The sequence below is a fragment of the Camelus dromedarius genome, chromosome 11 (assembly GCF_036321535.1).
Source record: "Camelus dromedarius isolate mCamDro1 chromosome 11, mCamDro1.pat, whole genome shotgun sequence".
Lineage (NCBI taxonomy): Eukaryota > Metazoa > Chordata > Mammalia > Artiodactyla > Camelidae > Camelus > Camelus dromedarius.
This window is the reverse complement of record NC_087446.1, coordinates 5,513,138-5,631,655: the sequence shown is the minus strand read 5'-3', so window position 1 is coordinate 5,631,655 and position 118,518 is coordinate 5,513,138. Positions and strand designations below refer to the sequence as shown.

Sequence of the window (118,518 nt, the reverse complement as noted above, 5' to 3'; positions counted from 1 at the left end):
TCTCTGGAATCCGGCCAGGGCAGAGGAACCCAGGGAAGGCTCCGGCCTTTGGTCTGTGGGTGCTGCACAGGCAGGCGAGGAGTCCAAGCTCCCACTCAGGCTGGCACTGGCGCCATCTCAAGCACCCTCAGCCAGCCTCCTTCCTGCCTGAGCTTGTTCCTCAGGACAGCTGAGGCCTGGGTTCAAATCCCAGCACTTGCTGAGCCTGTTCCCCGGATAGAAATGGGGGTGTATTCTGTATAATATGTTCCATGCCAGGCACCATGCTGGCTCATCTAATATCTTGTCACAACCAGGCTAGGAAGTGGGTACCATCCATCTCCTCTTCGTAAGAGGCCACAGGCACAGCTCTGACCAGGGCACACAGGCCAGGAGGCAGGAAAAGGTAATCTTTGGGCTCCCCTGCCCTGCCTGGGGCTTTAGGATGGTTCCTCCCAGCCCAGAGGAGGCACAAGAACATAGCACCAGGCCAGGCGAGGCTGGCGTCCTCAAGGCTGGGGTTAAGCGCAGCAGGGGGCACCTTCTGGCCTCATGGCCTGGTGATGAATCAGCCTTTCTCCTGTTACCTCGGCGCTGCCCGCACCCATCCTCCAGCCTCTATTCCCCAGGATGCTGCTGTTATTTCTGGCCAGCTGGTCCTGATTGGTTTACAACTTGCTGCATTAAGAGGCTGGGCATGGGGTGGGGCAGCCTTAGTGAGGGGCAGGCTCAGCGAGGGACAGCCCACAGCCATCCTGGCCATTGCATGGAGGGTCCTTACTAGAATGTGGAAGAGAAAAAGTCATCCCCAATCTCGGTGCCCCCTCTCCATACCCCTCTGCCCACTTTCTCAGGGACAAGGATGCCAGGAGAATATGAGAGTTCTCCCATTCTTGGAGGGCCCTGCCTGGTATGATGTAAGGAGGCTCTGGGGCCAAAGCTGCCTCCCTGACCTCATTTCCAGGTCGAGGTCCTCTGAGAAGGCCTGGAAACGTTCGGCCAGCCCTCCTACAGAGCTGGCTGCAGCTGCTCTGGCTTGGCCAGGTCCTCTGGGTTAGACAATGTCCAGGGTGTCCGGGAGCCCAAAGATCTCTAACTGATGCTCCCAGAGAGAGAGGGTGCAGAGCTGGTCCCTCTGGGCCTTCAGCTCTACATGGACTGACGGGAACTTCTTGAGGTCTCTGCAAAGCTACATGGATGTCCCCTGGCTAGGAGCCCCTTGGGAATGACTCTGAGAGAGGTTTGACATGGATCTGGCCTTCAAGATCTTTTGGGGGACAGACCAAGAATTCAACGGTCATGGAGGTTGCCTAGACGCTGTGGGACTGGGGTAGGGGTGGCGGCGGGCAGTCAGGGAAGGCTTCCTCGAGGGGACATCAGCCTCATGGGAAGGAACAGGAGTTTGTTGGTGAAGATGGTGGGAAGGCACTGCAGGCAGCAGCAAAGGCATAGAGTAGCAACCTGTGGCCATCAGAGTGGGGAGGAGAGCCAAGAATGTGGTTTAGTGTCCAGGAAGGCAATGCTCAAGGCTGGAGAGGGAGGCAGGGCCAGATTATGGAGGGCCTTGAATGCTGGGCCCAGGAGTTAGGCTTCGGTGTCTAGGCAACAGGAAGCCATGGAAGAGTTTAGGGCAAGGGAGTGAGGTGTCTGTTTCATCTCTGCATGCTGCCTAGTAGGCACTCGCTATATGACGTCCAAATGACTAGTAAAACCGTGCTTCACCCGAAGAGGTCATCCCACTTGCTTAACTATATACCATTGTATATATTTCTATTATTAAAATAAAATCTACTCATTCTAAAACAATTTTAAAAGATAGGTGAAGTGATGTTGTGGTTGGAGAAATAATTGAAACAACATTCATTGTTTTCATCAAAAACATCACCTGCTCTTGAATACCGCTGGAGCCAGGGGTCTCACCTCCTTACCAGGCTTCCCAAGATCTACTGCCGGCAGAATCCAGAGGCCTCTAAACACCTCTCCCCTTGGCTTCCAAACTGTAGCCGGCTGAGTCCCAGGGGCCCTGACAGCATCCCCGGTCCCACAGGAAGGGTTTGTCCCGCCCGGCTGAAATGCCCAGCTCATACCGGCAGCTTCCTTCCTCCCCACAAACAAGCTGGAGCCTTGCCCTGTGGGGAGCAGATTTTCCTCTGGCCCAGCCCTGGGGCTGCCAACATGGCACTTCTGTCTCTCCTAGGTTCTTAGCCAGATGGCCCGGGTGAGGCAGGAGGGACCCCACAGGCCCTCACACCTCCCTTGGGCCTCCTCTGTTTGATGGCAGCATGCCCCCACCCTGGTGGTGGGCTCATTTGGCTCAGTTCAGGGTAAAACAGATTCGGGCTCATTATGGGGTGGGGGTGGGGGTGCCAGTGGGACCCAACTGAGGCTGTTTGTGAGCCTTGAAAAGTGAGGTGGGAAAGTGGGCTTCTCCCATTTCCCACCGCAGCTGCTCTCTGGCACCAGCACCAGGGCTGTGAGCCTGCCCAGCTGCCAGGTCCCCAGGCCCCTCTGACCTTGGCAGGTCGTGTGACCTCAGACAAGTCACCACCACCACCAGCCTCAGCTGCTTCCCCAGCTGCAGAGTGGGGCTGACAAGGGCTGTGCGAGTGAATGCATTTCATAAACCAAAAAGCACTAGATGTCAGTGAGTCACTTTTATTGTATTTATTATTCTCCTGTGTTTATCACAGGCACAGTAGGGAGTGATTTCTTTAAAATGCTTTTCCTGAGCCAGAAGAACTCCAGCCCCTATGCCCACAAGCAGGCAGCTGGCACATGTCACTCTTGCAACATCTCTAGAAAGAAGGATGGGGTGGGTAGGCAGGGTTTCTCCCAAATTGCTCCCGGGGCCGGCTCTGCCCGCCTTGGCCCCTCTGAAAAAGAAACCAAACCCCCCAAAGCTCCCCACCCCTTGGGCTCATGAGGCTGGCTTTGCTTCCCCACTCCTGCACAAGCTGCCTCCTCTCCCCACTCTCTACCCTCTTTCCTTGGGCTTTGTGCTCCCCTCATGGGCACTTCAGCCCCAACCTGCCTGCTTTCCATGCTGCCCTGGAAGATGCTTTCATGTTCACTGGGCTTGCCTGTTGTCTATAAGACTCCAGTTGATTCTGGCTGAGCACCTTACCCCCACCACTAGTCACCTGTACCCTGTGACAGTGCACTGGCCTAGGGACTGTCCCACCAGCCTCACACAAGCCTGAAGGGAGCAGATCCCAGGGCCTGCAGCACGTCCTCCAGTAACACCTCTTGGGCTGACAGTTTTCTGCCCCAAATCCTGGGCTGCAGCAGCTCAGGCCTCCCTCTCCTGAGCCCTCCCATCTCGCCTCCCCAGGAAGGGTGGCCGAGAGCCCTTCTCCAGGATGCTAGGTGGGGGAAGGTGGCCTGGCAAGCCCTTCACAAGTACATCTTCATGGCCTCATGCGTCGTGGGGCAGTAGCGGGAGTGGAGCTGGGCCAGCAGCGCCCTGGACGTGGCCTCGAAGCTAGTGCCCTGGCTCTTCTTGTTCCACACGTGGACAGCGTAGGTGGCATTGAGCAGCCGGGACAGCTCCTCGGGGGTGATATCTTCAAAGTACTTCTTCCAGTTCTGCCAGGGGATGGGGTAGAACGCCTCACAGGGCAGGGTGGTGACGCCGCGGCAGAAGTGGCTCTCGCCCAGGCTGCGGATGGAGCACCACTTCTTGAAGACCCGCGTGAGCAGCTGAGGGCCCTGGTGGCCCCAGATCCAGCCGTTGTAGTGGGCCACGAAGTCACGCATGCACAGCGCCATGAACTCATGGTGGCGCTCGAAGGCCAGGAAGGCGCCGTTGAGGACGTAGCGGGACTGGGTGCCCAATGCATTGGTCAGGTTCCTCAGGTTCTTGAGGACGATGAAGTCCGTGTCCAGGTAGATGCCTCCAAACTTCCACAGGAGCGCAATCCTGGAGGCATCGGAGAGCACGGGCAGCAGGTAGGGCTCCCACCGCTGCCGCACGGCTGCGTACCAGGCTGCCAGGGGCGTGTCCCGGAACAGCTCCTCCAGGTCCAGTGGGAGGATCCGCACGTTGGGGAAGCAGCCCAGTAGCGAGAGGCCCAGGTGCCGGGGTAGGGAGGCGTTCCCGCCAGGCAGCCCCTTCATCAGGACCACCACCCGCGACTCGGGGTGGGTCCGGGCTGCTGACTCCACTGAGCACATGAACAGGAAGTTGGGGTTGGTCCGGTCAGAAGTCTCCAGGAAGAAGATGTTGCCTGGAGGTGGGGTTCCAGAGGCTGGTGTGGGGGGCACCAAGTGGGGGCAGGGGATGTCGGCAGGCAGGTTGGAGAAATGTCCTTGGCCCCTGGGCTCTCCCACGATGTGCCAGTAGATCATGACGGAGACAAAAACCATGAACTTGAAGCTGATGATAAACAGGGTGCAGACCCGCTGTCTTGGGGCGCCCCGGAGCAGCCACAGCAGCCAGTCGGGGGGCCTGGACAGCATCTCCCCAGGTGATGTCAGGAGCCTCCAGCAGGAACTGGCTGGTCTGCAAGAGACGAGCACCACACTCAGGCAGGCTGCTGGCATCCCTGACCCAAGAAACACACCCCACAAACACCAGCCACGGCTCACACCGGCTTCTAGAGCCCGCAGACCTGCCAGCTGCCTGCTCAAAGCCCCATCTCCTCACCTGCAAAATGGGAGCACTGGGCCATGGGCTAAGATGTACGCAGAGTCCGACATTCTGTGACATACCTGTGAGTTCCCCATGGACTGGGCCAGTGCCACCTACAATGTGCGGCCAACACAGGCCCAGGGCAGGGTCTGGCACGTGCCAGGGCTGTCAGAGATCATGCCGTTGCCACGTGGCACACAGGCCTCTCTTCCTGGCAAGGCCTGTCCCACTCAAACTGCCAGGCTGGCGGCCTATGATTTGAGGCCCATTCAGTTCCACAAACCAGGCCTGGAGGTGGTCCAAGAGGAAGGACAGCCAGCAGCCATGGGCACTTCCAGCCGGAGGCCTGGAGCTCTAGGGGCCTGGGCGACGGCAGGCAAGCTTGCTCAGAAGCAGGATGGGTGGCACGTGGGCATGCCGCTGGATCCCGAAACCCTTGGCCTGGACACAGCAGGATCTCCTGGGCCTCTGGCTGCCCCAGTCCCTGACTAGAAGGGAAAGGGATGGGGAGTTTGTGCTATATATAGTCTGTGACCTTGACTAGTACTGTTGCCCTTGGACCCTCGCTCTTTTGTGGTGCCCACATTGGAACATTCTTGGGTGCCCTCGAGGTGGGACTGTGTGGGACCCCAGGTCTGCCTGAACCAGCTGGACAGTAATAGCATGTCATACATATTAATTAATTAATCACTTACAGCCACCCTGTAGGGGGGAATCATCACCCTCACTTTACATGTGAGGAGACTGAGGCACAAAGAAGTCCTGTAATTCATGCAGAGTCCCCTGGCCAGGGCCAGGGTTTGAACCCAGGCCACCTGGCTCCAAAGTCTGTGCTCTCAGCACTGCACCATCCTCGCTGGCAGAGAGGCGGTGCGAGTTGTGACTGTGCCTGGCACTGGACCCAGTGTACGCTGACCTGGACAGTTCTCACTATTAACAGAATCCTGGCCACCATTACTGTCCTGAATCCAACCCCCTCTGGCCCTCAGTAACCTCAGGGGCAGCTGCATTGTTCCCACTCTGAGGCCTGGAAGTTTGGGTGTCAAGTGGAGGGGGACCGAAAGCAGCCTGGGGGCCAAGGGGAGCTGGAGTAAACCCCTCCCCAGGACAGAGGGGTCTCGTGGCCTGAGGGAGGTGCTGGGAGCCTTGAGTTGCTCAGTTGGGCCCCGCCCTCCCTGAGGCTGAGGCAGGGAACTGCACTCACGTCATGCACCAGAAACTGACCAGCCTGGATGGCCCATGGCGGCGAGGTGAGGATCTGGGCGGCCCGGCTGGCCTCCTGGAGACACGCCCTGGCTCAGCAGCCAACCGTCTCTGCCAACACGGTCCTTCCACATGCTCTCCACGCCCACAAACCCATCTGCAAAAGATGGTGAGAGACAGTGAGGCCCGTTCCCCAGCCACACAGGCCAGGCAGGCTGGCCTGGGGCCCACATGCTCATTATTCCTCTCTCTGCCCCTCAGGGAACAGGCTTGAGAGAAGAGAAGACTTAGGCGCAGCCCTGCCCTGGAGGAACGCTCAGCCTGAGGGGAGACCATTTGGAAAGAGACAAGGATGATAAACTCGAGGATGGCTGAAATGGAGCAAAGGGGCCAGCGGAGGGGAGAAAATGGCTTCCTGGGAGAGGTGACACAGGATGAGAAGGGAGTTAGCCAGACGGACCTCCACAAGCAACATGGGGACCTGCACACCTCTCTCCCCAGTGCCCGGCTCAGTGCCTGGTACACAGTAGGCACCCAGGAAATGGACACACTGATTCACTCACTCAGCAGCCAGAGGGGTGCTTTAAAAACACGTCAGGTCAGGTTGCCCCTCTGCTCAGACCCTGAGTGATGTGGGAGGCCCAGATCCACCAGGTGCTGTGAGTCCCCACACCCCGACCCCCCACCCACTTCTCTCCCCATCACCGCCTGGCCTCCTCCCCCGTCCTCAAGCCCACCACCCAACCCTGCCATCTCAGGGCCTCCTCACCTGCTGTTTTCCCTGATTTGTCTCCCTCCTGCAGGTGTTCACACTGTTCATTCCCTCACCTCCCTCTCATCTTCACTCAGAAATCATCTTCCCATGGGGCCTTCCCTGGCCCCGCTAAAATTCCAACTCCCTATCACTTCATAGCCTCCCACTCAAGTTTATTCTTCCTAGTACTTATTCTAACAAACATACTGTACGGTGTTTGCACTCACTTGTTTTGATTACTTATTTGGAACATAACCCTATGAGGACAGGTATTTTTCTGTGTTTTGTTCAGCATCTAGAATAGTGCCTGGCTCTTGGTATGGAGTAAATAAAAATTGAGTGAGTGAGTGACTGGATGAGTAAAGGAGGAAGTGAGTGAATGAAGGAGCAAATCGATGAGTGAGATCAGTGAGTGACCAGGGAATTGATGAATGAAGAAACGAATGAGTAGGCAAACCATTGAGTGATGAAATGAGCCAATGAGCGTGTGAGTGAGGACACTGGGGGTCAGAGGTAGGGTGAGCTGCCTGGGACCCCCCAGAAGGGGTCGTGAGTGGTAGAGCTGTGATGTAAACCAAGAACCCCATGTTCCCCTGGCCCTAGTTTTCCCCTGCAGGGAGAGAGGCTATTTCTGTCCTGAGTATTTTTAATCCACTGTGAACCACATTGATGAGTGCAGACAAGCAGATGGAGCGAGGCCCTGGCTGCTCAGGGCCCGTGGTGCTGGGATGAGCTGGCTTCCCTTGATGTGGGGGCGGTATGAGCCTGCTGAGGATGTGCCCTTGCTGGCCATGGATGAAGGTGCCAGACATGAGCAGCACCATATTTGGTGCCAGAGCCTGAGACCTGGGAATAGGAACTGTGTATGGGGCTAAGCTGGCCACAGCCCAATACCCGTGTGATCTCAGGCCTAAAGCATGCTCGTGGTCCCCTGGATGGGCCTCACAGCCATAGTCCAAGTCCTGGCTTCTGTCAGTGGAGCCTGGCACATTGTTGCCACCTCCTCCTGTCTCCCTGCCTACCACTTCCAGCCCTGGCCTGGGGAGATATTCCCAGTTAGCACTTAACTGTGGTCATATCCCTGCTCTAAGACCTTCTGTGGCTCCCCGTGTCCCTATGATCCAACTTGGGCAGGAAGTGAGGATGGGAAGTGCAGGGCTGGTGGAGACAGGGGGCTGAAGGTCTGACCAGACCCCTGTTGGCCCAGCCCCCAGCACCAGTTCTGCGGACCCCGCCTCGGGAGCACAGGTATCAGGGGCCAGGTTCAGGTGCCTAGAAAAGGCTCCCCTTCCCGGCGCTCATCACCCCTCCATGGCCTGCACCCGCCTCTGCCCCCACAGTGGGGGCACTCCACCTCTGACCCTCTCTGGGCTTCTGCGTCCAGCCCATGGCAGGAGAGAAGGGTTATAAGTCCCCTGGGGAGATGGGGTGGCCTTCGGGTGGTTTTGCTCGCCCAGCATCCATTCCCACTTCTGATCACAGCACCCCAATTTCCTTTGGGGAACCACCCCTGCCCCACAGACTTTACTCCCTAGCTCTGGGGGTGGGCACGTGATTCAGGTCTGGCTGATGACTGTGCGGCATCCCCGGCCACAGCGACCAGCCCCAAGCTCTACTCTCAGAGCCTGAAGGTGCTGGGACTGCCGGTGACCTGCCCGCCAGGAGAGGACACGTGTAGGACCAGGTGAACATGGGACAGAACTCTCTGGCACTTCCTGGGTTTAGGGGCCTTAGACGACCCCAAATGAGAGACAACCCGGCCCAATCTCTCACGCTTGCCCCATGCCAAGAAGAAACCGGGATTCATTATGTGCTGGGAGATATGGGGCTGGGAACCCAGTGGGGGATGCGGTGGGTGACAGAGGAGAGTTCGCTGCATTCTTCTGCTTCATGAGGAAGCAAGCAACTAACGGGGTCCGGAGGCCCTGGCCCAGCTCCAGCTGGGGTCAGTGAGGGGTGCCAACTACCAGTGAGGGGTGCCGGTATTATTCCAGCTAATCCCAGTCTCTGCTCCCTTGTTTAACTTTCAGAAAAAGTAACTGACTCATCCGAGTGGCCATAGCTGGCGGCACCGGGCTGGTGTCTGCTTCCAGGGCGGCCCAGCCCTGCTCGACCTGCTGTGTGACCTTAAGCAAGTCACTTTCCTTTTCTGGGCCTCAGATTCCTTCTGCACGATGGGGAAGGGAGAGCAGGACTAACCAAATGTTCCAACTGTGGGGACACAGGGCATGTGCTGATCAACCTCCTTGATAAGTTAACATCTAAGAGATACCTGAGGCTACGTGCTGAGGGACCCAGGGGAAGGTGACCTGGCTGGGAAGTGGAGTATAGAATTCAACCCCACTTCCCTCCAGACAGTTTCTGATCTGCCACTAATAGGCTATGTGACGTTGGGCCTGTGCCTGTCCCATACCTTCTTCATCAATAAAATTGGGGTCGGGGGGCTCTTTGGTCTTAGAACTCAGACCCTCCCAGGTATGAAAAATCATATCTGGAACTTCCAAACTCTGCTTGGAGGGTCTGCTGTCCAGTCCTCCCATCAAGCGCACGCTGACTCTTTCAGGGCGTAAATAAATACACGAAGTCTACTCAAGAAGTAAGAGTGACAGGTACTAGAAGGCAGCGATCCTTATAAAAATAGCTGTTTTCAGACCAGAAGTTACAAAATGTTCCTTCTCCAAAGGCTGCAAGGTATTCCAAAGACAGAAGTCAAGTAGACAGAGGCCTGCTCTTTGGGGGATATTACAAACAGAAAAGTTAGAGAGGTGGAGACCTCTATTTCCAATAGGAATAAGGCAGATTCTTAGTTCGGAATCTTCCCTCTTCCACTGATGTCAGACAGAGCAACAGGGGAAGGAAAAAATAAACCACAAGCTACAGCTTTAGGGAAACCAGGAGCAGGAAAAACCCATAAACCTCAGGTCACATGTTAAGAGTGGCACAAAGCACCTGAGGCCAGCAGACACGGCAATGAGGGGGGAGAATGGGGTGCAGGGGGCACCCAGTAGCATAAGATCGCAGAAATCACCACCTCTAAAAGGAAGATGAACATGTTAGGAGACAGGAGCTGGGAGCTGAATGAACCAGGAGGGGTCAAGGTTGGAGGCAGTGGCCCCTTGAGCCAGGTTGGGTCCTGAGAGGCAACAGCAGAGTAGATTCAGAGGAAGGCCACAGTTTAAAGGAACAGTCCCTTCCCGTGAAGACAGAGGAGGGAGCCTTTCAGCAAAGAAATCTAGAGAACTATCCTGGCCTTTCTCCTAGTTTCCACCAAAACCTCCTGTTAGTTGCTGGTCCAGGAAAATTCAACTAATTCAAATAGAGGGGAAAAAATTGTTAAAGGAATAAACACAACATCCGTACAAAGATGCTACATGAATAAAAAGAGAGGAACACTGATGTTCTCTTATGTATAAAGACGATTCCACCATAAAAATATTGCCATAAAACAAATAAAAATTATAATCCAAAATTACAGCACAAATTTAAAAAGAAACAAATAAATAAAAAACCTTGAGAAAAGTAACCCCAGCCTGAAGGAAGACCAAAGGGTAGAAATATAAGAACTGGAGAAGAAATGGATAGAAAAAATGATGGCAAGACATGAAGATGATAGCTGACAACTGACAGATCTCAGGAAAAAACTGTAAGAAAAAGACAAAAACATTTCAGAAATGAAGACCGAACTACAAGAAATACAAGGGAGACAGACTCCATGCCAAATACCGTAAGAGCTTTGGCACAGCAAAGGATACTATCAGCAAAATGAAAAGACAACCTACAGAATGGGAGACAATATTTGCAATGATGAGACCAACAAGGGACCAATTTCCAAAATATACAAACAGCTCATACACCTTAATATCAAGAAAACAGGCAGCCCAACCAAAAAATGGGCAGAGGACATCTTCCCAAAGAAGACATACAGATGGCCAACAAGCACATGAAAAGATGATCAACATCACTAATTAACCGTTAGAGAAATGCAAATTAAAACTACAATAAGGAATCACCTCATACCAGTCAGAATGGCCATTGTTAAAGAGTCTTCAAACAATAAATGCTGGAGAGGGTGTGGAGAAAAAGGAACCCTCTGATACTGTTGGTGGGAATGTAATTTGGTCCAGCCACTACGGAAAACAGTATGGAGATTCCTTAAAAAGTTAAAAACAGACCTACCATATGATCCAGAAATCCCATTCCTGGGCACATATCCAGAGAAAAATATAATTTGAGAAGACCCATACACCCCAGTGTTCACAGGAGCACTATTTACAATAGCCAAGACATGGAAACAACCCAAAGTCATCCATTGACAGATGACTGGATAAAGAAGATATGGTATATATATATGATGGAAGACTACTCAATCATTAAAAGAATAAAATAATGCCATTTGCAGAAACATGGATGGACCTGGAGATTGTCATTATAAGTGAAGTAAGCCAGAAAGAGAAAGAAAAATGCCATATGATATTGCTTATATGGGTAACTAAAAAAAAAAAAAAAAAAAAAAAAAAAAAGACACAAATGTACTTATCTACAAGACAGAAACAGACTCAGAGAAAGACTCACAGACATAGGGAACAAACTCATGGTTATCAGGGGATATAGTGGGTAGGAAGGGATAAATTGGAAATTCAAAAACTGCACCTCTTGGGGAATGATGGAAATGTTAGCTGTCTTGATTGTAGTCGTGGTTTTATTGGCATAGACATCTATCAAAATTCATCAAATTGTACATCTAAAATATGTGTAGTTTACTGTACAGGAACCATATCACAGTAAAGGTGTTAAAAAATAAAAATAAATACAGTAAGAGATATAGAGATTAAAATGAGAAAAGTGAACAAAATCAAACAGCAATAATCAAAGAGAACAAAGAACTCAAGAAAATGAACAAAGAGAAGATACGTAAAGGAGATCCAACAAGGGTATAACTGGAGTTTCCAAAGAAGAAAACTAGAACAATTGACCAGAAGAAATACTTAAAATTACAATTCAGGAAAAATTTCCTGAAATAATGGAAGGCCTGATTTCATGAATTGTAAAGGTACCCCATGCCCTAGAGAACAGTGACCCAGAATGGTGAATCCCAAGACACATTCTAATAAAATGACGAGAACTTTAAAGACATAAAAATAAATCTTTGGGCAGCTACACAAAAAGATGAAGCCATCTATGAAGGAAAGAGGATCAGGCTTGGGTCAGATTTCTCAGCAGATCTTCAATGACAGAAGATAGTAGAGCAACACCCACAGGATCCTTAAGTTAAGAAAGTTTTGAGCTAAAGATGAATAAATGGTTGTCCCTTGGTATTCACTTGGGAAATTAGTTCCTGGGCCCCCGCAGCTACCAAAATCCATAGATGCTCAAGTCCATGATATAAAATGGCGTAGTATTTGCATATAAGCTAGGCACGTCTTCCCGTATACTCTAAATCTTCTCTAGATTATTTATAATACCTAATACAATGAAAATGCTGTGTAAATAGTTGCTGGTCTGCAGCAAATTCAAGCTTTGCTTTTTGGAACTTTCTGGAATTTTTTTTTTTCTTTTAATATTTTCCATCCATGGTTGGTTGAATCTGTAGATGTGTAACTCATAGATACACAGCGTACAGCCAAGCTGTTCTTTTAAATATAAAGGTCACATAGCAATAGTTTCTAAGTATGAGGTAGCTTAAATGATATTGTTCCGATGAGGAAAACTGAGGAAGAAGCACAGCCAACCAAATGGTGCCTGGAACAACTTCAGTAACAGGACCGAATATATTTGACTTGAGCTCGCCTCCCTCACTACTCCCCTCCCCCTCCCCCCAAAAGAGGTAGGAATAAGGATGACAGAATGGAATGACAACGTTATCTAGTCAGACAATGTAAAAATGATACAACTAAACAAAAAATTGGTAGGCCAGGCTGAAAGAAGGTGGAAAACAGAACAACTCAGTGGTGGCCTCATCTTTCATTGCTAGGGGTAAAAGCTAAAATATCAAGTAGTCAAAGTTCAAGCATATTTAAAGTACAAAGGTGACAGTGAGAAGGGTAATACTACCCAATTTTGTTGCATCTAATAAGATGCATCTTTATGCTACCTGCTGCTAAAAAATGAAAATGCTGCCTAAGTGATGTCGCTTTCCTTCCTTGTTATGCAGAATTTTTATTTTGCAAGAATGTTTTGGTCAGATTTTTAAAGCACCAATCATGCCTCTGTGCATACATAAAAAGGAAAATAAGTGAAATAAATTGAGCAAGATGTTCCTGAAACTTCACCACACATAAAACCTGATTCTTCTGAATGACTTCAACTCAGTGTCACTGATGTCTGTTTTCCTACATGGTACCATCAAGTCCATTTTATATAACACACTTGAGCATCTGAGAATTTTGGTAGCCAGAGGAGTCCTGAAACCAATTCTTAAAAGAGTGCTTCACTCTTGTCTCCAGAATTTTCTTCCAAGTTGTGGACACCTCTTCAGGTTTGCATGTCATTGTATAAACAGACAGCAGCAACACAAGAACACCATCTGACCAAGAGCTTCTAGAGGCACTGGGATGGAAAGAATATATGCCTTAATCACTCAACACAGTACCAGCTGAAATGGGGTGGTGACAAGAGAAGGGGGAGGATGAAGAAGAAACAAGTTAAATTTATTGTTTTTCATAGAAAAGAAATAGATATCATCTAAAGAAAGAAGGAACTGAGAGTATTACATAAAAGATAAATATAAATGTAGCCACTAGAACAAATATACAAGCTTTCCTAAATATCAGGACTAATTTTTTTTAAAAAGCAAAGAAAACAGACCATACAGTAAAAGAATAAAGGATATAGTCCTCTCAAATGCACCAAGACATATTTACATACATACGTACACAATATGACTGAACAGATAACAGACATCTGTCTTATCGATAAATATAAATAGACTTAACTCACTTATCTTTACAAAGAGAAAGATTTTTAGTTTCAATCCGAAGTAAAACCCAACTCTATCCTGTATTCAAGACACATACATCAAAAAAGTGGTATAGAATGGTTAAAAGTAAAAGAATGAGCAAAGGTTTAAAGATAAATATGAACAAAAACAAAGCTGAGGCCATGACCTTCATATCAGACAACAGAATTGAAAACAAACATCACTAAGTGAGCCAGAGAAGGACCATTTGTAATGCTAAATGGTGTAATTCACAATCACCAAGAACACTGCAGCAATTTTCAGGAAGATGAAATTACAGGGATATTAGGATAACTAGATTGAAACACACTAATAACAGATTTTAATTTACCTCTCTCAGCCCAAGACCCAAGTAGATCAAACATATATGAGAATTCCGAAGACCTAAATAAAATAATCAGAAGGTACTAGGCTGCGTCAAACTCTCCATCCTAATCATAGATAATGCACTTAAAAAACAAATTGAATTACAGTCAGTTACAATGTGTCAGTTTCTGATGTACAGCACAAAGTCCCAGTCTTGTATATACATACATATATTCCTTTTTATATTCTTTTTCATTAAAGGTTCTTACAAGATAGTGAATATAGTTCCCTGCTGCACTTTCTTTTGAAGAGCTGATGAAACATTTGTGAAAATTAAAAACCTCAACAATATCCAAAAATATAAAAAAATAGATATTTTATAATCATAAGGCCATATGATTAAAAGTTAATTTAAGTCAGGAAATTAAAAGGGAAAACACAATTTAATTTGTAGGATTTCTAGAAAACAACCATAATCAAACTATCATGAATCTAAATCTATAGGCTACAGCTGCAGAAATAATCAGAAGACTATTTATAGCCTCCAATACATGTGACAAGTAAAACAGGACAGATAACAATAAAGAAAGAAAACACCAGTCTAAAAATGTTTAAAAAAAAAAAGAAACCCATAAAATAAATAGAAAGAATAAGGAAAGAATTAAGAAAGATTAAAGCAGATATAAACTAAGAAACAGATAAGCAGTAGAACTAAGAAATAAGGCCAAAAGCTGGCTCTCTGGAAAAAAATTCAATAAATATATATAAATCACCATTAGCCTAATTAAGAAAAAAAGGGAGTAAAAGGAACAGGATAAAGCATCCTATGCAAACTAAGAAATGCCAAATGGGAAAGTTACCAAAGAAGTAGAGGAAAACTTTTTCTTTTTAATCAAAAGAGAGTACTTTGCAAATAAAATTTAAAACCTGAAAAAAATAATTTCTAGACGAATGTAATATATCAAGACTGTTCCCAGAACAGACAGTCTGGACAGGCCAACTTTCACATAAGAAATAGAATTATAAAAGATCAATAAGAAATAAAAGCAACAGGGCAAGACATTTTTAGAGGGGAATCTCGCAAACTTAAATAACAGAAAATTCCAATGCTTTTAAAACTGTTCAATAGTAAAATATGAGAAGGAAAACTTAAAAGAAATTTAAAATATAACATAGATACCAAAACCTGACAAAGATTGCACAAGATACCCTACTGACTGATATCACTTATGAATATTATTGTAAAAATCAAATAACTAGAATAAAACAAATAACTAGAACTCAGCAGCACATTAAAAGAATGAAGCATCAAAACCAAGTGGGATTTATTCCTGGAATGCAAGGATGGCTCAATATAAGGCTATCATTAATATAATTTATCATATTCAAGATTCAAGGAGAAAAATCTTACTGTCATCCTCAAAAAATGCTAATAAAACACTTGACAAAACTTCCAACGCCCTTTCTGGATAAATTAGGAATCAATGGATACTTTCTTAACAAAATTATATATATCAACATCAAAGCCAGGAGCCAGCTTCATACTCTGGGGAGCATGCGTACACAGCTTCATATGTGACAGAACTCCTGTTGAAGACAGGAAAAAGACAAAGGTGCCCAGCAACATCGTGGACACTGAAGCAATTCGGCAAGAAAAAGAAACTAGAGATATAAAAATTGAATAGAAAAAGTTAAAACTACTGCTATTGTCATATGGTACTAATGTATACCTGGGGAAGTCAAGAGAAACCACTGAAAAGCTACTACTAATAAAAAGAAATACTGGTATAGATATGCATGCCTGGGACACTGTGCTGGACATGAGAAATTGATACATTGTAACTGACTACATTTCAATTTTAAAAAAAGAGAGAAAAAAGTATAAAAAAATACTGTAAGATGGTGGGACACACACACACACACACACACACAGAAATATAAACAACAAGCAGTTACAAGCAGAAGATGAAAGGAAAGGAAAAGACGCCCACTTACAACCACCACCACCACAATACTTGGGGTTACACTTGACAAAATATGTTCAATATTCATGTGAGGAAAATTTCAAAGCCACTGAAAGCACAAACTAAACTTGAACAAATAGAAAAGCTGTCTTATGTTTTTGGAAAGAAGATTCAGCCTCATAAAGATGTAGATTTTCTTTAAGCCCATTTATAAATTGCATGGGATTCTGGAATTAGACAAATTGATTCTAAAGTTCATCTTGAAATATAAACAAGCAAGAATCTACAGGAAAACTTTGAGAAGGAGGCGCACACGAGGAAGAACTAGTCTTTTAGACATTAAAATATATTATAAAGCCCCAATAATTAAAAATACGTAGTCTTAGCATATGAACAGACAGGGTAATGAAACAAAATAAATCACAGAAATAATATGGTTCTTGCATATCCAATAAAGGCAGCCTCTCCAATCAGTAAAGCAAAAAAAAAAAGATCTTTTAATACAGGTGTTGGGCAAGTGGAATAGCCACTAGGGAAAAAAATCAGCTGGGTTCATATCTTAGAACACGCCCCAGGATAAACTCTCAATGTAAAATAATAAACGTTTAGAACAAAACATCGGTGAATTCCTTTATAACCTTAGAGTTGGGAAGGTTTTCTTAAATATGTGTGAAATCCAGAAGCCATTAAAAAAAAAAAAAGATGAATAAACCTGACTCCTTGAAAGAACAAACTTCTCCACATCCTTCCTGCAAACACCAAGAAAGTCAAAGTACCAGTGACAACCTGGGATAACTTCTGTGCCTCTCAGATCCCCAGTCTAATTTTTCTACATATAAAGAGATCCCACACATCAAGGAGAAAAAACCCAAGAGTCCAAAAGAAAATGGTCCAAGGACAGTTCACACACACGCAAAACAGGTAAGCAAGATCAGGGAGCTTTTTGTAGGTAAGAGAAACGCAAGTCAAAATACTCAGATAGCATCTCTCACCTGTCAGATGGGCAAGAATCCAAAACTTTGACAACACATTCTTCTGGCAAGGCTGTGAGGAAACGGGCACTCCATATACTGCTGGTAGGCAGGCCAAATGGTCCTGCGCATACAGTTACCCTTTCACCACGCAAGCCCACTCTGAATTTATCCTACAGATAAGTGATATTTGTACCAGTCACAGGTTTGTTGGCAATTGCAAATGACTGGAAACAACCCAAGGTCTTTCTTGAAGGGACTGATTAAATACACAGTGACACTGACACACATGGAAAACAGCAGCAGCTCCCAGAGGGCAGGGCCCAAGGCCACTCACTGTCTCGTCCCCCGTGGCCAGCACAGACCCTAGCACATAATAGGTGCTCAGTACATATTTTCTGAATGAATAAATGATCCCTAAACTGCCCAGAAAGTCAAGATCAAATGTGGCAAGCAGCCCAGGGCAGTGGCATCTGCAAACTGTAAACCCTGAGTGGATGCAGATTACAAAGGTTAAGAAAGTGTAACTGGTGTGTCTTGCCTCACCATCCTGAGGGTACAAAATAAGGTCACATGCTGTAACCTTCATATTAAAATACCTGGGTGTTCACCAGTCCCAGGAGAGAAAAGGTGACCTTCCCAATACTGCTCAGCTGAAGAAACGCAGGAGCAGGACTTGCCCCCAGGGATGTCTGCCCCTAAGTCTCAGACCCTCCTTTCTTCCCCAAGGCCATCTCGCCCTCCCTCCCAGTCAGTCCAGCTCTGTAGTAGAGCCTGGGCTTGGTTTCTCAGGAGCAGGGTGAAGTCACCCTCCTTGAGCTTTCTGCTCAGCTGAGGGAGCTGTAAGTCACCATGAGTCTGGACACCCACACATTTGCTCTCAGGGAAACTGGACTGGGAGGTGGGGTGACGCTTTATACAGAATGGTTAGGGATGGTCTCTCTGAAAAGCTGACATTTGTGCAGCAACTGGAAGGAAATGAGGGCACAAGCCATATGGATATCTGGGGGAAGCGTGTCCAGGGAGGGAAATCAGTAAGTGCAAAGGCCCTGGGGCATGTGTGCCTGAGGTGTTGATGGATCAGCTGGGAGGATGAAGGTACCAGGAGAGGAGACAGGACAGATAAGGGGACACTGGGCCATGGGGGGCCCTTGAGGGACACTGGAGGATTGGATTGCTGATTGGGAGGGGGTGCCATTGAGAGATTTTGAGGAGGAAAGGGCTACCAGGTGACTTACGATTTAAAGAAATCTTTAAGATCTGGCTGCATTTTGAGACTGAACCACAGGGGACGTGTGGCAACAAGAAAGCAGTTATGAGGCTGTTGTGATAATCCAGGGAGGGAGGTGCAGGGCAGAGAAATAGGGGGAGAGCCCCTCTCTGAACAGACCCCCCACCACCACCACTCCCTCATTGGTGCCACGGCCACAGCCCAGATCAGCTCTCTCCATCTCGCTGTCTCTTTGTCCTGGGACCAACCACCTCAGCCTCCTCTCCCTGGCTTACTGCCTCAGCTCCAAGCAGGCTCCCAGACCCCACATTGCTGAGGCCTTGTGGGCACTTCCCTTCAGCCCTGACCCTCTCCAGGCCCAAGACTTCCAGACCAGCCAAGCTGACATCCACTGTATTGCTCAAACCATCAGGCTCCGGGAATTCCAGGTTTCTGCATCATGCTAATTTCTCTTCCAGAATGTCCTTCCATGCTCCCCTGCCCAGGAACTTCCTAACCATAAGAGGAGGGAAGTTTGCTGTCTGCCAAGAACACACCACATGTCAGGTGCCCTACGAGGCATTGCTCGTCCTTCACCTTACTGTGTCTTCAAGTCCACCACGGTGGCCCCTTTTACAGACAGAAAACTAATGTGCAGAGGAAAGGTGCTGCTTGGCTAGTAAAGGTGGGAGGCAGGATTTGCACACAGGTATGTCTGTCCCCAAGTCTCAGACCCTCCTTCCTCAGTCTGCTCTGACCTAGGTGAGTAGAGCAGCCACCTCCAGAATGTCACCTGGATTTTGTCCCAGTGGACTGGGTCCCCATTGCTGCATACACTGGCACACGGTAGGAGCTCGTGGCTACCTTCCAAAGGTGTGTGTGTGTGTGTATGTGCATTTCACCCACAGCCTAGACCCGGGCAGACCTTCAGAGCCCCAGGGTGAGTCCTATGGGGAATGACTAAGGTGAATTTGGCCTTGGAGTGAACTGGGATCAGAGGAAAGTGGGCACTGTGTCAGACACTGTCCACCCTGCCTGAGACTCTAAATGGCATTAAATTAGGGAGGGCCTGGCACACAGCAGGCACATCATAAATGTGTGCTCACCAGATGAGTGGGGAGGGGTGAAGGTGAGCTGTCACAATACCCTCCATGCCTTTGCAAATGATGGTGAAAACCTTAAAGCAAAACCAACTCCTCCCTATTGCTCAAGCCCACCAGCTCTGGGAATTCCAAGTTTCCGAAACATGTGCTTCCCTCTTCCAAAATGTCCCTCCACCTTCCCCTGCCCGGCAACCTCCTAACCACAATAGGTAAGATAAATTGCCATTTGCTAAGTATCCACCAAAATGCTGTTGTGGTTTTCTTCATACCTCTGACTGTTGCCTATGTATTTCCACGATGTATATGCAGACAGAGCACAGCTGGCGGGGCTGCCTGCTCCCAGTCTTACGAGGGCTGACGTGTATTTGCAGGTTTGGGGAGATGTCCAGTCCCCACCCCGCAGCGACACCTCCTGCTTTGCTCTCTGTCTTGTAGACAGTGTGGAGCCACTGAAGACGAGGCGAGGGCATGTGACGTGTCAGCATTTTGCTTTATTCTTCCCAGTCCTTCCCAGTGTGATACCCACGCCCCCACTCACAGAGCGGTGTTTACACAGAACCGCGGGCAGGAGACGCACAAAAGGCGATCCTATTACACACACTGTTCTATGCCTCATTTTATTTTTCACTGAAAAATACACAGGGGCCCTGTAGCTGCACTACCAGACCCATTTCCTAAAACTCATCGGACTGGATGCTTGCAATGACTTGTAAATCACACCTGAATAAAATTGTTTGGAAATATACGCGATGTCCTTCATAGTAAGTCTATAAACTCAGCTCTACACCCTGACTTTCTGGGGCTACATTGGACCTTGTCACCCGGCAGTGCCATCCTTCATTTCACCTTGTTCCCATCTTGGCTCCTGGAAACGTGACTTCTGTCTTTTGGCTTACATGGACAATACCCATGGTGAGCATCTTAGCACTTACATCTTTGAACACATCCTTAATGACTTCCATAGGACTGGTTCCTAGAAATGCACCCCCTGGGTCAAAGGAAATGTAATTTAAGGTTTTAGATACAGATCCCTCACTTGTGTCCAGAAGGGTTTAGCAGGAAGGGTACAGCTCAGTGGTAGAGCATGTATTTAGCATTTACGAGGTCCTGGGTTCAATCCCCAGTACCTCCATTAAAATAATAAATAAATAAATAAACAAACAAACAAATAAATAAATAAATAAAAACCTAATTACCTCCCCCCTAAATTAATTAATAATTAAAAAAAGAAGGGTTCAAAGGCATCCAAAAGGTCCAAGTTTTCTCCATGTCAGGACGGGCTCACCTTCCCATCCTCGTCACAGGAAGGGTTGGATGTGGTTGAGTCAACATTTATTAAAAGCTCCCTGGCAGGCATGGGGTCATTTTGGTTTAATAATAACAATAGTGTATCTTTTCTGAGGGCTTACCACACACAGCCATTAGTCAAAGCAGGTTTCATTCAGTAACTGGTTTAATTCTCCCAATAGCTATGTGTGGCAGGTCCTCTCGTTATGAACTACAGTTTAAGAGTTGAGGAAACCGAGGCACAGCTGGGATTCAAACACCCTCTGCCAGGTGAAAGGAGTCTGCCTGCAGTCCCGCCAAGTTCGTCAGGGCTCAGGTCAGGCAGGCCACTGCGGCCGGGGGCTCAGATCCCACTGCGGTCAAGAAGAGGCTCTTGACTCTGAGTCTCAGTCTCCTGATCTGTAAAGCGGGAATGACAGCACAGGATGGCCCAGAGGGTAAAACAGATCAGGTAACAGTGTCTGGCACCTAGCAGAGGTTCAGCCGATGGAAGCCCGCCCTCGACCCAGGGGGACTGCATTGGAGACCGGCAGGAAGAAGCAAATAAAAATTACACACAACTGTAGGGTCAGGGGGGAGGCTGTCTGGGCTCTGTATCTGGGACAATGGCTTCTGCTCTTTCAAATCAATTCTGTTCACGGAATGTGAAGACCACTTTGCCGGTTGTACTGTCACGTGACTGTCCACCTAGCAACTCAGACTTTGCACAGGTGTGATATCCAGAAGGCTGTGTGCTCCTGCTGGAGTTGGCTCCTGCTCCAGCGTGGGCACAGGGGAGGGTGTGCGGCACCGGCCAGGAAGGGAAGGGGCTCTCCTAGTCCTTTGGCTGACTCTGTGGAGCTGGAAGCTCCGGACTCACTGGTTTCTGTCCAGAGGGAAGACAAACAGAGGCAGACAGGAGAGGAAGGGACACTCACTCACCAAGTGAGAGAGAGTAAGATGGACACTGCTTCCTGATGCCTACTGGAGATGGAGGCTCAGAGAGGAAAGTGATTCCCAGAGGCCTGCGGTTAGTGCTGGGGGAGCCAGCCCTGCCACTCATCACCTGACTGACCCTAAGCAAGGCACTTCCCCACCCTCTGGAGTCTGTCAGTGGAGGGTGATAAACACCTGCTACCTCCCAGGGAAGCAGGGAGAGCTCAAGGGAATGAGGCTGGCAAACAGCACAGGGAGCTGGGGACCCAGGTCCAGAACACTCTCTCCACTGTGAAGATCAAAGCCAATTCATAAGGTGCCCTCCCAGCGCCCTCCCTCACGCCTCCTGTCCTCACCAGCTCAGAAGGTCCTTCTAGACCAGTTCCAGACCCCTCCTACCTCCTGCATCCTCTGGGACCTCATTCTATTAGCCTGCCCTTCCTTCTCTGGGGGAGTGGGGAGCTGCAGCCACTCCTTTTTCTGGCTCTTTCCCATCAGCTTAAAAATGCAGCCAAGTCTCCCTTATCGAAAAGCACACACACAGATAAAGTAAAATAAAAATTAAAAATGCACTCCTCAAATACACACACCATCACGCAACAAAAATAAAGCCAAATGATAACCTGGGAGATCTTTGCTGCAAAGAGACCAGACAAGGGGCAAATATCTCACTGATGAGCTCAAACAAATAACTAAGAGACACACAAAGATCCTAGATGTTCACACTCTTTGACCCAGTATTTCCAGGAAATAACGAGAAATGCACATTCACAGCCGGAGGAAGTACGCAATGGTACAGGCCCTCTGGAGAGCCAGCTGGCTGGCTCTAGGTGTGACCATTTTAGAGGTTCATATGCACTGACCACCAGGTAATTCCATTCCAGAAAAAAATCTGGCAGTGTATAAGTTTATGTATAAACTCCATGTAATATAATCTAAAAGAGCCAAATATTTTTTAAAAATCCCAAACCTAAATGTCAAATGAGATCCAATAACTAAATATGATGTAACAATACCTAAGCATTGAAAAATATTAAAAAATAATGTTTGAGAAAGGTGAGGAATTTGAAACATTTATATGGACAAGATATTTAAATATGTACCAAAGTGATTTTTTAAAAGCCTGACAAAAAAGTAAATTTTAACAATAGTTATTCCCAAGCAACGTGAATATGGAATTTCTTTCTCCTTCTTTCTGTTAATTCATTCAAGCAAAATATCGTGAACACCTACTCTGTGTCAGGTTGGGCACTGGGCTTCAGGCAAGTTTCCTCCCTCCAGGATCTTCCAATCTGGAGAGCAGATGTGAGACAATGAAATGCAGGTCAACCAACAGGAGTCGAGGACACACCTAGAAGGTACCTGGCGGGGGGGGGGGGGGGGGGTGGGGAATGCATTCCAGAGAGCACAGCCTGCACAGCTTGGGTGGCCAGGTGGAAGGTGGAGCCATCCCCTAACCCAGCTGGAAGTGCAGCAGCTGGGGGAAGGGGTTGGGGGAGGGATTTTGGGAGCTGCTGGCTCAGACAGATTCAGTGATGGGGTGGGTCACAACTTCCTGATGTTCTGAGTAAGTCACCTTGAAAGATTCTGCCAACCCTGCACACACTGGGGACGTGGGACCCTCGCACTCACCGGGAGCAAGCCCACTAGCCCAGGCAGCTGCAGGGCTTCGATGGGTACAAGGAAACAAAACACATTTTAAAGAATTTCCACTTCGGAGTTTGTTCTCTAATACTGAGACGCCCTAGCAGACAAGCAGGGACAGGCACCCAATGCAATAGCAATGTGTCTGGGAGAAGACTGAACAATGGATGGGGTTCCATCTTGATTCTCCTTTTCTTTTTTATTTGGGCCTGATTTGCAGACTCTCCTAGAGGACCTCGCTGTGGGAACACGGAGTGCAGGCATGGGCATGGAGGGGATAGTCCTGGCCAGCCTGGGCCCTGCTTCGTCACCCTGGGCAGGGTGGCTCCCCCTTCTTTGGGAGGAGGTAACAAAGGGGAAGTCCTTGGGCAACTGGAGAAGTTGGGGAGGGGCAGGGAGCCAGAATGGGTGCACCGCAGTGCTCCAGGGTGTTCTGATGAAGGGCTTCCAGAGACCCCAAGGGGCTTTCACAGAGCAGTCACTCAGTATTTGGAGGAGACAGAAAGGGTGTCCTGAACCTGAGAAAGGGTGGGGGTAGGGGAGGTGGCTTTTAACCCTCTCAGAGCTATTGGCTCAGCTGAGTCTGGCAAGGAGGTGGGACCTTCTCCCCGCAGGTGTCAGATTCTGAAACTGAGGCCAGGAGACTCCCCTAGCAGGAAGGGCAGTGGACTCAGAGTGGACCTCCCAGCCAGAGCCTCTCCCAAGCACACCGCAGCTCCCACTCGGACTCAACTTTCCCATCCGGAGAAGAGAGAGGGAGAGAAGCACGCCGGAAAGGGGGTGGTCTGCGGATCAGGACCCTGACAGGGGGTGCTTGGGCCCGACTTTCCCCACTTCCCAGGTCGGACCCACGCAGCCCCTCCACCTGGAGGCCCTTCCTTCCCCCTTCTCCGCACGTCCAAAGCCTCCGCACCCCTAGAGGCCCAGGGGACGCCTCCAGCCCCGGCGGTCTCCCCTTCAGCCGGCCGCTCCCCACCTCTCTCCCCAGCCGCATTCCCTCCGGGGCCAGGAGCGAGCGGAGCCGGCGGCGAGGCGGCCCGAGGCGATTCCATGCCCCTCAGGGCGGAGCGCCTCGCGCCAGGGCGCCGCGCGGGCAGGGGGAGCCCGCACTCGGGCTTCTTGCCCCCACGGCCCCTCTCTCCCACTGCGGGGGCCGGGCCCGGGCGGAGCTGCCCCGAGGGCTCCGGGGCCGGGCGCGCTCTCCCCACTGCGGGCCGGGCTCCCGGTCCAGCCACTGCGCTCAACTTCGGGCGAATCTGGGGAGGAGGCGGCGGCGGCGGCCAGGGGACCAGCGCGCCCAGCTGGCGCGCACACAAACGTCCCTCCGGAACAGGTGGCCCAGGCGGGCGGCGACCAAGCCCTCCCCGCTCCTCCGCAGCCCCTACCCCTTCCTTCTCGGAGCGCCTCTCCCCACCGGTGCCCCGGGCACCCCAGGTCCGCGTCCCAGAGCTCGCCCAGCTGCACCCTCGGCGCGGGCCCCCGTACCTCCGGCTCCCGCTGCTCCGGGCGGAGGACAACCGGGCCCCGCGGGCCGGCGCGCGGGCGGCGAGGCGGCGGGAGGGCAGAGGGAGCCCTGCGGGAGGCAGCGCCGCCTCTCCGGCCCGGGGCGTGGTCAGCGCCGTCCCGCCCCGCCCCTCCGCTCCGGGGTCCCTGATCCCCCGGCCCGCGAGTCCTCACCGCTCCCGGCGCCCGCCAGGCGCTGGACCATCACCAGCCCGCGGGCCAACAGGTATGAAACGCTCCCCGGGCCTCCCTGCCGCCTACTCTACAGATTTATAATCCCATTCCCCCCAATTAACAGATGAGAAAAACGAGGCTCAGGGGGTTAAGTAACTTCAGCTTCAAGCAACTGAGAAGGCACAGTATCAGTATTTGAGCTGGGCCTGCTTGAGGCCACTGTACCCCCTCCCCCCAACACAGCGTGACCCGTGCTAAGCGTTTTGCCTGCATCACCCAGTGTTTTACCCTCACAACCTTCGCTGCTTTGTCCTTTCCCCTCTCACTCTCCTCCTGGTCCACTGCAAACTTGCTGTTTGTCCTCACTTCCTCCTCACCCATCAGCTGATGACCAGAGCCCAGGCTTCTGGAGAAAATGCAAACACTTTATCCCAGCCCCAGGAACAGTCTGGCACTTAATAGATGCCAGATAATTATCCTTTGAATGAACGAATCAGAAAGAAATGCCCACTAGCTTCCACCACGTATCTGTCCACCACCTGAGATGGCTCCCAACCTCCCCTTCCCTCTGGGGACCAGGCTGAACTGGCCCAGCTGGCCTGGAAGCCCCCTCCACTTGTCCACAAGATCTCACCCTTCAAGCCAACACTGACCCAGTGATTCTGCCTTCTCTCCCCTCTCCCCAGTCCTTCCCATCAATTCACATGCTGTTACCTCTCCTACCCTAAAACTAAAACAAGAGAGTGGGGGAAAAACCCTCTTATGACCCTTCCGTCCTCTCCAGCTACTGCTGCCTCACTTTCCCCCTTCTCTTTACAGCAAAAATCCTCCAAGAGTTGTTCTTTCAGGCTGCCTGCAGCCTCTCTTCTCTCCTTCTCCTTTAAAACCCATCTAATCAGGCTCTCGCCCCTCTCCCCACCAATCCCCCAAATCTGTCATTTTGGGTCCCTAGTGATGTCCATGTTACTGGATCCAATCCTGAGTCTCCGTCCTTGTCTTACTGGTCCCTCTAGCAGTATTTGTCACTGCTGCCCACTCCCTCTTCTCTGAAGCATCTTCCTCTCAGGGCTTCTTAGACACCACACTTGCCTGGTTCTCCTCCTCTTCCTTGGTGACCTCCCCATTCTCCTTTGCAGCAGCGCACCCCTACCCCACCCCAAACTTCTAAAAGTTGTGATGGCCCCTGTTTAGCTCTTGATCTTCTGGTCCTTCCATACTCTTTGTCCTAATGCTGTCACCCCGACACATGGCTTTGGAGGCTTCTATCAGCTGATGACACTCAAATGTGTCCAGCAGCCTGGACCTCTCCCTAGACTCACAGATCTGTGTGCTGGGGGCATCTTTTATCTTGCTCCATCCAACATCCTGATCATCTCCTCCAAAGTTGTTCCTGCACCTTCCCCATTTCAGTTAACGAAAACTCCATTTTCTAGGTACTCAGGCCAAAAACCAGATTCCATTCTCTGCCTGCCATATGCATACTGCACATCCACTCCAAGAGCAATTCCCATCTGCTCCACCTTGAAAATACATCCAGAATCTGACATTTCTCACCCCACCCCCTTGTCCAAGCTACCAGCCTCTCCCCAGGCAGAATGCAGAGGCCTCCTCTCACTGGTGTTCCTGCCTCCTCCAACCCCTTGTCCAAACAGCAGCCAGAAGGATGATGGTAGAATTAGGTCCAGATCACCTCCCTCCTCCGTGTCACTCCCTCCAGTGGTTCCTCACTGGACCCAGAGGAAAAGCCCCCACCCCTGCACTCTGACCCCATCTCCATTGGCCAGACTCTGCCCAGCCACACGGGCCTTGCTGGCTCTCACCCCTTCCCCAGTCACTACCTTTGCTCTTGCCACTCCTCTGCCTGGAAAACCTTGACCACATATCTGCTCACTCTCTCACCTCGTTCAGGTTCAAGCTTCAATGTCAGCTTCTCAGTGAGGCTTCCTTGACCTTCCTCTTTGAAGCCTCTTCCAAGCCTGTCTTGCACTGCCTTCCCTCTTCGATTCCCCCCATACACTTACTAGCATCACCGTGTGACGTGCTTCATGTTTCACTTGTGCATTTATTTTATTGCCAGTCCCCTGCCCTGGAACAGAGGTTCCTGCTGACCTGTTCACTGCTGTGTCCTCCCCTGGAACAGTGTCTGGAACAGAGTAACCAGGCACTCAACAAACGTGTTTGGAATGAATGAACCTTTCACCTCTGGTAACAGTCACAATACTTCTTCTCTATATTGGTGTTTTCATTCCAATGAAAGTATTTTAAAAGGAAACTTTATATTCCTGCACTAGACAGGGTACCACTATCACTAGCCTAGAATAGAAGGTAACAGTAAAAATGAGAGTAAAACAATGTTCTAAATCTCTGGGGATCCATTGCCTATCTAAGGGCTGAGCCACCTCCCTCCCTCACCTTGGGAAAAAGTGAGATTCACACGGTAGAGAGAAGTAGTAAATACAAGCCAACACCTAGCAGAGACCTGCCCCTGGATATGCAGAGAATTTTTTTTTTCAATCCAGAACTGAGAACCCAATGGCTTTCTTCTGGAAAGCCCATCTCTTGGGCTATGCTCAGCCCCACAAGCGCTTCCTGACTCTCCCAGAAGTATCTGCCTCCTGGCAGCTTGATTAACCTCACACAAGCCCTCTGAGGGCCTGCTGTCATCACCCCGTCTTACAGATGAGGAAACTGAGGCTGAGATGGGAACTTGGCCCAAGCTCACAGAGCATGTTAAGATGGGCAGAGACTGGAATTTGGAGTTTGCCAAACCCCAAGCCCTGGATGGACTCTGAGGCCAAATCCCGTCTAATCTGGAGGAGCTGCAGGGGAGGGGATGACAAGGATGGAAGAGCCCACAGGCCTGCCCTGCACTGGCCTCAATTTACCCATCTGTAAAGTGCTGCCCAGGAAGCACAGCCTGGCCATCCTGGGGCTTTTGTTGAAGTCTGGGGGAGGAAGGTGTCTTCCTTCTTCTGTGTGGGGTCTGGTGTACTCTCCTTCTTCTGGGCGAGGAGTGGGGAGCACGCAGACTAGAGCCTTATGGTGTCCCACTACCACACAAGGGGAGAGCCTATCTCAGAATAGAGCCCACCACCAGGGAAGCCGAGCCCTGGGACATATCTGGGGGAACTTGACATCCCTGGGGCCAATGTGGGCCTGATCTGATTGGCCCTTCAACTTCTCCATTATACAGTTTGCTTTAACCAGATAAGCTGGATTCTTTTTCCAGTATGTAGAGAATCCTAACTGATACAACCTTTCACTACAGGCACTTTCTGCTCCACCCATAAGAAAGCTGGAGCCTCTCCTATTTTAATTAAAAAGGAAAAGAAAGGAAAACAAAGCCCTTCCTTTTATCCCATTACTACCTCCAATTCTCTCCAGCCTTCAACCACATTTGTCAAGAGTCCCCTCCACTTGGCTGTTTCTGATCCTTCCCTTCCTAGTCCCTCTTGCCTGTTCTCATCTGGTCCCTGTCCCTTACCAAGGATGGAAGCTCTCGCCAGTGTCATGGTGACCTGCTTGTGGCCAAATCCCATCAATATAGGATTGATGACAACAGTATTGTTAACTTTTGTTAACAAAATCATAGACTTAAAGAATTAATTGTAAACTTAAGACTTAAAAATAGGTATTTCCAGCTTTGTTTCTGGCAAGAGTGACCTAAAAGCAACGGTAGCCCTGGCCTGCTACCCCAAGTCTCAGGAGCACCCTACTGTCCAGATGCTGGTTTCTAAGACCTCTTCCCCTAAGAAAAAACAGTATTCTTTGGAAAAGAAAATTTGAATGATCCAGAATGCCCTGTTGTGGCCAGGAATTAAGGCTGCCCCCAGAAATATTAGGGAAGCAGGGGAGAGACCATGGAACAATCAAAAGTCTTCTCCAATGCCAGCCAACTTGTAATAATACAAGCATCAAAAAGTATTAGTGGAAATAATTATAGTTTATTTGAATAAATTCACTGTGGAAAAGGCCAGGGCTGTAATGATACTCAGAAGAGAAATGTTACTATAATGCATTCAAAGAAGGTTGTAATATAAGAAAGGTGACTGTCATATGACTTGTTTGAATTTTTATTGAGCTTATTATGTTGGGATGTGTTGGTTTGTGTATCTTGTTTCTTTTATTGGTGTTAACTAATTAGAGAGACATGTTTGCTTTATCTGTGTAATCAGAAGAGAATAAACTCAGAGCCCTGGGCTGGAGGCCTGTGGGGAGGCAGGAACCGCACCACCGAAAAGAAGGGCTGCCTCGTGGTGGCCGCACAGAACCACGGAGTAGACGAGGCTCCTTCAGGTACGCGGCATGGGGGTCTCCCTCAGCTGTCCAGAAGAAGGAGCGTTCACAGAGAATGTCTGCAACGGCTAATTAGCCAAGTGTCGCACCAGGGGAGGTAGTCAAGCCCTATGTCCTAGCCAAGGACCAAGGTCAAACATCCAGATGCAGTGACCTCATCTTGTCTTGGGAGATTATCACAGACCTGAAAGGGTATCCAGATTCCATCAGTGAAGCTCTGGGGAGAAGCCATAAATACAGCAAAGTCCCTAAGAAGAAATAAAAGCAAGGATGGAAATGATGATCACGGCCTTGATGTTTTAGAAGAGTTTTGAGTATAAATATTACAGTGGTCTTGTTCTCTGACACAGCCATTAGAAATCTGTAATTGCAGGTTAAACTGACAGAGATTCACTTACTCAAGCTGGTAACCAAGGTTAGAATACTCAAGAAACATTGAATTTCTAGGTTTTGTTTATGAGATAGAAGAGCTTCAGGGTCCATGTAGTTCCAGGGACTGAGATGGCTTGATAGCAGCAGCTCCGTCAGCAGATGCAGAGGGTGGTTTCCAGGCTGCCTCTCTGATCTCCTGCTGGCACTTGGCAGTTGACCAAGAACTCTCTGTGCCCTTGGCCTCCTGCCCCTCTGACTGGTCATCTCTGGTGGACTCTTCCTTCCAGCCTACCCTTGCCACACACAGGAGTCCCCAGGCCCTTTTCCAGCCCCTCTCCCCTTGCCGTGAACGTTGCCCAGGTGCCTTATGCACATGTGGCCTGGCATCCATCCCACCCTGGCCTCCTTCCAAAACTGAGCTCTTGTCCAGCTCACAAAGGAGCAGCAGGTGCTCAGAACCACTATCTGCTCAACCTATTGAAAAGGCAGCATCAACACTCTTGGACCCTCATCTCTTCCCACCGCCTCAGCCAGTCATCCACCAAGTCTTGCCGATTCTCTTTTCTGTCCCCCTGCAGCAGCCCTCACCAGCTGCCAGTCCTTCTTCAGTCCTTTCTGAGCACTCACAATGTTTGAGGTCATGGAAATACAAGGGCCTGACATTAAGCCAGCACTTCTCAAGCCTCACCGTGCACACCATTCCCAGGGGGGCTGATTAAAACGCAGATTCTGATGCTACAGGTCTGGGCTAGGGCCCATGACTCTGCATTTCAAAGGGACGCTGCTGCTGCTGCTGGGCCCATACCCACTTTTTGAGTAGCAAGGTCCTCGATTACACAGGGGTTTTGAGTCTTAACAAACAGAATGGGCAGAGGACCATAGAGGGCCCAGGAAGGAGGGGTCTTTAAACCCAGTTGAAGTTAAATCTTTCTCCAGGGCAAATGCAATAGATTAGTTTCTAGCATCAAATCATCTTCCCTAGGACAGAGCTCTTCTCCTATTGGCTGGATCAGGGAATTTCCCATGATGCTTAGTGAGCTTCTTGCCTCCTGAGCTTGATAATTAAGATACTCAAAGCTGTCACCTGCTCTCTGGAGAAGAAAACAAACACCCGTGTCTTCAACCCCTTCCTCTCATATTGCATCCACCCCAACCTCTGAAAGGGCTTTCGTCTGGCCAGCTCTGTGCCCCACCACCGGCAGCTCCTGATTAGCCTCTCTGCTTCTAAGATATCTGATCCAATTTCTCTTTCTGAGTTTCCCAAAGCTCCCAGGGCTGAGGATGAGGTCCAGCCCCTTTACACTGCCCTCCAAAGGCCACCTTCCTGGACTTCCCCACTGCCTTCCAGCTCCAGATTCACAGGTTCACTCCAACCAAGAGGACACATCCTTTCCCTCCTGCTTCTCTGCTCTCCCCATGCTGGTTCTCAACCCAAGAATGTCCTTCCTTACTCCTTGATTGACCCTCTAACTTCTTAACAGGATTTTACAATTTTTTTACAATTAATTTCTGTACAAGCTTAGGAAGAACATATAATTTTTTTCACTTTATAGATAACAAATCTGAGGCTCAGAGAGGCTAGGTCACTTACTGTAGGTCACACAGCCAAGAAAGCACTGAGTGGGGATTAGAACTAAGCTTTTCGATCTGTCCTTCTGTTGGGCCATTGGAGATTTTTTGTTTGTTTTGTTTTGTTTTTTCATCTTTTGTTTTTAGCATTTCCTTGTGAGCCATACTTTGATGGAGGGTTGTACAAGGTGTGATGTGAGCCCAGAGGAGGCTCATCCACCAGTTATGTGCTGGAGCTGACTCAGGTCAGCTGGAGAGAGCTGATGGTGGACTTCTCTTCCCAACTCAAGTTCAGAGATATCACATTGGTAGCATGAAGTTGGCTATGGTGGGAGTATTTACACCGTGGAAACTGGCAAATATTGCAAATCAGGACTTCCTTCCTGGAGAGCAAGTGGTCGACCGTCCCAGCACCACTGCAGCGCATCCAGGTCTGGGAGACAGGGAGAGCCTCCTGGAGGAGATGGCTGCTGAGCTGAGCCTGGCAGGATGGGGGAGGGGGGTGGATGGGTAGGCAAGTGTTACCTTGACCTGGAATATTCTACCTGCCTGCTTAAGTCTCACACAGGAGTGAGTAAGAGCACATGGTCTCATCTAGAAGGGAAGCAAGCAGTTTCGGAGGAGAAGCATGCTGGGAACGCAGAAAGGATTCTAGTTGGAGGACAGAGCGTGTATAAGGCTCACCTAGCCTTGTGTTGTCACCTGGGGGAAACAGAGTTTATCCTGCCTGCACCTGGAGGCCAGTGGTGGTTTGCGTGCAGGGGAGGGATATGAGTGAATGTCTTGGGGAAAGATCTCCCTGGTAGGGGTGGGAAGGAGTAGAGGATGGCTGAGAGGGGCCAAAGAGGAGGCCACTGAGACAACCCACGGAAGAGATGCTGAGGGCTGTCAGCCACACCCAGGTGATGAACCGCCAGCTGCAACCTCCTCGAAACCCGGTGGCTGATGGGAACTGTGGGGTGGGGAGAAACAAGCATCTAAAAGGATGATTAGATTTCTGGCTTGGGCACCTGGATGCCAGTCACTTGAGATAGGAAACTTGGACTGCGGATGGGTCTCGGGGAGAAAGATGGTGAATTCAAGTTAATGTGTGTGTGAGATGTGTTTGAGGCACCTGTGCCCTCCAGGTGGGAGGTCAAAGGCAGATGGCCATTTTAGCTAGAGCTCCAAGGATAAGTCGGGGCTGGAGATACACAGCTGGAAGTCATTGATACAGTGATGGGCACTCGGACAGAGTCCCAAGGCCTATCAGGAGAGTCACTGGATATTCGCCATCAGGGTGGTGGGGTTTTTTCTCTTAAAAATAATGAGAACTTCTAGTGTCCGGTTCAGCACATGAAGAACTTGGAAGTCATCGCTCCCATTCTCACAAGAAAAAATCCGAACAAACTGAAAATCAGTAACTCTTCTCAGATTCATCAGAAGATTGAGGTCACAGGGCAAACCAGCAGCCTGAAAACTTGAGAGAGAGGTGGATTCAGAGGATCACAGCTGCCCCAGAGCAGAAGCCCACAGCCAGAGCCAGGACTGGTAGGAACACTCACACCGCAGTTGACAGTTGCTGGAGGCTCAGAGTGAGTAGACTAGCATGAGAATTAAAAACTTAAACACCCCCCCCCCCCCAGTCTCCTTTCGTGCTGTGCTTTGGGCAGGGAGAGGCGAAAAACAACCGCTTTGAAATGTATCAGGAGCATCCTGTTCTCTGCAAAGTAGGGGAAGTAAACATTTTCCTCTGCTCTCTTAGGGTTTCCAGCTGGGACTGACATAAAACGGATTAACACCCGAAAAGCATACGGATTTTATTTACATGTAAGTGGGAACCCTCCCAAGAAAAACGAAGACCCAAAGAAGTGCCTGAGGCCCAAGTGCTTATGTGCTAGGTTGGAGACAGAGCAGCAGTTGTGGACAAGTGACTAAAACACACGGGAAGTCTAAAGGGGGGTAGGAATTCTTTGAACAAGCTCTGTTTGTTGTACCGATTTCCCTCCACCTTAACTCCCTGCCTCTGGTGATAGCAAGGCTTTTTCCTCCTGGTACAGAGAGGGCACCTTCCACATGGGAGCTTTATCTCCCGCTTTCAGAAAGAAAAGGGAAGTCAACAGTGTGCCCTTCGTTCACCTGCTGTTTCTCAAGTGCTTCAAAGTCAAAAATAATATGCCCAAGTGGCATGCTGAGGGGGGATGTCCTGAACTCCTTCTGTAACAACGCCAGCCCTTAAAGGCGCCTTGTCCCACCTGGGAAAGGGAAATTAGCCAGCCCCACCCCCTGGCCTTCCGGTCTTCTGTGAGGGCAGGGAAAAAAGAGGCTAAGAAACTTCTCTGAAGGTCACAGCCCAGGGACTCTGGCCCAACAACAACAACAAAAAAAACCACGGAGATTTAATTATAAGATTATAGAACGTTTCTCCCCATAACCTTCCAAACAGAAAGCACCAGGTCCAGACAGCTTCACTGGTGGATTCTACGAAACATTTGAGGAAGAAATGACACAAATTCTCTACAATCTCTTCTGGCAAACAGAAGCAGAGGAGACACTTCTAAAATTCTATGAGGCCAGAAGGTATTACCCTAATACCAAAACCAGGTGAAGACATTACCAGAAAGGGAAACTGTAGACCAATACCTCTCATGAGCATAGGTGCAAAAGTCCGCAGCGTAATACTGAATCCAACAATGCATAAAAAGAAATACACACCATGACCAAGTGGGGTTTATTCTAGGTATGCAAGGCTTGCGCAACATTCAAATATCAATTAATGTCTTCAATTAAACTAAATAAATAAATACTGAAAAAATTCAGTTCATGTAATCCGTCACACTAAATGGCTGGGGAAGAATCATATCATTATATCAATAGATACAAAGACAGCATTTGACAAAATCCAACACCCATTTCGTAAACCGGCATAGTCAGGAACGTTCTCATCTTGATAAAGAACATCTACTATCTGCTAAATATTCTGGAAACTTACAACCGCTCTGAAAAATAGTCTATTAATTTAAAAAATACTGTGAAAAGCAAAACCAAAAAAATTTATTTATTTATGGTTTATTGAGGTGGGTAATCCTTGCATATGGCACAAAATGCAAACAGGGTGAAGGGGAAATCAGTCTCCCTCCCACCCCAAACCCCAGATACCAAATTTCTCTCTCCAGAGGCAGCTGCTATTAGCAGATTCTCTTTATTCTTCTAGAGATACTGTTTGCATATACAAGTGTATCTACCCTTAAAATGTATGTGCACCCACGTGCACGCGCGCGCACACACACACACACAGACACAAACACACAGCCCCTTGCTTTCTCCCTTAAGGAGAGAAAGAAATCCTACCTTGAAGGATTTTCCATGACAATAAGCAGCCAAGTCTCTCAACCAGGTTCACTGGGAGATTTGAGATTTAAGGTCTACAGAAAAATGATGAGGGTAGTTTTCTCAGTAATCCCAATGACAGGACCTTTCTGATGCATAGGAGAGAAGCTAATTCATGGTCATAGTTTCTGGACTGGGCAAGGCCTGTTCCCCCCCTCCATGTGCTACTGCATCGTGTCTCCTGGCAAGGCTGTGTTATGGGTATTTAAATGGTCCCCTGCTTCTGGACATCTTTTAATTCTTTCTTCTTTTTTCAAGGGGGAGTGGCTATTACAAACAGTGCTGCAATGAAAATATCTGTGCATTTTAAGTCATTTTACCTCTGCTCTGTACCAGCTGTGTGATCTTAGGTATGTTCTGTAACCTCTCTGTGCCTTGATTTATTTTCTTTCATTCTTCCTTGTGTGTTAACATAAACAAGTCCTGTCCTTCAGTATACACAGAGCATTGCTTTATCCTGAATCCCAAAGGGCCCGACATGTGCTTTTGTTATTGTCTTTTCTAAATGTTCTGCAGATCAGATTTTGATTTCCTTTCCCCCCACAAGTATTGTTTAAGAGGGTTTAAAATTTTCTGAGTCCTGGGCCTTTGGGGAATTTGTTTATTTTACTGTCTGTTATGGGGAGAATTGTGTCGCCCACAAAGTTCATGAGTTGAAGTCCTGACTTCCCTAGTACCTTAGAATGTGACTGTATTTGGATACAGAGTCTTTCAAGAGGTTATTAAGGTAAAATGAGGTCATATAGGTGGGACCTAGTCCAGTATGACTGGTGTCCTTATAAGAAGAGATTAGGACACAGACACACACAGGGATGACCATGTGAGGACACAGGGAGAAGATGGCCTCAGAAGAAACCAATTCTGCCGATACCTTGATCTCAAACTTTTGGACTCTGGAACTACGAGAACATCAGTTTCTGTGGTTTAAGCCCTCCAGTCTGAGCTGCTTTGTTTATGGTGGCCCTGGGACAGGAATACACCGTCTTAACATGTCTTATTGCATCATGCTCTGCCCTACTTCCCCTTGAGGGCGTTTATGGAGTCTTTCTGTGTCGTCTGCTAGCATGCACAGTTTTTTGTGAATGTCTCACTGGTGCATGAAAGGAAAGTGTGTTCTGTTTTCAAAGTGCAGAATTCAGTAATCTCAATTAGATCAGCCTTACCGACATTTACATGGATTCACTGCTCACTGAATCACGAATGGTCCATTCATGTTCTGGTTGTTGAAACTCATCTTCTAACTGTTTCTTTAAGAAGAGACCATGGAAACCATGTTCTCTGCATTCTAGCATGCTTTAAAATACTTGTCTGTGGCCTTTACACTTCAAAAAGCAATCAGGCTGGCTATAATATTCTGGGGACAGGGTAAGCCCAGTCCAGCACCAAATGCTGCTATGGGGTCTGAGGTCACCCTTACAGGTGACATTATTATTTTGCCTGGATGATCAAAGAATTATTTTGTTAAAGTTTAGTAACTTTACTAAGATGAGCATTCTGCATCAATTTTTTGTGGGACACCATGTGCCCTTTTGTGAAATTTAGTTTTCATTTTTATCTAAGTTACACATGTACATAGTTTAAAGGAAATTAGTCCTATAAGACTTATAATTTAAAACACTAGTCCTCCATAGCTGGGGACTCCCTCCTCATCATTACTCTCCAGAAGCAGACACTTTCAACTATTTCCTTGGATATTTACCTCGGTGGTAGACACTGTTGGCCAGCTGACCCAACTTCCATTTCTAACTCTCTTTTCTTTTGCAATACTCAGTTAGGGTGGCCAAGTGACCAGCAGGCACAGGGAAAAGTCTGCTATGAGGTTTCTGAAAAAATGGTTTCTTTCTTGTCTCTTCCCCTACTTCCTGCTAGAATATGGATGTGGTCGTTGGAGCTGCAACTGCCATTTTGTAACCATGAAGCCTAAAGAAAAGGCAAAGAGAATCTCAAGACATTGGCTGTCATAGCACCAAGCCTCTAAACTAATCCTAGAAGCTGCATACTTCCAGAATTCTTGTTATATGAGGCAGAGAAAGAAAGAGAAAAGGGAAATTTGAGCCTTTGTAATTGGTGTTCGTGGTTTTCTTCTTATTGTTTTTATAGGCAAAGTTTTTTCTAACTGATACAGCCCCCATAATTTACCATTGTAAGTGTATACCGCCATTTCTTATTTTTTTTAAGTTATGGGTAATTTTTGGAAATTGAGGATTTAGCTTTCTTACTCCCCTCCTCACAACACCCAGTTCCCTTCCCCCACCTCCCCAACCTCTGCTCTGCTTATCAGAGGTTCCGCACCTCTTGTCCTGTATGGCTTCAGATTTCTGCAGATATCTGGGGGAAATAGGAAGGATGTTGGGCTCAGTTCTCTGTCTTTCCCTTCTCTCTGGGATCCTGGCCCTCAAGACTCTAAGTTTTGCTCAGAGCCTTGTGTTAGTTTCTGGTGTACAGCATAGTGATTCAGTTATATATGTGTGTGTGTATATATATTCCTTTTCATATTCTTTTTCATTATAGACTACTACAAGGTATTGAGTAGGACTGTGTTGTTTATTTACTTTATATATAGTAGTTAGTATCTGCAAATCTCTAACTCTCAGTTTAGCCCTCCACCCCCCCTTTCCCCTCTGTTAACCTAAGTTTGTTTTCTATGTCTGTGAATCTGTTTCTGTTTTGTAAATAAGTTCATTTGTGTCATTTTCTAGGTTCCACATATAAGTGATATCATATGGTATTTTTCTTTCTCTTTCTGGCTTACTTCACTTAGTATGACAATCTCCAGGTCCATCCATGTTGCTGCAAATGCTATATATATTATATATATAAAAAAGTTGTTCTATTCTATTATATATATATATAACAACTTCTTTATCCAAACATCTGTTTGTTAATGGACATTTACATTGCTTCCATTTCTTGGCTATTGTAAATAGTGCTGCTATGAACATTGGGGTGTATGTGTCTTTTTGAATTATAATTTTTTCTGGCTATATGCCCAGGAGTGGGATTGCTAGATCATAGGGTAAGTTTATTTTTAGTATTTTAAGGAATCTCCATATTGTTTTCCATAGTGGCTGCACCAAATTACATTCCCACCAACAGTGTAGGAGGGCTCCCTTTCCTCCACATCCTCTCCAGCATTTGTCATTTGTGAACTTTTAAGTGCTCGCCATTCTGACTGGTGTGAGGTAATATCTCATTGTAGTTTTAATTTGCATTTCTCTGACAATTAGTGATATTGAGCATTTTTTGATGTGCCTATTGGTTATTTGTATGTTTTCATTGGAGAAATGTTTATTTATGTCTTCTGCACATTTTTGGCTTGGTTTTTTTTGTTGTTGAGTTATGTGAACTGTTTGTATATTCTGGAAATTAAGCCCTTGTCAGTCTCATCATTTGCAAATATTTTCTCCCAGTCTGTAGGTTGTCTTTTTGTTTTATTTATAGTTCCCTTTGCTGTGCAAAAGCTTATAAGTTCAATTAGGTCTCATTTGTTTATTTTTGCTTTTATTTCTATTGCCTTGGGAGATTGCCCTAGGAGAACAATGCTAAGGTTATGTCAGAGGATGTTTTGCCCATGTTTTCTCCTAGGAGATTTATGGTGTCGTGTCTTGTATGTAAGTCTTTAAGCCATTCTGAGTTCATTTCTCTGTGCATTGTGTGAGGGAGTGTTCTAACTTCATTGATTTAAACGCGGCTGTCCCGCTTTCCCAACACCATTTGCCGAGGAGGCTGCATTTTCTCCATTATATATTCTTGCCTCCTTTGTTGAAGACTAATTGACTGTATGTGTGCTAACTGCTTTTCAAGCCGACATCCAACCACTGTCCCCCTGCATTTTTCGAGGTGTCAGCCTTGCTGGGCTCTGCAGCTTCTGGAATTGGCCACATCAGCATAGGGTTCATCTTCCCTGTATCTATTCAATGAGTTACTTTCAACCATCTGTCATCCAGCTTCCAAAGTGTTGTCACCATCTCCTTTTCTATTATTTCTGTCCTTGAGGATTTATGCTTTTAAAAATATCCTCTTTGTGTCATTTTGATTGAGTTTTGGAAGAAAGTGGAAGTGGTTCTTCAGTGTAAGACCTCAATCTCACCACCAGCCTTTGTAGGAAGGATTTTCATCTTGTTTTACAGATAAAGAAACTGAATCCCGGAGAGGTTACCTGACCCACTGAGGTCTGTGCACTGAATGTGGGACTTGGACCCATGCGCATCTTCCTTCCTCTTTCCAGTTTGCTCAGCAGCCCCTAGTTATGACTTGTTGGTTGGTCAACCCAGCAGAACGTAGAGCTGCTTGCATCGCTGGAGTGCCTAGAAGACATAGGAAGCAGCAGTAGCAGGTGTGAGAAGGGCTTTTGCAGCCTGCCCAGTGCTGTGTGGAGGCTGGTTACTTACTGCACAGAGTTTGGTCTGATGGTTAAAGCCATCAGCCACCTGGGTTGAGTGCTGACCCAGCCCTGGGCCAACCGTGTGACTCTCCCCAGCCTCAGAGGGCGTTGCTGGCCCCACTGCGGGCATCGTTGGAGGAATTGCCTGAGATGATGCAGGTGGAGCACCGACACATAGCCAACATCTATTACAATCTTCTTGGATGGTCCTCTGGACTGCAGGACAGCAGCTTTCCAACAGGAGAGTGCACCAGAATCCCTGGGTTGGCTTGTTACAACACAGATGCGGGATCCCATCCTTGGAGTTTCTGATTCAGTAGATCTGGGTGGGACCTGATAACCTGCATTTCCAACAGTTCCCAGGTGACGCTGCTGCTGCTGACCCCGGGACCCCACTCTGAGAACCACCAAGGAAGACTTTCTGGTTTGTATCAGGTTCAGCAGCCTGGCATTGGGCCATGCTGGGATCTGGCATCCAAACCCCCTACTCAGCTCATGCCGACCTTGGGTCTACCCCGGAAGATTAGAGAAGAGGGCAGGCTTATTCTTGGGGGACTGTTTGCTCTTTCTGAAGAAGGTGAGGGGGACACAGGGGACTGGCAGCTTCTACCCTTCTGTCCTGGCTGCTGCCTGATGGAGATGCTCCCCCACCAGATAGAGACCTGGAGGCCTGAAACCCGTTCTACCCTAACCCCCAAGGCCCCGTAGTTTCCCGATCCTCTTCTGCCAAGAGTGCTCCTGGCCCTGGAAGATGAGAGGCCTTTGGAAGGAGTTCTGGGGAAACCCTGTCTAGGGCAGCTCTGGGCCAGGAGGCTGAAACTGGGGTTTGTCTTCCACAGTGGGTTTGGAGACCGCAGTGGGCCAGTCTCCAAGTTCTTCTTGGACCCCAGGGCCTCTGGCTATCTGCCCTGCCTGGCCTCTCGCTGCCCCAGTGTGGTCCTGGTTAAACAGTAGGGGCTTAGTCTACACTCTCCCCTTTTGGCCCCACTTACCAAGGGCTTCTGGAGGGCATGCCTAGGTTCAATTCAAACCAGGGCTCAGGCAGTGTTGGGTGGATGAATGAATGAATAAATGAATGAAAGGAGGCTTCTCAAAAAAAATCAGCTCAAAGTGCCTTTTTATCTCTAAGTGGTTTGGTTTTGATCCCTTCCAGTAACTAAGAAAGAGAAACCACGATCCCCCCTGAAATGACGGGATCATAGCCCTCATCTGACTTTCAGTTCCGCCCAGGAAGCAGGTGAGTCGGAGGTCACCGTCCCTCCGTGATAGGAGACTATCACTGGGGGGTGATGTGACTGCCTCAGGCCTGCTGGGCTCCTGGCAATGCCCCTCCCTGCACTGGGCTCCTCCAGCTCAGATAAAGGCATTGCCCGAGTTGGTAGATGCCAGCACTGCTGAAATCTGAACAACTACAAAGGAGGGAGTGACTGTGTCTGCTCTAGAGCTGAGTCTCGAAGCATGAAAGGCATTTCGTCCATAGCCAGCCAGTGTGGCGAGGGCGCACCTGGCAGAGGGAACAGCTGTGCAGAGGCACAGAGGCAGGACAGCTGCTCAGGGAAAGATGAAGAGTTCAGTTTTGACCTGTTACACCTGGGCTGTGTCTCCCCTCTCTGGAAGGCACCTGTGAACCCGGAGGTCAGCAGAGCAGGCTAGAGACGGGATTTGGTGGATACAAATGCCTTGGGGGCCATGGGGAAAGGTCAGGACAGAGCCTCTGGGCCCTGCAACATTCCAGGGCCAGCGGGGAGTGAGGGAAACCGCCCTAGCTCACAAAGAAACCAGCAGAGGCGAGATCTGCCGGGAAGGAGGGTGTGAGCAGCACTGGACCCTGCAGCGGTCCAGGGGGATAAGGGTGCAGCGTCCCTGCAGGTGGGACTGTGGGAGGAGAGGCCAGAGGGAAGAAGGGGAGACATCTCCTGAGACGTGTGAATGCAAAAGGGAGGCAGGAAGGGCCAGGAGCCAAAGGGAAAGAGTAAGGTTTGGTTGTGTTTGTTTTCAGGTGGGGAGGCCTTTGAGACTGAGCTAATCAGGATTCTTCCAGTTGAAAGTGTCAGAAACCCAATTCACATTCTCCTAGACACAAAGAGGATTCATCGGCTGGTAGAATATGCAGAAGATTCCAAACTGAGGGATGGGAAAACTTGTCATCCTCTCAGGTGCTATGGACTGGCCTGAGAGTTCCCTGACATAAGACAGATGAACAGGAGAGAAGCACGTGCTTTGCTTAATATTTTTACATGGACATAGGCGTCTTCAACAGGAAAATGAAGCCCCCAGCATACTCTTAGGGCCCAGAGCGTACGTGCCTTTTTACATAAAGAATGACAGGTTATATTACCTCCCTCACCCTTCTTGCTACACACACAACAACAAAAAACAAAACAAAACAAAACAAAACAAAGAATAAAAAAAAAAAAGAACGAAACATTTGGGGATGTGACAGGATGAAGGGGCAGGGGCCGGATTAGAAAGTTGTGGAACAGTGACCAGGAAATATGTGGGGGAAACTAATAGAAAAATAAGGGTTATTTGAGTAGGTTTGTTTGTACAGATCCGTTTCAGCATCGAACCCCAGTCTCTGGTGATAAGAATGTTCTCTTCTTGGTGCAGGGAGGGCACCTTTCTCTTGGGAAATTTATGACCTGCTTTTAGGTAGAAGCGGGAGGGCAGAGAGCCCTCCCTGCAGCTCCTGTTTCTCAAGTACCTTCACCTCAGAGTAATCAGTATTCCAGAACAGAGTGTTTTGGGGTGGCATGTTCTGAACCCCTTCAAAACCAAATCTTGGGAAAGGCAGAAATGCTTCAAGCCTGGGGCTCAAATGCCACCCGCCTCCCCATCAGGAGAAGAGGGCTCCCTGCACCATCCCCACCTCATGCCTTTTTTCTCACCAAGTGTCCTGATCTCTCCCTGGAGACCAGCTTCATCCACGTGGTCAGAAACGGCTCTGACAAAGGCTTCCAAGTTGCACCTGAGACATTTCCCACCCCTGGGAAACATTAAATTCTCTTCCTGGGCTCCAGTTTGCAAAATCCCAGATCTGGGTTCTGACTGGTCCTCCTGGGCTAGGGGCCCCGCTGTGAGACAGTCAGCAGGGGTGTGGACAGAGGTTCCTGCTGTGGATGCTGGGTGGCTTCACACCATTTCCCTGTTTACACCTCCAGGCCAGGTGCCTATGATTTGGACACTGGATGGCTGGTCAGAGCAACCTCTCTCTCTGGGAGGACCCTCCCCTTAGTGACCATCTGGTATAACAGGAAATTGAAAAACCATGAGGGTCTAGGCCAGGGGACACTCAGACTGGGCTGGGGCCAGAGAGGCCTCAGTCCTGGGCTGTTGACTGGCTTCTCAGAGGACCAACACTTCATTTTTGATTATGTCAGTGCCTCCAGGGAGCTCCAGTCCTGCCCACCTCCTCTGTTGGAGTCTTCAGGAGATTGGAGTGGGCATCTGGGGCCACTTCACCGACACATACCCCTAGAGCCTGGGGTAGGAAGCCCCTGGTGGAGTGGGGGTTAGACATTTGGAGCCAAGCTGAGCCTCGGCCCTGGGGATGGCCTGGCAGGCGGCCCATCTGGCCTCCCCTCTTGAGGCCTCTTTCTTTCTGTTGTTTGGCCTTTGTTTGCCCCCAGTTTCCTAGGAAATTTGCTTGGGGGAAATTCCAGCTGGTCTCAGCTGAACCAAGAGTCCAGTCTGTGTTCATCCCTCAGGTTTGTCAGACTGGAGCCTGGGAGCATCCCTGGATGCTGGGTGGGAAGAATAAGGCCAGGAGGAGGTGGGCAGGGGTACTAGGGGACTGTGAGAGTGTGAGAGGGGGAAGAGAGGATGAAATAGTGATGAAGAGACACAGAGAGAGGACCAGAGATGGGACAGAGAGAGACAGAGAAGGTCAGGAGGGAGGAGGGAGACCAGGTGGGAGAGGAGGCCTTGGGAGGGAGCCCTAGAGATGGCCCCACTGCCCCACCTGCACTCTGTCCCCAGGGGCCTGAGGTCAGTCTCAGCTCCAAGCAGCTTGAGGCATTTTGCTATCTGAGCCAGAGGCAGGAAAGCCCTGGGGGTCCCCTTTGGCCCTGCAGCTGGAGAGAAGGGAGTTGCGAGCTGCTGCTGGGGCCCTGGGCCTCCTGGGACGGACACATTTGGAATCCATCCTCCCAGGCAGTACCATCAACACCACGTGGGAACACTTACTTGACTGAGCCAGGCCACACGCTGCGCGGACCACGACCACACCACCCCCGGGCACTGGCTACAGGCCCGGGGCTCCCTCATTGTGACCACACACTCAGAGGTCGCTGAGCGCAGGGCTGTGGCCACAGTCAACAACAGCCCAGGGTATTCTCAGCGGCAGACCCACTCATTCATCCAGCAACCCCCTCGGAGCACCCCAGAGTAGGCTCTGCGCTGCCCCCTGGGGACCTGGCCACTGGAGGGGCTTGCAGCTTAGGGGAACAGGCCAGTCAACCGTCTTGGGGCCACAAGAGCCCAGCAGAGGTGTCTGACCCAGTGAGGCACATTGGGGAGGCTTTCTGGTAGGAAAGGAGAAGAGGGAAAGTTGGCTGGAAAGGGTGTTCCAGGCAGGGAAACAGCCTGAACAAAGGCCTGGGGTAGGGGGGGAAATGCGAGGCCTGTGGGGGAAGCACGGAAACTGAGGGAAGAGCCAAGTCACAACCAGGCACAGAGCAGGCGAGTCCCGTGGCATGCGCGTGCGGAAGGGAGCCGAGAACACCCAGCACGATCGTCTGGGCGCAGGAGGGACAGCCTGGCAGGGTGCGAGCTGAGAGCTGGAACGAGAGAAAGGGGTCTCCTCGAAGGCAGACGGTGACGGCCTCTCCCTCAGGCCCATGTGGTAGGAAGAAGAAACTAAACCCATTACAGCCACATGAAGCGGGAATTTTCAAAGGGCACTGAAGTCCCAGGTTAGTGATGACCGTGGCCCCTGGCTCCTGGAGAAAGCAAGTGGGAATCCTTCTTGGAGGAAAGCGTCCCCAGTTTGGGCTCTCTGGATTTCCAGATTTAGTTCAACAATATATGAATTTACAAAACACAGAGACACACACATGGACACACACACACACAGTGAGAGCTGAAATAACACATGAGAAATGTAGGCATAACTCTTCCCACACCAAGAAATATAGGTAGTTGATATCACACTTAGAATGTAAAACCACCAAGTTTCAAATGTTTAGAAATATAAGAGATGGAGTGAAAAATAGTGATCAGAAGGGAGGGTATAGCTCAAGTCATAGAGCGCATGCTTAGTGTGCATGAGGTCCGATCCCCAGTACCTTCTCTAAAAGTAAAATAAATAAACCTAATTATCTCTGCCCCCTAAAAAAAGTTAAAAAAATTAGTGATCAAGGAACGAGAGGCCATCCAAAGCAGTCAGGCTGATTTAAAATGAAACCAAATGTGTAGACATTAAAAATACAAAATTTTAAAACAATTTTTTAAAACACTTTTGGGTTTTTTTGTCTGTCTTTTTTTTTGGTGGTGGGACAATTAGGTTTGTCTGTTCATTTAAATGGCGGTACCGGGGATTGAACCCAGCACCTTGTGCATGTTAAGCACACTCTGTACTACTGAGCTATACCCTCCCCCACAAAAATACAATTTTTAAAAATTAAATTCTCAGCAGAGAGGGGCTTAAAAAGCAGATTAGATACAATGACGAGTTAGCTGGAGGGTGAAGATGGAAGAGAAATATGAAGAAATTACTCAGCATGCAGCAGAGAGACAAGGAGACGGAAAACGCAAGAGACTAAGAGACAAGCAGGTAGAGTGAAAAAACATGGCAGGGTCCAACCTGAGTCCCAGAGGCTGAGGCTGGAGGAAAGGGAGCAAAAGGAGAGATAATGGCAGAGAATTTTCAGGAACAATGCAAGTCGTGAATCTACAAATATAGGAATCACAACATATATTGAGCAGAACAAATAAAAATAATCTAAACCTAGGTATGGTTTGAGAGAAGTGCAACATTCAGACACCTCCTCTGAGCTCCCATGCTGCTCCCTTGGTCAAGGCCGGCTCCTCCGACTTCATAGCCGGGCTCAGGGACTTGCAGGGCTCACTCCGCTGCTCCCCAAGCCCCAAACTCTCCTGAGAGCTGCTTGTCCTCCCCCCTCCCCCTCCCTTTGGAGGCCCGGTGGCTGGCCCTTACCACCCCCTGCACCACTGCCCGGTCCCCAGATCTCACCAGGCTCACTCTTGCAGCCTCTCTGTCCTCAGCCTCAGGAGGCCTGGGTGCAAGTCCTGCCACTGAGCCTGAGCGGTCCTGGCCAAGTTCCTTGCCCTCTCTGGGCCTCAGCTTCCAGCCTCAGTTTGCTCCCCACCCCACCTGCAGGAAAGGCTGTGGCAGCTGCAGAGTGCAGCCCACCCCGAGGGAGTTTTGGATTCTTTGATGGAGGAGGAAGGAGGAGTCCCTTGGGTCTTAAAACATCTCCCTTCTTACCCTGAGCAAGTCCTGTCTTGCTGGGTGGTTCCTCTAGGTGCCCAACTGCTGCTGTCAAAGGCTAGACCAGACCCAGCCAGGCCTCTCGTGGGCACCCTGAGTGCCCTGCCTGGGATATAGGCCCGTGGCTGACCAACGACTGATGGCCTCAGCCCAGGCTCAGGTCCTTCATCACTAATGTCAACAATATAAAATGAATCAACAGTGGGGAGGGTATAGCTCAGGTGGTAGAGCACATGCTTAGCATGCATGAGGTCCTGGGTTCAATCCCCAGTACTTCGTCCAAAAATACATAAACATAATTACCCCCCTCCCCACCAAAATAAAATAATTAGATAATACAATAGAAATGGAAATAATACAATAGAAATGGATAATACAAAGAAATGGAAAATTTTGCTCATGCCAACCTAAGGATTATAATATGGGAAAGCTCTGAGGACTGTTTGGCCCACTAGAGGTCAAAGCCCAGTTACGCAAGTTTTCAAGACAAAGGGTTTACGTCAAACGACGTGTTATTGACAGTTTAGACAATGCAGATCTACGTGTGCAAAGTGAGCAGTGGGTCATGGGTCACCGTGGCCCCTTACAAGATGAAGACGGGAGGTTATTTCCTAAGGAGCAGTGACCCTCGATGAGATTAAGAAGGAATGCCATCTCCTAAGGAGGTCTGGCCAGTGCAGCTGCACAGCTCACGCTGCAGGGGAGGGAGGAGGCCCAGGAGGGCAAAGGAAAATTTAATGTTTAAATTTTTCTCGTTTTGCCATAAAATAGGAACTTCACTTCCTCACTGTAAGCTACGACCCTGTGAGTCTTGCTCTCCCATCAGCCACCGCTCTGACTCCTGCCATGTATTTATGACTCTTGTCCACTGAGCACCCACGGTGGGGCTGGCTCGACTCCAGAACCTTCTGGGACTCTGTTCACCAAACAAATGAGTCTCCAGGAGGCAAAATCAAGAACAAAGGGGAGAGAACATGATGGACAGGTTGCTTCGCTCTCGCCAAGCGTTATCAGGTGGGACCAGACAACTGTCTCCAAGTTGCAGCCAGGGAAGAGGGGTGGGGGCTGCAGCCAGTGAGGGGCTGGCAGCAGGGGCTGCGCTGGGCTTTGGGGCCAGGCACCGGGACGCCAGGGCTCTGAGAAAGGCCTTCTTCTCCACCAGGTTTGTGCAGCTGGGCCCAGACCCAGCAGGATCAGGACAACGTTATCCCACGGCCAACGATTCACAACAGGAAATTCCTCCTGGACAGGTGAGGCCTCCCAGATGGTGGAAGCGTAGAAAACTAACAAGATGGCTACTGAGTTGTTCAGGCCTATGCTCTGAGCTCAGCTGATCTTATGACTAACAGGCTCCCCTCCCTCTGCACTCTTTTCTTAGAATAACTTAATTTTTTTCACTCTAGAGGTCTTGAAAAGGTCATGGACTGAACCTCAAGAAAATGGGCAGAGCCTCCTAAATTCCCCCATAACAACAGCAAGTTCTTATCAAGATGAAGACAGTGTAACACCCTGTAAAATGCCCTGATTGTTATCACCATTCCTGTTTCATTCAGGTTTTCTATAAAACCTCAAGACCCCAACCCCAAGATGGGTTCACAGTTTCCAAGGCTGATGTGACTCCCCTTTGCCAGGCAAAGCAGTGAAGCTGCTCTTTGCTTTGCTCTCAAAGCTCTGCCTCTGAGTTGGAATTTGCTTTTCAGGGTGCAGAGGCTAACAAGGGTGAGGCCAGGGTGAGTGGAGAGCTTGGAGCCCCATCTGTCTCTGTGGGTGGCCTGGGGCCGGGCCCGCGGCGCCACGGGTCTATCAGTGTCTCGCCAATCGGCAGAATTCAGCTGCCCTTGGGTCGGATCTGACTTTCTCTGACTATCCCACTCTAAGCTGCTTTGGCCTGTCATTTGAAGTAAAATAAAACAATCAAGAGATAGAACTAGTCCACTAATCAACTTAAAAATGGTTCCCCAGAAAAGCAGGACGAAGGACAGTGCTGCCCAGAAACATGTCAACCACTTGGGAACCATGACAGAGCTTTAAATTGTGCCTTGAATCATAGACACACGTGGGAGGGGGGCAGGCGTCCCCCATACTCGCAGCATTGAGAGCGGGCTCCCTGGACTGGAATCTGTCTCTGGGTCTCCTTAGGGGTCAAGGGGAGAGAAGAGGGGCAGAAATGCCAGGGAGCCTCTGTCCCTCTAGGCCAGAGGAGGAAGGGGCTGGGGCCAGGGTGGACTCCCTCCCCACCTCCAACAGTCTCCCAGCCTTGGGCTTGCCTGGGTGCAGCGTCACTCAGCTGCTCATCCTCCAGGAGACTGGGTCACTCGGAGCCTCAGTTTCTTCATCCTCAAAGTGGAAATTATACTCATCTCTCCCCCCAGGTTCAGGGTGAAGTGCTGTTCACCTGGGGGTCTGGGCAGGGAGGGCACCATGGAGGTGCACGGGGTGACCCCATCAGCCATGAGGGCTTATGGCTCAGTGGCCCGTGGCCTCCCTCCCTCAGCCCTCCCTGGACACTGGTCAGGCTTTCTGTCCACACAGCTTTTGCCCAAACCAAATTATCTGGGCATCTGGCTCCAGTTCCAGCAGACTCCCTTGCTACTGCACCCTCCCCAAATGGACAAAACCAGCAGATTAAATATCAGTTATGTTCCCATAACTTGCAGCTGGGTTTTCCTGGCCTAATGTGGCATTTTTCTAAGTGAGAGGAAGAAATCAAAGAGGCAGACTCCTGACATTTCCAAAGTGCCTTCGGTGCTCTGGTAAGTTCCAGGGAGACTCTCTCACTTACCCATCTGCCCAAGCCCTATATACACCTCTTCCAGGAAGCCCCAGAAATGTCCCAGCTTCGGCCACTCCAAAGTACGTCCCCTCCTCAAGTAGGATTGTCTTTCCCTTTGGGCTCTCAGTCCCTGTCCTCCAGCTGAGGCCAGCCAGGAGCAATGGACCAGACAGCCCCTCCCTGGATGTGCAGGATGGTCTGAGAACAGACTCAGCATCCTTATCATCAACATCACCATCATTTCTCCTTCAAAACAGCCTTAGAGCTGGACCTGTCCCAGCTCTGCCACTTGGGTAGTACCTGCATGCTTTGGGGAAATCCCCTGGCTTCTGCACCTGTCTCCTCCCCTGCAGAATGGTGGTAACAGTGGACAATAGGCCGGGTGAGCTTTTAATAGGGAAGTGAGCATATGGCCCAGGCAGTGCCAGGCACACCACAGGGCTCAGCAAAAGGGGCCAATTTCATGGTGGCCACTGCCCAGCCCCTGCCTGTCATTCCAGCGCACATGTGGTCCTTTAGTTTTAAGTAAATTTTAAAGAAAACTCACAATTGTTGAAATAAGAGAAATAAAATGTAGGAGTTCAAAAACTAACAATAGTGACAATAACACATCTTTAATAAATGGTGTAGAGTCAATGAGATATCCATACGGATGTAAGTGAATTTTGACATCCTTCAATTCTCAGTGTATTAAGAATCAAACAATGAGAAGGGTAAACAATAAAGCTTCTAGAAGAAAACAAGTGACTATCTTCACTGGGTTACATAAATCCTGGTTTTTTTTTTAATTTTTACTTTTTTCTGCATTGCTTTGTTTTTGTTATTTTGCTTTGATGGGGAGGTAATTAGGTTTGTTTTTTTCTGTATGTATGTATGTATGTATGTATGTATGTATGTATTTAATGGAGAGACTGGGGATTGAACTCAGGACCTCATGCATGCTAAGCATTCACTGTAACACTGGGCTATATTCTCCCCCAAAGATTTCTTAAAAAGCACATAAAAAGCGTTCATGTATAACTGAAAAATTGTCCTCTACCCTGGAATTTGACACAACATTGTAAGATCACTATAACTCAATAAAAAAAATGTTAAAAAAAAAAAAGACCACAAAAACAACAGGATAAAAAAAAAAGAGCACACAAAAAGCACTAACCACAAAAGAAATGGTGAATAAACTGAGCTACACTAAAATTAAGAATTTCTGTTTATTAAGAGAGAGAAAAAGGTAAACTGCAGAGTGGAAAAAGATATTTGCAGTATAAATTTATGAAAAAGGTCTGTGTCTAGAATATACAGGAAACTCCTACAAATCAACGTGGTAAAGAGGATCGAAACAGGAATGAATGATTTCACAGAAGAGGATCTGGAAGTGGTCAGTGCTAAAAGCACAGCTGTATTAGTCACCAAGGAATGCGATTAAAAGCATCCTGCCACATTATAGCACTGCTCACCGCCCAGCAGGGCTCAAGTGAAAAGACAGGAGCCACGCACAGCCGGGGAGACTGTGGCAGGACTCGGGTGCCCAGGCGCTGCTCATGAGTGTGCCCATGGCTACAGCCTCCTTGGAAAACCTGATGGCAATATCTTCCGAAGACACTCATCCCACGACCTGGCAATTCCATCCCCGTGGTACATGCAACAGAAAGTGCATGGATGGTCCCCCCAAATCTTGTACCTGAATGCTCACAGCAGCTTCATTCATAATAACCCAAACCAGAAACAACCCAAAGTCCATCAACAAGAGAATGGATACTTACCTGTGGTGTATTCACAAAATGGAAAAATACACAGCACTGAAAACGAGAAAATCACACCACCACAACAGCATGGACAAAGCTCACCAATGCAAGACGGAGTGAGAAAAGCTAGACACACAGAAAAGGACAAACGTGGGCAGTGCCGGCGGGGGTTTGAGAGACCTCGTGATGGGAGGCCGTGGCTGGGAAGGGCCCAAGGCAGCTTTCTGGGGCTGGTTTTACGGTAGCATCACTTGTGAAAATCCATCCTGTTGTGTGTATTTTTGTTGTCATGGACTACTTCAAGAAATTACTTTAAAAAAGTAACAGTAATAATTCAAAAATCAACTCCAAATCCTGTCCCGGAAGAAAGCTGACATGGTGACAGTTTTCCCCAAACGCATCTTTACCTGGGTTAGGATGCATGTCACGCCATACATCCCATGTTGTTTCCTGATTCTCCGTTCCTACTAAACTGGAAGATCCTAAAGGCCGCTTGGCTTGACTGCCTGTGATGATCAGTTTTCTGTCAACACGGTTGGGCTATCGACACAGTTATGCAATCAAACACTCATCCGGGTGCGGCTGTGAGGTGTTTTGTAGATGTGTTCAATCTCCTATAAAGGAGATTATCCTGTATAGTGTGGGTGGGCTGGCTCCCACACATTGAAAGGCCTTAAGAGCCAAACCACTGGTTCCCCAAGAAGAAGAAATTTCGCCTGTGGCAGCACTGTCACCTGGTGGCCTGCACTGCACATCCCAGACCCTGACTCAGGTCAAACCTGGGCTCAGACGCTGGGGGTGCTTCCCCAGGAGGCTGCGGTGTGACCCCAGGTGCTCTATGTCTCTGGCAAGTGCCTCTCTGCTGGCATCTGGCTTTGGAGGTTTCTCCAAATTCTGCCATGATATTTAGAAAAACTAATGACGCGTCATTGACTTAATCCTGAGCCCAGTAACAAAACGAAGAGGCGGCACTCACGCCGTGGAGCCAGACAGCCGGGGAGCTGTCCCGGGTCCCCACTTCGCAGCCTGTGACTGTGAGCAAGTCACTGCACCTCTGCGGCCTTAGCGTCCTCACCTGGAAGCCCAGGTAAAAGTACCTGCCAGAAAACTCATTGTGAGGATTGGAGTGTGAACATGCAAGGTGCTTAACACAGCGCATGGAAGGACGGCTTCGCTAAATGCTGGCTAAGATGATTATTATTTGGTTTTTGTTACAGTAACCCCCCCGTTATCTGTGGAGAATACGTTCTAAGTACCCCGGTGGGTGCCTGAAACCACAGAAGGTACAGAACCCTACATATACTGTGTTTTTCCTGTGCACATGTACCTATGGTAAAGTTTAATTTATAAATTAAGCACAGTAAGAGATTAACAATAATAACTGATAATAAAATAGAGCAACTATAACAGACTGTAATAAAAGTTATGTGACTGTGGGCTCTTTCAAATATCTCATCATACAAATTTAATGACATTTCCCACCCTAACTACGCACTTACACGCTGTGGTTGTAACTTTTGCAGTTTGAGGTGCGACAACAAAACAACCTGAATTTCTTTTTTCTTCTTTGCAATTTCACAGACAGTGGATTTTTTTTTCATACTATAGATCTTAGCAACCTCATCATACGATTTTTTTTTCTTTCCTTAAGCGGAGAACTTAATTTGGTTTCATTCACAACTCTCCTTATCTCTTTCACCACCAAATCAAATCAAGGGGTGTACTGTGGACCCCAACAGGTCTCTGAGCAATGGGAAGGGTGGAGAGACATTCGTGCACAACCTCTGTTACTGCAAGGATGCTGCACGTGCGTTTGGTGCTCCCTCAAAGCTGACGTCACCTTGGCTTTTCCTTGTGGGGAGGGTATGGCTGAAACTTACCATGCACGAGGTCCTGGGTTCAATCCTCAGTACCTCCCCTAAATATAAATAAATAAATATACCTAATTACCTCCCCTTCATAAAATGTGGCTTTTCCTTTCTATGATGAAAAGGCAATGGGATAGTGGCTGCACCAATTTACATTCCCACCAACAGTGTACAAGAGTTCCCTCTTCTCCACATTCTTGCCAAGATTTGTTATTTATGTTCTTTTTTGATAATGGCCATTCTGACAGGTGTGAGATGATATCTCATTGTGATTTGGATTTGCATTCCTCTGATATTAGTGATGCTGAGCAACTTTTCATGTTCCTGTTGGCCGTCTGCATTTCCTCTTTTGGAAAAATGTCTGTTCAGTTCTTCTGCCCATATTTTAAATGGGGTGGTGGGTGGTTGTTTGCTTTTTAATTGAAGTACAGTCGATTAAAAATAAATACACTTTAGAAAAAAAGAAAGAAAAGACAGTGGGGCATTTACACGCACACACACCATCTCTTCTCCTGAGCCTGGGTTTTCGGTGATAAACAGAGTGGAGGCATCAAGCACATCCCCCTGCTGCACACACTGCGGAGACATCAGTGGTTCTGTTCAAACATCAAAAATATCTACAAGTCCCCGTGGGCGGGCTTTACTGCTGTCCCACCTGGTGTGCAGCTTATGACGAGGAATTCTGCCAACTGTATGTCACACTTTCTGAATGCAGAGCCTTGGGCAGTGTACTCGTGTACAACCAATGCCACACACTGGGCTGCTTAAACAACAGAAATTTATGTTCTCACAGTTCTGGAGTCCGGGAGTTCAAGATCGCTGTGCTGGCAAGGCCGGATCCTTCTGAGGCCTCTCTCCTGGGCTTGTAGCCCACTGCCATCTCCCTGTCTTCCCATGGTCTCCCCTGTGTGTGCGTCTGTGTCCTCATCTCCTCTTTCTGTAAGGACAGCCATCACAGGGGATTAGGGCCCCACACCCCATGACCTCATTGAACTGAACCATCTCATTAAAGACCTTATCTCCAAGTACAGTCACATTCTAAGGTGCTGGGGGTTCAGACTTCAACTTATGAGTCTGGGGAAGAGCAGGGACACACACTTCAGCTGATAACAGACAGGTTTTCCTACTTTCTTAGCAACAGCGTGACTGGCTTCTCTTTTCTTACGAGAAGAAAGAGCACGTTGAACGGCTTCTCTATGGTTTGGACATCTTCTCTGCCTTTATTGTCAAAATTCATCAGTTTTGTGCTTGAAAGAATTATTATCTTTTTTTGCTTGTTCCAGAAATAGCCCTATGGGTTTACCCAGTATCATCTTTGAAAATGAGCTCCCACCACTCGTACACTAACTGACAAAAGTTGCATCAATCACTGCACTGGGATCCAGGGCCAGATGGACCTGACAGAACCACTGTCCACTCCGCATCGGCATCCTTCCTCCTTGCTCCTTTCTTCTCTAGCTGCTTTGTGGAAGCATCGCACCTGCGGTTTTGCTGGCCCTGAACATGCAGACCCACACACTCTCTGCCTTTGCATTGCTTTCTTACTCCTGTATTTATGTTACAACATCATTCTGGGTTAGAATTAGAATTAGAATTTACACGTCTTATTGCATCCTGACATTTATGCCTTAGTGCATTGCTTTGAGCCATGTATTCCATCTCTGAGTTTTGGGGCTATAATGCAATACCTCAGTAACAAAGAAAATGCAAACAACACGTGTAAACTCTAACAGGCAAATGATATGAAAATGCGCCAGCTGAGGGGAACTGGCCACCAGCGCTCAATTGCGGCCTTCAAGGACCTGATGATTATTAAGAACATGGGGAGATTTCTGTGAGTCGTCATCATCAATCTTACATCACACATTGGTGAAATTTATGGAACAGATTTGTATTTGTTGCTCTTTTCTCTATCAGCGTAAACTCCCCGAAGGACCCTCGGATAAGCAAATCAGAATCTGCCCAGACTCAACTTGGGAGCAACCCTGTGCTCCGGCGATGGGAGGAAAAATCCAGAGTGGCCTCTGCCTTCAAGGTCTTACGATCTTTCATGAACATGTGCACTGCAAGAGAGAGGCTGTGAAGATGAGGCCATGATGCAATGGGGAGTGGGGAGCGGGGCGAGCCAGGCTTTGGCATCCAAAGACCTGGGTCCTAATCCCAGCTCCACCATATACTAGCTGTGTCATGAACTCCCCCACCCAACTGTCTGGTTCCCACCGAGCACCAGCTCTTATGGGACCACCCTCAGGCTGCTCTTGATTGTCAAGTTGGGTGGGTCCTGAATGGAGCAAAGCCAATCAGAGCCCTTTCCCGGGAGTTTATTCGAGCCTGAAGCCAGGAGGGCTCATGGAGAGGGAGCTGCAAGATGCAGTGCTCAGAGCCTTCTTCCTGCTTCTGTCTGGCAAAAAAGTCACCTGGGGTGAAAGAGGATAGAGCCAGGTGGAGGGTGACATGAGGAAATTCTGCTGGCCCTAGAGAGCCTACTTCCAGTTTCTGAGGCCCCCTTGCATCTCTGTCCTCTCCGTATTTCAGTTTCACTGCCCAACTCTTCCCTGGGGACTAGTAGGACCCCACACGGCAGCCCCTTCTCTCACTCACCCTGTTACGGAAACGACAGGCCAGTCAAGACACAAGCACCACTCGGAGGGCTGGAGTACTCAGATGTATTACGCCGGCGGGCTCAGAGGGGCTTCTGCTCCGAAGCTCTGAGCACCTCCAAGACGTGCGCATGAGGTTTTATTGGGTAAAGTACAAGCTTGGGGTATTCGGCCAATAGGCATGGAACAGCTTTAGCAGCATTATCATCACAAAAGTGGAGGCGGGGAGGCAGCAAACCAACATTCCAAAGCCAGATATGTATCTTTGAAAATCCAGCTGGCTAGCAAAAAACATGAACAGCAAACCAACACTAATTAACCTAGATCGACAAGTTAGTCCAGCAGAACTCAGATCGGTATTCCAATACTTAGATTTGTGAGTTATCTTGTTAGCCCAGCCCAGCCTCTCCTTCACATTCCTAGACTTGTGAGTTATCTTGTTAGGCCAGCCCGGTTTTTCCTTCACAACCCCACCTGGAGGACGCCCTCAGCATTTGCCACAATCTCCCTCCCCAACCTCATTAACAAAACAACAGTTTTGGTGAATAAAGCTGGTTTTACAGGACATTCACAAAGTGAGATGGCAGCCAGCAGTCATCCAGTTTTCTGTTCTCTCTCTCTCTCTCCAACACCCCCAGCCCCCAGCCCGCACCCCCACGGACCCTGTCCCAAGCTCTCTTCACTCCCTGTACCACCTCCAGAGTCTCCTCCTTTTATCTCTGTGTCCACGTGCAGCAATCCAGCTGCACAAGGCCACTGCCACAAGCCCCAGAGTCCCCATAGTGACTGCCTGTGGTTCTCCATCGTGACTTCAATCAACTAAAATTTGGACTGTATCAACTTTTGCCCCAATTCTATGCTGAATTCTCCTCTGCTCAAGCCCCTGCATGAATATCCACATACCTTTAGCTTAAAATTTCCCGTTTTGCTATTCAGGGAGACACTGATTTGCGAAAGGTCCCTGGTGTTCTTGCTTGCTGCAAGTAATAAATCCTTCCTTCTCTCGGTCTTCGGCTTGGCTGTCTTGGGCTCAACACTCATCAGGAGGTGAACCCAGGTTTTGGGTAGGAGTGTTGCGGAGAGATCGTCCCCGGCCCCTGATGGGCCAAATAACCCAGAGACAAGGTCTTGGATCTTAGAAGAAAAGAGGCAATTTCATGCTTTGCTGGGCAAAGGGGACTCACAGCAGGCTAGTGCCTTCAAAACTGTGAACCCCCCTTGGGGATGGAGTGGGGTGGTTACATAGCCATAGCTCAAACAATAAAGCATTGATAACAATCAACAGATTCATTTTCTCATCAGAAGACTTAGAATGGCGTCATGATGCCTCCAGGCGACCAGTTCTACAGAGGCCAGCAGTTAGATACCTTCATCTCGTAAGCACTCAAGGTGTGGTCTTCTTGGTAATTCAGGCTATTTTGTAAGGTTACAGTTCTGTGACCTTCTCCTTGGAAAAGGACTCAGAAACCAAGCATGATTATTACTTTCAATTACTGGAATAAAATAGAAACAGTAAGATCAATAGCTTTAGTGTTAACAACGGGCCTGGAACTGTGAGTAGCAACTGGTCAGTCAGGTCAGTTGACTGTTTTGAGGGCAAGCATAAGAATAAGCAATCTGTTAGCCTAAGTGTGGCCATTTTATTAATCCTCCCTCAGGAGCTCCACACAGAGAGGCCGTGCAGTGTTCCCACAGGCACCTGTGGCCCTCCCCCGGCCCCCCGGTACATATGGCTATGCTGCCCGCTGGGCCCGGCTCAAGAAGACCTGTAGCGGGAGAGCCCACCCTGACAGCCCAGTCGCTAGGGAGTCTCAAGGGGCCAAGACACTTGTTTCTGTCAGGGAGTCAAATACAGTTGGGGTCAATCTTGGGAGTCTTGACCCTGATGCAGGAAAACGGATGTGGGCTGTGAGGAGGGCCATGTCCCAGGTCTCGGTTGAGCCCCTGGGATGTGCCCCGCCAAGTGTGGGTCCTTGGCTTCGCACAGGAAAGAATTCAAGTGCGAGCCACAGTTCAGCAAAGGTAGATTTACTTAGAGAGAAACACACTGCATAGAGTGTAAGGCAAGAGAAAGGCAAGGAAAGAGGGGTGGGCATTGGGTGCTCAGGTTAAAGCAAAAGTAGGTACACACTCTATAGACAGAGTGAGGGCCATCTCCAAAGAGGAGGGAGTGACAAAGGGTCTCTAGGCATGGTGTTGCCAGTTTTTATGGGCTCAGTAGGTTCACATGCCTACAAGTGGGACCATTCCAACTGTCCTGGGAAAGGGGCTGAGATTCCCAGGAATTGGGCCACCGCCCATTCTTTGGCCTTTTGTGGTTAGCCTTGAGACTGTCATGGCGCCTGCAGGCATGTTATTTATCATGCTGTTACAATGAGCATATAATGAAGCTCAAGGTCTGCTAGAAGTCACACCTCTTAATCCTTAAGGCCAACTAGGAGTTGAATCTTCCATCATTTTGGTGAATCTTCCACCTTTTTGGTGTTAGATTGCTGTCATTCTTCGAGTGGCTGTGCCCTGCCCCCTTCCCTCCCGTCTCAACCCCACATCCTGGTGGCTGGGGCCTTCCCTTAGCTCCTGAAGGGCGACTCAGGGTGAGGCCTCTACGTATTGCCCAGTCCTACTCAAAGACTGGAACAGGTCATCATGTCCTCGTCCCAGTCCTGGAATGCCCCCCTTTTGTCCCTAAATTTGTCTCCCCACCTGCCTGCACAGCCATGACCAAGCCCGCTCCATGGGGAGGGACTTAGGGTGTCTCTGGGATGTCTGTTGGGTGGGGACCAGTCTCCAGGCCAGACCCTGCCAGCCTCAGTGCCACCAAGGTCCACCTTGATTGCAACCCCTGAAATGCAGTTTTGTTCTCACTCAGCAGCCCACTGCCTCTCACTTCCTCTTCCTCTTCCTAAATTAGCCTTATTTAAAATGGAAGAGGACCCTGTGGGGTCCTCCCTGGTACAAATCCTTTCCATCTCCCATTTCTTGTTTGTAGGAAATACATTTCATTTAGCCTCCTTGATCTTCCCCAGTTTCCAAAGGGCAGATTCAAACAGCTGCTGATTAGGGAAGAGAAGGAGTGCTGAGACAAGGGAGGAACATTCAGGAAACAACGGTGCAGCCTCAGGGCAGGTCCTGTCTCTTTCTCAAGGGATACTCGTAACAATATCTTTGAGCTCTTCTGCAGGAACTAAGGCTCCCTCTGAGGTGGATGATGGCAACTTTAGACTGAGTCCAAGATTCTTGGAGCACTGCCCTGTAACCTCACCACTAACCAATCAGAAGAGAGTCGCACACTCTGCAGCTCTCACCCCAGATTTTGCCTATAAAAACTTTTGCCCAAAACCCATCAGGGAGTTTGGGTGTTTGGGGCACCAGCCACCCATTCTCCTTGCTTGGCCCTGCAGTAAACCTTTGTCTGCTCCAAACTCCATTTCTGTTTGGCCTTACTGTGCGCTGGGCACAGGAACTTCCGTTTGGTAACACATTGACGAGGGAACTTCAGGAGTTAGGTGGCCTCCTGACTTCTGGTAAAGTCCAGTTTCCTAGGGAAGTTTCTCTCTAAGCTACTGCCCCCGGGTCACCTTCTGCCAGACCCGGTTCTCCAAGTTGACCCCACCTCCCCACCTCCTATTATGCCGTGGGGCTCCCAGCAGGAAAGAGAAACCTGTGAATCCCAGTAACTCCCAGTGCTGGCATGTCCTTGCAAGGGCTGTTGGGCATTAAGCCCCAGGGACAGGGCTTTGTGACTTTGAGTCTCGAGACCCCCAGTCCTCCCTCGGGGTTTGTTACTAGTATACCTCTGAGCCCTGTCACACAGGGACATTTGGGGCTCAGGGAAGGGGACACTGAGTCGCCTCTCCAGGCACTCCCCACCACCTGTGCATGATTCCAAGACCCACCTGAGTTTCCCAGCAATCGGCCTGGGTAGGGGGGTGCTGTCTTGGTGGCATCCCAGGCCAGCCTGAATCAGTAGCATTGTCTGCTGTTGCTCTCCTGTGCTGAAGTCAGACACCATGTTGTCTGGATTCAGCTCAGTCCAGGATATTATGGGGAAGTTTCTTGAACTTCCTTGACAAGTGACTATCCCCAGCACTGAGCCAGAGGGGCATTTATACAAAGCCCAGGGAGCTTGAAGCTTGTAACAAGCCCTCGGAGGTGCCCTGAGGATGCGTCCACGTGGCTGGCCGCTTTTGTAACATTTGGGAAAGTAAGACATTCTTTTTGTCATCAGATAAGACCACTGGCTCTTTCCACTCTGACCCCATCCCCTTCAACATCACCTCTGTGCGTGGGGCTGGCTTTGGCCTCAGCGTGGGCATTTTGGAAATCCAGCTGTAGGAATGCTGAGTTGAAGGGTATTTGCTTTGGGTTGAGTGGAATACATTTATGTGGTCTGCGTTCCCCACTGGGTGTCCCCAAACACAGCCACCCAAATAGTATCCTATGGCGATCAATGGACAGGCCATGAAGAGAAGTGGGTAATGGGGGGGAAAGTACAACATTTAACAATGAACAATGGTTAACAAAGGTTGAAACCATACAAGCCAGAACCTAGATGGTGAAACATTCTTCCAAACACCAGGCAGGTCAAAGAGTACACAGGGAATCTGATCCTCATGGATGTCTGGTCCAAACTGTCTGTAGTAAAAACAAAAAATTTCAATTAACCATGCTGGAGGAAAGGTGGAATTGACGTTCTAGTCTCTCAATGAAAAATGGTATTACAAATTGTCATTTCACAAAGAGGTGATCAAAAAGTACTGAGGGGGAAGTAACAATGGAAAAAAATACACTAAAAAAATAACTAAAGTGTTATGTTAAGTTTTTGGATCTAATTATGCTTATGCTATTTATTATATTTTTAAGTTTTGCAATGTGTCCTGATTTCTTTACTCTTAATATTCACTTTCATATTTAATTTTATATTCACAGGTTTTTTTTTTTTTTTCACTTAAAGTAGCATCTAAACAGTCCACTTACTGTCCAGCTGTCCCCCTCCTGAGGGGACACTGCCAGTCTGGGGGTAGTTCCGGCCATTTACCTGGGGACAGGGGTGTGTGGGACCCCCAGGGTCAGGTGGGGCGGTCTCCCTCCATGTTGCTGACAGTTACAGGGAGGGCTTGCTTTTGGCTCAGTGCCAGCGGGCTTGGTTTAATCCAAGATACAGCTGGGTGTTACTCAGGAGTTAAAACTCCCAAGAAGCCCCGAGTGTAATCAGGCTTCGTGAGGCCCCGTGGGCAGCCTGGCCCGCTGCTGGCCCCCCCGCCTGCTCCAGCTGTGAGACTCCCTTCCTTCAAGAGACACAGGGCAGGAGGTGGGCTGAGCCCAGAACCACGTAGCTGGCGCCGGCTCTGCTGCGCTCCAGTGCCCGTCCTTGGGTGCCTCCTTGTGCCTCGGTTTCCCTTTATAAAGACAGATGGTGGTGTTCCTCCCACACAGAGCCTTGTGAGGGTGAGATAGGTCAGTGATGCCTGGTACCTGGCTAGCTCTGCAAGACTGCGATAAACAAATGCTCCATGAGTTAACCACCCTTATTGACCCTTCAGCGGGATGAACCCAGGACCCCATGCCTGCTGAGCTATACCCACACCCTTACTTTGTCTGTATTTCCAAGAGCTTCTTCTTGTTCTCTAATAGTTTTGTTTTATAGATTTCCATACTTAACAGGTACAGTATCTTTTCCTTCTTTCTGAGGATTCTAATCATAGTTAAAAATTTTTTTAATCTCCTGCATGATTTCTTGCCTCTACATTGCCCTGTTTATAACTGTTTTCTTGGTGTTCATTTTTCATATTATACTCATGCCTCAAATGTCTGGTGAGCCTTAGCTGTCCACTTCCATTTAAGAAAGAAGCACCAAGTTGCTTGGACACGATGCCCGCTGCTGGGGTTATTGGTTGTGGGAGTCACTGTATGGTAGACCAGTTGGACTGTTTTAATGGGAGCCCTGCTGATGCCAGTACCTGTGGGTCTTTTCTCTTAGGTCACTCAGATTTCCAGAGAAGGACATTACAGTGTCCTAGGTAGGGGACAGCAATCTAGGAGCCAAGGGGGAGGACGATGAGTTTTATGCAAGGTAAAATGGTCCCCAAAGATGTCCATGCCCCAATCCCTAGAACTTGTGAATATGCTATGTTACAAGACAAAAGCAACTCTGCAGGTGTAATTAAGGTTATGGACCTTAAAATGGGGAGAGAGATTTTCCTACATTACCCAGATAGGCCCGATCTAGTCACACGAGCCCTTACACACAGAGGACTTTCTCTGGCTGGAGGCAGGAGATACACAGGAGATGTCAGAAAGAGTCCCAGTGTGAGAAGGATTCGATGCGCTGTTGCTCTGAAGGAGGCGTCCTCTGCCGGGACTGGGGAGCCTCGAGTTGCTCAGGGCAGCCCCCGCTGACAGCCAGCAAGACAGCAGGGCCTCCGTAAGGAGCCCTCCCACACTGCTGGCGGGAATGTAACCACCATGGAGGACAGCATGGAGGTTCCTTAAAAAATTGAAAATAGTTACCATACGATCCAGCAATCCCACTCCTGGGCACGTATCCACAGAAAACTCTAATGTGAAGATACATGCACCCCAATGTTCAAAGCAGCACAGCTTACAATAGCCAAGACATGGAAGCAACCTAAATGTCCATCCACAGATGACTGGATAAAGAAGATATGGCATGCATACACACACACACACACACACACACACACAAATATTACTCAGCCATAAAAATGAAACAATGCCATTTGCAGCAACATGGATGGACCTAGAGATTACCAGACTAAGTGAAGTAAGCCAGATAAAGACAATGATATCATATGATATCATTCTATATGTAGAATCCAAAAAAAAAGTACAAATTTTATTTACAAACCAGAAATAGTCTCATGGACATAGAAAACAAACTATGGTTACCAAAGGAGAAAAATGGAGAGAGGGATAAATTAGGAGTTTGAGATTAACATACACACACTACTATATATAAAATAGATAAACAAGGACCTACTGTATAGCACAGGAAACTATATTCAATTTCTTGTAATAAGCTATAATGGAAAAGACCTGGAAAAAAATGTGTGTGTATATGTATAACTGAATAGCTTTGCTGTACATCTGAAAGTAATGTTGTAAATCAACTACACCTCAATAATAATAATAAAAAAAAACCCTGGAGTCCTATAGGAGTCCTGTGGTCCTATAACCACAAGGAAGCCGATTCCACCAACAACCTAAATGAACCTGGAGGCAGACTCCTCCCCAGATCCTGCGGAGAGGAACGCAGCCCCGTTCAGCAGGCGTTAGGCCACCTCCAACATCCCTTTGACTTACATGGGGGACCAGAATATGCCACTTTGGCATAGGGAGTATTTTGAGCTGGAGGATCAACAGATGCAGAAGGATGTCCTCCTTGGGCCTCCCTCAACTGGCTAAAAGCAGAAACTTCTGAAAAGTGGGGCGGCGAATCCCCTCTCCCAGGGAAGTTTCACAGACACAAAGAAGATGGAATGTCCGCGTCGAGGTGGACCTACAACCTCGCTCTGTTAGTTTCCCCTCCCACAGTCTGTCACCCTTGAAAGCCCCTTTCCTATGTCACTTCTCTAAGGACTTATTATTTTGTTGTTAAGCTGCTATAGAAGCCCTGGTCCTACCACAGGTGTCCCCAGTTCACATGTTAACACGCTGCTGTTTGCTTTTCTCTTGTTTATTTGCCTGTATTCAGTCTAATTTTACAGGGCCCTAGCCGGAGAACCCAGGAGGGTAGAAGGAAAAAGAATTTTTCCTCCCCTACACTTACCACACTGAAGCTAGAGCCGTGCTTGGGTCTGTCAGAGCCTCGCCTCCAAAGCCTGAGGAACATGGGAAGTGAGCGGGACAGAGGTCCATCTGAATGGTGATTGCGTTTGGGGAATGCGAGGGGCACAGGGAGCCTGCTGGGGTGCTGGAGGGTGGTTACACGGGTGTGTGCTTGAGAGCACGTGGCAGGTGTGTCAGCGAATGAGTGAGACTAGTGTAGCGAGGCCACATGGCAGCGGGAGGCCCCAGGCTAATGCCCCTCGCCCCCACCAGGTACCGTGTGGCTCTGTGCCTCTGCTGCTTCCTCCGTGAAGGGGCAGTGATGCCTCATCTGCCTGCGGAAGACAACCTGCCTCCCCCAAGGGTCCAGGGCCTCACGCCTACTGTGTGCTGCAGGCCCCACTACGTGCCTCATACACTTTCTGTGATTCCTTCCAGTGGCCGCGAGGTGGTGGGCGCTGCTCTTCCCCCGATTTGGATGACAAAGCCATGAGACGATCATTGCCCCTCATAGCCTGTCCACCTCCTGAACCAGCTCTTAACTACCACCTGCGAGGCCTCCTTCCTGGCAGAGGGGCCCCTGGGGAAAGGCCCAGAGGAGAGACAGAGCCTGGCTGCCCTGGGGCCTGTGAGGGGCAGGGCGGGAGGAGCCCTGAGGGTCTGTGGGTCACTCTGAGGAGCTCAGGACTCGGGAGAGCAGAAGGAGCTGGTGGAGGGAGTCGGCTGGGAAGACAGGAGCCGCCTGCGCGTGTGAGCGGGCAGCTGAGGAGGGGCCCCCGGCTGCAGAGTCCTGGCTGGAGACAACGGGGGCTCCGGTCAGGTGGAGGAAGTAGGGTTGGGGACACTCAGGAATTAGGGTCTACAAACCGATGTCTGCTTGCATGTGGAAGGTGCGGGCAGCGGCAGGGTGGCCAGAGCAGCCGGGCAGGTGCCTGGCAGGTGCTGCCTCTCACCAAGGCCCCAGCAGTCTTTGGAGGACCAGGTGGGGAGGTGAGGGAGGAGGCTGCCTGCACATGTGGGGTTGCAGGGCCTTGTTTGAGGGAGGGGTGTCTGGACATTCCCCAGGCCTAAACTCAGGCCAAGCCCTGGGTTCCTCCGCCCCAAGCCCGCCCTGGGCCACCTGTGCCTGTTGTGGGCACAGCCTCAAAGGAGGTCAGCGTCTATGCCTGCGGTGTGTGGTGCAGACTGGGGCCTGGCTAACCAGCTGACGGGAAGGTCAGAGGGTGCAAGAGAGGGACGGGGAGTTCCGGAGACCCAGACCATGTCTGGTGCAGGTGGCAGAGAGGGGACGGTGGCAGAGAGGAGTGTCCTGGTGCTGCAAGTCAGCACCAAAGCCTAGGGGCAAGGCTGGGATACCAGCTGTCAGGGGGCCCATGACCCAGCGCCTCAGGCATGGAGAGGGACCAGCACAGAGGGAGGGAGGCCAGGGGAGGGAGCCTGTGTGGCCAGAGGGACCCTGGTGTCTCCGTCCATCTGTCCATCTGTCCGTACCAGGCCCACGGCTGGTGTTCCTGCCACTGTGCTCTTGTTTTTGGTGCAACAAATAACTTGCGCAAGTAGAACGATAAGAACTACAAATAAAGGGAAAGGGGCCTGAAATGGAAGGGCCAGGAGAGCACAGGTGCCTTTGTAAATGGATCACACGACTCATTGCAAACAGCGGTATCTGAGCCGCATAAACACGGAGAGCAGAGCCATTTTCAGGTCTGGGAGGAAGGTCAGCAACCCCACATCCGAGAGCAGGAGCACCGCTGGGAGAGGGCTGAGGCCTCAGGGTCTGACCCTGGGAGGTCAGTCACCCCAAGTCCCAGTGGCAGACCCAGACCCCAAGGCTGGGTTTCCCAAGTCCTCTTGCCCCACTGCCACCACCCACCACGCGTCCCAGGAAGTTGTCACTCGTCTGCCCACCTTAGCAACCTGCTTTTTATGGCAATGGGCCTGTCGGGCTCTCGTGGGCAGGGAAAGGGTCATGAACAAACCAAAACAAGTGGAGGTGATAGATGGCTGGGAAATGTGCCTCAAATAGGGAGTGTGAGGGGTTAATGGTGCTGGGTTCGGGCTCCACCCAGTTCCTGGTCTGGCGTCTTCTCCTGCCAACCTGCACAGCACCCTCCCCAGGGCGGGGTTGGGAAGACGAAGCTCCTTCATTCAAAGTGCGTTCTGGGGGCGTGCCAAGATGGCGAAGTAGGGAGACTCACAGCTCGCCCTCTCCCACAAATGCACCAAGAATTACATCTACAAACCCACTGAATCGCACAGAACACCTACTGAACTCTGGCAGAGTGTCTCTCGCTTCGAAATACAGGAGGATTCTCACAAAATCCAGTAAGAGAAAAAAGAAAAAGTAAATTGGTGTGGGACCAGTCCTGCGGGGAGGCAGCAGCAAAGAGAGAAAGGCACCCTCACGCTGGGACGCCCCCCTCTCCAGCCGAGAGGTCAGCAGGGACAGAGCGGAGCTTCCCAGGCTCGGAGGAGACAGAACTGAGGGAAGCTGGCCTAGTGGAGGCCCTGTGATCCCCAGCCCTAGACGCAAGCTGGCAGGGACCGGCTGCTGGAGATGGTGAGGAGCCCGGGCAGAGGGCTGCGGCCCACTGCACAGCGGCAGCCTCAGGGAGCTGGAGGGCAGTCTGAGCGCTGACGAGGGGTGTGTGCGGAACAGAACAGCCCGGGGCCCCCATAAAAAAGCACCAGGGCTGGTGTGCGTGAGGGGGAGGGGTGCAGCACAGCTGCTCCACAGCCGTCTCCGCTTGGGCCAGTGTGGGTGTGTTCTCGCGAGAAGAGGGGTGGGGCTTGGTCATAGCCATCACTGCTGCGTGGCTAAAAGCTGAGGCCATGCCTAGTGGCTCTGGAACGTCACAGGCAGGACAGATCTGTTTACAGCCCCAGGCGGAGAGGGCGGATTTGCTCTCTGGACCGTTTGTGGACCATTTGTGGACCCGTGCGCCGGTACAAACAGGCAGTGAGTGGAGTTCCTGCGCACAGCGGGGGTGAGTACGGTATCTACCACAGGCCTGCGCACCGCGCTGCATGCGGAGGCGGGGCCGGGGTCTGCCGCTGTCCCTGCTGGCGCACCACGGATTTAGGCGTGTGACTGCACGCTCCCTATGGCAGGCCCTAGCGCCTGTCATTGGCAGATCTGTGCTGGTGGTTCCTGGGTCCCAGAACCTGGGGGACACCAGAGTGGGAGGCCAACATTCCCACCGCTAAGGCGGGGACAAATGCAGCGTCAATAAAGAGTACTTTCTAAGCCCACATAACACGTGACAGACAACACCAGAGGGCACTTCCCAGTGGACATCTCCAGCAGAGGTGCACTCAGCAACTCTTCTTCCCAGATGAAGCGCTCCAACCCTGCCTACCACACACCACAGCTCAGAAATGGGTCTAGGAGCTTCTATTCCAGCAACAAGGGAGCAGACTGGGTCCTGTCAAGGCTGTGACAACCACAGAACTAAAAAGGAGGCCAAACTCAACAACAGTCAGGGCAGGCTCTGATCACAACACCAGCCACACCCCCAATCAAAGAGGTAACAGCCAACACACGTGGAAGACAGACGTGGAGACCAGCCACACTGAGAACAGCCCTCGCTACAAAACTATTATGCACACAGTCTACACAGGAATGCTGCCACTTCAAATACAAAAAATAAAACAGCCCTTCAAGACCACAGTAGGTGACTGACGCTTCTCAATCCACAGAGCCAGAGAAATATAAGTAACATGAAGAAGCAGAGGAACCTCTGCCAATTAAAAGAACAAGAGAAGTCCCCTGAAAGAACGAACAGTGAGATAGACCTTGACAGTCTACTAGGTCATGACTTCAAAAAGGGGGTGATAAAAGCACTGAAGGAAGTAAGAGAGACTATGAATAGAGACAGAGAATACTATGAAAAGGAAATAGAAACTATAAAGAGGAGCCAATTAGAAACAGAAAACTCTATGGCTGAGTAAGAGCTGAGCTGAAAGCTGTCAAAAGCAGACCAAATAATGCAGAGGAACGAATACGTGACTTAGAAGACAGGATAACAGAACTCACCCAATCAGAACAGCAGATAGAAAAGCAAGTAAAAACCAACAAAAGCAATATAAGGGACCTAGGGGATAACATAAAGTGTGCCAACCTACACATAATAGGGGTCCCGGAAGGAGAAGAAAGAGCAAAGGGGATTGAAAAGGTATTTGAAGAACTCATGACTGAAAACTTTCTAAACCTAAAGAAGAAATCAGATACCCAAGTACAGGAAGCACAGAGGGTCCCAAACAGGAAGCCAAACAGACCTACATCAAGACATATTATAATTAAGATACCCAAAGTTATGAAGATAAAGAAATGATTCTAAAGGCAGCAAGAGAAAAACAAAGAGTTAGTTACAAGGGGCCGTCATAAGGCTTTCAGCTGATTCTACACAAACACTGCAGACCAGAAGGGAGTGGCAAGATATATCCAAAGTCCTGAATGAGAAAAAGCTGCAACCTAGGATACTGTATCCGGCAAGACTATCCTCTAGACTAGAAGGAGAGAGAAAGAATTTCACAGACAAGCAAAAACTAAAAGAATTCAGCAATACTAAACCTATCCTAAAAGATGTATTGAAAGGTCTACTCTAAATGGAAAAGAAGCAGGAAGCTATAGAAATGAGAAAACCATAATGGAAGTGTGATAACTACAATGAGTTGCAAGAGAATAAATATGAAGATGTGAAAAAAAAATAAGGGTTTCAAAATCATAAAAGGTGGGAGAGGAGAGCAAGTAAATACAGATTTTTTTCTCTCTTTTTTTTTTTCTTCATTTTTTTTCTTCATTCTTTTTAGGATGTGTTTGAGCCTACATGGCTACCAGTCTAAAGCAAACAGATATGGTAAGGTGTTAACATACTTGAAAAACAGGGTAACCACAAATGAAAAGCATACAATAGAGTCATAAAACCCAAAAAGAAACCAAGCTAATACAAAAGAAAATTATCAAACCAGAAAAATACCATATGACATCACTTATATGTGGAATTAAAAAAAAAAAAGACCAACAAACTTATTTACAAAATAGAAACAGACTCACAGACATAGAAAACAAATTTATGGTTACCAGAGGGGGAAGGGGGTAGGAAGGGATAAATTGGGAGTTCGAGATTTGCAGATACTAATATATGTAAAGTAGATGAACAACAATTTCATACTGTATAGTACAGAAAACTATATTCAATATCTTATAGTAACTTATAGTGAAAAAGAATATGAAAATGAGTATAAGTATGTTCATGTATGACTGAAGCATTATGCTGTACATTAGAAATTGACACAACATTGTAAACTGACATACTACGATAAAATATATGTAAAATAAGAAAAAAACAAAACAAAAAATACCTTAAGGAACCTCTAGGTTAGTATGTATTAGCCCCTGTCGACTATAAAGCCCTCCCTCCCTTAGGTGTTAATTACCAAGATTCAATACACATAATTCTAATTTTAGACTAAGGTTATTGGGAGTCAGGGGAGAGGCAATTTTTATCAAATTTACCTTGACTTCTTCAACAGAATTCCACCAAATACAAGACTTATTTTTGAAGTGGAATTAGTGGATATTGACTGAAATAGTAATGCTTCAGCTCTAAAGACATCAGCAACAATAAAACATAGCCCTGAAGGAAACTTACGCGTCTAATTAGAGCTGGCTACTATTATAAGCGAAGAGTCAGCTGGAAAATTCAAGAAGTTAGAGCTTGTTTACTTGATCCCCAACTTTTAAGAATTATAATCTGTTACAAATTCTTGAAGTTTAAAATATTTTCCTACAGCTGTGTAAACTATTGGCTAAAGAGAACTGATTTTCCTGTTACCTCGTGCTGTAAACTAAAAGGCTCAATAAGAATTTATCCAATAAAAAATAGTACTAAAAATTACCAATATAGGGATAAATGACAGAAAGGCGTCCTTGCTGGGAAGATGGGAGGTTTATGCTAAATAAATGCACTAGCTTGCAACATGTTGTATTACTGCTTTGCAGATCAGAAGCGGTCAAAATGTTATAATTTCACATGGTTCAAACTAATGCATAACCATCAGATCCTTTATGAAAATGCTTTTCGAAAGTTGTTTTCTCTGAGTTAAAAAATAATACACTTGTACTGTAGAAAGTGTGGGGAAAGATGAAAATGACGAATGAATATAGTAAAGATCACTCATCCCTCAAACCAGAGATGATCATAGTTAATATTTTGGTACATTTATATCTACTTTTTCCTAAAATGTGTACATGGTATATTTTTCAAATATCTGAATCATGTTGTAAAGTGGTTTTATAGCTTTATTTTATCACTTATGAGTATGAACATTCCCTCTGAAATTGGAATCTGGATCCAAATCCCAGTTCTACCATTCATTAGCTGTGTGACATCATGCCTGTTACTTCATCTCTGTGAGTCAGTTTCTTGGAAAACAGGGAAAGAAGCTTGAATTCTACCGCAAATTAAGATGATTATTTAGGACATATTCTCCATCTGCTGGCTGTATATATATATAGAGAGAGAGAGACAGAGACAGCGACAGAGACAGAGAGGGAGGGAGAGAGTCACCACAGTTTCTGGCAGACAGTAAATACTTAATGTTAGCTATCACTAATAACTAGTATTTGGAAACATTTCAAGGCTACATTGTATTCTTTTTTTTAAAGATTGAAGTACAGTCAATTACAATGTGTCAATTTCTGGTATACAGCACAATGTCCCAGTCACGCATATACATATGTTCATTTTCATATTCCTTTTTCTTAGATTATTATAAGATTTGAACATAGTTCGTGTGCTATACAGAAGAAACTTTAAAAAAAAATCTATTTTTATATGTAATGGCTAGCATTTGTAAATCTCAAACTCCCAAATTTATCCCTTCCCACCCCTTTTCCCGGGTAACTGTAATATTGTGTACTATGTCTACATTTACTATGTCTTACTATTCTATTTTGTAGATGAGTTCATAGTGTCCTTTTTTTTTTTTTTAAGATTCCACATATGAGTGATGCCATATGGTATTTTTCTTTCTTTCTGGCTTACTTCACTTAGAATGACAATTTCTAGGTCCATCCATGTTGCTGCAAATGGGATTATTTTATTCTTTTTTATGACTGAGTAGTATTCCATTATATAAATATACCACAACTTCTTTATCCAGTCATCTGTCGATGCACATTTGGGTTGCATTCATGTCTTGGCTATTGTATATAGTGCTGCTATGAACATTGGGATTCATGTATCTTTTAAAATTAGAGTTCTCTCTGGATATATGCCCAGAAGTGGGATTGCTGGATCATATGGTAAGTCTATTTTTAGTTTTTTGAGGAATCTTCATGCTGTTTTCCATAATGGCTGCACCAAACTACATTCCTACCAACAGTGTAGGATGGTTCCCTTTTCTCCACACCCTCTCTAGCATTTATCATTCATGGGCTTTTGAATGATGGCCATTCTGACTGGTGTGAGGTGATACCTCATTGTAGTTTTGATTTGCATTTCTCTGATAATCAGTGATACTGAACACTTTTTCATGTGCCTATTGGCCATTTGTACGTCTTCACTGGAGGATTGCTTATTTAGGTCTTCTGCCCATTTTTGAATGGGGTTGTTTGTGTTTTTGTTATTAAGTTGTATGAGCTGTTTATATATTTGGAAATTAAGCCTCTGTCAGTCGCACCATTTGCAAATATTTCTCCCATTCCATAAGTTGTCATTTTGTTTTGCTTATGGTTTCCTTTGCTGTGCAAAACCTTGTAAGTTTAATTAGGTCCCATTTGTTTATTTTTGCTCTTATTTCTGTTGCCTGGGTAGACTGCCCTAGGAGAACATTGCTAAGATTTATGTCAGAGAATGTTTTGCCTATGTTTTCTTCCAGGAGATTTATCATGTCTTGTCTTATAGTTAAGTCAAGTCTACATAATATTCTTTCATACAGTAATTGTTTAACCAAATATTTTATTATGGGGGAATTGGATTGTCAATGTATTTTCATTGTGACGTACAACGCTATAATAACCAAAAAACAAAAAACCAAAAACCAAAAAACCAACCCCCAAACCAAAATGCATTCCAAGCACAGTCTTAGGCACGGGGAGAACCAGTGAACCCAGTGGACCAACAGCCCTGTCCTCAGGGCACTTCTGTCCTAATGGTGCTGGGAAGACAATTAGCAATAAACAGGATGAGGGAGAGGATTGAGGGAAAAGGCAGAAGGAGACGACTGGGGATCACAAGTGCCTGGTGAGGGCTGTAATCTTTAAAAGGGAGATCAGGGTCACAGAGGGGTGGGACCCGCAGGTGGGAGTGAGCCACACTTGCCAGCAACCAGGCAGCTGGCGTGGCCCCAGCGAGTTAGCCTGGAGGGTGAAGGGCATGTCAGGGAGGCAGGGGAGCTGGGCCACGTGTGCGAGGGCCCCTGCAGAGCGGAGGTCTGGATGGGAGGCCCTGACGGATGGAAGGGCCAGTGAGGAGACCCTGGGCTGTGGTGCCGCAGGATTTGGGGGAGGGCCGCATCCAGAGACGAGCAGGACTCGGTGGGCAGAGCAGGTGTCCTTGTGGAGGTAAAAGTGCCTGCGGGCAAATGGGAGTGGGGAGTCTTGGCTGAGATCCTGGGATCCCGTCAGAGGCCTTCAGGTCACTCTGCTTGGCCGCCCAGCGTCACCCAGGCCACCAGGCTCCCCCCGTCCTGGGAGCCCTGTGATTTCACTGTTGGGCTCAAGCTTCCGGGAAAGCCCCCTCCAGGCAGCACCTGCCTCTCTATTCTGTTTCTCTACATTCCAAACAGCTCTTCAGGGTGATGAAAAAATGCTGCATTTTCAAAGAGGATTTGTTCTGGTAAAACATCCCCTTTGCTTTCATAACTCTGCAGAAGTATCTGGGTCTTACTGGGTTTGCTCTCAAGAACAAAAGCGCAATAAATACCTTTTTCAAAGCACTAGTGCTTAACCCTTTAGCCTAGTCTTGGCCAGTTTCCACAGATCCTTGGATTGTCATATCACCATTTTCTTTTTAATCAATAGATCCTGAATATGTTTTGTTAGAACAATTATTAATTAACATCTTTACTATTTGAAGCACTCATGCAAATTGATTACAAAATAAAACACCTAAGGCCCAAGGATAAATGGGCCAGGAATACAAACTAGTCTCTTTCTTTCTCTCTCACACACACACATGCACACACACACACAGACACACACATACGCACACAGACACATGCACACACACACACACACATAAACAGCACACATGCACACAGATACACACACATGCAGACACACACACACGCACAGGCACACACGAGCACACACACACATGCAGACACACAGACACATGCAGACACACAGGCACACATGCTGGGACCGGGGGAGGGGGAGGGGCAGCAGCAGGATGAGCCCAACAGATGGGGCTCCTGCCGCCCGCCCTGCTGTCAGGGAGGACCTTCTGCGGAGTCTCACTCACCCTCTCTGTAAAATGGGAACATAATCTGCTCGGAAGGCCTCCCGGCGGTGGACTGAGCCCAGGCCCCAGCCTGGATGGGGCTAAGCCAGTGTGGGAGTTTCTCATGGACACTTGAGGACTGAATTGTGTCTCCCTAAAGTTCCACACAGTTGCATTTGGAGGTGGGCCTTTAAGGAGGTAATCAAGGTTCAATGCGGTCATAAGGGTGGGGTCCGAATCCCACAGGACTCATGCCCTTATAAGAGGAAGAGGCGACAGAGGGACCTCGGGCTGTTTCCGAGGAAAGGCCAGGTGAGGACACGGAAGAGAAGGCAGGGGTCTACCAGGTGGGGGAAGAGTCCTTCCCAGAAACCGCCCCCGATGCCGCCTTCGTCGTGCACTGCTCACCTCTGGAACTGTGAGAAAGAACACTCTGCTGGTTAAGCTGCCCGGGCTGTGGCGCCTTGTTTGGGCCGCGTCTTGGGCTTGAAAGATGTCACTCTGCACACCCTTTTTTTCAACACGGGCTCCCGCCCTGCCCCTGGACAGCTGCCTGTCAGGCTCCACACACTCAAAACACCTGTGATTGTATCCTAAACAAATGCACACCCATGTTATATATACCACAAGCCCGGATTTACCACTCATTACGAAAGCTTTCGTAAAAAAGCAGGCACAATCTGCTGTAACTGTTTATTATATTTAGAAGTCTACAAATTTGAGCTTTTAAGAAAAACTCACAAAATACTCAGCTGAAACCACATTTCTGGTTCATCAAATTTCAAATATATTTTACTGTGCTGAACAATATATTCTAATGCTGTCTAAAACACAGCCAAATTATTTTTCTTTATTCATTTGTACACATTCTGTAATTTTTTGAAAACCAAGATTAAGATAAAAAATATTAAGAAAACTACCCAATTACAACGACTATTTTCTCATAAACTGAAATCCTTTCTGTGGGTGCATCTTCTCACCTTACTCATTTTGACTTCTGTACACTATATCGATTTACAAACGCACTTAGGGAGTTCTCACCTTACATTTCTCATCAATTCAAACAGCAAACATCTTGTCAGAAGATTAATTTGCTTAGCAATACAGAAGCTTAGGCTGTTAAAAGCACTCACCGAAGATTATTTTTAAATTTATAGATCATACAAAATAAACAATTTCAAAGGGACAGACGTCTTTAAACATTATTTTGAAATCACCTTAATATGTGGAAGTATATGAAGCAGTCTGTCAAATTAGACACCAGTCATTTTTGGTCTTTTTTTATTTTTTGCCCCCTTTTTAATGAAACGTATGTGGTGAATTTTGTTGCGCCAGGCCCTTCTTGCATCAGCTGATTCCAGTAGCCCTTAGCCCACGAGTCTCACAGCACCGAGATCCTCCCACGAAGGCTCAGTCCTTGGAGAGGTGGGAGGAGCCCATGTCTCTGGAGTCCCAGCTGTTGGAACCAAAGATTCCAAGAAAATAAAGCAGGGATGTGCACGGATGTGCCAGGAGGAGGGTGTGTGCAGGAAGTAACGCGGAACAGAAATACAATAAAGCTTCTACTACATCAAACCTAAGAATTTCTCAAAAGAAATGTTAAAAACCAGTAATGTATATATACCATGTGAAAAAGTTGCAAAACAATCTGTAAAACTGGCTGGTCTTCACTGCGGTCTGTGATGTGGTCACTGGTTCACTTAAAGAGGAATCTTTCCAGGAAGCACGTACTGAGAGGTCAGTATTAAGAACCGTAGCGATCCTAAAGAGAGAACCAACACTCAGCATCACTTCCTCATTCTCAGCATCACCAAAACTGTCCGCAATGACACGGAGCACCAACTGCCAGGCCGCGGGGCAAACCGGCGCCGAGGGTGCCAGGAACCGGAAGCATCCAGCCCCCGCCGCCCCGCGCTGTGGGTCGGGCTGAGGGGCACAAGGCCACGCGGGGAGCCCTCCAGGAGGCAGGTGTGAGGGGAGAGAGGAACCCATTTGGAGTCTGAACCCTGAAACTGGTTGCAGCAGCAACCTGACCTCTCTGTGCCTGTTTCTTCATCTGCACAAGGGGGAAGTAAAAGGGGACAAACTGTAAAACGGGGACAATCACCTCTAAGATAGGGGTGTCACCTCCTTGGAAGGACAGATGTGGCCTCAGCTGAACGAAGGGACATGCAAAGAGCTCGGTGAATTCTAACCAGAGGTTGTGTTACCAACAGTAGGAGCTGCAGGGCTGAGGAATCCTCCACGGTGGGGGCACCCTACACCTCGCCAGCCTGGGAGACCCCCTTAGAGGCACCCAAGTCCACGCTGATTGGGTCCTACCCCTATGGTCGTGTTTTACGTTAATAATCGCACACTAAAATCACTGGACGTGAGCAAGAAAGTTCACGAAACAAGCCTTCATAGAATCAGAGCCAGCCTTAAAGTGTCATTCACAAGCATGTTCCATCCTCGCCTCATTTAGAAGTTGGAAATACAACCTAAACACCCAACTCAGGCAATAGTTAAATACATTACACGTATTTTCACTCAACAGAATGTGGTTTCTGGGAGGGGAGGGTATAGCTCAAGTGGTATAGAGCATGCTCAGCATGCATGAGGTCCTGGGTTCAATCCCCAGTACCTCCTCTAAAAGAAAGTAAATAAATAAATAAAAAATAAATAAAATGACCTTACCTCCAAAAAATTAAAATAAAAAAAAAAAAGAATGTGGTTTCTGAAGAATTTTTAATTACGTAGAAGTGCTTGTAAAAAAACATCATGAAGAAAGAGAGAATATAAAACCGAATATACAATGTAATCCTTTAAAAATTTTAAACAGATATGCATAGAAATCTAGAATTAAAATAAACCAAAATACTAACAGAAGTTTTCCCCTGTGAAATGGGATTGTGGGTAATTATTTTCTTCTTAATATGTTTCAATATAGGACAAAAATAGATAATGATCATGACATTCCTGTAACAGTTCCTCTACAGTCATAAATTAGAAAATTTAAACAAACATGAAATTATCATTTCTGATTTTCTTGATGTCCTGGGTTACACTGTAGCAAACATATAAATCAATAATATAAAATCTAATTTTCCAGCAACTGAAGAGTGGTCCAAATCTCATTTTCAGAACTATGAACCCACCATCATGCTCTGTTAACGCCATCCCAGCTTCACTGACCTGAATTGAAGTCATGACTCCGTTAGCAAAGACGGAGAGCTTCCCAGCAACAGATCTCACCCCCTGCTTGAACTGGGCCATGTCGGGAGCCGTGGGCAGCACGCTCGTGAGGTTGTAGTTTCCTGCACACAGAGCACACGCTGACTCATCACTCTAGCTCAGCAACAGCACAGCCGGCGCCCCCTCCCCTCCTGCTTCCCACAAGCAGCCGCTGCGTTTAAGGGAAAAGGACCCTGCACTGGGTTTCAGCACCAGCCTGGCTACGAACCAGCTGCAAGACCTCATGTGAGAAGATGCAGTACTAGGTCTTCGGACTGTCACAGGTTCAAATGCTGGCACTGCCACTTCCAAGCTGTGTGCCTTTGGAGAGGTTTATTACCCTCTCTGGGCCCCTGTTTCCTCCAGGTGCTTAACACAAGACCTGACAGGTAAGTACTCAGTAAGTGGCAGATGGGCAGACACCTGTGGGTTTTGTGGGCTCAGCGTCCCTTCCCCTCTTTATGTAAAAGCCCTCCTCCCTTCCTCTGGGAAAAATCCCTTCCCTCGACCCCCCCAGCCGCGTGTGGACACGTGACCCGGAGCTGGCCAATCGGAGCCTTCCTGGGACTGCAGTATACTCAAGGGGGAGGAGCTGTTTGCTTGCTCCCTGGTTAACAGCGGGGATGAGTTATTGGCAGGGATGAGGCACCGCTGTAACTGGCTGTGATCAGGGCTGTCCCCCCTCCCACTGACTCTCAAGGAGGGAAGGAGGAAGCCTGTCGCGGCAGGAGAGAATGAGGCTCAGCCAGGGAGGTGAGCCAGCGTCAGGTGAGGCTGTTTGGAGGCTGTTAGCTGACTCTGAGCTCACTGCCAGTGCTCCAGGCCCGGGGGCTGACCCCTCACCTTTACTGAGGCTGGCGTCAGCTGGGTTTCTGTTGCTTAAGTTTTGGTTGTCCCAACACAGACATTAGCATGCTGAACCAACACAGGTGGAGTGTGTCACGTTATCACACATAAGGGGTCCCCAGAGCTGACAACCGGTCTTGCGTGGTGCACTTTTGTCACATAGTTATAATAAGGCTCGGAGACTTTGTGAGTGAATCCAAACCCTGCAGGTCCTCCAGGGAGCCAGCCCAGTTACCCCTTGGCTCCACACATGACCTGTTTACACCTGCCTGTCCCTTACGCAGTAGTAGTTCCTTCCAAGAACAAAATAGAAGGGACACCACCCAGAAAAGACAGTGATTGCCCACAGTGCTGTTCCCATGCCAACCATGCAGGAGGGGCCCCAGGTGTGGGTTCTTGCCTCTTTGCCTCCCCCCTGATTTTTTCAAGTTCTGTAGCCCTTTGCCAATGACGGAGCGGCAGCCCAGCCCAGTGACAGGACTTGGGTTCAAATCTCAGCATAGCGGTGTTGCCAGCCTGCAAAATGGGTCTTGGAGGAAACAAGGAGCTAGTGTGAGATCCTGAGTGCAGAGGGCCAGCATCACAGCTGCTCTATTATTTGGAGGGGTCCAGAGTGGCCAGGGAGATGTGGACCAGAGGTCAGCAGGGTGACCTCAGCAGAAGCACCTCACTTATGAGTTTCCAGCTTGAGAAATGTTTAAAGAGAGCACAGCTGAGGCAGGACGGTTATGGGACCACGATCCCTCACCAACTACATTCAGTCCCCAGGTGCTCCAAGTGCCCACATCATTCCTCTCCTCCTCGTCTCTCTACAGGATCCCCAATTTCTAAACCTTACAACAAGATGTGTCCCAGTGACAGAGTTCTGGTGAATGGGATGTAAGCAGAAACGCCTTGCAGAGCTGGGGCATGCCCTTTTCCTTCCTTCTTCCCCCTTCCTGCTAGCAGGGATACAGATGTGATGGCTAGAGCCAGAGCAACCATATTGGGCATGAGGTGAGATAGAGAATGGAGGTCATGAGCAACAAGATGAAAGGGGCCTGGCACCTTGGCCCCAGGGAACACAGCTCCCCAGAATCTGTGACCGAGAAACAAATTTGGACCTGATTTAGCCTCTGCGATCATGCAGCTTCATTCCTTCCTTAATCCTCACTAACAGTCTAAGCTCCTGGGGGTATGATGCGTGGCAACTCCTAGAGGAGGTGACAGGTCCCCAGCAAGGCGGTGCCCTCCCAACCGCCCCTGCAGCTCTGCTGCCCCGGGCTTGATGGCTCCAAACTTGAGAAAACTGACTGAAGATCTCCTGATCTTTGCAAAGTCTCCTCCTTTGGTATCCGGGCGCTGTGTCTCCTCTGAGGCTGCCCGGGGCAGCGGACAGGAAAGGACAGGCGGCAGTAGTTAAAGGCTGTCCAAGTGTGCCCAGGCTACACAATGGGCTCCAGGAAATGACAGCTCAAGCCACTTTCTCAGAAGAGGCTCCTTGACCCATGAACTAGTCAGGTACCCCATGACAGCCACAGGGGGTCTGGTGCAGAGAACAACACAGACCTGCTTTTCCAGAGCTCATCGCCCACTGGGGAAGTCACACCCACAACTGGCAGCACTGCCTGAGCCAGAGGCAGTGGGATCAGGAGCCAACGGGCCTGAGCGTCCTGCGGAGGCTTACACACCCACTGGCAGCGGGAGGCTGGGAAGGAGAGGAATTAAGGACGACTCCCAGGTTTCTGGCTCGAGTTACCAGGAAGATGGAGAGTCCCTTCTCCAGACAGGCCCTGGGGAGAGGGAGGGCAGGCCCAGGGCAGGGGAAGCAGAGCCATGCGGTGCTCAGGGTTAATGTGGAGGCCCTGTGTCTGTCTAGAAGGCCAGGTGACACTCTGCCCCATGTGGGTAGGCAGGCTGTCTGCTCGTCACAGGCACTGGGGATTCAGGCCCATAAGGCCACCTCCCACTTGGAGCTTCCACGGCCACCACATAGGGAAGGAAACAAGAACTTGCACACTGGCTTTTAAAGCTCCAGCTGGAAGAGGAACACAGGGCCTGTGCACCTGTCACTGGCCACGTGGCATCAGAGTTGGTGGAAAGTACATCCTTGTCTGTGTTGGAAGAGGAGCTGGCGCGGTGGGGACCATGGTTCCAGCGCTTAGCCTGATGGAGGGGCCCACTGACCAGTGCCCCGGCTCCGGGAGCTCAGCGGGTGCCCCAGTTCATTCATTACCCATCCATTCACTCCCTCAGCTCCCCCAAGGGCTTCCTCTGCATCAGGCACTGCTGGGCACACAGGGTCCAGAGGTGAGAAGGGACAGGTCCCACCCTTGAAGGGCTCAGGTCCAGTCTGAGGAGACGGTCATCAGACGGCATCACGCCCACTGGATGGAGCAGAAGGGCGGTGGCAGTGCGCAAAGGGAACCTAACCTGGTAAACAGTAAGATATGAGCCTGGAAAGGCCAACAGGGGCCACAGTCCGGCAAAGTGGAGCCGGCGGAGGAGCTGCACTCCAGCCTGGGGGGAGGATTTAAAACTCAGGACGACTGGGCTGGGCTTTGAAAGATCGCCTGCGGAGGTGGGCTCAGTGGGAGCCCAGCCCGGAGGCAGGAGGAAGGCCTGGCCTGAGGGAGGGCCAGAGCGCCCAGTGAGGACGCTGGCAGAGCCTGGGACAACCCCCAGGTGTTCAAACACTGAGTTTAACAGAACATCATGTACCAACGTCCCTGAAATGGAACAAACCAAAAGAAGGAGGGTTTCCAAGATGACACGAATGACAAGCGTAACGTGGAACCAAAGTGCTGCCGTGGCTGCCTTTCTCGGGCTCAGACTGATGAGACGGCGTCTGTGTGACTGAGCCTGGTTGGAGATGCCACCACACAGCTGTGACGTGTGACAAACACACGCAGCAAATAACCAAACAACACTGCCTGACGGCACACTGAGGTCAGTGCTTTGGAGGCCTCATTCCTGGACTCTGGGCCAGAGCAGTGAGGAAAGGAGAGCGTGGCCAGGTGCCTTGAGGGGCCCTCGAGATCCAGGGACAACAGCAAATAGGCCATGGAGCCCCCACGATGCTGGGGCAGTGAGGGTGGAGCCCGAACAGGGGCATCTACAGCATCCTGGCTTTTCTGGGTGAGCATGGTCTGATCCTAATGACCAGAGTGGTTTTCCGGAAAGAAATACACCGAGAGGGGAGCTGGGGTTTAAGCTTCTCTGTTCCAACATTGCTCTCACAAAGCTACCTCTGCTCTGTCACCTGGCACCCTCTGAGGCAGTACCCAGTACTCACTGTTTCTCAGTCCCTCCCCGCAAGACCCTGAAAGGGTATGGCCCTTGAGAAAGGCACGGTTGAACTCGCCCCCAGGAAGGATTTCACTTCATCAGGGGGCATTTCTGATTTGGAACCATCCTTCCCCCAACCCCAAAGAAATTATAAAGGTATCCCATGATCTGCCCAGTGGCATTGATACGGCACAGATGGGGAAACATTCTCAGATAAGGGATACAGAATACTCTCCTACAACCGGCTTTTGCTCTTTGCTGAAAAGGACTCTAAATAAAATGTAAATATTTAATGAGAGTTGTTCAATGCTCTTACATTTAGAGCAGTTATTAAAGGCATCTGATGAGAGATGCAGATGGAGGGTAATCGTGGTCTGAACCATCCGGGCTTGGAATGGAGGTGCTGTGAGCAGCAGAACACGGGCCAGCTGGGGAGGGGCTGAGGGCCCTGGGTGGCCTCACACCCCAGGGTGTCCTGGATCAGCCTCGCACACCAGGGTGTCCTTATCCAGGACAGGAGCTTGTCTGGGACCCATATAGGGAAAAAAAAAAATTAATGGATCTTTGTTCTCTGAAAGAGGGCAGGAAGGTAAACACAGGCAGCGGCAACCTCCTTTAACAATTGGAAAGGCCACTTGCTTAACCTCTAGGAGGTTTTTTTTAAACAAACAATAATGTGCCAGAGCGAAACTTCTAACAACTTGAATTACAAACACACACGTGGCAGGGGGTGAACCTGTTACGTTCTCTGGACTGACCTTCCCCCTGTGCCAGGGGACCCTGCGTGCAAGCGGGGTCGAGGTGGGGCTTCAGGGAGACCTCTGCAGGGGCTGAGCACCCCCTACTGGGCAGGTCACACAAGGGAGTCATCCTGACAGGAGGTCAGGACACTGAGAGTTCCAGATGAGAACACAAGTCCATGAGCCACATCTGCCCCCGCCCACCCCAGCGCAGGAAACACCCAGTCAGAAAGCCGCCCCTCCTGCTCGAGGCCTGAGGGTGAAGCACGGGATGCTCCTGGCCCAGAGGGCAGCACCCAGCACTGGCCCTGGGCCCCGCCTGTGGCTAGAAAGCTCCCTCTCACTGTGGCACCCAAGGGCCACGTGTGTCTTGCAATGTCCCCCAAACTCCAACACAGACGGCCCCAACCCCTTGGGCTGATCCCGTGACCTGCTCTGTTGACGCTGCTTCTGTCTGGGCTCAGAAAGCAGTTGTTCTTTGTGGCTGCAAGGCCAAGTGGCTGCGCATGTGGGTCACTCTAAGCCCAGGCCCAGCTCCTCCAGGGCTGCAAACAAGGAGAGGGAAGGTGGTCCTGGGCCTTGAAGGCCTTGGAGATCTAACCCCGTGGGCTCTCCTGCTGACAAGTGGGCTCCTGAAATGGCTGCAGAGGACCCTGCTCCTTTAGTGCCAGCTGTGACACAAGAGGGACCTCTGTCAGGACAACTTCCCCCTCCAGCAGGGGACGCTCAGCCCCTGTGGAGGGCTGCCTGCCCCTTTCCCCCTGTCCTGACTGAGGCTCGAGTGGGGCTGGAACATGGCTGCCCTACGGCTCAGGGACAGAGGCCCAAGCAGAGAGGGGCACGGTTCCAGGCATCCCTGACGGGCCTGTGCGATGAGGCTCACTCCTGGGGGCCCCCAGGCATCTCCTCATCGGGGTCTGGACCCTGCTCTCCACCTGCCCATTTCCTAAGCCCCACTGTGTCTCCCCAAGAAGGTGGAGGCTGGGGGAGTCACCTATTCTATCTGCTCTGCCTACCACTGCCATGTGCCAGACCCCTAGGTGGCACTTTACATAAAGCACCGCATTTATGCTCCAGTACAAGCTGGTGAGGTAGGTATTGTTCACCCACTATACAGAGGAGGAGACTGAGGCTAAAAGAGACCTGAAATACTCCAGGCGTCACAGTTAGGGTTGGGCAGTGTCACAGGAGCCCAGAGCTGTCACCTCCAGGGCTATGACAGCACACCAATCAGACACCAGGTTCACACCATGCTCGGAAATGCCCAGCTATGACCATGTTTCAGGAGGATGACCTGCCAGGTAACTCTGGGGAGGCTGCTCACATTTCACGACTTAAGTCTCTTCACGAACGAAGACTGAAATAATAACTTCCACTCTGCCTGACTTACAGAGGTGATGAGCCATCAAATAATGGCTGCTAATAATCTTGGAAAAGTAAGAAGTCCTATCCAGAGACAACATATGCATGCCACAGGCGTGCCGGAGACCGACACTGTGAGCCCCCGCCGCTGCCCCCATTACCTGCGGTCTGCTTCCTCTGCTCGTCGAACAGATCCGCTGAACTGATGGACGAACTTGCCGAAAGCCTCTCCAGACGAGCCCTGGTTTCATACTAGAGGGGACCAGGGAAAGGAAACATTAGGCTCCAAAAACCATGAGCAATTTTGCAAAGAATCACTGAGGAGCCACAACAGCCAGGCTGGGGGCTGGCATGATACTCGGGTTGTGAGCAGACAGATCAACAGGAATGCCAGGGCCAAGGACGGCCAGGGGTGCGGGCGAGAGTGACATCTCTGTCACGGTGCTCCTCTCACCCAGATGCCAGGAGGCCACTCCATGAAGCAAGCTCTCAACAGACATTATGCTATTTTGTAACTGAACTTGAATGTTGTCAACTTTAAAACAAGGCACATATTAGGGGGTGGAGAATAGGCAAGTGGCAACTCTGAAGACTCTCAAAGTGCTTGTGGAGGTTCTACAGCCACAAAACAAAATCAGTTCACCTCAGATTCTCTATACTGTGCTGGAAGCCTGGTGATGACACGTATCTCTAAGAGTTTTGCATGAGCACGCTAGTGCTTCTGCATTAGGAGGAAAACTTACAGCTCTCCATCTCCATTTGAGTCTTACTGCTTAGCCGGGCTCCACTAAGATACGCTCATTAACATTTCTGAGAAAAGAGGCAACTACTGAAAAGAAATTGATCCACCTTCAAGAAATATATCTATATACTTCATTTAACTACGGTCACAAAACTACAAGGAAAATTTCAGCTGTATCAAAAATTGCCTGAAATTTATTCAGAAGATATTGAATGGATTCAGAACACTGAGAAAGGAATAAGAGAACATGAGACATAGTCCCCACCTTCCAATCACTCCTCTAGCTGGAGCAGCAAAGTGGGGTGAATAGTCAGTAGGACCTGGGTGTGAGGCTTGGCTCCACACTTGGGGCCAGGGGTCCCCTGCAGCCTGAGTCCGTCTCACTCAGCATCCAGCACCTCCTCCCTACCTCCCTCAGCCCTGCTTGCTTCCTGCTCCGTGGGGCCCCCACGGAAACCTTCTGGACACTTACATCAGCTTGGGCTTGTCTTCCAAAGTACATATCTGAGGAAATGGCTTTGACATTGCCAAACTTCTTCTGGGCCTCATCTGTATTTTCAACTGGCTCATAGTCTGGCTTGCGGCGAGCAGTAGGTCTACAGTTAGAAACAGCCGAGACAGAAATGACATCAGTAAGACAGCGGGACAGGAGTTTCCTCCCATCATCCCCCTGTAGAGAACACTGGTTTTGACAATCAGCCACAGTGGAGAATGCCCCTGTGGGAGTCCAGGAGTCCGGCAGAGAGGTTCCAGCACTGTAGGAGCAAAAAATCCAAGACTGGATGCATTAATCAGGCTAAGAGGAACAGTTTCACTCCTCCTCCAGGGCAGCACAGCTCAGTGCCAAGAGAGATCCACCTGGCTTGCAATTTCTCCCGTGGGTGAGCGGGTGCCCGGTTTCCCCAGGTGTGTGGGACACTGCCAAGGATGCCCACTTCTTTCTCATCCCACCCAGAATACTGAGGTGATCTGCACAGCTTAGGGGCTGGGAGAGGCTGGAAGCACAGCAGCCAGCGCTCAGAACTCATTAAAGGCACGCGGATTCTACTAACCACTTCCTGGACTCCACTGGGTACACTTTGCCTGTGGAGCCCCCAGCTGGCCCATGGGTGCCCTCCAATGCTCTGCATGCCTCACGCATGCACAGCCCCCATAGCTGGCTCCCTGCACATGCCCCCACAGATGGTAAGTGCAAGCCTTTGCAGACAGCTAGTGAGCATGTGCAGAAAGCCAACCTGACTCTGTGGAGTTGGCAGAAAGCACACAAACTTGAGCATTTCAGGGCACCATCCTAGGGAAAGCAAGCAGGAGGCTCTCAGCACCTGGCCCTGCTTTGTGGGATTGAGGGAAGACATACCATCTTAAGAATTCACCCTCCCCCCAAAATACTAAGAAGTGTGGAGTGAGTGCATCCATAGAAAATGTCTGAGACAGCCTCAGCATCTCTGGCAGGGCTCACTATTGAAAGTATTTCTCAAAGCCAGGCAGTAAAGACTGGAGGAGGGGACTGCCCCTTAAAATGCAAAGACAGCAACACAAGACTCCAAGGAACATGAAAAATCAAGGAAACATGATACCACAAAGGGAAGCAATAATTTTCCACTAATTGACCCCAAAGAATTGCCTGACAAAAAATTCAGAATTATTGTTTTAAGGAAGCTCATCAACCTACAAGAACACAGATGGACAACTCAGTGAAATCAGGAACAGAATACACAGACAAAATGAGACGTTCAACATAGAGACAGAAAAAAATAAATAAATAAAAGAACCAAACAGAAACTCCGGAGCTAAAGAATACAATGAAGAAATGAAAAGATGCAATAGAACACATCAACAACAGACTTAATCAAGCAGAAGAAAGAATCTGTGAACTTGCAGACAAGCCATTTGAAATTATCTGGTAAGAGGAGAAATAAGAAAAGAAAAGAAAAACAGTGAAGCAGCCTATGTGAAAGAAAGAAAACAATTACACATTATGGGATTCCCAGAAGGAGAAGAGAGGAAGAAAGGGGCAGAAAGCTTATTTAAAGAAACAGTAGCTGAAAACTTCCTAAATCTGAAGAGAGACATGGACATCCAGGTACAGGAAACTCATAGGTCCCCAGACAGTTTCAACCTAAAGAAGTCTTCACCAAGACACATATAACGAAACTGTCAAAAATCAAAGGCAAAGAGAATTTTGATAGCAGCAAGAAAAAGAAATGCATTCCATACGATGGAACCCCTGTAAGGCTATAAGTAGATTTCTCAGCAGAAACCTTGCAGGCCAGAAGATAGTGGGATGATATATTCAAAGTGCTGGAAACACAAAAACAAAAACAACTGCCAGCCACCAGCCTTGTCTTATAGGAAATGCTACAAGGATTTCTTCAAGCTGAAATGAAAGGATGCTAATTAGTAACACGAAAGCACACGAAAGTATAAAACTCACTGGTAAAGGTTAAGTATGTAATCAAACTCAGAATACTCTAATTCTGTAACAGAGTTGTTAAATCACTTAAATCTAGTATAAAGGTTAAAAGACAAAAGTGGTAAAAATAACTATAGCTACAATGATCTGTTAGTGGACACACGACATAAACATGTAAATTATGACATCAGGGACATCAAATTCAGGGGAGAAGAGTTAAAGAGTAGAGTTTTGAATGCAATCTAAGTTAAGCTGTCATCAGCTTAAAACACACTGCTGTAACTGTAAGGTGTTTCATGTAAGCCTCATGGTAACCACAAGGCAAGAACCTATAGTGGATCCACTGTGGAAAATCATCAAATCACGAAGGAAGACAGCAAGAGAGGAAGAAAGGATCAGAAGGACTACAGAACAGCCAGACAACAGTGACTGAGAGAGCAGCAGTACATCCTTACCCATCAGCAATTACTTTAAATATAAATAGATTAAATTCTCCAATCAAGACACAGTATCTGAACAGATTAAAAAAAATAAACAAGATACAACTACATGCTGCCTATGAGAGACTCACTTCAGCTTTAGGGCTAAGAGTGAAGAGATGGAAAAAAGATATTCCACATAAATGGAAACCAAAACATGTGTGTATCAGCCAAAACAGATTTTAAGTCACAAACTGTGACAAAGACAAAAGTCATTACAGAATGATTAGGGGGTCAATTTATCAAAAGGATATAACAATTGTAAACATTTATGCACCCAACACAGGAGCACCCAAATATTAAGCAAATATTAACAGATCCAAAGGGAGAAAATGTGCTGCAGCAGTAACAGGGGACTTCAATGCCCGACTTTCAACAGTGGGCAGATCACCCAGAGAGAAAGTCAATACGGAAAACTGGACTTGAACCAAATGGATCAGCAGACACATTCAGTGCATTCCATCCAACAGCAGCAGAGCACATTCTCAAGTGCACTGAGAACATTCTCCAGGATAAATCAGATGCTAGGTCACAAACAAATCTGAAGCATGTTAGGTCTTAGCAAATGTAAGAAGGCTGAAATCACAGTAAGTGTCTTTTCCAACCACAATGGTACGGAAATAGGAACCGACAGCAGGAGGAAAAGCGGCAAGTTCACAAGCATGAAATTCAGCAGCGCACTCGCGGGCAGCTGAAGGGCCAAAGCGGAAATCGAAAGGGAAACCAAAGGACATCTTAAAACAAATGAAAATGGAAGCACTTAAGAGATACAGCAAAAGCAGTTCTAAGAGGGAACTTTACGGCCAACAGGCACATGAAATGGGGCTCAACATCACTAATCATCAGATAAATGCAAATCAAAAGCCCAATGAGATATTACCTCACACCCATTAAAATGGCTATTATCAAAAAACCCACAAAAAACAAGAGATAAGTGTTGGTGAGGACTGGAGAAAAGGGAACCTTTGTACACCACTGGTGGGAATGGAAATTAGTACAGCCATATGGAAAACAGTACAGAGGTTTGCCAAAAAAATAAAAATAGAGCTACCATATGATCCAGTAATCCCACTTCTGGGTATATATCCGAAGGAAACAAAATCAGTATCTTGAAGAGATCTCTGCACTCCTATGTTCATGGCCGCATTATTCACAGCAGCCACAATATGGAAACAACCTAAGTGCCTATCGGTGGTGAATGGATAAAGAAAATTTGATATATATACATTCATACATACATATACAACGGAATAATATTCTGCTACAAGAAAGGAGGAAACCCTGCCACCTGCGACAGCACGGATGAGACTGGAGGGCACTGCACTACAGGAAGCCAGACAGAGGAAGACAAACATTGTATGTCCTCACTTATAAGTGGAATCTAAAAATTTTTTAAAAGTTGAACTCAGAGAAACAGAGAGTAGACTGGTGGTTCCAAGGGGCTGGGGGGTAGAGGAAATGGGCAGATGTTGGTCAAAGGGAACAAACGTTCATTTATCAGGTGAATGAGTTCTGGGGATCTAAGGTACAGCCTGGTGACCACAGTCAATGATCCTGTAGTGCATACTCGAGCTGTCGGAAGAGAGTAGATCTTAAGGGTTCTCAGCACAAAAAACAAAAGCCAACAAACAAAAATAGCCAAAATAGATTAAACTGATTTGAGGTAAGGCAAATGCATTTCTCATTTATAATGTATGCACATGCCATTTTACTTTTTAAAAAGCAACAGCAGGAGTCTTGTAAAAGGATTTCAGGCCACTTTAAAAAGCCTGAAATTTTTAATTAAAAAAGTGAATAAATATCCAAACCACACAACATTTGAAGGAATTTTCCCATTTAAAATAGGCCTGTTACTTCACTCTGCAGGTCCATGGACCAATTAGTAAATGGTGAACACGTTGTGATGCGTGTAAGACACTGCTCCACAGGAGGCAGGACACAAAATGAGGAGGATGACGGAATATTCCAGTTACCCAGGACAATCGCAGGTTACACCTGTTGTCCCAACGTATGGGCAGTGTCCCCTGCACTCTCAGAGGGTGGGACAATGCTTTACACAGTCCTCCATCATAATCACCAAATACTGGAGACGGTTCTCCGAAAGGTAGATAGATAAACAGACTCCAAGTTACAGAGGAATGAGCGCAGCGAGCTGAGGAGTCTCGCGTGCGCTCAGAGGAGCCAGAGGAGCCCGCCCCACGGGGCCAGGCACCGCGCGACTCCAACTACATGACATTCTGGGAAAGGCAAACAGTGAGGTCAGAAAACAGACCAGGGCGCGAACAATACTCTTGGAGGAGTAGAACATGGTCACTCACTGGTCCTGGAGAACCCCCTAGGGACGCACAGACTCCCCATCCACAGCCCCATGGCCCTGGCTCCTACCTGTCTGCACAGCCTGTGGTTTTCAGAACTGTGTCCGTGTCTCTGATGGCCTCTTTTTTCCAATAGGAATCTGAACTGTCATCCCAGCTAGAGAAAGAACTGCTCCTTAACTCCACTGGCTCATCGAAGTACCTGTGAGAGAGAGCGTGACAGTGACTCTGCAGGACCTTACTGATGTCCACCCACATCCGGGATATGGGTACTGCACTTCCCCGCCCCCCTGAAGTTGGGGGCAGACATATGATCTGGCCAACGTAACGGGAGCAGACACAAGGCAAGTCACTTCCAAGTCCTTTCAAGTGCCCAGTCCTCCCTCCCCTTGCCTCCTGGAAGAGGTCGTGTTTCCCAGGTGCTGCAGCCTCGGGCAGGTGAAACTGCCATCCATCTGGACAGTCAAGGTGCCACCAGAAGGACAGGCAATCTGGCAAATCGCCTGCACCCTCAGCTGACTTTGGTGAACAGGATATAAGCCATCGCTGTGTTAAGCCTTTAAGATGGTGGGGGGACACTTATCGCTGCTGCATAACCTAGCCTATCCCAACAGCACATGACATCTTCGAGCGTCACCCATTACAGGTTACTCAGTCATAAATAATGCTGTGGGGCCTGGAGAACTGTCCCCACCTGAGGAGCTTCTTGTTGGCAGTCCTGCCCCGTTAGCCACAGTGTAAGGCACCACTCCTAACAGTAGCTACCACTTAGTGTAAGTGGTGCTTATCAGCCTCCTCCTGGACTCAGACACAGAGCTCCGGTTGCTGGTCCCTGGACCAGCCTGCAGATGCTCACTCAGCCTAGAGCTTGAGGTGAACTTGGTCAAAGCATCTCAGGGGAGAAGCTGGCCTTCTGGGCGGTTTACACTTTCATTAGCTGAGCACCACTGAGCAGGACATTGCTCAGAGAGCAGAACTCAGTGGCAGCTTTTGGTCTTGTGAGGCAGGAGGAAAAAAACCTTGACCAAGAGCAGCAGGGTTTGCCTGGAACGGGACAGAGACTGACGGGCGAGGCAGATGTGCCAGAGCCCTAATAGCAAGAGCCATCTCAGAATTCATGTCAACTTAGGATGGAGAAGGCCCGGCCAGACATGCACTCCTTATGAAGACGGTTCGAGAGGTTCAGAAGAGAGAGGCAGATTCCAGATTCCGATGCTCAGGTCTTAGGAAAGGAAAAATGATGGAGGAGAAGGTGGAGGCTTTCAAAAGTGTCACCGGGCTTTCTGCAGAGATTAAGAACAGAGGCACACAGGAAACAAGGTGAGCACCAAGCTCCGAGGCCACGAGGAGGTCACATTCAAAGATGGAAGGCCTGGGCTGTCAGGGGGGCTCGTGATCAAAGGTGGACACAGGAAGGTGGCAGGAAGCTGTAAGAATAGGCCAGGGACCCAGATGAGCTAAGACTGGGGGGTTGGGAATAAGAATAAATACACTTTTTTTTTTCTCGCAGGAAAACAAAGGGGGGTGGATAAACTTGTTGGAAGCAGATGGCATGACTCTATATGGATAATAGAAAAAAACCAGAATTTCCAAATGTGGTTTCTGCCTTCTCTGGTGAGGAGGTCATTAGGAACAAATCTTGTTACGCTAGCCTTCTCTCCCCAAGAAGGGAAACAGGCAGTGTTCAAAGTACATCTGGATTCCAGCTAGAAAATGACCAGGCTCTCCGGGGGCTGACCGGTGGATGAGCCCTGAGCCACAGGCTCTGCTTGGAGGAAAAGAGACGAACAAGCCCTGTGCAGAGAAGAGACCAGGACAACAAAGAGGCTTGGGGTCACATCTGAGAACGAAGTTTTGAAGGATATGGCGCACATACTGGCCTGCAAAGCTACCTTCAAATATTTGAGGGACATATTTGTAAGGGCCCAAGTGGAAGAACCAAGACCAGTTCTATGAGGAATTTTAAAACTACTTAATAAGCACCTATGAGGGCTCAGGGACTCCTCCACTGGGTGAGGACGTGTGGCAAGGAGACATACCCAGTCCCTGCTCACGTGGGGATGGCTGATCTCAGCTCAGAAACCCAAGGAGACGTGTAAGCATAAGACAGCGCTTCCCCCGGAGCTGCCCGTGGACTGAACGGCTGCCTCAGGGAGGAGGAGTGAGAGGGGGCTGCGTGGTCCCCCGGAGGGCTCTGGCGGGGGCAAGCACTGGACAGGGGTGAGTCGAACTCCCTGGCTCTTCACAACTTGGAGGTACTGGGACTCAGGGTTTTTCCAATTTACTATCACTCTAAGGAAATATTCTTCATTCATATAAGCCAAAGGGTTTATCCTGGAATGTAGGGGCAACAGAATTTTTTATTTTTTTTTAATGATTGGGCAATTCAAAAATCAGGAGAGAGAAAGCCATTCTGTTAGGGTCCTGCTGATTAGCAGGAGCCCGTTACACAGGGTTCTCTGGGCTGCCGCGGGGTGGGGAGGGGGCGGGGAGGGCGTGGGTGCTCTTCCCCCCATTCACCCAGAGAGGCTCTCTGCTCTCACACCTTGTGGGAAGGACACAGCAGCTCACTGTGGAGCAGGCAGATGCCCAGCCAGGCCTCCAGATGCCCATGGGAAGGATGCGGTGAGGGTAGGGTGAGGATGGCTGTGGGGCACCTGCCTTTGCTCAGAAACACAACAGCTGACCTGGCTCTCTACATCTTTATTGACTTTTTTATGTTGCGATTTCTGGATCCTAGTCCTTAATGCTTTTCACTTTTATTTTCGCCCTCCCACTCTGTCTTCATCCAACCCTGAAGACATTCCTTGCAATCTCTTGCTAAGAGCACCCTGATATCACGTATCTGATTCATAGCTACAGACAACTGTGTATTCCCCACACCGGCTTTATAAGGCTGAACAAATTGTTCTAGTTTCATTATTTTGTACTACATATATAATTGCATTGTTTACATCCTGGAAATAATGGAACTCAATAACAACAACAACAAAAAACCCCAAAGATATGGTTGATCTTATTTTTAACAGAAACAGCACTCTTTCATAATTCATAATATTCAATTTCTAATGGGCTAATGAATAATTTGGAAGCCATGAGAGCTCTTCGTGGTATATGCCTGCTTCCCGAGTCCACGTTCATTTTACTTTATTTGTCAAAGTGAGTATTGTTCTGCCAACAGCGGTTACGACCCAGGAGGACCATCAGAGGCGTCTGCGTCCCTATCAGACAACCGCAGGTGAGGATAAATGACGCACCAGGGTCTCTGGCAGGAACCCGGTGTGTGTGGTCAACGTAAAAACTGCCACCTGCAATCTGGCTTCAAACCATAAATAATTATTTCATAGCAACAAAGGCCTCGAGGGCGAACTCCTCCGAAGGAGCTTTGGGGGCGGGAGTCTCCCGACAGGCAGGTGAGGTCCCCCCGGAGCCTGTCAGGGGCCTGGGGCGGGCGAGACGCACGGCCCGTCCTCACTGCAGTGGCCTCTCCTTCCAGCTCAGGGGTCGCAAAGCAGTAGCGATGGGACTTCCAACTTCCTCCCTCTACTCTCCTAAGCTCTCAGCTGCAGGAGTTGTGACGAATGAGCACCAAAATCATCAAAAAGGTTCTGTGGAGAAGCCAAGCAGGCGAGGGCAGACCCTGCACCACCAGGCGTTTCCTCCACCCAGACTCATCCCTTCACCGCGGGCGCACCTCTCAGGTGACCTGACACGCATGCAGCCTTCAAATCAAGTTAGACATCTAATTTTATCCTGAAGAAAATGAATTTAAATATTTTAAAAGGCATGATTTGGGAGTCACCTCTAAGGGACCTGAAACCTGCAGCGTTACACAGGTTACTGATGAGAGGGGAGCATACAGCCATCTCTGCCCCTGAGAGCACTGACGGGGAGCGCCTCTCAACCACTGACCTTTTTCGGTAAAATATTTGGATTGAAATAATGTGAAGCTAGGCTAGGAGAATGGTTTAAGGATAATTCTCTGTATTACAACTCCTTACCTTCGAACTTTGATAGGAGAATATATAATTTCACGATTAGAATCTAATTAAATAGTTAACATGTATTTGTATCTGCTTTGTATATGAAAATGTTTCAAGCCTGTATAATTATCAGGTAACAGTGAGGCCCTTTGGGATGTGAGTGATGGTGTCTCTTGTAAGGACCGCCCATTTACTGACAGGCACACATTCAATTTTCTTAAACTGCAAATTTGCAGGTGGCCTTCAATGTGGTTAACTTAAGTATCTAACAATAGTAATGAAACATTTAGACTGAGTCACATGTCTCTTGAACTGAGTTTCGATATAATAACAGCTGAACATGACGTGAATCATACATAGTCAAGCACTATTCCGAAAGCTCTGTATGGTTTAACTCACTTAACCCGCACACAGCCCTGTGAGGTTGATACTGCTGGTGTCCCTGACTTACAGAGGAGGAAGCTGCCGCACAGAGAGGCTGAACAGCTGGGCCAAGGTCACACAGTCACTAAGTGGCACAGCCAGGCTTCAAATCCAGGCCACTCTCACGTGCCCTCCTCAGCTGGTGCCCACCCCTGAGATCCCAAGCTTACTGGGAGCCCGTTTAGCAGGCCTCTCCCTGTGCTGGTCAGGTTCTTGGAGGAACCGCACGGACTGAGTCGATTCAAGTTTAAACTTGTTCTCCAGCCCCTGCTGGCAGCTTGAACCTGAACCACGGCCCCTCCATGGTCAGCTTCACACTGGGGTTAGACAACTTGTCCCTGCTGGACAGTGAGCGCTGAGGGACAGGGACTTGGCTTATCCTGGACCCCCTCCCTCAGAGAGCAACAACGTTTTCCATTCATAAATTCGCACACACAAACAGCATTTATTTAATATTCTATTCAGCCAGTTGGAGACTCCAGAAGCTGGTATTCTGAAACAAAAGAATATGTTGAAGGTGGAGTCGTGAAATATTCTAACTAAACAGCGTATGCCTTTGGGATTTTGTGTATTTCTTCCACTTCACATTTTAGATAAACACAACTTCTCCGCCTCTAATTTTAACTCTTGGTTGCTGATTTTATTACCAAACATTTTACTATCAGCAAACATCATTCACCGAAGAATGCTTCCCCAATTTTTTTCCAAAGGGCATACTTGACTCCAGCCAAAGCTTTAAAAACAATGAAGTAAACTGATTTGTATTCGTTCCTAACGTAAATAAACTAGTAAGTCCATACCCATCACTGCTTTCAAAACAACACTTCAAGGATGTTTTTTTAACAGATTACCTTGAGCTGGAAGTAAAATAGGAGTCATCACTGTCATCACTATACTTTTTTCTCGGTTTTGCTGTGATTGGCGTCTCCTGTTCAATGGTCTGCATGTCGGAAGTCACTGAATGTGAAATACCACTTGAGAAAGTCGAGAATAAAATGGAACAAAATACGTTAGTTCACGGAGACACTTGTGTTCACCAAAGAATGAATGTTTTAATCTATACTCTCCATAAAAATATACTTATTAGTGTGGTTGAAAACATGAGCAATAAGAAAAAAATTTTTTTCTGGTATAATCGTTGAAAAATACTGGACCTTGGTGAGGACTGTAACTGATTATACAAAATACAGTCATATATATCAGTTATGTTTGTGGCATCCACTTAATGATAAGTCAGAATTATTTCCTTTTATCTAAGAATCAGATCTGGAATTTTTCATGTTATAGTGAACACAGTCATCCCTCAGTATCCAAGGGGGGTTGGTTCCAGGACCCCAGCAGACACAAAAATCCGCTGCACTACTTTGCACTTTAAGTCATCTCTAGATTACCAATAATACCTAATACAATGTAAATGCTACGGACATAATTGTAAACACGATGAAAATACTAATGTAAACAGTCGCCCTTAGTGCTGTATGCGCAGCAAATTCAAGTTTTGCTTTTTGGAACCTTCTGGAATCCCCCCCCCACCCAATAGTTTTGATCCACAGTTGGTTGAATCAGCAAATGCAGAACCCATGGATTCAGAGGGTGGAGAGCAGAGAACAACTGAAGAAACGGAATAATGAGAAAATACTTCTGAACTTGGAATTAACAAGGAAAAATTCGTTCATGATTAGCAAACTGGTTTAAATTCTTAAGTCCAAGAAAGCAGAGTCTTACATACCTTCTGCAGTTTCCAAATCCCATGCCAAGTCTCTCTGATTCTACCTTTTTTTTGCCACTCATGTTCATCTTTTCATCTTTCTTCATCTGAATTTCAAGATCCTTATAAGCTAATCGTAACGATGAAACACTGCCAGAAAAACCAAATGTTCCTTAATTTAGCTTTAATTCTGTGTTCTTAAGTTAAAATACTAAGAATATTACACATGTCACTCATACTTCTGGCTTTCTGCTTCCTTCCATGATGAACAATTATGAAGGCAAGTTGGCATTTTTTCCCTAAAGTTCTTTTATGAGTAGATGCTCAGGAGAATTTGAATGAGTTTACAGCCACTTTTTGGATGCAACTGAACCTACGTTACTGTTTTGGTTTATATTGCCTATAATCAGATAATAATAATTCATGCTACCTATTATAGAGTACACAGAAGTTATTTCTATACAGGATAGTAAGGAGCAGAATTTCTTACTTGGCCTAGTATTTTATCCCTTCCATGTCACATATCAAAAGTATTAGGTTAGTCTCACTGGTTTGCTTTGGTTAAAGATAAAATATACATAAATCTGACTTTAGAAATAGATAGATAAAGAAGATTACTTCATTGCAAAACGATTCTTCAGTTTACAAGAAAGTCTCCCTGAGGGTCTCCTTATGGACTCAGCCTCTGAGAGCATTTAAAATGGACTGGTCACTCCTCAGCTCCACCAGGCAGAGACACGTCCTCTATCTATCAAATATCTGTGACAAGTAATGCACCCGGGGGAGAGATGTGGCAAACACTGTCCTTTACCCTCAGATTTCTAAAAATGCTATAAGAACTTTATTTTTCTAAAGAAAAGCAGGCCTATATTAGCAATAAGAAGAGTATTTTATCATGTTAGCAAGATAGCAACAAAACTTCAGGACCTCGAAAAATGATACACCCACCTTATCAGGATTTCTAAGCCATCATCCATTTTGTAAAATTGTGTAAAATATCATGAACTCCTCATAGGACAGGCACTATATGAATCCCATTATAATATAAATACATTTCTCTATAGTAAGAGGGGATGACAACAGAATTTCTTACTAGGAAAAAATAATCTTGTTTTTGCTGTTTTGTTCCTTCGTGAGTCAAGCAGGATTTCTATTTTGTTTTAATCTAGCAGTTTGTTTTCTTTCCTATTATTCCTACAGATCAGGTAATGCAATATACCCACATTATTGCTTGGAAAATAAATGATACTCCTTCAAAGTATAATTTTTGGAGTAAAACAACAGATCTGTTTAAAATCATGAACAGATATACCTGTGGTAACAGAGTATCCCGAAAACGAATGAACAGGAATGAAAAAGTTCTACTGGAAACACATGAGATGGGGAAACCTTCCCTCTTGGGGTACCTGGCATGGGATTGGGTCTATCCCTTATTAAAAGGGTGTACTTTTATTTAATGATTTTATTTTGGGGGGAGGTAATTTAAGTTTTTGTATTTTGAGAGGACATGCTGGGGATTGAACCCAGGACCTTCCTGCATGCTAAGCATGTGCTCTACCACTTAAGCTATACCCTCCCCCTAAAAGTGTGCACTTTAACACCCAGGCCCTGGAAGCACTAATGGAATGAAGAAGTCCGGACTCCGTGCAGGGAGCCCTCCCAGCCCCGGCTCACAGGAGGGCTTGCAGACACTCAGGTCAAGTGCAGGGAGCAGCTCTGCCTCCTCTGACCAGCTGTGCACACAGACACCTCGGAGGATGGGCTGAGAAACCGCCACACGGGGAGGGTCAAGCTACTGCACTGAGAGCTGAGTTTCAGTCTGAGTAGACGAGAAACTGCTCCTGACAGCTAAGTGAATGCAAATAACTTTATTTACAGCCATTAGGAAACTGAACTTGCAGGAGACTAACAGAAAACACGGGCACCTTCTCTGAGCTGGCATGGCACCGGTTCGGGGAAACTGAGCTGTGGTGGGTCAGAGTGGGAGGGTGGCAGGGCGCGGAGGTGAAGCTGTTCTGAAGTTCCTAAATCAACTTCATATATACCCCCAGGATCTGCATCTTCGCTTTTGTGCTGTGTTAAACAGTCCTGATGGAAGATGCAAGTTAAGGGTGGTGGTGTTTCTACCATTAATACTCTAACTTCCATCCACCTGATGTGCAGGGAGGGAGCTGCTGCTTTCTGGATTCTATGTCTTTTGTTCGGATCAGGCAGGGATTTTAAACGTTCTCTGGGAAAATCTTATACATGAGCGACCTGGACAGAGTCCCCTTCCAAACACACTCAGATTTAACCTTCCCCCTTTTCCAGTGTCAAAAAACCCAGCTAATTTCAAAATGTAGACTAGATAAACAAGATTATACTGTATAGCACAGCGAAATATATACAAGATCTTGTGGTAGCTCACAGTGAAAAGAATGTGACAATGAATATACATATGTTCATGTATAACTGAAAAATTGTGCTCTACACTGTAATTTGACACAATATTGTAAAATGACTATAACTCAAAAAAAAATGTAAAAAAAACTCATCAGCAAAAAAAAAAAAAAAAAAAAACCCAGCTAAGTCAAAGAAATTAGCGAAGAACTAGAAAAAAGTGAAGTCTGTGACAATTCAGTAAATTTTACAGAGCATTTCAAATCATACTTAACCTAAATACAGTTTAGTGCTGCCCCCTATGTTCTGTGAGTTAAATGATGATGAGAAATCAGCAACAATTTCATACAATATGTGGTTTTTGTGACCAGTTTCTTTGTTAGAATAAACTTTTCAGGATTCATCCATGCTATAGCATGCATCAGTACTTTATTCCTTTTTATGGCCAAATAATACTCCACTCTTTGTTTATCCATTCACTAGCTGATGGACACTGGGATTGTTTCTGCTTTCTGGCTATAGGGATTAATGTTCCTGTGAACACATGTACAAGTTTTTGTGCAGATGTGTGGGTGTATCTTTTAATTTCTCTGGGTATGTACTTAAGAGTGGAGTTGTTGAGTCACGTGGTAACTCTGTGTTTACAATCCCACCAGCAAAGCATGAGGACTCCAGTTTCTCTACCTGCCACACAACTTCAGCAGGAACTGATGGCTGCCCTCCCTCACCTAGTCTCTCCTGCCAATCCACACATCCCTGAGGTATCAGTTTTCATAGAACTAAATTCTGCAGTATCCTCCTCACACACATATGTAAAAATAAACAGCGTTTGGAAAGCAGATCTCGGAGTTCTTTAATTGACAGTTTTAGTCACTGGAAACGTATTACTCTGCTCAATCAAACTTACATTGATTCTTCCTTAGGTGCCGCCCTGGCCGGAAGGTCTTCCTGTTCCTTCATTTTATCTACAGCTTGGGCTTGTTTTTCAATTTCATTAAAGCACGTATTCGCCAGTTTCTGGGCTCCCAAACTTCCTTTTTTGGCCCCAAGCTAGAAGATATAGTATAAGATTACATTCTACCCCAACTGTTTGGAAACATTTCCAACAACAGCTAATGTGCACTGAGGGGTATTACTTCGTCCTCGAGACTCTATGAGATTGGCATTATCATCATCCCCAGGTGACAGATGAGGACCTGATGCTCTTGCCATTAAGTGACTCAGCCAAGATCACACGGCCAGCAAGTGACAGGGTCAGGATTCAAACCCCGAGCCAGCCTCCAGAGCAGGGGCTCTGAAAGGAACCACGGCATCTGAGCTCTAAACCGATGACAACCCCCCAAGTTGACCAGATGGCATCACTTTTAGAAACGTAAACATGACAGAAACTCCCAGGGAGCCTCTGCTGGCTTTTTCCAGATTTTTGTCATTGACAGAGAAATGTTAAACACTCATTCTAGAAAATCTTCACTAAGTATAACATTCACCACATTGAACAAAAAACCACTTTTCAGTGCAGAGCGACACATTATAATATGGCTCACAATAAATAAAAGTAACGTGACAAAGGTGGCTTTCTTGAGTGCATAAGCCAAGCTAGAGCTTGACTACCAGATATTTTATACATAATACTCACTCCTCGTTTAGCTTGATTTGGTTTCTTTTTTATGATAGAGGAAACTTCTGTGAAAAAATAAAAAGTAGAAAGTCAGACCAATGGAAATATATAATTTTTCTTTTAGTATATCTTTTAAAAAAATTCTAAGGTACTGTGTATTATTATTTAAGAGACTATAACGTTTTCCACATTAGTTTGTCATCCAAAAGACTCACATATACGGGTGTATTTTAGGTTAACAGAGCTTCACCAAAATGGAGTCCTCAGGATTTCCATGTAGCATCCAAACTCAGAGAGCAGAGAAGTAAAGAGCTTGAGCTCACCTCATTCATCATTTCCTCAGGAGCATTTCTTATGCATATTAGAATAAACTAGGGGAAGGATATAGCTCAGTGGTAGAGCATGTGCTTAGCATACACAGCATACACGAGGTCCTGGGTTCAATTCCCAGTACCTCCATTTAAATAAGTAAATAAATAAATAAATACCCTAATCCCCTCCTCCCATTAAAATAAAATAAATTGGAGGGAGAGTATAACTCAAGTGGTAGAGAGTATGCTTAGTATGCATGAGATCCTGGGTTCAATACCCAGTATCTCCTCTAAAAATAAATAAATGAATAAACCTAATTACCTACCCCCAAAGAAAAATAAAGAAAATTTAAAAATAGAACAAACTCTCCTATTAATCTCTACTCCTCAAAAACTTTCAAAATTATTTTAAAATACAAAGTTAGCCAGGCATTATGTACACAACTAAAGGTCAATGAAGGGCTTTCCTACCCAGACCTACATACGGACTTTATCTTATCATATTAACCAATGAGAAATATAAGACATTCCATTTTTTGGTAGCATTACTTTCTAAATTGCACAAAAATACGTGATGCTTTTAGGTAAGTTTTCTTAAAAATAGACTTCTGGGTAAATTTTAATCATAGATTATAGATCCTCTGTTTTTAGAATTATACTTAAGAGACCTAGTAAGAATAAAATCTTATTTTTTTCTTACAAAGATGAGAATATGCTTTAATAGGAAAAGATAGCATAAAACCACAAACAACCAGATTAAAATGTATAGTCCTAATGAGAGAATAACATCATTACATTTCAAGTGTAAAAAAGACATCCATGGAAATTTTCCTTTTCATCACTTTCTTTTAGATTTGTAGTATAAAGTCACGTAATCTGCTCCCAACCTCCTGCAAGTCTATTATTACATGATGAAAACACCTGGAACATTTCTAATACTTTAGTTATTTTTCACCAAAGCAACTGCTTTCCAATTAATGTAGTGTAATATACACTAACTTCAGGTTATAATTCCCTGATGATGAGAAATTAGAGATTAAGTTCACCTACGATAAAATCAGAAAGAGAAGGAAACGCTAAGATTTCTTGAGTGACTAGGAACAGTGTGGCTGCTCTGACTTCTGCTTGTGCTGGAAAGTAAACCAGCAAATCAAAAGCATCCACAGCAACTTCACTGGGTACACAGGTGGCTGCATTTCACAATCATCAACCTGGCTGAAGCAGAACAGCATTTTTCGCTTAAATAAATCTCATTAACAGATTACATGATGCCATATTATTCTGTAAGTTCTAGGCAGAAGGTAAAGACAGGATTCATTTTTCTTGATTAAATATCACTCTCTAAATCAGAATATAGGGTAATGCATATCACCTAAAGCAGCCTTTGCTGGTACATTAAGACCTTCCACGCTTGGTCCTTGTTCTGGTCCACCTGAAAGTTAAAAAATATTGATATTAACGTAGAAAACTGACTCATCAAACGTGCTTTTGAATATGTAATACATTCCATTTGCTCAGGACTGCATACCTTATCCAATTCCATCAATGGTTGCCTTTTTTCAAGCTCCATATTCTATCATTTTAAGAGTTTTGAATTAAAAGCCCATTAAAATAAAAGTGTATTTGGTATCCAGTTGCTTTGTAGAATAAAAATGTTACTGGTCTCCTTCACCAATATCATTTGGAATTCTACCTTATGATCTAGTGCTTTAAAGTAAGCTGTTTTGAGACACCTAGTACATATGTGGACCATACACCCAATATATATTAACATTTGGAAATTCTAATACTAATTATATCAATGATAAGACACCTAAATTTTCAGTTGGAAAGAAATCTGCTCTGTTTTCTAGTTTACCTAAAAAATGATCCTGGTTAGGAATTTCATCAAGCTTTTTTTCTTAATTTTAAATTTTATTCATTACTTTAAAAATGGATAAACAAAATGCAGTATATTTATGCAATAGCATATTATTTGGCCACAAAAAGAAAAGAAATATTGATACATGCTACAACATGGGTGAACCTTGAAAAAATTACACTCAGCACAAGAGGCAGTCACGAAAGATCACGTATTATGATTCCGCATATATGAAGTGTCCAGAAGAGGCAGATCCTTAGAGACAGAAAGCAGACTAGTGGCTTCCAGGGACTGGGGGCAGGGGCAGGGGCAGGGAGAGAGTGGGGAGTGACTGCTAATGGATAGTGGTTCCTTTTGGGGCTGCTGAAAATGCTAGGAAATTAGGTAGCAGTGATGGCAGCACAACCTTCTGAATATACTAAAACCCACAAAATTGTATACTGTAAAAGGGTGGACTTTATGGTGTGCAAATTATATCTCAATAAAGCTGTTATTTTTAAAATGGCAAGCCCAAATGGGGGGAGGGTATAGCTCAAATGGTAGAGCACATGCTTAGCATGCATGAGGTCCTGGGTTCAATCCCCAGTACCTCCTCCAAAAATAAACCTAACTACCTCCCCACCTCCCCAAATAAAATAATTAAATAATAAATGAATAAAAAAATACAAAAATATAAAATGTTTAAAAAAGTATTAAAAAAAAAAAAGGCAAGCCCAAGAGTGGTTTAGAGGAAACTCAAGTATTCTATTTTTATAAATCTGTGAAAAGGTAAACGTCAGTTAAGGCATTTAAATAGGCAAAGCAGGATGAGTGAGAAGATGACACTCTGTAGACAAAGAGCTGACAACACGTTTGTTAATGACCTGCTATGGGCCAGGAACTGCTCTGGGCGCTGGAGAGACAGCAGTGAACAAGAACACAGAAGTGGAGTATTTCAGGCCACATATTCTACTTGTTAAAACTCTTTTGTTCTCTCCTTTTCATTGTGTAATCCTGAAACTTACTCAAGACTGTGCCTTGTCACTCGATGCTAACAGATGAAATTCTAGGTTAAGCCTTGAGATAACAAGTCTCCCTAACTCTCCACTGCTTAGGAAAAATTCCAGAGGGAGAAGATAGAGGAAAGTTGTTGCAGGTGCAGAAGGAGATGGAATTCTAAACAACAAAACCTTTCAGGAGAAATTCTTCAGCTAAGAATGCAGATTCTAATAGATTTACAAGAATAAAATCTTGTTCTGTATTTAGTGATCTTAGTTTTCTGTTAGTAAAACAAGCTGAGACATCTGGGCTTCAGAAGTTACTAGGACTTCCTGTGGCAGGTAACCTTCAATCTCAGAAGGCCTTTTATGCTAATAAGTTGTCATAGTAACAATATTCAAATTATCACCTGTACTTGCAGAGGGTACAAAGCCCACCTTTTCTCTAGTCAGAAGAGTGTCGGAATTGTTTTTTCTCTTCTCTCCTTTGGATAATGAGCAACTGATCAATAGCTCAGGGAGTTTCCTTAAGAAAAGTCTCTGGGGGAGTGCGCAGCCCAGGAAAGAGACACACGATGAACATGCAAGCTAACGGACATGGTGATTCCCAGAGCTGAGACGTGCTGCACAAGAGGAAGACAATATACATGAACGTGGCTGTGGCGGGACACACCTCTCTGAGGAGAGGACTCGGAGCTGGGACCAAAGAAGAGGCGGCCACGTGACCACCAGAGGCAAGATTTCCATTCCAAGTAAAAAAACAGAAAGCAAACAGAACCAAAGGGCCAGCACAGTGCAAACCTAAGAAATAAAAAAACTGAACTCCACTGAGAAATGTGTAAACGTCTTCTCTGCAGGCATTTAGAGTCACATGCATAAAAAAAGAAATATGAAAGAAAACTCACTGGTTGCAAATCATACAAAAACCAGCCGTGTCGCGGTTGTTTGCAAGGAAAGAAAATTTTGTCCATATATGCATTGTAAATGTTTATCACTGGTCTTTAAAGCCCATCTTTGGAACAGAAATGTTACATTTCTGGTGGCTGGATTTATTAATGAGGCTTGGATATGCAGGAAGGCTTCCCCATCCAGGATGACAAAACAGTGCCGCCCACGTGTCCCCAGGACCTTCATGCTTCCGTGTTTTACACTTAACTCTCCGATCCACCTGAATTTAGCTTGGTGTAAAGAGTAAAGAAGGAATTCTGCCTTGTTTTACTATTTTTTCCAAAATGCTGGACACTCGTCCCAACTCCACTCATTGTTCCCCAGGATGCAAAATGTTCCTATCCTGATTCACTGATGGTCCTACTCCTGGACCAGGAAAATGAAAAACAGGCGTCTGAAAATCTGCTGTTTGATGGCATCTCAGACACTCCCACTCTTACACCCGTAATTCAACACAAACGAAATGACTTCGTTTCTCACCACAAGCTCCCCGACTCCACTCTCACGCAGAGCTGAATTTACAAGAATAAAATCTTGTTTTACACTTAGCTACCTCCGTTTTCCTGTTAATAAAACCAACTGAGAGTCTCTTCGTGGACTCTTTACTTGATAAATGCCAATTATTCTCCAACCCTCCAGCAAAGTCCTTGCCAGAAACTGCCTCAGCACTATCACCCAATCTGAAGGTTGGTGACTGTCTAGTCCTTCCTGTTACACTAAGTTCCTCAAAGCGGTTCCAGGTTCAACTCACACGAGCCAGCACTTCCGAGGGTCCCACCCACTAGTTCACTGCTTAGCTGTCAAATGTTAACGTTTTTGTTGTTAATTCACACTAACATTCTGGGTAACAAAGAATGCTCAATTTTAAAACAGAAAGTGTTTTGATCCATGTTATATCACATGAGCAATTTTTTAAATGTAAGCAACTGATGTAAGTATGTTTACAATAAATGTAATCCTATAATAAAGCTGCCAAATGTTAATCGTTAGATATCAACTATTTACAGAATAGTTTAAATTGAGATCTTGTGTCCTGATTTTAAAAGTAACATATACATACTTATTATAAAAGTTCAGTCACTTCAAAACTATATTAAGTTTAAAGTAAAAATCCTCAGTAATTTCATTCTCCAGTGAACAATTTGATGTTAACTGTGTATGATTTTGGTCTTGTTATTTACAAACATGAGATCATATTCCACGTTCAGCAATCTTTCATCCCCACTTTATAATCGATCATGGGCATCTTTCCCTGTTAAATGTGAGGGTCTCATCTTCTAGTAGTTTCATGGCATGCCAGTGACGTGTAGGACAAGTAACAGGCCACTTCTCAGGGCTACCTTCATTGTCTGCTGGAGCAGTGTCCACGTCCCGCGGTGTCAGGGATGGTTCGGGTTGTGCTGATGCCCACCCTGGGCCACTCACCTGAAGTGAGGGGAGAAAAGTCATTGGCAACAGAGCAAGAAAAGTCATAAGAAACAAATCAGAACAGGGTTGGACAACCTAGTAATTTAGACAGTCACTTTCTGAGTACCTGGATTAGTGGGAAGGAAGGATAATATTAAAAATTATCTATTCTTAAGATACATGCACCACAATGTTCACAGCAGCACTGTATACAGTAGCCAAGACATGGAAACAACCTAAATGGCCATCAAAAGATGATTGGATAAAGAAGTTGTGGTATATTTATACAATGGAATACTACTCTGCCATAAAAAGAATAAAATAATGCCATTTGCAGCAACATGGATGGACCTAGAGATCGTCATTCTAAGTGAAGCCAGACAGAGAAAGAAAAATACCGTACGATATCTTAAAAAAAAAAAAGGACACTATGAACTCATCTACAAAACAGAAACAGACTCATAGACATAGTAAACAATCTTATGGTTACCAGGGAAGGGGGGTGGGAGGGGATAAATTTGGGAGTTTGAGATTTACAAATGTTAGCCACTATATATAAAAATAGATTTTAAAAAAGTTCCTTTTGTATAGCACAAGGAACTATGTTCAATATCTTGTTATAACCTTTAATAGAAAAAAATATGAAAATGAATATATACATGTATATGCATGACTGGGACACTGTGCTGTACACCAGAGACAGACACATTGTAACTGACTGTACATCAATAAAAAATAAATAAAATTAAAAAAAGAAAAAATTATCTATTCTTAAGTCTCTGTTTCAATGCTCAAATTCCTCAGTTTTCTTTTTTTTTTAATAAAAACTTTATTGCACAATGATTTCAGACTTACACAAACGTGGCAAAGATAATAGTTTCCACATACTCTTCACCCAGCTCCCTCTAATGTTAAAATACCCAGGGTACATTTGTCCAAACTGAGAGTTATCATTGGTACAGTATCAGCTAAACTCCAGACTTTATTCAATTTCATCGATTTTCCCACCAATGTCCCTTTTCTGTTCCAGGACCCACTCAGGAGCCCGCACTGCACCCATCACATCCCCTCAGTCTCCTCTGCTTGGTCACAGTTTCTCAGACTTCCCTTGTTTTGGGGACCTTGAAACTTTTGAAGGGGACTGATCAGGCATTCTGAAGAAAGCCCCTTAGGTGGGTTTGTCTGATGTTTTCTCACAACCAGACTAGGTCTGAGGGAAGAATACCAGAGAGGCAACTCACTGCCTCCCACCTACACGACTGAGCACCGGTGACGCCAGCTCCCATCCTTGGTGAGGGTGCTGCCTGCCCGTCTCTGCCCTGCAAAGCCACCGTTCTCCCCTTTCCATCCTCTAAGTCCTGGGAGGCGAGTCACTGAGTCCAGCGACATACAAGGGGAAGGGGAGGGGTGGAGACATATATGTATGATTTGGAATTTTCTCTATGAGAGACTGTACCCCCTACACACTTATTCAATCATCTATTTATATCAGTATGGGCTCATGGATATTTATTTATTCTTTGGATTACAGCCAAAAGGTCATTATCTATTTTGTTGTTCAGATTGTTTCCACTTTGACCATTGGGACCTCTTTCAGGCTGGTTCCTGAGTCCTTTAGACATGTGCGCATCCACTCCCCCAGCCCCGGCCTCCTAGCACATCCCGACCTCTCGCTCTATAACGTGCTCCAGGCTCACCCGCCCCAGGAGCCCCAGTCCTAGGATCTGCCATCTCTTCACAGGCAGCCCTGGTTCCTCTTACTGGAGAATGGCATTCAGAAACCAAGATACGGGTGTTGGGTGTGACTGTTGTGCGGGGAATCCTGTCTCTGGGCCTCTGAGTGGACAGAGCTAGGTAATATACTTACGTGTGTACACACACACCTATAATTAGTTCTCCATCGTGTGTGTGTGTGTGTGTGTATATATACACCCACATGCATATATATACACACACAGGGACACACTAAAGTGAACTAATGCATATTAACGTCTCCAACTCTAATCCACACCAAACTGTTCATCTCTCTCTTTTTAGCCCATCATTTCTATTCTTAACATTTCTCCGCTACTAATCACAGATATTCTATATCCAGCTCTGTATTAAACACCAGCAGCAGATCACAACAGAGCGCCTTATGTTTTCTTCTTGTTCTGTTCCCATCTTGTTTGATTACTGCTTTGAGTAACTATTGACTCTGTCAATAATAACATGCATGTAATATACAAATTATAAAAGCCAAAAAAAATCGAGGTTTAGCAATTTCTAACAACTTCACGCAATTTTTACTTGAAAATTAGTTAAAGAAGGACTGAACAGCAGTTAAGCAGATATTGCCCCTACCCCAGCGGGACTGGAGGAGGCAGGGCCGCTAACAGAACATCCGAGGCTCTGAGCCTGGGCTCGCACACATTTCCTCACAGGCCCAGTTAGTAAATATTTTAGGCTTTGCAGGTCTTATGTTCCCTGATCTAAGCGGTTTGGGGAAAATCTACAAAAGGACCATGGATTATTGCTACTGGCGCTGTCGGACTACAACGATGAGGCTAAGGAAACAGCACTTGTTGAAGGCTTCCTCTGTGCTAGATGCCAATGCCTTTCCTCTGTATTAACTCATTTCTTTCTCACAGTAACCTTGAGATATGTTCTACAGACACAGCGAGATCGGGGCGATGAGATTCAATCTCCTTTTAGAATCTGTCTTCATTCTTTGTCAATCCCAAAGCTCTGAGCTGCAGGAAGACTGGTAGGAGGGCTTTCTCAGCCTCCCAGGGAGCGAGGAACAGGGCATGGGATACCTTCCAGCCAGCGGTGTGTGGGCAGAAGTGCCATGTGGTGTGCTACCCCTGGACTGTGAAAGATAGGGCACTTGCTTTCCTGATGTCTGCCCTCCTCCCACTGGCTGGGAAAGGTCATAAACTGGAGCAGCCACTCTGGACCCTGAGACGGAGCCACACAAAGAGAACAGCAAAATAAATACCTCGGTCAACCCTGGACAGCTGACCCGTGAACTGCTGGTGGGAAATTAATTTCTACGTGAAGTGACTATATTTCAGGTTGTTTGCTGTAGCCGCTTAGCCTGCAACCTAATGGAAACATTTTAAATATATGCCCTTTATAACTTCATGTTTATAACTTTATATTTGAGAAGCATACTTTAAAATTATGTAGAGTGTAACACATACCTCAGGAGAAGCATGGGAGGCAAAAAAATCTTCCTCCTTCAGTGGCGGCGACAAAGGCGGAACCACACAACTGTCGAGCCACAGCTGGAACAAAATCACACGCACTGCTCAGCACCTCACCTGCTCTAAAGAGTTTTATTTAATACCCTTCACTCCTTTTCTAGAGACAGATTTACTAATGATTTGTACTTTCCATTACTGTAAAGTCAGTAACAGGCCCACACGGGGCCCTGAGCACATCTTAGTAATGTATCAAGCCAGTAACTTCCAGGGCAAACCTTGTGGAAGATAAACACCAGCTCCCAAGTCATTTCTGAGAAGGAAAGACGAGCTTCACACCTGCTAAGTACAGCCGAGCCTCGTCATCTGGATTCCGTATTTGCAAATTCACCTACTTGCTACAATTTACTTGTAGCCCCCCACCTGCCATCCTGCGGGGACCCCTGCAGAGCAGCAGAGAATCTGTCCCCCGAGGTGCACGTTCCCAGCTGAGGCTGAACAAGGCAACGTCCTGCCTCATGTTCCAGCTCCTGCTGTCCTTTCTGCAGTCTATTTAGTGACACGCTTTCCATGTTTCTGTGCTTTTTGGTGGTGCTCTCATTGTTTAAAATGGGCCCCGAGTGCAGTGAAGCACCCCCTCATGTCCCCAAGCACATGAAGGCTGTGACCGGCCTTACAGAGAAGACACAGCCTTCACTCAGCTTCACTCAGCAGGGGCTGTAGTGCTGTTGGCCATGGGTTCAGTGTTACTGAGTCAACAAGAGATACAAAATAAGGTGTCTTTAAACAGAAACACGTGTGAAAAAGGCTATGGGGTGAGTATTGACTGTACTTCCCCAGGAGTGGGGCCGCAGCACGCACTGCTCCGTGTTCACAGGACCTCGCTGAGAGTGACCGTGAACCCACCATATGTTATTTCCTCATAAGAGAATCAGCTGGAACGTTCTACTGTTTGGGATGAAAGCCCCCTTCTCCACCGCGATGAGGGTCCGTGTGAAGGAGCCCCCACCCCCACGGCCCTGCAGCGCTTACATCAGTGCCGTGCTTCCGGGTTGCCTGGGAGGCCAGCGACTTGATTCTCTCCCTGTAGAGCTGGGCCGCGCGGCTGTTGTACTTGGCATTGGTGTCGTTGGTGGCACACCCGTGTTGATGGAAGAAGGAAGACTGCAGAGGAAAGTACGTGGGGGACAGCAACACCACATTAACCAACACGTGATCAAAAATGTTACTGCATGTTACGAATGATTTTTTGAACAAACTAGTGAAAACCAAAATAATTTAAATCATGAAAAATTTTAAAACACATTTTTCCTTCTAAAAGGGGTGACACCCCCACAGACCTGCGATTGATCATCTGGTGAAAGCGGACGTGAGACCTGCATTAGCAAATGAAATCACTGGCCTGTCTTTTCTCCACTGAACCACCTCCGCCGTCCTGAATGTTATTTAAGGGGATGCTCTCCACTCAGGGCTACTTTTAACTCATGAGGGATTCATTTCAATTTGGATTCCAGTAAACTGGAATTTCTGCCAAGCAGGTCAGGAGCCACGCTCTCATCTTCTTCAGCACTATTTCCTCATTAGGGGAGACCACAGCACAGACATGGTGATAAAAAAGATGTTTAAACAATCAGAGAAAACTGCTTTCAAACGCCTCTCAAAGGTTCCATGTACAGTCATGAATTATAGTGTTCGCATCTTAAATAAAGCAAGTGTTTTAAAAACCTGTGTGAGCAATCCTTTTATTAAACCAACTGGATGAATAATGGTACCAAGCACACACAGGTACCAGATCCTAAGTCCTCTGCGGGCACCACCCCACTAAATCTTCAGAGCAACACTATCAGTCACAGTTTACAGACGGGGAAACTGAGGCAGGGGGTGGACAGCTTGCCCAATGTCACATGGGCAGAGCAAGGGGCAGACCACCCAAGCAGGATGGTCCCCATTCCGCTGCTTGAGCCCAACAACCACTGACGGACCCCTCCCCACCCCAGTCCCCCGACCTCCACTGGCTGAGATGAGAAAGCTGCTCTCTGGAGATGGGTGGGGGCCTCTGTAACCTTAGGACGGCTTAGAAATGAGGACAGATACAATTAAACCCATGGTTTAGGTTGGAGAACAAGTTTGTGGACATAACGACAATGGGCAAGGGTTTCGAATAACATGCTTGAAATACTTAAGGCATGCATTCTCAACAGGGGGCGAAAATTGTTTCTTGGAAAGTGGAAAAAAAAAAAAAACTTAGTTATTACAGTAGCTTGGAGCCTTCCAAAGATCACTCGTACTGACAAAATCATATTCCTTAGTATTTAATTTCTCTCACTAGGGGAAAAAATGAATCTAATTTAAGTTTAAAGTAAGCTAATTGATTAATTTAAATTTAATTTTTCTGCTTAGGGAACAATAATATGGTATTTTGAAAACTACTATTTTAGATTTACAATTTTAATTTTAAATATTTAACTGATGCAGATATAATTTTGATTTGAAATGTGTGCAAATTTGATTTCTTGTACTTTGAATGTTTAATGGCATGTCTGAGGGAATTCTGCTTACTCAATCTACACCATTTTGGCATACCATTATAAATATATTTTGGTATTTTATAAATATATAATGGTATTTTTGTTTGTTTGGTTTTTTTGAGGCGGGAGGTAATTCGGTTTATTCATTTCATTTATTTATTTTTAATGGAAGTACTGAGAGTTGAACCCAGGACTAAACATGTGCTCTACCACTGAGCTATACCCTCCCCATCTTAACAGTATTTTAGATAAAGGGTGATTTTGCTAGCTAGATTTGTAGGGCTGCCACTTGGGTATTTTAGAAATCAGATATACTGAGTTTGTAAATGAAGTTTAAAATGTTTGAGGATCCTTAGTTAGGTTTGTAAATGGGGTTAAGGAAATTTGCTCTTGTAAAATTATAAATTAAATACTTTAAAAAGTTACTTTTTACACAGAAGTTACTAAGTTTATAAATTGACATATGATATTTATGTGCTATATTTGAAGATTTGGAAAGTAGGCTTTTTAATTTGTAGATTTAATAAATTAAGTAAAATTGAGATGAAAGAAGCTGGAAGCATTCCATCTGAGTACAAAAGTCACCCTCAGGCATTAAAAAACCATACTGTCATAAAGAAGCCTCCCAGGTCCTCCGCATCATCATTTCCCGTTTTAATTTCTTCAAAGCACTTACCAACACCTGTTACTTTCTTGTTTATTTACTTCTTTAATTGCTCTGTCTCTGCCTGTGGGAGGGGTCTCATTTGTCTATCACTGTATTCTAATCCAGAGCTTTGTGTTTATTAGGTTTTTAATAGATTTCTGGAAAAACAAGCCAGTTGGGTCGTCCAACTCCTCAGCCCACCATGCCTTTCTGTTGTCCAACAGGGCCTCCCAAGTTCTCTCGTGCAAATGTGAACTCCTTTCCTAGTGCAGCACACATGCACACAAGAAGGACATGGCTGAGATGAACTTACTGCATTGGCATTTCCTCCAACTTGCATGCATCGCAGTTGAAACCAAGACCAGTTAGAATCCAACTCCGTAGATCTAAACGGAAAGAATATTCTTAAATGTTAATACTTTTTCCTCCCAGAATCAAGCCACTGAACTTTTGAGAATAAGGTTTCCTTGCTCTTCAGGATCCTAAAGAATTCCGAGTTTGTGCTGGCAGTGACAGATGCTTCCAGGATGCTGGGTCAGGGCAGCTGATACAAGCCACTCCTGGCCCCTGTCACCCTTCCTAGAAGACAAGGCTCCAGCTCTTGAACATAAAAACTAATTGTTCTTGAACTGACCTCTCTCTCATAACACCGGAATTTCAAAATAAAAGGTTTTGATGATAACGGACTCTGAATATAGTCAACCTGAGGAAGACACGTGAACTGTGTATCGGCTCCCATTGCTACATGAGGCGGCGGCTCCTTGCAGGTTGCTTCTTATCTTCTATTTAGATTAAGAGCTGTACGGAAGGTAAGAGTCGGTGACAGCGCTAAGAAGAAAGTAAACCACGGAAAGCAAGAAAAGCTGAAGAATTAGTTTCACTTTACCAGAACTGTTCGTTTTCAGCATTAGTCATTTTCAATTTGGTTCGAAGAATGAGTCACACTATCACTGATACTAAAACAGTTACAGTTTAGGACAATTCACAAAACTATTTCATTTGCAAAGATTCACTTGTCCAGGATTGTATTAATAAAATTAATGGGTTCATTTTCCAAATTTATATCCTCTTATGAATGCACCTCAGATAATTGTGAAGCTTGAGAAAAACAGGTTTTAATTAAGAAAATTTAAAAATAACATTTAAAATGAAAAGACAAACAGAATTGCTCCTGTTAACAAGTCAGGTAAATGATAAAAACGGATTTCCCATAATTTCTACAATCCTTATGAGTTAAAACATAACCTCCTTAAAAACTGCATGAACTAGCTTCACTAATGGCTGCTACAGTTAGTATTTTTTTTGTACGTAGAGCAGAATGAATCTCACAAATAAACCTGACAAGGTTATCATGTAATCACATTTTTAAAATGAAGTAAATTACACTGTGATTAATCTAGACTCTTAGAGACAAGCCCAGGACGTTTCCAGGTAGCTATTTGTTTAACTGGCTTGATTGCTTAATATAAGGTCAGGAAAAGTGCTGCCTTTCTGAGCTAACAACATAAAAAGGTGCTCCTCTCACGTGCACTGAGCAGGCACCCAAATGACTCGGATCTGACCATCGTGGACAAGTGCTGGGGGCCCGCCACCTGCCAGGCTCTGAGTCAGTCCATTTGCTCACTCCTCCCAAGCCCTGTGATGAGCACAAGCCCTCTCATCCCCACTTTCAAGAGAAGGAAACTGAGACACGGAGAGGTAAGGAACACGTGCAGAGCTAGCGGGGGATGGCACCAGGATTCAGACCCCTAGGAGTCAGGCTGCAGCGCCCTCGCTCCTAGTGCCCACCCAGCACTGCCTCATGAATCTCTGGGGCGCCCGCTGCACCCAGGCCCACATCAGCCTTCCCCTCCCACGTACACCCCTCAAGGAGTCAAGATTAAGTTCCCAGCCTGGCAGTCAATCAAGACCCTCCCAACGTCACACAGATCTTCCCCTCTGACTCTCATTTCCCCTCTTTTTCCTATGCATACAAAACCTAGCTGCTAAACCTTTCACTTTTCCCACCTCTACACCTTTTCTTAAAGTCTCAGCGCTGACTTCCTTTTCCCCAGCCTTGTCTCCATCATCAAAATCTCACCAGATCTTCAAAGTTCACGGCAAATGTTACCTCCTCCTTTAAACTTTGCCTATTATTTTCTAACCAGAGGTAGACACGATGCTTTGTTTCCACCTCTTTATAGTCCGTCTTCTTATTTATGTTGTATTTGAGCCTGTCCCTCCCCCTAGTCCAACAACAGCAATGCATGGACAAGATGGACCCCCTTCACCTGTCATAGCTCATGCAATACTTAATGGTGAACTTGAGAAGAAGCAGAGCTGGAGGGAGGGGGCCCCAGGAAACTGGGCTGTCACAGGCACTGGGGTGAAGTGCTCCGGCCCTGGGACCTGGTGGGGAAGGGCCAGATGCCTAGGTCCACTCTGTAGTCAGCTCCCAACACAGCTTTGCCATTTCCGTAGACACGTAAACTGCCCTTCCTTTTTTGTGGGGCAAGAGCCAGAGGTTATAAATGTTTTCCTTTGCAAAATTGTTGTCTTGAAATTCTACTTAAAAACAACAACAACAACTTTTTAAATAAACATTCCACCCACACCAAACTGTTAATGTGTTCATGCCTGGGAAATGGGACTGTGTGTGTGTCCGTGTGTGTGTCCGTGTGTGTGTCCGTGTGTGCAGCTGGCTGGCGGGGGAGGAGAAGGGAAGGGAGGCGGGGCTCCGGAGGAGCAACTTTCACTTCCTGCTTTATATGCTCTGGGACTGTTTGGATTTTTTTCCCCCAATGAACTAATGTTTGTAACTTTTTAAAATCAATAAAAAATGTTTAAAGGGCAGCCCTCCACTTCTCACAAAAAAATCCTTAGTACCTTTATCATGCTTGACTTTCTCTTAGTCTAAGTCCTAGACTGACGCCCTTGGGTCACATATACAGTGATTTTTTTTTAACAGTTGTTTTTGAGTTATTTATAAGCATTGTGATTCATACTGTTATATTTATCTAACTTTTAAAAGAGTAGTGATTAAGCCTGCAACAGCCCAAACAGATCCTGCTGTCCGGCCTCAGGCTCTCGGTCAGCCCTCAACTGGGGAACACGTCAGAAAACCACCTGATTTCCTGGAATGGCTTAGCTGGCAGTGTGCTTTGGTGGTGAGGAAAAGGGAGGGCCGGGTTCTACTGGGCAGGACTTAGCAGAGAGGAAGAGGGAAAGTGCACAGGAAGAGAGAAAGGAAGACAGGCAATTACACATTGCCTCGAGTCCAGGCACCCCGGGGTCTGTGCAGAGTGGGTCACCCCATGTTAACTGGTGACAGTCTATCTGGGGGGAAACTAAATGAAGAATAAACTTGCCCTGGCAACTAAAGCCCTCGGCATTTGTAAAAAGAGACAAGGACAGGACGGTGTATTAACAATATACTGGGACCAGCGTCTAAGAGAAAGAAAAGAAGACAGGAAACTGAGAGATACTCTAAAGCCAGTAAGAACACATAAGAGAACTCCCTTTTCTAAATAATTACCTATGGACTTACACGGCTATGATATTTAGCCCATCATACCTTTATAGAAATTGATTTCTGAAAAAAGAACTCAGGAAAGTACACACAGTTTTTTTAGCTTAATATATGAAAAGAAAATTATGTTATTATTATTATATAGTTTTTGTGCCAGCATACAAAATATTACAAATTATAATCGATTTTATCCTACCGGAACAAATGTTCTCTATGGTAATCACGTTGTAATGTCAATATTCCTTAGTCATAACATAAAATAAAACTGCTTGCCATAATTTCAAACAGACTGCCTGCCTAGCTGGTTCCTTCCCTGGGAAGGGAAGTGACAGGGAAATAGGTGACTGCCTGGGGGAGGCCAGTCGTACAGAGACCAGAGCCCCCGCCTCGGGGCGGCAGTAGGGGGTGCCCTGCAGAGGCCACAGCTGCTCAGGCACAGGCCTCACTCAGTTTCTAAGCCCCGAGCATGGCCAGGGATCCGTGTATTATTTCAGTTTACTGTACTTCACACCAGGGCACTTCTGGCCTCCCACTGGACTGTGGGGCTGTGTCCAGAGGGGTGCCTTTCTCTGGGGCCCACAAAAGCCCCACAGAGGCCTTTGACAGAGGGTCAGAGCAGAGAGAGGGACTTCACAGAAGGGTGCCAGGCAGCCAAGTCTTCAAATTAAGAAAATAAGACTTTCATACTGTAAACATTTGAAACTGCCACTAAAATTCATGCACAAACCATTCCCCCAGGCTGTGCTATTAGTGTCCTTGGGAGCCAGAGCAGTAGTTTATGCTGGAGGCAAACCCCTGCTGTAACAAGGGGCCCCCGCCCCCCGTGTTAACCCTCCGCCTGGGGGAGGGTAGGCCGGACCCACTGCTCCTGACTCCCCTTCTACCAGGAGGCGTCAGAGCAAGGCTCCTCTGTGCCTCTGATCATTAGAAGACGATAAAGGAAAAGGAAATACTGTCTCAAACCCTCTATTCTGACTGTGTCTTCAACAGCACTGCCTCAGGTCTCTCACACAGAGCTCTACGGAACGGCAACTGAATAGTAAATAGCTTGTTTTCGCAGTTTACTTAATTATGTAAGATTGAAATCTCCATTACTCATAATCAACCTCTCATTTCACTGGACGCCAAAGCAAACATAAAGGAAAAGGGGAGAGAGACCCATGAAACAGTGGAATCAATCCCACACCCCTAGTGATGGAAGACTCACTCACCGGATAAAACTCAAGTGAACACCGAGTGACCGGTGCGACCCTGAGCAGTCGATGCAGAGGAACACCCCGTAGGTTATGCTTGCCCAGCTGGGATTTTTGGCACCACAGTCGAAACACACCTGAAAGAAAATTTTTAAATTCAGTTATTAATTAATTCTGATTAACCAAATGAACCATCCTCTGGGCAGTACAGGATTTGGCTTGAAAGCTGCTTCATCATTACAGGTTAAACTGGTTATTAGAAAACACCTCACCTAGTTTTTTTCCCAAAACCTCAAATTTCAATTTATTTTATTACTATATTACATATAATTATATAGCAGTAGACTATTAATGTAATGCATGAATTATATAATAAGTTCTATATTACTGCATATCTGTTATAACACTATGCAGCATGCAAAGTGAAGAGAACTTGGGTGTGTTTATCATCTCAAATATTACTCGTATGTAAGGCATCAACAGGCTTCCTACCAGTCATGTACATGAACCCGAGACAGGAATGTCCCCTGCTCAGCCCCTGGACGGTGGCTTTCTACCAAACGGCAGGTGTTCGTGCATGTCCTTCTCCCCTAGGCCAGAGAAGGAGGGCGTGGTAGCCAGACTCCGAGATGCCCCCTGGGATCCTGCCTTCCTGGTACTCAAGCCCTCACATAATCCCCACCCTCACTTTTCCCCGGTGGGCCTGTGACCAGTGATATGGAAGCGCCAGTATGTCACTTCCAGGATTAGGTCATAAAAGATGCTGGGGTCTCCTTTCTCTCTCTTGCTCTCCCTCCCCTGGATCACTGGCCCTGGGGGACACCAGCTGCCACATCTTGAGGACACGTAGCCCAGTGGAGAGGCTCGAGTGGTGAGGAACCGAGGCCTTTAGTCCAACAGCCAGTGAGGAGCAGAGCCTGGCTGACTACCACGTGAGTGAGCTTGGAGTGGAAACCTCAGCCTTCGGGCAACTGCAGCCTCATGAAAGACCCTGAGCCTCCCTTCCTCAACACTGATGAAGCCAACATTCTTCATCTGATAACAGGAGCATAAAAGTATTTGAAATACACAACGCTTGTCATGGAAATTAATAGTTACAATTAATCAGAGTCAGAACAACAGTTAAAAATAGAGATGTTTTTCATTGTTTTCAGGGGAGGGGGGACATTTTTTAGCCAGCTGAGCCACCCCCAGATTCCTGACCCTCAGAACCTTTGTGAGATAATTTGTTTTTTCTTTGAAGATGCTGAGTTCCAGGTAATTGGATACATAGCAATAGACACTAATACAGAGAGCTGCCCCTCTATGAAATGCTGTGTCCTTCATGCCTCCTCCACTCTGTCCAGGTCACTTTTATAACTCAGACGCACAGCTCATAACCAAGGAGCGTGCCCCGTCCTGCACTGAGGGGGCTTGGAGCTCCTGCAGGGTCAGGACGCTTCCCTTCACCTCGCCTTCCTCACATATCAGCACAGAGACTGGATGTGTATTTTTTTAATCTCCCACAGAGCCTGAAAAACAGTGACTTACTCATACTAAGCATCCAGGAAATATATGTTAATTAAATGAAAAACTTACAAAACTTCTACGAGCCTGAAAATTATCACCAAGCCCCTCAAGACTGACTGAAGTCAAACAGTCTTTATCTGATAACAGGACATAAAATTACTTTAAAATACACAGTGCTTGTCATGGAATTCATATTTGTAATTACTTAAAGTCAGAACAACAGAGTAGTAAAAATTCCATGAATAGGAGATTTTTTAAAAGCACCCATCTTTTGGATACAATTTACAGGAAGAGCCACCTATGTGAAGGTTGTCCCAACTATAATCATCAAGAAAGATTTGGCTTCTGGCCTTTTGAGGGCAATACAAGAGTGAAATATTCACATTTCAAGGCTCCTCACTGTGCCAGGCTCACATTAGGTAAGTGGGAATAGCGGTGGCAGGGCGACAATTGACGTGAAAGGCACCAGCCATTCACTTCAGTGTTTACTGATTGCCTGCTGTACACCAGACACTGGCAGATGCTGAGGTATTAAGAAGTGGATGGTGGCTCGGACTCCAGGACATTTGATGAGTCCCTATCCCCCGGCCCCCAGGCCACTGGAAGAAAAGGACCCAGAAATGAAGACGCCCCGTGGTAAGAGCCATAAGCAAAGGAATCCCCTCCCATGGGATGCCAAACAGTGGATGACTCTGCCAAAGGTGCTGTCCCTCTGCAAGAGGCCACTGTAAGCCTGCACTTACTCAGCTACCAGCTGTCACTGTCACCATGCACCTGGCTCACACGAGGCAGATGGACAAAGGTGGCCCGGGAGGAGTCGGCCCACAAGGAGCCCACAACCTAGCAGTCCCAGTGGGCAAGACAACCAGTTATAAGGTTGAATCTTAGTAAGCAAGGCCAGGATGCAAACAGTTTTCTAGACAGTGTCCAAGCAGCATTTGGGATCTCAAGAACAGAGTCTAGAAGGGCAGTAAGTGGTGAAAACCTGAGCAGGAAATGGCCCCATGCGGGGAGGGGACCCAGAGACAGGGAGTACACAGCCCAGAGCAGTCAAGTCCAGGAATCACTCTCCAGGCGGTCACAAGGCTGGCTATGTATGAAAAGACAGCAGCAGGGTTTCTAACAAGTGGCCTCTGCGTCCTCCTGACCCACCAAGATGAAGAACTGCAGAAAGTAGCTCCATGAGAGCTGGAGCCCCAACTACCTTGTTCACCTGAGCTGAGCACCAAGCCTGGCACAAAGCAGGTACTAAATGCAAATACAGGAGTTGGGGCAGCTTGTAGGGGTGGAAGAGCTCACAAGCTGAGATTGGGACCTGTGGAATCTGAGATCAGAAGGCAGCTAGAAACACAAGCGTGGCTCTTACAGATGCTGCCTATGTTCTCCTGCTAGAGCAGGGACTGCACTTTGTGTTGACATGCAATCCTAAACCAAAGTTGAGATGTGGTTTTCTAAGCAGTATATCAGTTCTTACGGTGGTGAAACACAGTTTTGGACTATCAATCTGTTTGAGTGTTTGCTCCATGTTGGGCACTGTTGTTGGCCAAATGAATCTTTGTAACAACCCTGTAAAGGTTGCTCATAATTAAAATAATAAAAACAAAAAAAGAGCTGGCATGTATTGAGGACCGATATATACAGGTACTTCTCTAAGTGCTTTACTTGGCTTTTCTCATATAATCCTCATAATAACCCCCTGAATTAGATCCAGCTTATGCCCCATTTTCAGATGAGGAAAATAAGGTACAAGTAACCTGCCCAAGGTGACACGGGTAGTCAAAGGGTCTGGACAGCAATTCACAAGCAAGCCCAAACATGTCCCTCAAAAGTATTCTTGGTATAAAGACAGTGAAATCGTATTTAAAAGGGAACCTTCCCTTTGATGAATTCAGTCAAAGAGAAAATATGTCGTGTTTCTGAGATAAAGCAGACAAAAATATAGTTTCTACACTGCTAACTGCAGATCCTAATCTAGTCTAGTCTACAGCAACCACTCTTTATAAGCAGATCAATCTAAATTTGAAAATCAAGAAAATAGTAAAGAAATTGGCACTGGAGAATTCCTGGACCACTTCTCCTCCTGACTTTCCTACATTCACCGGCTATCACCTCCAATAAACCATTTCCTTCTTCACTTCTCTTAGGCTGTAAAAAATGTGGGCTCCTCTCCACCTAGATTATAAACAAAGACACCTAAACTTTGTAAAACTCAGCAATTTTCTATTCTATTATGTCATGGCTCATGACCATGCTGGTTAACAGCTGTCACTTTGGGGGTGACAGTGGGGACCGGACAGGACTCCTGTCACAGGAGAGGGGAGAGTCCACGCTGACACAACAGCCCTTTGCACTGTCCAGGTTCCACTCCAACCTGTGATCCTCAGCGGAGGGTGTCACTTTAGCCCGATGCATCATCACACCAATCTCCAAAGAGACCCAAAGAGTAGAAAGGGGAAGGTCTGTGGTGGGCTTTCTTAGCAAGAAAAAAGAGCTGGAAGCCACTGCAGCGACCACTTAGCAGCTTTATCAGACAGGGAAACTGAGGCTGCCATGAAAAGATACAGGGAACCAACCACGTTCCAACAGTCGCCCTGAAGAGCTTCAGAGGAGAGCTCAAGGGTGCAGAGGGGGCAAGGCGAGCTTTCTAAGCGCCCAGTGCTGCTAGCTGGAGTTTCTGACCCGGTGCATGCTTCCTGGCTGGGTCACAGGTGGCCTGCGGTGTTCGCTCCCAGCCTCAGTGTACGCTCCGCAGTCCTCTCTCGGGCCCCCGAGCTCGCCTCTGGCTCTCTCAGGAATTCAGTGTCTACTCCGCCATCCCCAAAAGCCGGCTCCGACTCCTGTAAGCTCCCTGGCCCAGTGTCAGGAAGTCACAAGCGTCTGCCCCCTGGACCCCCAGATGCTCTAGCCTCCCGCCCCCAGGACCCCCAGGCGTCCGCTCTGCCCGGGACCCTGGTGTGCTCCCCCTTAACCGCCCCCTCCCTTGCTGAGGCTGGCGGGCGGCGCACAGTCTGGACCCAGGCGAGGCCCAGTCGCTGCGGCCGCACAGTGCGACGTGTCACAGGCCGGGCCGGCTCCTCCTCCCGCGGCCGCGGCCACTGGCGCCGCAGGGGCCGTCCGCGGGGTCCGGTAGGGATGCCAAGCAAGCCTGAACGCGTCTGGCGGCCGTTACCTTGTTGGTGGGCACGGAGCGGAGGCGCTTGAAGATGGTCAGGATGTCCTGCTTGCTGGGGTCCCCCATGGTCACCAAACAAGCAGGGAGCAGCCGGCCCTGACAACCGGGAAAGACGGAGCAGGAGCGGTTGCCGCCTCCGGGAGGTAGACGACGGCCGAGGGGCAGGGCTGCGCGTGACGATAAACCACGCCTCCCTATGGCCCCGCCCACTCCCCGCCTACGACCAGAACGCACGCGCCACTCTCCCCTAGGGCTCTCGCCTAGGGACGCCGCTGGCTCCACCCACTCGAGGCCCGTCCCCCGACGCTGCACGCGCGTGCGCAGGAGTCTCGTGCGACTTCGTCAGGCTTCCGCCGTTCTTTCACGGCCCTGCTTGGCGGAGCGGGTCTCGGTGAGGTTCGCGTATATGCGCGCGGCTGCGAGAAGCAGCGCTACTTCGGCTGGTGGGCCGCTACTTCGGCTGCTGGGCCACCACTTCGGCTGACAGACTGTCTCCTTGGCCGAGGTCCTGTCACCTCCTCCCTGT

The 118,518-nt window shown here is 47.3% G+C and overlaps 2 protein-coding genes and 1 long non-coding RNA gene across 8 annotated transcripts; 1 reads left to right on the top strand and 2 right to left on the bottom strand.

Moving 5' to 3' along the window:
- Window positions 1-2,618: 2,618 nt before the first annotated feature.
- Window positions 2,619-24,534, bottom strand: A4GALT (alpha 1,4-galactosyltransferase (P1PK blood group)). Of its 6 annotated transcripts, none has more exons than XM_031463384.2 (5): window positions 24,407-24,489; window positions 22,511-22,569; window positions 5,814-5,969; window positions 4,690-5,097; window positions 2,619-4,480 (listed from the first exon to the last, which is right to left on the bottom strand). In XM_031463384.2, exon 5 carries the CDS (start codon window positions 4,435-4,437, stop codon window positions 3,373-3,375), a length of 1,065 nt encoding a protein of 354 aa, XP_031319244.1. In that variant the 5' UTR covers window positions 4,438-4,480; window positions 4,690-5,097; window positions 5,814-5,969; window positions 22,511-22,569; window positions 24,407-24,489; the 3' UTR covers window positions 2,619-3,372. The 6 variants fall into 6 exon arrangements, with proteins under 6 accessions (XP_031319244.1, XP_031319245.1, XP_031319243.1 ...); XM_031463385.2 differs by having other exon boundaries at window positions 5,834-5,969; XM_031463383.2 differs by lacking the exon at window positions 4,690-5,097 and having other exon boundaries at window positions 5,834-5,969.
- Window positions 24,535-38,588: 14,054 nt separating this feature from the next.
- LOC116156293 (uncharacterized) lies at window positions 38,589-40,943 on the top strand. The gene is made up of 3 exons (XR_004140040.2): window positions 38,589-39,012; window positions 39,742-39,825; window positions 40,588-40,943. It is a non-coding gene; the product is annotated as an uncharacterized LOC116156293 (long non-coding RNA).
- Window positions 40,944-71,938: 30,995 nt separating this feature from the next.
- On the bottom strand, window positions 71,939-118,163 carry ARFGAP3 (ADP ribosylation factor GTPase activating protein 3). The gene is made up of 16 exons (XM_031463389.2): window positions 117,990-118,163; window positions 113,330-113,448; window positions 108,924-108,996; window positions 106,469-106,600; window positions 105,437-105,520; window positions 102,185-102,269; window positions 98,431-98,490; window positions 96,766-96,812; window positions 96,037-96,179; window positions 92,772-92,900; window positions 91,894-92,016; window positions 86,707-86,838; window positions 81,902-82,025; window positions 80,849-80,939; window positions 74,434-74,555; window positions 71,939-73,021 (listed from the first exon to the last, which is right to left on the bottom strand). The coding sequence occupies exons 1-16, from the start codon at window positions 118,056-118,058 to the stop codon at window positions 73,004-73,006; spliced, it is 1,551 nt and encodes a 516-aa protein (XP_031319249.1). The 5' UTR covers window positions 118,059-118,163; the 3' UTR covers window positions 71,939-73,003.
- Between the last annotated feature and the right edge of the window lie 355 nt (window positions 118,164-118,518).

What these genes read in the sequence shown, in the direction of transcription:
- ARFGAP3 (XM_031463389.2), bottom strand. Translation starts at nt 118,058, where the DNA reads ATGGGGGACCCCAGCAAGCAGGACATCCTGACCATCTTCAAGCGCCTC. An exon ending in TTGGAGGAAATGCCAATGCA is followed by an intron (nt 106,601 to 108,923) that starts GTAAGTTCATCT and finishes TTTCCTCTGCAG; the next exon opens with TCTTCCTTCTTCCATCAACA. An exon ending in ACCAGCAAAGGCTGCTTTAG is followed by an intron (nt 96,813 to 98,430) that starts GTGATATGCATT and finishes ATTTTTTCACAG; the next exon opens with AAGTTTCCTCTATCATAAAA.